Consider the following 121,896-nt stretch of genomic DNA (forward strand, 5'->3'; position numbering starts at 1 on the left):
AAGGGTGAACTAATATTACAAGCTTTATGAAAAGACATGAGTATGACACGAGAGTTTAAATCAGGTAACGTTCATCATGAATCAAGAAGACATGAGTACTAATAACGGCTCTGTCAGCGAGAGGCAGTATTAGTAGTACATGGATGTTATTAGTAAGGATGCAGGAGGCATCCTTACTGTTGTTATCCGTTTTTTTTTCCCATCTGCGTTAACTCCTCCTACACCGTTTGTACGATTTTGACAAATAAGCTATCAAAGTGTTCAGAATGTTCCCGATATTTATGCTTGTACTTTTATAATTTGTAACTTTTCACATTTTTGATTTACAATTTTTGTGAAACTTTATTGACTTTTCAGCAGGAGTGGAGCAGCTCCAGTTTTTACCTTAAAATCTATACAAACAAATTACAAACCATTCAACCTTTAACATGTTCAGCTAATACGTTCAACCCATTTCTACCTTTTTCAATCGTATTGCTAATTATTATTAGGTTGATGCTTAGCTAAAGCTAAGTTACTGTTATCGCTATTGATAGGTTAATATACAGTAAATGTTAGGCTAATGCTAGGATAATGCTCTTGCTAGGCAAATGCTAATGCTAGGTTCATTCTAATGCTAGACTATATATATATATATATATATATATATATATGACTTGACATGATCTATAGATAAGTAATCATATTAGATGCATAGATTATTAAGAAGAACGTTAATATTTCTAATTTAACAGAGACCTTATTACTTTAAATAAAACTGTATTCTATATGTAAACTTGTGTTTTATTAGTATTCTGTGCCAATCTACTTCATAAATAATAAATAACTTTCATCTACTTTTATTTGCTGTGTGTTACATCTTAAATTTCTACAGCTTTTTTTTCCTATTCATAATTATCTAAATATTATCAATTTCTAATCACATCATGCATATCCTATGACTTGGTATGATTGATAGACAAGCCAGTGGGTTCACATTCTGTTTTTTCCCTTCAGATTCATTGAGGAAATGTGGGCGATGTCATCGATGACTTCGCTGGCAGGAAAACCAGAAGAATAAAGTTGTAAGGATGAACTGAAGGATAAATAGAATGGACAGGGCTTTTTTAGCTTGTGTTGGTTAAAGCTGCTTTATAAATTACCACTAGAAAATGACACTATTTTAACTAAATAGCTTTGTGCAATACCTCTGTGAACTGCAATTGTTCGTTCATTATTACATCTTCAGTATCGTTATGTTAAATCTGGAGGTTTTGCATCTTTTCACAAAATGTGAATGTCAATAGTAAAACATTTTAGTCAAAAGTATTTGAATTAAAAAGAATACTTGATGAGCCAACCCACCACAATCTGTCTTGTTTTACCTGTATCATCTTTTTGTGCAATGCCTTGCTCTAATAATATTATATTTTGAATGTGTTACTAAGATATTTAAATTGGCTTTTATTTACTTGTTTTTGTTCTTTTTTATGTGTATGTGGAACCCTTTCATCAAAATTAACTAAGTCTTGTTGGGATGTTCTTTCAGGGAATCACAAGAATGTAGTTACACACTGTCCTGACAGCCATGACTCCATTCTGGTATGATCCGATTACCATTCACACCCATTTTTATCACAGTTAGTAGCCATATTTTTGCTTCTGAAATGCTGTAACCGAGACTGATTGCCAAGATAAGTTGCTTTCATTTTAAAGGGGTCATCATCCTTTCTGGATACCAATATAATCAGCTGTTTATGTCTTAGATCTTTGCAAGAAATATACAAATCATGTTAATGTTGGTGTTTCACTGGAGCATCTTATCATTATCAATTACAATAGCCTGTGTACTTAAAATACATGCTGATTACACCATACCTTTAATATAGTATTTGAAGACCAGTATAGCTGGGAATGGTAGCTGTCACTTTTTGAAATGTCTGAATATCACAGCTTGCCAGCAAAAAATGATGTAGTTTTTGACTGCAGCAAAAACTTTTCCAATAATTGCTATTTTAAAATCCTGAACCATGTAGAATTTACAGTAGTTTCAACTGCTAGTGTAAGAGGCCCTAAATACAGACTAATCTGAGAATAAAGTCTAAAGATTAGAAGGAGTTGGTGACAGTTACTGAAAGAGGTAGTGAGGAAAGAGATGGAAGAAGGTAAGATAGGGCTTGAGACTTATTGTGGTTACTCAAAAAGTATTAAGTGGCACGCTGGATTGGTGAATGTATTGCACACACATGCACACACCAGACATGTGATGAGAGGGGTTGAGGGCCTGCGTTGAGCTGCGTTCAGCTGTAATGACTTTAGAGGACATCAGATTTTTTTTAACCGTCAAGGTGATGTAATAAAAAGGAAAGGAGGGAGCTGCTCACACTGATCTCAGGATAGCAGTGCTTTCTGCTTTTAAACATTTACCTCTTTCCTTTAACTCTTTCTATTGTTATCTAAATTGTTTACGCTCATGTCTTGCTTGTGTTCATGTTGTGTTCATTTCCTTTGAGGGCCGCTTTGGTACCTTCTCTGTCTTTACTCTTTGATTTTAGCTGTGGAGCAGAACGTGGCTCAGACAGACCTTCATGTTGCTTCTTCATAAAAACATCAGATTTTATCTTCTTTTTGTTGGCCAATGTTCTTAATAAACCTAACACTCAAACTGCTCACAATAACAAATACCGTGACGTGGCAGTGACATTTTCCAGACAGATGCTTTCATCGGTTTGTTAGGCTGAAATGGAGGGCTTTTAAAGCCCAGGATGCTTTACAGCTCTATCAAAAGGCACTTTGGCTTTCCTCTCCACTTGATTGAGAATTAGAAGAGGTTGTATGTACACTTTTCTTTTTCTGGTCACAATGGGGATTTTTTTTGGTTGGTTTTTTATTTTCTAAAACTATAGACAATAAAAATAATGCTTCTTCACCAGGCATGATTCATTAACTTTCATTTGGGATTTCGGAAAGCAAATATTTATGATGAGAAGTGTTTCCTATAAGCCTTTTCACACTCTTGGAAATCTCTCGTTCAGTTCTCCCGCGTGAGTTTAATGGTCAAGAGAGATAAACTCGCCTTGGCTGACAACGAGTCTGACAGAGATTTAGAATATTTTTACAGTTAGAGCATTAATTCCTTGAAGGATTTTTTGCAGAAACGTGGTATCAGTCTCCATGGCAGAAATGCCGAGTTAGCTGCTAAAGCTAATGCTTCACATTCAGGTATTTCCTGGCTTAAACAGTCAGCAATCAGATGATCAGTGCGGTTTCACTTATTGGCCTGTTTAGTGTCCATCTTGTGCACTTACTTCATATTTGTAAATTTTATTAAAATAATAGCTTAATGAAAAATACCTGGTTAGTGAATGGTGTCCCTCGTAAATTTACATTTTCAAAGTGAGAACTCATACTGCCCTTTTCACACTCGGAAATCTTGCTTGCCCCATCAACAATTTTGATACATTTTATTCATAAGTGCTTTTCAAAAGACACTTTACAGTAGGGGTTGAACGACTTCATAATTTTAAAGGTCGACTCTATGTGCACACTATTCGAGTTGACGTTGACTAGTCAATGACAGCACCAAGAGCCGAAGCCGAGCCGAGTGCCGGGGTTGTGCCAAAATCTGTGACCCAAAAAATTCGTGACCGCAGGTGGCGACAGTTCCAACCCCTGCGGCTTCTCGGCGGACATTTACTTCACCTTAAAAACGTTTGTAATTCTTCTTCATTCTGCATCTACTACTTGTTTAAGGGAGAGTAAATAGCTCCTTAATAGCTACAAAAAGGTTTATGCAGTTGTCGTAGCACTCTTCTTCTTTACCGCTGAGAAGGCGAAGCGGTGTCAGATTTTTTTCGGGTCACAGACTTACAAAAAGATTAACAGCTAACATCTGTTAATTCCAATTATTTGGTTGATTACATGTTTGGCTAGGTCACCTTTCTTTCTAAAATGTCAGAAAACCTAAATAACTGCCAGCATTTGTTTACAATCAGTATCAGTAAGATCTCAGTGGTTTTCTATTAACTAATTAATTATTCAGAAGAACATTTTCAGGCAATAATTTAACACATACTGTACACACCATTGATATTTGGGGCTTTGATTAAATCATATACAATAAAGACCTGTAAATGCTTTAGGAGATGCACGAGGATGTTTTCAAATCAGAAAGTTGATGGATTCATTTGCAGCTGTTTGTCGACGTGTACTTGGCCATCCTTTAATGGTTTTTGGAGTATGAGAGCGGTTTTAGATCAGTCCAAAACTGGTGGGTTTACAAGAAAAAAACATTTGTTATAGATATGTTGCTTTCCAGAGGCAGGTGTGAATGCACCCTTGAACTCTTGTGTGGACAAATGAAGTGAGAGCTGGTTCAACGGATCTCAGTTTTTCACTCAGTTTATAGTAAAGCAAATCACCATCTGGTTTGGTGACTGTGTAACCATGGTAATCTCTTGCTCACTGTATTTCTCATTGTGTGCTATATGGTATGACAACGTAAAGTGCTTTTGAACTACCAATTGGTAATAAAATCACCATATGGGTCAAGTCCCATTGCCATTATGTGATGCTTATTAGATTCACTCATTTTCTGCAATGGCAACAATAATTTGTTCACTCATCAGTCCACTTTGAATCTTGGCAATAAATGTATTTTTTTACGCCTTTAATGACATGTAAAGTCAGCTTTAACACTGAACTGTTGCATCACATTGTTTGCATTCAAAAACAACATTCATTTGATAATGGCAGACGTGTACAATTTAAAAGTGTAGATAATTAAACAAAAGCAGGTCTATTTTCAAAGACCTCACTCGGTTTCTTTTTAATTATGTAAAAAAAGCTTTGCTTAGAGTCATTTAAGAACAAATCATCTCTAGTACAGAGAAAGGCAATCCCCAGATACTCTATTCATCCCACCGCTTCACTGTAGTACAGCTGTTGATGGGGGGTCTAATTTCATTTACCAGGACCCATTCTCAGTTAACACAGTTTGATGAAAGAATATTCAATTAGCCAAAGCATTCCATGAGAATGTGTGCTGCATGTAGAAACAAGAGAATTACTGTCGAAAAGCCATGTGAGCCACTTAGGCTCACTGCTGACTTCTTATATCTACACAGCCAAACCAGCTCAGTATGTAGAGAAAAAGAGAATAGCCCACATCATAGGACGACCTGCACAGAGATGTAGGTGCACGGAGAAAATATGTCGATACGTGATTTCAAAACACCTTCAGTTAAATTGACCTGCAAAGTCTTCACAAAGGGCATCCATTTGTCAAAGTCTGACACCGGCTCTTGTTTGCTGACACTAACCTGGATGAGAAAAAAGCCGACAAACACTGACAGACACCATTTAACTGACATGACCAAATAGACAGAATGCAGCTACTACAGCATCTAAGAGTCAGTATCTGTCAGTCAAACTCGCCTCCAGCTTTGCCTGTGAGATGTCTTAGAGGAAAACGGATAAACCTCAGTAACTCACACATTTACTGGTCAGAAAAACACTTGCAATGGTGGAAGTGTGACACATCACAGTCACAGCAATTTGCGTAATGCATGTGTTTTCTGCACATTATTTTGTGGCTAGACATTATAGAGCACTGATTGATGCAAGCAACCATCTTCCATCCAGGCACAATACAGCTGCTCCCAACACCCACACAGGTTTCTACGGCAACCTAACCCTTTCACCCTTCTTGATAATAAGGAGGGATATTAAAGAGGTCTCACTGATCAAGCAAGGCTGAAAGAGTTCTTAAGGAGAAAGAGAAATTAGAGTCTTGACTAAATAAATACAATAACTTTGTGCTGTGCTACATTTTTAATAATGAGACTCATTCAGGTCAGAAAACATTGGCTTTCCTAAAAATATAAAACAGATTATGTTTATCTCGTTTTGCCTCCAAACCACCTTGGAAAATATTCATAAAGCACATTCTCTAACACCTATTGTGCTCTCTTCTTTAATATATTGGCAGAATATCCCTCCTATTTCTGTAATTCAACCAATTTAATTAAAGGAGGTGAGTTTCTAATAAAAAAGCCAAATGGCAGATAGCAGTGTCTGGCTTTTCAAAAGCTTGTTTAATCAGAGAATTGTTGAATGGGAGAAAGCAATAACAGAGTGAATAAAGGCTGGTATTTGTAAAGAAATGTCAGGGAGAAGAAAGTGATATGAAAGTCACTGACTTGCTGAAATCACTAATACGGTTTTGGCGATATTGGTAATATGTGTGTTATGACAGCAGAGGTATAGTTGATTAATACCTGGTGGGGAAGTGGACTTTGTAGGTGAATGTATTCACTGACAAACGAACAAAACCACTGATGGGACACTCTCCTGGCACTTTAATAATAACTACACCTTGCTTATACAGTATAATGTTTGACAGATGCTTCAGGGTTGACACTTAGAAATCTACAGCAACTTTAGCTACTTTTAGATGAACCACATGCTAAAGGTGCTCCCTTGCATTAAGTGGCCATCAAAGTAGTTAATTGACTGTGAGGATCAAGTTGGAAATTATTTGAGTTTTGTGACATTGTGTGTCACAGATTGGCATATTCAGCAACACTATGGTAGGCAATTAAATCTGTAACAAGCCAAAGACGGGAATGCTTTGTGCATTTTTGTCCAATTTTGTAAAATCTGATCTTCAACTAATGGAGGTCAGTTGATTTTAAAGTGTGGATCTATCTGGTTTAGTTTGAGTGATCAGCCACAAACTGCTACACTTAAGGTGCATTCACACCGAATGCGACTCAAGCGACTCTGGCGACTAGATTACATTCAAAATCAATCTAAATGATGCAACGTCAAGTGACATCAAGCAACCTCCCTTCAAGTGACGTGACTTGCGTGATTCCAGCAACTAGGTCACGCGATGAGTAGTGCGACAAGTTCAAAGTTGAAAAATTTGAACTTTTCAAGCAACTTCAAGCAACAACTCCCCCGGCTGTCACCGTCTGTAGAGCCCCTCCCTCCCACTAAAGCAAGAAGGCTGCAGCGGGAGGGCTGTACACTTCCTCAACTTAATGGGGCCAAATGAAATCCTAAGTATATTTTGAGTGAACACATAACTCTGTAAGTTGATCATTTAAACCGCAAGTACAAATGGTGCTGTCTATGATAAGTACTGTAAACGTACGGCCGGAGAAGTGATCAACCCTCTCTCTCCTCTGTCACCAGCGGAATTTAGCTTTTGACGTCACAAACTCAGACAATTTTAAATGGAGGTACTTTTCTCAGTGTTGTAAGACTGCGGCTAGGCTAACCTAACCCATTCAAAATGAATAACATTAGCGTGACTCACCAATTCCGTTGTTTAATCTGTACACAGCTCTGTTTTAGAAGCTCGGCGGCTCTGGTAGTCGGCTCCAACAGTTCGATATTTATTGCGTTTAGTTTCGGGACGTTTACTGTTAAATTAAATTATACCTGCAGCAAACATTTCTCAAGCGTGACCCTCTCGCTACTGCCAGCAGCCAGCCACAGCTGTGTTTGTTGCCGTGATTAGGCACGCTCTGTCACGTGATAGCGTGACGTGATGACGTACACAGTAATCACGTAACCATAACAATCACGCTAACGTAAACACGTAGCCAATTGTTGTATGACACGTCACGACAGAGTGTCCATGGGAAATGTAGGATAAGTACAACTAGTGGTGTTGCCAAATATACATTACGATCTAAAATCGAAACACACAAAAAACCCCTGAAATTTCTTGGCGGAAAACAGCCCAATCTGGCAACAATGACTTGTCGCATTGCCTGTCAATTCAGACAGACGCAGCGGTATTTGTTTCGTTCCTCACCAGCCAAAATGGCTAATAACGCTGCAATGTTACCCGCCAAAGTTAATTTTTACCTGAAATTGGCAGGTTTTAATTAAAAGCTCTGAACATAATATTGGCTCTATACAAATAATGTCCACCTTATGATGTAGGCTTATTGAGCAGTATGAATGCAGCCTGTCCCTTTCACAGGATTGCACTCTCATCCCCATCCTTTCAAGTGTGTAGGAAATGTAGGTGCAATATACTCAAGTCTGTGCTGTTATAAAGTGAATCTGACTGAGTCTGTTTATCATCTGATGAATTAATATAGTATATTCTCAAGATTTTACGCATTAACAGTCTCAGCAGCTTTCTGTCTGCATTCCTTCCTTCTTGTTTTTTTTTCTGCAGTAAGTGTTGATTTTGGCCTGGATTATAGATTTAAATTTTTAATCTTTTTCAGAATAATTGTCTGTTCCTCAATGGTACGTAACGTAGGCTGCTCGGCACGATTTCTCCCTGTTTGTGATTGGTCAGATTAGGTTGTATGTGATCAAGCATGCAGCCATGAGGTTGGAATCACCTGGCTTAAGGAGTAACTAAACCCCCTGGTTTTGGCTGACCTGTCACTAGGGGTAAATTAAAAAAAAAAAAAAATGCCTTAAGGGTGGGACTCCAGGAGCAGATAAGACTAGCCCAGTCTATACTTTAAAATCTCTAACAAACAATACATGCTATACTAATGAGCTACTTAATGCTCAATATACCTCCCTATTCACAGTTCTCTCAGTCCAACCTACTCACCACAGATTCCAGAGTCCACAGCTGCTAGTTCTTATAGGATTGGTGGAGCCAAAAGTGACACACGTTGGTCCAAATGACTTCACAGAATCTCGTTCTCAGCCAAAAGCAAAATTACATTGATATAACTGGGTTTAAATCTATAGAGGGCAGTCACTTTTACATTTTACAACAAAATACACCAAATTGAAATACTTTGATTAAAATGCTGAGGTTTGGGCTAGGATTATGCAACAGCACGTATTTAATACCCAAATTCACGTGTTTTCAGTAGAAAAAAAGTGGTTTTGAGTTTAGTTACTCTTTAGGTTGACATGTTGATAACCAGCTTCGTAGTACAGCTGCTCTGGGATTGAGAATGTTTGGTTAGGTGAAGCCCAGATATATTTATCCTGCTTCACAGTACAGGTTCCAAGAGATTGTTCCAGGTAGATCATTGGCTCTCAAACAGACTGCATGGCAACAACAATTACTGTATACCAAAATGTTAAACTCCTGTCAAGTTCACTATTCTGATGCAGTTTGAACTGAAGCAGGTCATAAAGAGATTTTGTTTATGCTTTGTGGTTGAGTTTATTTGCTATTTCTGGTTAAAGGTAAAGAGTTACCAAAGAGTGTTCTGTACAGTCAGGAAATGTTAATCAATATAAATTGTTGGCCTGTTGTGCAACTACCGTATGTGTCTAATGTAGGTATTGTGTGTCCGTGCGCAATAACATATCCACATACAAGTGAAAATGCATTTTTAGCCCTTCGACACACAAACAGACGAGCGCACACACAGAGTTAAGTGTGACTGCAGAGTAGGACTGTGAGCAGTCGCTCAATGTGCTGACCTTCAGGGTTATCTAGAATGTTCCTCTGCACCTTGCTGCAAGCCTGAACGCCTCCAGTCGCCTTGGTAACAGGGCTAGAAGGGACAATAGTGCCCAGCATGGTTGTTGCTGAAGAACTGTCTATTTTTATCTTATTTGCGATGACAAACATGTGCAGACACATGTAAAACATTGGTGAACTGTAAACATGCACATCAGACTAACAATATATAGCACACACACTTTATTATTCATATATTTTCTTCTCTCATCTCTCTTAATGAAACCATAAGCACTGCACACAATGCGCTACCTTGTCAGAAGGGTGCACCTGACCCCATTTCAAAAGTGGAGGTATTATTAGCGTGCTGGGACAACCAAAATCAAAAGCACAAGAAAACACATACACATGAACACACAGGCGTGCACACAACCCCACCCCAACACAACATACAGGCTAGACCTGAGTGGATGACTGGGATTTATTGTAGTGGTGGTATGGCTGGCAAAACCCTGACCATGAATCCTCATGTACACTCTGGATTGACATGTCCAAATAATACAATCAAAAACCAATAAGCAGAAAGCCCATAGAGACTACAGACCTCCGTCATGCCATAGCAGTCCCACATATTGCACCTAAATGTTAGCTTTGGGATACTGATGCGGATCAACCCCAAAATCTAATAACTTATTCCTTATCCCATTCCGGATATTCCCTCGAAATTACATCAAAATCCATCCATTAGTTTTTTTTAGTTAAACTGTTCACAGACAAATATATAAAATTATGTTGGCAGAAATATAAACTGCTTGGCAGAGGTAATAAAGAGAAAATGGAAGAAAAAAAAGGCATTTATTCTGGCATGGTGATGTGAAAATGGACAGATTTGACAAGTCCTCTCTTCTGATTCTTTCCTCTGTTGCGGTCTTTGAGTTCCTCAGCCGTGATTGGTCGGAGAACTCTGGAAAAAAAGCACAGAAGAAAAGTGTTAACAGGACATCTGTGAATGATTTTTTCACAACATACCTTCAAAACCATATAAAAGCCTGTTTGAGTCTACACTGGCATGCTACCAAACTAGCATTATAACCAAATCTCACGTTTTATATTCTGTGCCTTTCTTTGATATTTTTGATAACCAATAGTTGTGTGTATTTATTGTCACAGATTGTTTTGCAAATTATTTTCAATGAGTCAGACTCAGGCTGACACCGTGTCAGCAGTCTTGTTGGGCCTCATCAATAACTCACTCAGTGCCATTGACGAGATATCTCGTCATTTCAAATCCAAACACTCAGCACCATTGACTGCGTTTTTTCAAGGGGATTACTAGAAAACACCCTGGCGGAGGTCCCTCATCAATATCTAAGCTGTGGGGTGTTGTAGTGACCAACTGTGTCCAGAAGATGGCAGCAGTGCACCTTTAGATGAGAGATTAGCCACTGATGCTACCCAGCAAACGAGGAAGAAGCAGGAAAAGAAGTGAGATTATGGCTCTATGAAGTGATATTGTGACGTATCCAGCAGCTCACAGCTCCACATACTAACACAGAACATGTGTGGACCTGAGTGGATTATTGATAATGTTGTGATTGTGAGATAAAACCATCAACTAACCGGGCTAAACGGGTCATCCCTGCATGTCGGGGGAGGGGGGAGGAGGGGGGGGGATGGAGGTGGGTACAAAATACCCCCAGCCTGTGAGCCAGATAGCAAAATAATAGGTGACATGAAAGAGGTAGCAGCGCACCTTTGGATGTGAGATCATCCATGCTCATCGGAGCTCAGAGGGAGAGAGGAAAGGAGTTTACGAGACAGAAAATGGCGCTACGTGCAAAGCTGACGTTCCCAGCAGCGCACACCGACCAGAGCAAGTGTGGAACTCATGGATAGTGTGGCGATTGTGAGATAAAACCATAAAAAACGGGGTAAGCAGTGACACTCTGCATGTCCAGGAGGAAGAGGAAGTTATGTGTGTGCAGACTGACGGGAGAGAAAGTTGGAGGAACGCCAAAATACAGTAAGAAATCTATTCAACTCTGACCCAGATAGATAAATAATAATCATTTTGCCATCAAAAGCCCATCTGTGTTTTTTTTTTTAGTTTTATATAAGGAAACGATGTTCAGATGTTAGAGTTGTCACTAAAGCAAAAAAAAAGCTTTTAAGTCACTGACAGGGTTTTTTTTTACAAAAAGGCTTTTTTCTCAGCTTTTTGCTCTGAAACTGAAGATTTGAGTAAAACTTGCTCCATTCAATTTTTTTTTTTTTGATGAAAGTAGAGGCTTCAATCTTTTAGAATCTGGTGTCAGATTTCAGATAGTCATAGTAGAAAATATTCTGTGGGTCTTTAAAATCAGTCAAAATGCTCAAAAACGGCTGGCACTGAGGGGGGTAGAAAATCTGAGAATGGCTGGCACTGAATGAGTTAAGTTCTTCTGACCCTTCTGAGAGCAATTTGTGGTGCTTAGCGAGCCTTCTGATAGTCAAATGTCCACAGACTGTGCTGTGTTACCCACGTTTCACTCATTGGTGTTAATGTCCAGGAGTCTACTCAGCATTTTGTGTACAATGTTATAAGGGTGGCAGGTCGGATTAAATAATAATATCTTGTATCTATATAAAGCCGTAGCAGAGGAAAAGTCATGCTTCCCTTTACACATCTGTAGCTTATCCTTTAATTAAAAACATATCATGGCCACCACACTCTTCTTTGTGAAGGACTTTTGCTTTGATATGCATATGTGCAGACAAACACAAACACACATGCAGGAACGGATGCAAGAGCAGAACAGAGCAAGTATATTAGAAAATCTGAAACACCTGTAAAAAAAAAAATGAAGAACACAGCTTAGGTATATTCACTTCAGATACACTAAATCTCCATTCCCTTTATTGTGTAAGGGCCTTCTGTGTGAAAGCTGTTTATTGAAGCTGAAAACCTTTGATATGTAACACATAGTTGAGCGTGTGCTGATACTAAACTCCTTAAGTGTCAATATTCATAGAAACCCACAGCTCTGAGATGAGACCGAGGGCAGCACAAGGTTAGCGGTGCATTAGTTCGTAGCTGCTGGGTGGGCTAGTTGGCATGCTAACTACTTCTGTGCTCCATTGGCAGGCAGACATGCTGGCGGGCAGGTTAGCTGTTCACTTGCCAAGTGCATTGGAGGGCATCACAGCCTGTGCCTTTGAATTGGAGATGAGCAGCAAATGTGACAGGGGGATTTAGCTTTACTGTTCCATACACATTTTTGATAGAAACAGGCGTAGTGTGTGTTTGAATGCACTAACTTGAAATATTTCAACAACAGCACATTGTTATTGCCACAGGCATATTTGTGTTATACATCATTTGTACAAAAGAAATCCGTAATTAGCCACACTATCCTTAAAGTTAAATTTTGTGCCCCTGGTCTAAAATAGGACTTTTGGCATTCACACATGGATAATTTAGTGGGAGACAGGAAGGGTTGCTGATTATTGTCTCCTCTGAATTTTTCCATCAACATGCTAGGTTATTTCATATGCTATTCTAAAAATAAAGCATCATAAAATGAAATTCATCCATCATGACAATCGTGTAAATATCTTCACTTAAAAACTGGGTAAACATACAAATCAGGGTTCTCGCCAGCGCTGTTGAGCGTAGGGGCCCCCAACCTTGTAATTCTGCTCCCCTGCAGAGCGATGGCGCCCCTTACGGTCCGTTTTCAGGAACGTAGGAGAAATTTTTTGTAGTTTTTTTTTCCTTTTTTAATCGTGTCATAATAATTGTTGCACACTTTGATACAAAAAGGAATTCCAGGCATGCATGGGTTGTTTTTACTCTTTTAAATCTGAATAACCTAGAAACACCGTCTATTTAATACAGGCGATCTGCTCGGATGCCCCTGTCTTTACCTGAGGATCCAGAGGACCTCTGCCGCCACTTACCTGCCCCCGATGCTGCCTGTATACATCATCCGCTTGGTAACCATAATTACTGTCCAATATAAACAGTGTGCTTCAACCAGACGTAGTGCTTAGCGCACATGAAGCTGCTCGTCATGTTTATAACTCACAATAAATCATTCTACAATGCACGCGCATGTAGACACGCAACGTGTTTGGGCTTGAAGAGACATCAGCTTCTTACTGGTCAGACAGGTTTGGGCCGTGTTCTCTTGGGCCGAGTCTTTTTTTTTTCAGCCCAAATAAAGCTCTACTGTGTGTGTTCCAATATTACTGCAGGTCCCACATAACACCTCATTTAAATTTGAAAAGCACGTCTTGGAATCAGTCATTTGAATAAAATGTTATTTCTATACAGTGTCTGAGTATTGAACTACATTCATCAACATGACCCTTCACCAATTCAACAAATAACTTTTAGCTTCAAAGTAAGGCTGGAACAAAGCTAAAAACAAAACAAAACAATAAACCACCCAACTTTAGCTTTACAAAGAGTTATAAATGTAAACATTTTCTGCGCCACTGGCGCTCACTCGTATGCCATGCGATCCCCCTATGCTGTGAAAAATTTCAAGTGAGAACCCTGCAAATCTATTTGTAATGTCATTATCAACGATTAAAAGTAAATCTAAAAAGCCAGTCAAAATATAAAATAGCAAGACCATACATAATGACTGCACTATCATGGCCTATTTGGAAATGTGCCTCTAGAAATTGTCCTTGATGTCATTTCAAGAATGTCTTGTTATAGGGGACATATACCAGATTTTCACGTTTTAAAACAGTTCCCTGTGGTCTAAATGACATATCTGTGCTGGGGTTTGGTCAAAACATAACATGAATCAAGCAACAGAAGAGGTTCAATACCCTGTATAAAACAGCTGTTTGAGAGTGCTTCGTTTTGGAGGTGTGTACATGGAGTACACTTCCTCAACTTACCGGGGCAAAATTAAAGCGGTTAACTTCTTGAATAAGCCTATATTCTGGTGAACTCATCCTTTAGTAACTCCGTAAATTGATCATTTAAACTGTAAAAACGGCGTTATAAACGTACGGCCGGAGAAGTGATCAACCCTCTCTCTCCCTTGTCCCCAGCGGAGTTGTGACATCACAAACTCAGAAAATTTGAAACAGAGCACTTCACTCTGTGATGTAAGACTTACACAGACAACAAAGGACTGGATGGATTTATTTCACATTTTGTGTGCCGGTGGACACTCAAGTTACCTCAAATGTGTTTAAAAAAAAATGCAAAAGTGTATTTTTCACAATGTCCCCTTTAAGTCATTTTGTGTCATGTGCAGAGAAGAGGCATCAGTATTGAAGCCATATTGTGCGCAGAGGAGATTTTATGCACTTCTGCAAGCATATCAATGACCTGATATAGAACAAAAATACAATACTGTACACAATTACACACATTAAAACACACTGGCATCATAAAACATAAAACAAACACTGTGTATGTATATGCACTCACACACAAACAAGTGGAAGCACTGTAAAAACAAAAATAATAGACAGCTGAAAATCAATACCTGTCTCCTGTGTTTAGTACTAACAGCATTTAGCTTTCTCCTTCTGCATGCACGCACAGTTATAAAGAATCAATAAAAACAACCTTTGATGGATCAAACAGTCATTAAAACACTTGAGTAATTAATTAGTTAATTCAGTAAACGTCTCATACATAATTAGCTAGTTGTTTAAAAGTACAGCTATATCTATCTTACAAATACCTAAAATTAAATAAAATGTTTTGCTTTTCTTCAAAATTAGGTGTGCAGGCACGTGTTGGGCTGTTTGAATCTGTGCCTAACAAAAGAAAAGCTAATATTGTAGCTCACAAGAAAACTATCATTACAGGTCATTTACAGGTCGTTGTTTTTTACATTCAACAAAAGCAAATAAAGATATCTGCTGTACAGAGGCTTTGCCTGCCTTCACCTCAATTTGGAGTATATAATAAGAATATGGCAGCAAAATTTGATTTCGTACATTGAGGTGTCCTTGTTTAAAGCAAGATAAGACAAATTTATTTGTATTGTGCATTTCATATACAAGGCTATTCAAAATGGTTTACATGATTAAAAAGTGAAGAACATTAACAGTTTAAAAATGAATAAGAACATTAAAACATTAAACAGTAATAACATCAAGTCAACAATAAAATCATTAAAAATTATCCTCATACGGAGAAGAGAACAAGAGTGCCTTTAACTTGGATTTAAAATGGGCTACAATGAATGCTGACTTCAGCTCTGCTGGCAGTTTGTTCCCCTTCTTGCAGCATAACTGTAAGATATGTTATAGTCTGTGTGGTTTTTATTACTTTATTAGTTATAGTTAAATGATTAAACGATAGTTAGAATATGAAATTATCCATGATTAACTGTGTGTGTGTGTGTGTGTGTGTTTGCAAAACATATCCATTGTCCACCATAGCTGGTTTAAACTAGTTTGGGCCAGTGTGGGGGTATGTGACCCACTGCATGGACATATGAGCCTTTTTCTCCCCCAAAGTTTTTGTGTTACCATATATGGTATTAATCCTGCACCCAGAGCGCTGTTGCACAGCCCTCTGGGTGTGGTCTATGTTTTCTATAATAAATACCTGGTTCTGAGGCATCACCATCAGAGCAATCCAACTTATATCGGACTTTTGTGTCTCTTTTTGTTGGGTTTTTCTCCGAGCTGCAGCTCGCACCTCTCTGCCTCTAGTCGCCTTTTAAGTCAGATAGTGTTTTTCTCCCTGAGATGTGATTGCAACGGTCTTAACGTATTTAGACCCAACATTCACATTTTAGCAACGGTCTTAACGTATTTGGACCTAACAATAACAACTGAAAGCAGCATCACCATGTTTGCTGTGATCTCTAGGCTCCACTATCTGGCCTGTATCCATAGATCTGAGAGACCTGGGTTCATCCCTGACTAACATCTCACTGATGTATTCTGAACCAAACCTTCACAGATGTATACATCAGCAGCAGAACTTTAAAGTCTATTCTGAGGCTGACTGACTGTTTAATGCTCTTTTGGGGGATTCCTGTCAAAAGACAATTACAATAGTCCAGTCTGCTGAAGATAAAAGCATGGATCAGCTTCTCCTGATCATTAAACCTTTCACTCTGGAGATGTTCTTTAGGTAGTAGAAGGCTGTTTCTGTAATTGATTTAATCTGACTGGTGAATGTCAGATCTGAGTCAATCAGAACGCCAAGGTTTTAGACTTGGTCTTTAGCTTTTAACAATTGAGACTGCTGACAGCAGTCCTAAGTAAGTAAGTTGTATTTGTATGGCGATTTTCACAGATGAAAATCACAAAGTGCTGTACAAAAAAAGGTGAACTAAAACAGCAGCAACATTACAAAAAGATAATAAAATACAAGAGAATTTAAAACAACAGGAGCAACATCATAAAAAGATAATAGAAGTAAAAAGCAATTTAACCAAAAACGTTTCTGAAAAGATGCTTTTTAAAAGATTCCACACAGTCAAGCTCATAGAGAGACTGGTGTATGCTATTCCAGAGTTTTGGTGCTACCGCCTGGAACGCCACATCCTGTGAATCCTTAACGTCATGTCTTGCCTCAAAAATCCTGAACATTCATCACCACCTCAGTCAGAAGTCTCCTCTCCCTACCTCACCAGAATCCTTCCCATTTGTTCATTCCTTTTCCACCTTCTAGCTCCCCCTCCCTCTGAAATCTCAGACTTCATCCAACAGTCCAAATCATCCTCCTGTCAGATGGACCCTCTCCCCACATTCCTGGTCAAAGTCTCCCTCCCCTCTCTGATTCCCATAATTTCTACCATTATCCACTCCTCGCTCTACACTGGAACTGTTATACCATCTACACAGCGGATTTCCAACACAACACCAGCAACTACTTTCTCCAAAAATTCTCAGATGATATAGCAGTTGTCGGTCTGATCAGAGGGGATGAGGAGGAGGAGTACAGGAATACCATCAGGGAGTTTGTACACTGGAGTGAACACAATCATCTTATTTTAAACACCACAAAAACAAAAGAGGTGACTGTGGATTTCAGGAGGGGGAAGAGAGGAGCTCATCCAACACCCATTATCATCAGAGCCACCGAGGTGGAAGTAGCTTCCAGCCATAAATACCTTGGTGTAGAGCTGGATGACAAATTGGACTGGAAGAGCAATGCGGAATCGGTGTATCAAAAGGGACAAAGCAGACTGTATTTCCTGAGGTGACTGTGGTCTTTCCACATCTGTCCACTCCTGCTCCAGAACGTGTACCACACAGTAGTGGCCAGCACCCTTTTTTTTGCGGTAGTCTGCTGGGGAGAGGGCCTTCGGTCTGCCGACAAGAACAAGCTGGATAAGCTTATTAAGAAAGCAGGGTCTGTGGTCGGCACTGAGCTAGCACCAGTCCAACAGGTGGCAGAGGGGAGGATGCTCTCAAAACTCAGGGTCATCATGGGTAACCCGTTCCACCCCCTTCATGCCCTGGAGGTGATTAACAACAGCACCTTCAGTCAGACTGATGGCACCAAAGTGCAAGTCTGAGCGCTTCAGGAGGACCTTTGTCCCAGCTGCAATTACTCTTCAATGCACATAGATAAAAATATCCACTTATGCACATTTTTATGAACTTTTTTATTTATTCATGTATGCATGTTATGTTCTTTATTTCTTTCCCTCTGCCATCACTTTTCAACAGCCTATAGAACTGTATATAATTCACTATGCACAATACACTTTATATTCGACTTTTCTATCTACCTTGTACATATTTATCTTTATTACTTCTAAATTTATTATAATTATTGTTACTATATTTTTCTCTTTATTTGTTTGTTTTTTTTGTTCTTTGTTTCATTTTTTTGGCATCCAGTATGGTGAGCAAAGTAGGACTTTCATTGTGCAGGGAAAGATGTTTCTTTACTGTGCACATGATGATAAACACTTTAATCCTTTAATCGTGAATCCTTGAATGTGAATGATAGATGTATGTATGAATTTCATATTTCCCTGTTATGTGTGAGCTGCTGTAATAGCATAATTTCCTGTAAAGAATCATTAAAGTATCTATCTATCATCCTTCAAAACCACAATAATTCCAATGAAAAAACCCGGTGTTGATCCTTCTAATTTCAATAACTTCCATCTACAATCTCCCCTTCGTCAGTAAAATTCTTTGAAAAAAAGAGTTGCCAGCCAACTTCACTCTCACCTATCCCCCAATAACCTCTATGAACAGTTCCAGTCTGGTTTCCACCCCCTCTATAGCACAGAAACAGCACTCACAAAAATCACCAACAACCTCCTCATGGCAGCTGATTCTGGACTCCTCAACATTCTTATCCTCCTGAACCTGAGTGCGTGATTCAACACCATCTCTCACACCACCCTTCTGAACTGATTAGCTTCCATTGGCCCCTTCTCTTCATCATTTATCTATATATTCCATAAAAATGATTTTCACTTTCATTGTTATGCGGATGACACCTTGCTCTACCTCACCAGTAAACCATCTTCTACCCTCCAAACCCCATCCCTTACTGACTGCATCACAAAAGTTAAATCCTGGTTAAATCATAATCTCCTAAAACTAAACCGTGACAAAACAGAGGTTCTTCTCATTAATACAAAATCAACACTCTCCATCCAAATCCACAACTCCTTGGTCTGCCCCGCCCCACAGTTAGAGTCTGGGTGTCATCCTCAACAGCACTCGATCTTACAAATCCCACATCAATAATATCACCCGGTCTGCATATTTCCACCTCTGTAACATCAATCGCCTCCGCCCCTCCCTCTCCCCCTCACTCTGCTGCTATCCTTGTACACAGTCTCGTCACTTCCCCTACTGCAATTCCCTTCTTTTTGGTCTCTGCTGCCCACATCATCATCAAAACCCCCTCTAGCTCCCCCATCACTCCTGTTCTCCACCAGCTTCCCTGGCTTCCCATTCAATTCCGCATCCACTTCAAGATCCTTCTGTTAACTTTTAAGACCATTCACTACACTGCGCCCTCTTACCTGACTGATCTCATCCATGTCTACACTCCATCTCGCTCCCTCAGATCATCTTCCTCCATTCACCTGTCCACTCCCCCACCCCACCTTACCACCATGCTATAGAACTCACTACCTCTGGATCTTAGGAACATAGACTCATTCTCACAATTCAAAGCCGGACTCAAAACCCACTTATTTAAAACAGCATTTCCCACATGACCACCACTGCTCTGTCTCTGTGTTTAAAATTTACTTTACTGTTGTTTTTATATTGTTTTAGCCTAACTTTTATTGTGGTTTTATTATGCACTGTAAAGTGACCTTGGGTGACCTGAAAGGCGCTGATTTTAAAATAAAATGTATTATTATTATTATATAATTGTGTATAAAGCACATTGAGTTGCCTCGTGTATGAAATGCGCTATACAAACAAATTTGCCTTCCCTTACAGCTTTGTAGACTTCGTCCTAAAGGAAGCATATACTGTAAAGGCTGAACAGAGGGCTCCAAGAACAGAGCCCTGAGGAACCCCACAGGACATTGTTAATCTGTCAGATTCAAAGATTCGAATGCTTACAAAACAACTTTGCTACTACAAGTAGGACCAAAACCATTGCATGTTTTTTTCCATTTAGTCCAACCCACAAAAAATAACAAAAAGACAAATAATAACAGTAAAAAGGAATGCACTGGATCCAGGCCAGTCATTATTATAAAACTGTACAAGCAGTCTGTTGTGAATATGAGGGGTTAATTTTGTTAATTTATTAAAATTTTCTTTATCTCCAATTATTGTGTACTAGGTAGGTCAATGTTGACCAATAATACCAATCTCAGGAAAAAAGTGACTTCCCCACACTCAAATTATGTATAAATAAGAGCTCGGGAAAATCAGTTGTTGAGGCTGGATCAGTGAAGCATATCAGTCTGGATGATGGAGTGTTAATAATGTCTAAAGTAAAGCAAGGTGGGAGGAGGCTGTTGGATTATTTGGGAGTGTAAAGGGCAACAGGATAAAGGAGATCATTTTTGCAGCCTCTATGTTTTCATTGAAGATGATGGATGTAAGCAAATTGTAGAAATTGCAGAATGCATGTCATACTCTTTCCACTCTCTCAAATTTCCTTCCAACCCATTTTCTGTTCATTTTATCCCTTGCCCTTTTTCTTCCCACCATATTACAGTAATACCTAAGCACCTGTACTGTATTTTTGCTTTATGAATAGAAAAATTATACAAGGCATAGTATTGGATTGGAAATACTTTGGAAATGAAAAAGAGGCACACCTGTGTATATATTAATACTGTGGCAATAATAAATCTACAATTTTCCAATAGGCCCAGCGATTCTACATTGTCACGGCAGTGGAGGTTTTACTCCTGTGGATAGAGGATGAACTGCTGAATTTTATGAAATTTGAGAAATTAAATAATCAGGGTTTTGTGAAAAAAAGTTGCAAACAATATGAAACCAGGTTAGGGGGAGATTAAAATGACTCCACAAGCTGGGGCTATATAGTTTAACTGTTAGCTCTCATTGAAAACAATCAAGCCATCAAATACAGCAGAAACAGTACAAGAATCAAACCCATGTTGGGACCTGCAGTGCTCAGTTGTATGCACAAACATGATTATATACTGTAAGTGCACACTTTGACTGCAGATGTACAGTAGTGTGAGAGCAATAAGTGAAAAGCTACATCCTGAATACAAAAAAGAAAAAAGGGTATAGATATTTTTCAGAGGTAGACTGACAACCCATGCAGACAGGTGAGTTTAAGGTCTAACTAATATACCATTGATGATAAAGCTGCAGTCAGCCTAAGTGATGATTTTTGAGCTCAAGTTTTTAACTAACAACAAGACCAGGCATCACATTTTTAGAATAAAGTCAAGAAGTGACTTTGTGAAGTGATATTCAATAGATGTTGACAGGAAAGCACTTTAACAAATTAGCAAAAAGCCAACTCTATTAAAAAAGAATGAACCTCAAAGTATCAACGCAAGCAGAAAAAGATACATTTGCTACTAAAATACAGTGTTTATTTAATCAAAAAGAATTTGCTTTAGAAAATCCCAACAAGCACAAACAGATAACAAAGGAGTGGAGCTTTTAAGCTATCAGGAGGTTTTGTGCAGGCTAAACCCTTTGCTGTCTGTTCAAAACTGCTGTTATTTTTCCACATTGAAAAGTAATTACTAAACCTAAAATGTGAGGGCGTCTTTTCTCATGGCTTTATGTCACAATAAACAGCCTGTTTATTTTGATTGTTAGTTGAAAGAAGAAAAAAATACCCCTTTTGTCTGTCTAATGCATCTTAAAAGGGTATTGGTAGAACTGTCACTTGAGGCAGGATAAAAGTTGTTCTTAGTGAGCTAAAAAAAAAATATAAATAAATAAATTATAAAAAAAACTTTTAGCAAGTGGATGGATGGCATATAAATTGGAGTTATATAATTGGCTAAGGATTAATAATAAATATTGATGTTTTAGTGAAGACAAAACAATTCCTTTTGGATTTATTGTTTTCAAAGATTTAAAGGAGAGAGGAATGAAGCAGAAAGAGATGAATGATTGGGAGAGATATCAGATGTTTGTTCTTTCCAGACAGAGCCCTGGAGATCCCATATTCAACATGTTTTAGACACTAACCTGGTCCACAACATCTGACTGTAAACAGTAAGCTCATTATTACGCTTACAGGAGCACATTTTGGTGGTATTCATCAACATTTATCAATTCATTTCAAAATAATAGGAAAACGTTCCTAGTTTCTTTTTAGGCTATTTTTTGGACAAATTTACTACAACCTAATATTAATATTGCTCAATAAAATACTGTCTTTAATTTATAATTCATTGAAAATTGATTATTTTATACTGTATAACGATTTAATCACATTCCCAACAATAGGAGACAATACTTACTTGGCTATATTTTACAAAGGAGACAGTATTATATATAATATATACTGTATATAGGGCTGCATCAAACGATTATTTTAGTAATCAATTAATCTAACTTTTTATCATTGATTAATCAATTAATCGGATTAACAGGGAACATTTTTAAAAATGGGAATTTCTTCCATCTCTTTATTTAACATCACAGTTTAAAAAGACAACAGTACAAAAAGTGCACAACCTGTTCTCATTTGAAATGTCCCAGAGCTGGTGAGATATCAAATCATAAATAATTAAAACATTTTTTTAAAGAAGTGCAGAAAAAAATAGGTGTTTTGTTGCTTAAAGGGACCTATGATTTTAGAGCAATAACAACAAACATTAAATCCAAATCAAAAACTGTTACCAGGACTTGTTTTATAATGTTTCTAAACTTCGCAATTAGGTTCATAACAGAACATTAGTTTAGGAAAAAAAAGTACAAAAAGTGCATAACATGTTCATAGTTGAAATGTCCCAGAGCTGATAAGATATAAAATAATAATAAAGCAGTTTTGAATGGCTTTGCTTTATCAAACATCTGTAATAACATAAAAACACACAAATACATGCTATATATATATATGTATAAAAAGGTTTTAATAAGAGCATAAAAAAGGGGTATTTTTGTTGCATAAAGGGACCTGAGATTTAAGGGAAATAACAAATGAACATAAATCAAAATCAAAAACTGTTACCAAGACTTGTTTCATACAACATCTCTAAACTTAAGATCTGTAAAATATGTAACGGTAATTGCACAACACAATGACACACAGACTCGTCCCACATATTATCACTTACAAGTGAAGGTTCTCCTGCTTGACATCTCTGCCTGCCAGGCCTCCTCCAGAGCACTTTGGGGCAGCTGGAACCACCTTTCACACTTAAAACCTGACAGGTTTTGTCACCTACCCGGGCACTGAGCTCTCCTTTCCGCTTTCCACTCTGACATGCCTACGTCTCAGGTGCTGCATCATTGCAGTCGTACTTCCGTGCCATACCAGGTCCGACTTGTGTCTTTTTATCGTTTAACGTAAAGTGCTCCCACACTTTCGACACTTTGTTTTTAATCCTTTTCTCTGGTTCGGTCATCATCCCGTGCTCCTCTTCTCCTCTTGCTCCGCGCCGTCTCCATGACAGTGACGTCAAAGTTCCGCAACATCGTCGTGCAACACGACGAATCGATGACGCAATTCGTTGTCGATGCATTTGATAATCGATTATTATCGATTACATCAATTTGTTGTTGCAGCATTACTTAGGAGTGGCTTCACTAAAGGTTTAGGGGTATTAAAATGTGTGCAAACGTCACTCCACGCGCTAATAAAAACTGGAACTGTTTGCGGTGACCGTTTCCGTGCCGAAAATAGTACAACCCACATTCAGGTGCAAACTCATACACAGATCATCGCTACAGTGAATATTGACAATACACAACGGAGATGAAAAAAAAGGCTCCAGTTAACCTTTCTAGTATAAGAATGTAATTTAAATAAAACACTAGCCAATAGGGATGTAACGATTATTCATAAGGCAGTTAAAAATCGATTCATAGGTATCACGATTGACATCGACACTTTGAAAATTTAATCGCAGTACTTTTTTTATCCCCTCTATTGTCCAGCAGTGGACAAGCGGCAGGCAGAATCTGCTATTACTTTCTTTCTGGCCACCTTCTACTCTTAAACATGTTAATAAATGATTCCTTACCCCTTTAGCACCGAAAGAATATCTGTAATATTACGTGAATATCTGTAAAAGTCACGTTTTTCTATTAGCTCTGTCTGCTAGCATAGCATCTCTTCTTCACTGCAATAATTTCTGCATGCCAACCGACCACTGGGTTACCAGCGCCCTCTGCTGGTCCAAACAAACTGACGTAAATCAGAGAATGACGTTTTTTTTTTTTTAAAGTCCAATTGTTAAGGCACAAAATACATTTTCAGTTGCACTTTTAAAAAGAAAAATAACTATTATGTAGTTTAAACCAGAATTTAAATTAATAGGCTTCTTCATTTGTATTATTCCTTTATTTATTTCATTCAAGATTTATTTTTAGTTAAATTGCATTGTTTTGAATAGTTAATCAAGGGATTCTTTTGACAATGAAAAATAAAAGGAAAATAGAACAGTATTTTCTAGTTTTTTTTCCAAAAAAAAATAAAGGAATATTTTTCAGTCATCATTTGACTACAGTCCCATTTTGTAAAATAAATCGTGAGAGAATCATATCGTGAAACCAGTATCGTGAATCGAATCGTATCGGGAGTTGAGTGAATCGTTACATCCCTACTAGCCAATATTAACAGCCACTGAAAGAAAATGCAGAGTAAAGTGCGTGTGAGGGAGAGAAACAGCTTGAGTCCGGTATGGCTCCGGGCAGAGAGGATGCTGTGCACGGAGATCCATGGATGTCGCTTCGGACGCACCGCTCCAGTGAGCTCCTGTGTCTTCCTCTCCATGTTTTGACCATCAAACTGTCTTCTTGCCTTGATGGCAAGGAGCGTCAGGCCAGAATCAGCTGATCAGCTGTGTAATTTACGCAGCGATGCCACAAGGTTCACTTGAGTGTGCGTGACAGCGCTACTCAGGAGCTTTGGAACTTTTTGTCTTTATATATAAACTATGATATTAAAAATATTAAAACCAAAAGTCAACTGAAATGAAGTAGTTATAATATTTGGGTGAAGAGATGTATAACAAGTTCAGATGAGCTACGGCGGAGCCTGTGGAACGTTTCCACGCCGAATAGCACGTACCACGTTTCCGAGAACTCAGTCGATTTGGTTCCACTGAGTAAAGAAATGGGGGCCCCGGGGGTCCCCTGGCACCCCTGTGGCACATACGGAGTAATGGGCCCCATTCATATATTGGTATGTGTCAATGACTCAGTATCACCAACTGTTATAATATTTGACTCACAAAAAAATGAGAGTACATCTTTAATGGAAATTGTCGAAAAAAGGGGGGTGAGCCCCCGGGCCTTTTATCAAATTGTGCAAGGCATAATCGTAATCTACGTTGAATTACCTTTGAAACGATATACAGTATCACACGACTATGTTCCAATAAATTTAGAAATTACTGGAAATGGGTAATAGGCTCCGAGCGAAGAAGAAGAAGAAGAAGAAGAAGAAGAAGAAGAAGAAGGAGGAGGAGGAGGAAGAGGAGGAGGAAGAGGAAGAGGAAGAGGAAGAGGAAGAGGAAGAGGAAGAAGAAGAAGAAGAACACCAACAACAAAGTGAGTGGAGTTTTAAATCCAGTAGCCTGGCCTAAAAACCATGGACATTCTGTAAAACACAATAGGAACAACTTTATCCTGGTTGTTAACATGCACTGCACCAGGTTAGCTGTAGAGACTAAATCACCATGGTTACCTGTACTTGATGAACTTGGCTGGTTTTCGTTCAACCGACTTGGGTATAAGTTTTTATAGAGTTTAGAGTATTAAAAATTGTCCACTTAGTAAGCTAAGTGGACAATTAGCTTACTAATTGTCCACTAACATACCCCTAACTTACATGAAATGGTCTAAAATAATTAATAAACGTTTAATATGGGACTGTGTGGGAGGAGGACCTAAAAAGATGCCTTAAGAATGAAGCGAGAAACATGAAGAGAAAAATAAACCAGTTTAATGTCACTCTAAATACAGTAAACATTTTAAATTTATATGTCAAATCTAGAGACTTCTGTATGTCTTTTCAGTATTCAATTTGTGATGGAACTCTTCAGAAGTCTTAAAGGTCAACCTCAAAAATCCCACCACCTTCAAGGGAGCGCTGGCTACTCTTTAAATGACAGATTTTATCTTTGTCAGATTATCCCCATAAAGAAAGGTTATACCCAGAAGATTTCTGAGATAAAATATCTAGAATCCAAAAGTTGAGACTTTTTCAAAGGGAGAGGAAAGATGTGAAGTGTTTCTGTAAAGGCTCCCAAGGATTTCCTACCTTGATCTGTGCATGCTCATTTAAAAGGGGCAGCGTTTGTAGCATACAGCCAATTGCTTAATATGTAGCAGAGCAGCAGAATGAAGCAGATGGGCAGAGAATTCATCTGAACAAATATGAGGAAAAGAAATGCACAACGGCAAAAAATGATCAAGCTTCAGCTGCAGAAGGATTGGAAAAAAAATAAATAAATGAGAAAAAATTTCCAACCAACTAACTGTTGTAATTCCAAAACTTATAATGTGAATTCAAAGGTAATGTAGTCCCTCAGAGGAAAACATATCTTGCACATCTAATGAAGTACTTTTCGGGGTAAATTCAAAGGGTTGCTGTAGTCTTTAGACTCTATGGCAGTGGTTCCCAAACGGTGTGCCACGGCACACTGGTTTGCCTTGAGGCAAGTCTAGGTGTGCCGTGGGATTTTGTGACAACCATACTGGTGCTGCAAACGTGTAATGCTGGGTGCATGTGCTGCTCCAAGCGCATGCCGGTGAGCACTCATACTGCTCCGTGTGCGCGCATAATTCACCGCGACACACCTCAACAGGTGAGCGCAATCGCACTGATGAGAAAGTCACCCCATAAACAACCTTTGACTGTGCACAACGGAGCTGAAAACACCTGAAACGTGCACTACACAATACGCATTAGAAAAGGACTGAAACCAAAGGGCTACTGGTGAGCTCATGAGGACTGGACTGTTAAAATGTGAAATCATTGTATAATTCATTTGCCCAATTATTTTTGCTGGGTTAATTAAGTTGTTTATATGAGAAAAATAGTTTAAAATTTGCTTAAAACCTTGTTTAAGTATTTAAGGGTTAAAATAAGTTAGTATTTAAAATATAGCAAATTTCTCTTTAATAAAATTAAAGTGAAAATATTACATTTCTGTATGGGTTAGATGAGTGAGGTTAAATAGTATAATAAAAAAGAAAATTGTTAAATTAAAATTGAAATTGTAGTATCTATAATTGATATAAACATAAGGAAAATGGTTTCAGGTTATAGAAGTAGACCTAGTTTTCTGTTTGTTTAATGCCTAATTTTACAGATTACTTAACTGCATTGATTTAATAAAGTTCCAAATGTACTTTTACCAAATTAAAAGCACTTACCTGAAATTGTGTTTACCTTGTTTGATGAAAAAGTTTTGTGTTCAAAGGTTTTTCACCTTTCTCATCACTAAAAAGAATAAAAGTAAGAACGAGTAAATTAATTAAATTAAATTAAACTTAAATTAATTAAATTCATTAAATTAATTAAATTAAACTGGGCTTTAAGCCTTTATTCATCATGTATATATGTTGTTACACATATATATTGAAATTTGTCCTCTGCAATTTAACCCATCCCTGGGGAGCAGTCGGCAGCCATTTTGCGGCGCCTGGGGAGCTGTTCGGGGTTAAGGGACTTGCTCAACATCCCACAGTGATGGCCCAGGTGAGGCTTGAACCGGGAACGCTCTGATTACAAGGCCAGCGTCCTAATCACTAGAAAGAATAAAAGTAAGAATGAGTAAAATCCTGAGTCTGGTCAAATCCTCCTTTTTCAAGTGACGTTATGAAGACACTTGACACATAAATTAATATTGCAATATACAACTACACAAAAATTATTATATTTTAATTTACTACTTTGTATGCGCTCATTTCAAAATACAGAGGCAAACTCTATACTTAAAATAATTATTTAAAAAAATAGTTGTGCAGGCGGGAACTATAAGAAACAGCGAGAAAGAAAATTGAGCACTTTTTTGAACAGTTGCTGGTGGCTCAGGTGATATTGCACATGATATGAGTGATAACACCTGTTATAAAGGCTATTTTACACAATAGGTGTGCCTTCAGATTTTTACTTGTCCTTCGGTGTGCCTTGGGCACAAAAAGTTTGGGAACCACTGCTCTATGTTATAAGTGGATTACCTCGTTTTTTGAGTACCTACAGATCCACAGAATTCAGGTCATTTGCAAGAGGCAAATCTTCCTTATCCTCTTAGCAGGTATCTCAAAAATAACCTGCCCCACAGCAGGTAAGGCATTTGGTTACCATGGCAATTTACCACTGTGAAAAACATGTGTGTGACATTGAACACCATGGGGTAATCCTGGAGTTACGTTGTTCAGCCAAATTCAAAATCATCCTCGTTGGCTATATTTAAAGTTAAGGGAACCTCTTGTCAAAAAACATGCCCACCCACTCACAGATGTGTTCTGCTGTTGTCAACACAAACAAAAGTTTAATTTGTCAGTAATTTGCACTCCGAAAGAAAAACGGTTATCTCAAATACTTTTCTTTCACCTACTAGGACTCGTTAAAACACACTACGTTAAAGCTATGACTGATTTAAAAAATAATAAACAAAAAAATGGTCATTAAAGTTATACACTTATTTCTGGTAAAGAAATTGCAAGTAGCAAACAAAAAGATAGACTGATGTGTCTCGCAGAATACAAAACTAATTTTCTTTACTGTGAAACTTTTAAAGTGAATTTTGCAAACACATTTATAGAGCTTTATTTCCGATGAGCCTTATTCAGCCTCCAAATGGATCTTTTGAACAGTTTTGAAAGACTGATTGCTTTTAAAGTGGACCTTTGGCTCACTTCTGCAGCATAAACTGCCAAATTCATCAACTGTTGTTTTATTTTGTTTATGTACTTTGGAGTCATTTCAGTGCATTTTGTCATGATATAATGTGCAAATGATCCCCATTCATTAATGTATTTTGATGAAAAAATTGTGAAAAAAGGGTAAAAAGAGGCTCTTTGGGTTTGGAGGAGTACTTGCAAACGCGACAGCAGGAGGAAAGGAGGAAAGCTTTTAACTACTGAACACAAAAATTGATTTAATGACAGTAATAATAGAGTAAATTTATTATCAGTAAGTACCACAATGCGGGCATGCATGCAAATTATAAAAGCATTCCAATATGAATTATTATTATTCTTCTCCAATGTAAACTGTTTGAAGATCTTTAAAGCCTGTAATGGTTAATCTTAAGTTTCTATCTGCTATTTGAACACATTTTAATGCTAATGGTTAAAGATGAGGCGATATATTGTGCAAAAATATATCCCAATATTAAAATATCGCAAGATCTATCTATTGGTCGCAAAGGTGTGTGTGCGTAGAGTGGGGGTTGATGTTTTAAAAAAAAAAATTAGGCAAAGGTCATGCAAAGATAGGAATATTTTTTTGAAGAATGTCATGATTATGAAATTACTTTGCTTTAATTTTAGACTGACATGAATTGTCAGTCTGTTTTATTCTCCGTTCCATTTGCAGAGTGGCACCTTTGGCTCTTATTGATGTTATGGTTTGTTTTAGCTATTATATTTGTATTGGGTTGAAAAGGTCATACTTAGAGTAAGTATGCATAAAGTCAAGTAAAAGTATGGCTATTTTTTATAGTTATGAAGTCCATTATCGTCCATCATATCGTATCGTGAACTCTGTCCATAGAGCCACCCCTACTAATGGTCCGTTCCCACAAACCATACAACTGGCGATGTTCCCACAGGGCTCTACTCCAGGCTAGGTAGCAAGGTCCTCCTTGCTGCCAAATGCTGGGTCAACCATCAACATCCACACATCTTATACAAACAACATTGCTATAACTTCTACATGTTTTCTTTCACTCATTTACATCACCTCCACTCTACCTGAAGAGCTGATTTCTTTCTCACTTTTTTGTGTTTGTAGTGCAACCAGCACAAAGTCCGGTGTCTGTATCCCGGCTCCTCTCCACTTTGAGATGAAGCCAAACAGAGTCACGTGCTTGTTCAAACAAAAGCAGACTCCTGTTGTTTGCTTCTATTTTAGGTGTCCAAACGGCTGTTTCAAAATTCTATCGGGTGCGCATTGTCATTTTGTTTGTGCATGCGCACCACTTAGGTGTACCTCCATGCAAGAAAACCTTTCATGCTTTCCAACACTTGTAGGCAGCCCAATGACAATTGCCGTACACTGTTGTTTCAATAGTTAACAGGACTTACCACAATAAAACTAAGTTATTAGTTAAATTGTTTTATTGTGTCATATGTGTACTTACTCAATGCAAAATGAATGCCATAGCTCATTAAAGAGTAAAAAAACAAGGTTAAGGCCAATTACTTTAACTACAATTTGGGTACAGATACTAAAAAAACACCATTTACTGTACATAATACCTGGGCCAAATAAAGAGGCAGTGATAAGCAAAGATTACTAATGTGCATATTAAAATTCAATCATTTCAAACTAGCTTCTTTACCAATAATTTGAATGAGTATATGATCTTAAAAATTCCAAACACCTGCGCAATGAAGAATTAGAATAGTAAAAACAGAAGAGAATAAAATAAAACAAAGAATAAAAAAAGAAAAATTGAAACGTTGGTAAATTCAAAATGTACACATAAAGCATTTAACAACAACATTACAAATATTGAGAGTAGAAAGTGAAGGCACAATAAAGTATATCTAGCAAGCCCTTGTAAGCCAAATAAATTGTTTGTCAAGGAAACCTGTCTCACATGAAGACAGTGAATCTCAAAGTCAGAGGAAAAAATCAGAATGTGGTCTAAATGGACAAAAGGAAATTGATGACATTATCACCAAATACTCATAGCAGTCACTAGCAGTGTTGAAAGCAGTCTTTCACTCATTGAATTCTTGGATTCGTACCAGATGGTAAGCGTTCCGGAGATCCAGTTTGGTGAAGATCCAGGCCTCCTGTAATTGATCGAAGGCAGAGTTTATCAACGGGATGGAGAGTACCTGTTCTTTGTGTTGATGTCATTCAGGCCAACGTAATCGATGCAGGGGTGCAGAGAATCATCCTTCTTTCCCACAAAGAAGAAGCCCGCTCCAGCGGATGATGAGGAGGTACGAATGGTTCCAGCCTTAATGGTGTAACTAATGTAGTAACTGATCTAGTTGTCCATGGCCTTGCCCTCAGGAGCTGACAGGGTTATAGTGAAGACCCCGAGGAGGAGTAGAGCCGGGAAGCAGGTGAATTCTGCAGTTCTCCCAATGAGGAGGAAGGGAAGTGCACCAGGCCTTGGAGAAAAAACCTCACTGAGGTCATGGTAGCGCTCTAAACAGAGGGCCTCTATGGGCTAAGATTTGTGCCACTAAAAACTGAATTTGAATAGTTGATATTGAATTTGAAAGTAACAACTTGAAATTGAATTTACTGTATTGAAACTGAATTAGTAACTTGAAATTGTATTTTTCCTGCTGAAAAAAATTTCAATATATTTCTGCTTCTCAAATTCAGATTCACTGCACGCAATTAAATTTCACTACACAAAGACACACTTCCGGTCCGCCAGGTTGAGCAATCAATCACTGATTCATGTCTCGAGTCTTTAGTCTGCAGCAGTAAAATCCAATACTGTGGCCTCAAATTGCAAGCCGACCACTCAGCCTCTCCAAGCTGGTTTCAATCCTGTGTAAACGATCCAAAGTAGCCTCCTACTTACAGTATTTTTGAGTTCATTCATCACATTAGTTTGAGTGTTGAGTGCTCTGCCCCATCCTTCAGAAATTACTGGCAGCCTTCCCAAAACAGCTGCCAACGAATACAGACTTACTGCAATAGATCAGAAAGCTGCCCACTCCAATCGGCAACATCCCTGCTACCATAAATCCAATCATGTAGATGTCCTCCACGTCCTCCATGGAAAGCATGGAACGACACACAACCTTCCACTTATTCCAGAAATCCATCATGTATCCGTCTGCAAAAGTTCCATCCAGACACGCGGGCTCACCCCTCCCCAGTCTTTTTGTCAAAAAAATTTGATCGATTGCATTGAGAGACGAGCTGACCAATTCCATAATTTTGGTTTTTGGGTAAAATGCAGAGAGAGTCTCTATGGATTAGATCCACAAGACAGAAGACAAAAGAAGCAGCAAGGGAAGATAAGGAGGAGAGTGGGAGCAGAGAAGAAGGCGACCGCCTTCACCAAGTAGTACAAGAGTTGTGACTCCACACATTCTGGAGAACACACAGCACTCACTGCACCAGACCATGATCAGAGGAACATCTTTAGTCTCTGAGCTGCTCCACAAATATTCAGAAGTCTTTTTCATCCCCCTGGACATATAACTACAACTGATCAATGTGTGAGCGGGGGACATTATCACATTCACTATTCACTGCACAAAATTATCTTACTGTTGTATGTAAACTTACTGTATAACAACACTGTCATAGCTGGTTTTATATACTATCCTGCCTTTTTGCATATATGTAACTGCTCATATTTAATATATACATATTCCTAGATAATTTCAGTTTTAAATATGTCTTCTCTATGATGATGCAGCTCTTTTGATCTGTCAGCATCAAATTAAACTGATACAGTAACACTGCCATGTTATCAGAACACAGAGATCAGTGGCCGGTGTTTTTAGGAGGCCTTTGTAGCATGTGCTGCTCTGCACTTCGTGTCTTGTCACTGTTAAGTGTCGTTTTTTAAGAAAATCCTTTAATGCAGGAACCCGTCAAATGTCGGCAACATAACCCGCAGTGGTTCTCAGTGGTCAAAGAACAGCAGCAAACGGAGTAAAAAGGATTAAAAAGTTGTAACTTACTATGTAGAGCCGCGCTCTCATAACAAGTCTACCAAATAGCTTGTGTTTGTATCAAATTACCCCTGACGTCACCACCAAACAAAACTTCCATGCTGCAAATGTAGTAGTCTGAAGTTTTTTCAGGACTACATACTGTAGATATAGAAAATGAATGCCTTTATTATATATGGTCAAAACCTAAAACGGGCTGTAAAACAGTATTTATAGATGTAAACAGGAGTTCTATGAATCAGTCATTAATTGCTCAACCTCGCGGACCGGAAGTGTGTCTCCGTGTAGTGAAATTGAATTGCGTGAGGTGATTCTGAATTTGAGAAGCAGAAATATATGTAATTTTTGGAATATACTAGGAATATTTTTTTTCAGCAGTAAAAATACAATTTCAAGTTACTAATTCAGTTTCAATATAATTTCAAGTTACTAATTCAGTTTCAAAACAGTAAATTCAATTTCAAGTTGTAACTTTCAAATTCAATACCAACTATTCAAATTCAGTTTCTAGTGGCACAAATCTCAGCTCATAGGCCTTGGACTTAGGAGAATCTGCGGGATGCACAGTGAGACAGGCGGACTAGCAGTGCGATCCCCAACTTGTGATCTCCCCCAAAGACCAGTCAAAGTAGGGGCTGAGCCAGATGAGCCATGGGAAGCCCAAGATTAATGGGTTAAATGGAGAATGGAATAGAGCCATTCTAACCTCCAAGGGTTGAGGTTGATGAGTGATACAGCAAATTAATTTGCCATCCAGGGCCCTGGCTTCTAGAGGCTCCGGGAGCAACAAGTACTTGGTCTTTAGCCTTCTCACCAGGTCCCAGTACATGAGAGTCTCATGAGCCCCAGAGTCCACGAGGGCCCTAGAAAATAAAACATTATCTTTGTGCAGGGTGTCTAGTTTTGTTTGGGGAATGAGAATAAATACTGGTAGAGGTAGTTGGACTCACCCTTCTTTCACCCAAGGGTGATGGATGCATGCTACGAATGGGGTAATGGATGAGGAAGTGGCCATCCTGCCCACAGTAGATATAGACACCACCGTTGGCGTTCGTCAGGACAGCCTACAGGGCCCAGCTGCATGGGTTCTTCTGATGCAGGGGGTGCTGCTTGAAGTCATTGCTCAGGGGAGAACCAACGAGATTGCTGAGTCTCTCTCCCTGAGGCAGTTGTCCACCTTAATAAATAGTTCAATGAGGTGTTCCACAAGGAGGCACCATTCCATCTGCTATCAAAGGCGAGGGTGTAAAATGCCACAACATGATCCCAGAGTTAGCGATTACCTTGCCGTAGCCTTATGAGAGCTCTGGCCATGTCAGAACCACAAGAGGAGTAGTCAAATACTGTGGATAGTGTGGAAGTAAAAGCCAAGAGTGAGTGGAATACAGTAAAGTCACGTGTCTACTCAGCGGTAGCCCACGCTGCAGCTCTGCCCGTTAGGTGAGTCACTATAAAAGCCATCTTAGCTCGGTCATCGGGAAAAGATCCTTCCCTTAGTTTAAAATGTAGTCCATACTGGACAAGGAAGGGCATGAATCTGCCCCAGTCCACCAGAAAACTTCTAAGAAAGATAGAGCAGTGACGGAGCACTGGGAACCGATGCAGAGAGTCGGCCTCCGTACTGGCGTATTTTGGCTGAGAGGTGGTCTACCTGGCTGGTCAAGGAGGAGCTGAACTGTGACTGCTGTCTCTGCAGTTCTTTCAAGTACCTCCCGATAAAGATCTCTGTCTGAGGCTGGCCTGAACCAAAATCTGTTGAGTCCATACTGGTCAAATTGTTCTGTGAGAATAAAGTCAGAACGCTGGACCCAATAGCAGTCTTGGACACTGGAATATGATTTAAATGTTTAATCTAAGCCACCGTTCCGTTATACAGGCTGACAGTCAGCGGATGGAACGGTACAATACGATAATTCGTTAGCAAACACTTTTCAGCGTAGCAAGGATAATACACAGGTTAGCGGTCGGACCAGGTGACAGATCACAGGGATTATTCAGAGGGCAGAATCCAGAAAACAAGGTGGGGTTCATACAGTTTAGTCCAGACACAAAGAAAATACCAGTCATGGGTAACGCAGACAATCTGGTGTCAGTGGGAGTGCTTAAATACAGGAAAACTTAATGTGCAGATGAGACACAGCTGAGCAGGTAGCAGAAGTAAAGGTAGCACAGATTACCCAGCAAGAAAGGTGGCCTTCAGAATAATAGCCCAGAGGCAGCAGCAGGCGTGACATCCCCATAAGCACAGGCATAATATGCACAGGCATAACATGCAAAGACGTTTTATCCTTTGCTGACACCACTCATGCTTTGTATGCAGCTCTCTTACCTTCTTTGCTTGCTCAACACAGTCAATGAAGTGTTTAGCCAGGCTGGAACAGTGCAAGGTCTGCTGTGGATTTTCTCTGTAGCATTGGAGCACCTTGGCCTGCAGGTCAGCACAGAAAGATATATTCTGCCGGGGTCTAGAAAAGCAGCGGTGCAAAAGAAGATCAGTGACAGCAATGTCTTCCAGTACTACATGTGGTCACAAACCAAGTTGTACATCTTTAGACATTGGCATGTAATTAGGTCTCTTTTGCTGCATGGACCTTAACTGGAATTCAAATATTATTTGTATATGGCTGTTTTTATGTTATGCCACTGAGAAATGTAGTTATTCTCCCATTTGTCTCTCAAAATGACATATCACATGGCAGACATGGGCATGGTGGTGCAGAAGATTGACAGGAGGTGTGATCTTAACCAGCACCAAATCATTCTAAGCAGTTTACATATGTTAATTGATTCAAGACACAAAAATTAAACATAAGTATAAATGTGATTTGTCTTTGGTATGAACCCAACTGGGATAAACATGGCAGATCTCAGTAAAGTTCAGTACTCAGGATCTGGTTCAATGTGACAATACATGAATCCTTAATCAGCACTATAACTGATTGAGAACATTTACCAAAACCACTCAGAACTTGTTTATTTACTTACACGCACCACACGCATGTCGGGATGTCATGTTGTGACAGAAATATTAAAGTGTTGAGACACAGCTGACCATTTTCAAGGATTATATCACAAACTTTCCTGCAATGTTCTGTGCAAAGATGCCTATAATTTTCTTTTACCAATAGGTGGCGCTATGACGTTGGGTTAAACCATGACTTATTTTTTTGGCATCCAAATGAAAGCTGCTATAATTCATTTTCATCTACTTAACTCTACAAACTCTTAATAACAGGCTGCTAAGAGGAATATTTCAATCTATAAAGATTCAACTTTATTGACCAATCCCCTGGTGGCTCTGTCATGGCTGCTGTGGTAACCATTGAGTATGGTCTGGTGAAAACAGGGGGTGAAATGTTGGAAGGGGGACTTTGAGCTCAGAGGTGGGCCTTGGCACGCGCGCACACAATCTACAAACCAGCAAAGACAAGGTTGTGTGTGTGAATGGATATTGACATATGGATGTGACCAGAACAGGACTCTGATTAAACATGTAAAGTTTGACACAAATTGGTGCATGCTGCTCAAATTTCCTGTTACCAATAGGTGGTGTTATGACTATAAATACATTTTAAAATGTGGATGTGTTCAAACCCGGACCCTTGTCCAGCATGTGAAATTGGGGCCCAGACTGCATCATGTAGAGCTGAGATGTGAACACTTATTAATGGCGAGACATCGAAAATTGCCGCCCCGCCACAGACAAGGTGAATGTGAGGTGAATACAATCAACCAGCTAATAACAGCACAACAATGTGTAAAACATGTCATTTAATGTTGCCAGGAGGTGGCGCTATGACTGTTAATGGATATTAGCATATGGATGTGATCAGGGCAGGACTTTGATCAAACATGTAAAATTTGATGCAGATTGGAGCATACTAAGGTTGATAAGCAGCACGTGATGTTTGATGGCGAAACATCAAAGTTCCAGATGCCACTAGAGCAACGCCCTTAGACTTTTCTAGAAAATTTTGATAACTTTTAATCACAGAGCCCAGGTGTACATACTGGCCAAATTTGAGGTGTTTTGAAGTTACGCTGTATGTTAAAACGTATCTTGAAAATGAACTAAAATCCTCACAGTTCATTCAAAATGGCGGCTTCCAGTTGCATTTTGGATAAAGAGTTGATATGGCAATTTTGTTCATCTTGTCATGACACGTGTCTCAAATTTTGTAGCTGTACGCAAAACTAATTGTAATAACTCCACAAAAGGCTAATTTTCAAGGTGGCGCTATAGAATCATTTTACCATTCATATGTGCAATTCCCCCAAAATATCAAAATGTTCACCAGTCTTAATAGGCAATCAAAAATGCAATCAGGTCCTATATAAGAAGGATATTAATAAAACTAAGTGCATTACAATAGGGTCCTACTAGGTTAGTGCTCGGGCCCTAATTACTAATCTACTGCAGATAAATAATAAACTAGTCGATATTTGATCATCAAAGCTTTGAATAAATGCATATTGTCTGTTTAATGGTATTTAGTAGAAATATTATAGGTTATACCTGTGTCTACCTCAGCATCATGCCCTCTTGATGGATTTCTCCAGTGCTTTCAAAAACATTACTCTACGTGTGGGACAAACCTCATGTCCTGGATCATAGACAACTTCACTAAAAGATCTCAATTTGTCAACTTGGGGACTATCATATCTGACAAATTGACCAGAAACACAGAGGCATCACAGGGGAAAGTGCTGGCTCACCCTCCTCTTTATCCTCTACACTGTAGACTTTTTGTACAACATGGAACTGGAGGTTGACACCTGGTAGTGGACTAAAGAGGCATCATACAGCTCTTCTGCTTATCCACATCAGTGGCAAGGAGATTGAGGTGGGTGCCTCCTATTAATACCTGTGGATGACCAGCTGGACAGGCCAGTTAACAATGATCATGTCTATAAGGAAGTTCAGAACAGACTGTACATCCTCAGGTAATTGGCAACCTTCAACTTCTCCAATGTCTATGTTTTATCTGTCTGTGGTTTTTAGCTACCTCGTCTATGGAATGGTGTGTTGGGGGCAGCACCAACCAAAAAGGCCATCGGAGGCAAGGCAAATTGATTAAAAAGGCCACCTGTGTCATCGGAGCAAGGCAGAACCTTTTAGTGCAGGTGGTGGAAGACAACACTTAGAGTAGTAGATAAAAAATATTTATAGATATCAGTAATATGAAAATGGGTATTTTGTTTATTTTTATTTGTATCTATTATATTATATATTATTTTAAAGCTATTTACCTATTTATCTTCTCTGTATAAACTGAATAACTGAGTGTGATGCTCAGCAGCTGAAAAACTGAATTTCCCCTGAGATCAATAAAGTAATCATTATCATTAATACCATCATCAAGATTAGATGAAATTCTCTTCAATAAAGAGCATATAGATTTAAATAAGGAGCTGCATGTGTCTTAATGAAAAATTTCCTCATGACATGACATGTTTTTTTTTGTTCTTGACCACTTTAGTTTAATTTACTGTATGCAGTCATGCATATATAAACACACACAAACCTTTAATTTCACAAACCAATAAAAAAAATCATGCCCCCTTCACGTATGAATGGGCTCAGTCCTCCTGCCTTCACTGACAAATATCATGTGTGTGTAACTGTGTGTGTGTTCCATTGTGCAGTGGAGGAAGGAGAAACAAGATTAAATCAATCACTGGCAGAGAGAATATTCATGAAGTCTAGTGAAAACACCCTCAGAGAGAAAGACACAGAGCAAGTAGAGGGTGTATGAAAATAAAGTATTACATGACAAATAAACCTTACAGCTTGTTCTGGATGAACAGTAACCCTTCATAACAATTTCAGCTTATTTTGCTGGCAGTTAAAGAAACGTTTGCACTGTTTGGCAACAAATCACTACATTTGGACATAAATGGCATGCTATCTGGTTCTGTATTAATCATTAGTTGATGGGGTGGAACAATACCTTAAGTTTACAATATGATAAATGAAACAAAATAATTGAAAGGAAAAAAACTAAAATATAGTTTTTAGGGATGCATTGAATATTCGGTAACCAAATATATTCGTCCGAATATTGCAAAAAAAAGCCACATTCGGCCTTCGGTGGAGTGAGTTAAAAGCAAGGCCTAGTAGCGTGTGTTGCAATAATGCAATCAAACAACGTGTAGTGATTTTGAGTCAGAAAAGTGTGCGTGCGTTGCTGCAGAACCAGAGCAGCTGCTCCTCCTTTCCGCACACAAACACAGCCAGACTCTTCTTTCCGCTCTCCGTCGTTCGTCACCCTGTAAAAGTTGGAAGTCGTCCAATTCCACAACAGAGTCCGTTGTTAGCAGTGTGAGCCACAAATCCGTAAACATCCCCAACGTTTCCTCCTCAGTTCACAAGCAATGTCGGGTCTCGCTGCATAGGCTGGTGTAGCATTAGCACGGAGTGTTAACAGCTGATGTGTGTGAACAACGGTAGAACAAGCAGTGACTCCCGACACGATCGGCAGCAGAAAAAGTAGTGCAGTTTGGGCGTCCAGTAGTTCAATTTGCATATATGGCAATAAAGTATAATATATATTCTATATTAAACCGCAGTGTTGTTTTAGCTGTTAGATAGTTGGAGAGGGAGGAGCTCATATTCTAGGAGGCGTGTTAGGTGACGTCACCTGCCAACGTGGGCAAAATCCAACTTGCCCGTTTCGAGCTGACTTTTTACAAAATGTGGAATAACAAGGGAGGGAGGAAATAACTTTTTCAAGTTTGGCCCTCTGAATGAGGCTAAAGGGACGTATATCACTGTAGCAAAACCATTATTAAGTGAGTTTTTTTCATCATACCGCCCCTTTAGTGCACTTTAGTTTTTTTTTTTGGAAGGCATGTTTTGTTTCATTTGAAGGGCCAATATAAATGAAAAACTTTGTTGTGCTTTCTTTGGAAAGCAAAGGCTACTGGAATATTTAAAAAAAAAAGTGAGAATATTCAATAAACATTTACTTTCTTTAAAACATGGCTAAAAATGTATTCTAGGCTATTTATGCACTATTAAAAAAAATAGTGAAAAACCAAACCTCATTCGATATTCGGCCAAGCGTTTATATTTTATTCAGCTTTGGTTTCGGCCACAAATTTTCATTTCCGTGCATCCCTAATGTTTCATTTATTATTTACTTCACAACTTTATTGTCCTGCCACAAACAGAAAATCTAAAATGCTATAACGTCACTATATCAATGCAGTTGCCCACCTCTGCATCGCGACAGAGCTGCTACTCTACCATTGGGAGCAACTTTGGGTTATATGTCCTGCCCATCGAGACATCCAAAACATAAACAGGGATCAAACCTCAACCTCTCGTTCCAAAGACGCCAACTACCTGAGCCACAATCACCCACTAGATGCACATAGTTCCTGCAAGTGAACCAAGTACACACACTATTGTTTAGTTTGAGTTACAATTAATTTATCTTAGTTTTACAGGGTAAATTCAAGATATAAGATTTAAATCTTAAATCCTGTCCTGTGTTAAAGTTTCTCAATTCCATATTTTAGAGAGATTTTTTTATTTGTAGTAGTTTTACTACACTATATATTGTAAAATAATTTGAATTCAAAGCATTAGATAGGCATCTAAACCTCGACTGCAAAATTCTATGAAAGAAAGACATTTTAATAACGTGACTTCAACATCTCCTATGCATTCTAAATAACTCCCTATGAATGACAGATAACAGAAACACTATCCATTCTAAGATAGTGAAAAAACTCATTCTTTTCTACATTCGGCAAGACAAACTTTCCAATAGCAGGACTGTTTGATTAATTAATTCTGAAGCTGAAATTTGCTCGTGCTAATCTGCACCAACTGCCTCTTTAACTGAAATTAAAGGTGAGCATTAGCAACCCAAGCTAGTCTGATCGCTAACATTTACTGAGATACGAAGCAAAACAAAACTGCCGTTGCTTAACTCCTGGGATGTTTTTGTATAACTTTGTGTTGGGTTGAGTGTTGAAAACAACTCAGGGATATTTGTCATTAGTTGTTGTCTCACCTTGGCAGTGTGTGGTTGTTCTAAAGCTCTCTGCTCTGAAGTGTGATGTAAAGCAGTAAGGAGCTACGGAAAAGATCACACAACTGAATAATTCAGCATTTTCGAAAATAACTTTGTTTGTGGTTTGTGTTTGTGAGGACATGAGGAGCTATTAATACATTATGGCAAAAAATTTGCTTCTCTTAAAAATAGTTGCTATGTATTTTTTCATCTGAATGGAAAGGAGTAGAACAAAGGATCAAAGATGTCACAGCTAGGAGGAGATCAAAAGGAGTAAAATAGCACACATTTTAAACTGTTAAAATCTTTGCGATGCTTATATCCTTCTCATTCCAGGCCCAATTTTTTTCTTGTGGGTGTTTTATTGCACCACTCCACTGTAACATGCTACTGAACTGGAACTAGCGTTTAGAAATTAACTGATTACCAATGAATATCCTTTTACAGTAAACAGTGCACAATTTATATGCTAAATAATTGGAATCACAGCACCATCAACATCATTAGGGCTAGAGAATGTTCTTTTATTCGCTCACTCACCATTGTGGGTACTGTGTTGTTGTTGTTTTTAAGTTAGCCAATTAGCATTCAAACAAAGCAAATTATTGTTGGAATGATGTGTTTTATATGACAAAACTGAAAGTATGACATGCTTTTCTTTTTTTTTTTTAAGTGGCATGCTAATTTGTACTTGAATTTGTTTTTCACAGTATACCCTTAAATCACACAATTATGACACTGTCGTTCATTATCAAATATCTAGCCAAGTCACAAAAAAGTTTCTGCATTATAATTTTCTATTTATTTAATATTGTCAGAAAATTAGTCAGTGAGCATTGACCTCATGATTTGTCTATTTTTGTCCACTTCATTCAAGCAGTCAAAGTGTGAGTCCATGTACAATAGGGGTGGGAACCTCTTGGTACCTCACGATACGATACGCAACACAAAGCTCACAGTAACGATTATCTCACGATATGACGATACTGCGATTATCGATATATTGGTCAGAAATCAATCTACGATAATCTATGACATTACAAGAAAAAAAAGATTAAGTGAAAAAATAAAACTTTTATTTTATATCTCTGAAAGACAATAAATTGAAAAAGTGTCCTATGAACAGTGACACTATTTTAGTGCAACAATTCTGTAAATAAGTGTCAACATACCAATGTAAACGAATAAGTATCTCCAATAGTGCTTTCTGTAAACAAAAAAATAGGGTCTTTCTTACCAGTGACACCATTATAGTGCAATATTCCAGTAAACAATATATTGGTTCCTTCAAATAACAGTGACAAAATTTCTGTGAAGACGCACCTGCACATTTTAGTGAAAAAGCAGAAAAGGTTTTGAAAAAAAAAATTAACAATTTTAATAAAAAAAAAAAAAAAAATTAAAAAAAATCGATACTTAGCGGGAGCATATCGATAATCGATCGTGTGGAAAAATATCGCGATATATCACCGTATTGAAATATTGTCACACTCCTAATGTAGTGAGAACCTGGCTTTGTGTGCGTCTGATGTGCATTGCATGTGTGTGTTTATGTGTGCATATAGGTGGGCCTATAAACCCTGCAGGTGAATCTTTAATGCTAATGGCAGGGAGCATTTACTCCTAAGAGGTCTTTACTCCCCACTAAACAGATCGTGACTGACTGGTGGCTGAAGTCCATTGCAAATGTGAACATCTGCAGGTCACAGATTTTGTCACAGAACTGGTGTACAACTTGCGACATAAAGGCACCAACCCAGCTTTTATCATCCTGGTTGCTCTATTAGGACTTTGAAAGAAAAATAACCAGACTCCACATCTAGTATTATATATGATCATTTGATAGAGCTTGCAATTAAAAATCACTACATGTTCACCTGACTAAATGCCAGTTTTACTAAACAACACTTCAACAACCTTCATCTTGAATGGAAATTCAAATCTGACGTGACTACAAGCCACGGAATCAAGACAGACAGGACTCTGTCTGTGTCATTATTGGCTGACAGATGAAACACTGAAGAGAGATAGGAAGATTGGATATAAATTCACACTCTGTTTGCTCCGCTGATTGATCCTCTCCAGCCTCAGAGAGAGAAGATGAGAGAGGATAACGACAACGTTTCATTAAAACAGGTGCCATGTGGGAACAAGATAAGAGCCCCATGTGAACCTGTGTTTGTGTGTGACATCTCATCACCGATAAATTTCCAATCAAAAAAACTTGTGGCTGAACCACTTACTCAAGTTGACAATAATGAGGCTCCTGTTGCCTTTGATCGCTAGCCATTTGGCTTCTGGAACAGTACTGTCAAATATTTTTTAAGTAAAGAATGGATATATAGATGCATGCATGGGTATTTTAAACCAGAATAAATAGTCTCCATAAACTAAATAAGACAGTACAGTCCACAGGTAATAAAAGTTCTGGTACACTTATGTCTCGGGTTGAGCCGGATACTCGGCTAAAATGAGCATCCGGTACGGTTAAAGCACTTTTGCAGAGTACGAGTATTATACAAGTAATAAGAGTCAATATCTGTGCTCGGATTGAATGAAAATCCTCATTGGCTCTGACTGTGTCTGCGTTCTGCAGGCTAATCAGAGCCCCCTCCCCTACACACACATGCTCTGCTCACTGACACACAAACAACAGCTAAGTTTCTGCTTAGTCACTCAGGTTTTTCAGGTGTTTTCCATTAACCTTTAGGGTTTCTTCAGCTTCAGGTTTGTTTTTACTTTGGTTTGTTACTTTTTAACCAGTAGAATTTTGGTAAACGTCTTTTCGTTCAGAGGTGGTGCTTGGTAGAATGCGACTTTTTTGTTGTATTTCATAAAAAAATAAAGGTAGTAGTGGTATAAATAAGCTACACACAAACTCTTTCTCTCTGTCTGCCGATCATCAGTTTTTTTTTCAATCTACAGTTGGCTCTAACTAGTTTTTTTGACTTCACGCACTGTGTCCGTTTCTTGTTGTATTTCATAAAAAAATAATAAAGATACAGTGGTATAAATAATATTACAAATTAAGCTTCTCTCTCTCTCTATAGTTCATTTGCTATCGTGATCAAAACCATTGATCTGAAGCTCAATGATGATGCTGTCCTGTAAATAGTTTTCTAATCAGCAATAATTACAACAACTTCTGATCAACCCATATCGATTGCATGCTTAAAATAACATACCAGTTAAAGCCCCGCCCATTTCAAGACAATTTGACCTACTTCCAGGTTAAATCCTGCCCACTTCCGGGTTCGGCTCCATCCACTTTGAGTACAAATACAGATACAGATAATTAATATGGTTAACAGATACAGATAATGCTGTACTCGCTTGCAGCACAAGAATTGACAAAAAAGTAGCAAAAATGAAAACAATTATTTACACTATTTACATTGAAGCAAAGCAAAGCATAGGAGTCCTTCCATGATTCAAACTTGGTGTTTCCTGCTCTGTAACCCAGAAACAATTCAACTCACTAGGCCATGGCAGCCTTCATTTAAAGCAAAATCCCCTCCAACTGGGCGTTATCAATTTCATTATGCGACCATTTTAGTGGCAACACTAAACTATATAGAAGGCGGTAACTTCCTTATTCATTACTGGACGCCTGCAGGTAAAAGCGCTTTAAAGTGTGTTTTAAATGAATGCACCAAAACAGCTAGAGCTCCCAAGTGTTCACCCTTGGTAGCGCTATGAACGGGAAAGGAAGGAAAGACACGTTCGGTATACACTTAAATCCACTGTCAGAAAGGGAAAGGTTTGGTGAATGACACGTTTGCCTCATCGCTCTGTCTGTCTGTGTGTTGCTGCAGTCAGTGATGGACCCACTCTGTGACATGCATATTTATGTCTTAATAGAAAATGTTTGTTGCTTTCTAGTGTAGAAAGGGCCTGTTCTTAATAATGACTAGGAGCCAAATGCTTTGGAGGGCACAGAGATCTGTGCAGTAAGCCACCTGTCTGTTCACACACAAGTAAAGCAAGAAACGACAAAGTACAGTGCCTTGTGAAAGTATTTGGCCCCCTTGAACTTTTCAACCTTTTGCCACATTTCAGCCTTCAAACTTAAAGATATAAAACTGTAATTTTTTATGAAGAATCAACAACAAGTGGGACACAATCATGAAGTGAAACGAAATTTATTGGATATTTCAAACGTTTTTAACAAATAAAAAACTGAAAAATTGGGCGTGCAAAATTATTCAGCACCTTTACTTTCAGTGCAGCAAACTCTCTCCAAAAGTTCAGTGAGGATCTCTGAATGATCCAATGTTGACCTAAATGACTAATGATGATAAATAGAATCCACCTGTGTGTAATCAAGTCTCTGTATAAATGCACCTGCTCTGTGACAGTCTCAGAGGTCAGTTTAAAGCGCAGAGAGCATCATGAAGACCAAGGAACACACCAGGCAGGTGTGAGATACTGTTGTGGAGAAGTTTAAAGCCGGATTTGGATACAAAAAGATTTCCCAAGCTTTAAATATCCCAAGGAGCATTGTGCAAGCGATAATATTGAAATGGAAGGAGTATCAGACCACTGCAAATCTACAAAGACCCGGCCGTCCCTCTAAACTTTCAGCTCATACAAGGAGAAAACTGATCAGAGATGCTGCCAAGAGGCCCATGATCACTCTAGATGAACTGCAGAAATGTACAGCTGAGGTGGGAGACTCTGTCCACAGGACAACAATCAGTCGTATACTGCACAACTCTGGCCTTTATGGAAGAGTGGCAAGAAGAAAGCCATTTCTTAAAGTTCAAAGTTTAAAGTTTGCCACAAGCCACCTGGGAGACACACCAAACATGTGGAAGAAGGTGCTCTGGTCGGACAAAACCAAAATCAAACTTTTTGGCAACAATGCAAAACGTTATGTTTGGCGTAAACGCAACACAGCTCATCACCCTGAACACACCATCCCCACTGTCAAACATGGTGGTGGCAGCATCATGGTTTGGGCCTGATTTTCTTCAGCAGGGACAGGGAAGATGGTTAAAATTGATGGGAAAATGGATGGAGCCAAATACAGGACCATTCTGGAAGAAAACCTGATGGAGTCTGCAAAAGACCTGAGACTGGGACAGAGATTTGTCTTCCAACAAGACAATGATCCAAAACATAAAGCAAAATCTACAATGGAGTGGTTCACAAATAAACATATCCAGGTGTTAGAATGGCCAAGTCAAAGTCCAGACCTGAATCCAATCGAGAATCTGTGGAAACAACTGAAAACTGCTGTTCAGAAACGCTGTCCATCCAACGTCACTGAGCTCGAGCTGTTTTGCAAGGAGGAATGGGCAAATATTCCAGTCTCTCAATGTGCAAAACTGATAGAGACATACCCCAAGCGACTTACAGCAGTTATTGCGGCAAAAGGTGGCGCTACAAAGTATCAACTTAAGGGGGCTGAATAATTTTGCACGCCCAATTTTTCAGTTTTTTATTTGTTAAAAATGTTTGAAATATCCAATAAATTTCGTTTCACTTCATGATTGTGTCCCACTTATTGTTGATTCTTCACAAAAAAATACAGTTTTATATCTTTATGTTTGAAGCCTGAAATGTGGCAAAAGGTCGAAAAGTTCAAGGGGGCCGAATACTTTCGCAAGGCACTGTAGATAAAATAAACTCACATAAAAGTTGACTTTAAGTGCAAACTGTCAGCAAGTACTTTGCGGTGAATCCTACAGACATCACACCGAAGGTTCACTTTGGGGATGCCTTGTCACATCAATTTGAGGGTCACATGTGGGTTGAAGAAGATTAATGGGACTACAGATTTTTAAGGGAGCTTGGCATCAATCTCTACAGCAAGAAATATTCAAGGAATTTGGGCCGCTACCCTAAAAAGGGCAAAAGGATGAAGTCGAAAGGCTTCCACTGGGCAAAGTTAAAAAAGAAAATGTTTTATCACTTGCTTTTTCTGCACACCAGGATGTTTCTGAAAATGAAATGCTGTCGGAAACAAGAGGCAAAATGTCAAGAGGGCTTTAATTGTGATAGCCTTCATTTATTATAACACACAGTTCTCCATTTTTGGGTTGAGACAAAGCTCTGATGTTGATTTTGCAAAAGGCCTTCCTTCCTTTCTGCCAGTGTAGCAGATTTAACTATTAGTGTTTTAACAGAATGTGGAATGTAACTTCATCAGAACTTGTGAATATTAATTTCGCATTCGTCAAGAGCTCAGTTGTTCAGACCCCATTCATTTGTTCTTGCTTATTTTTTAAAGCTATTTTTTAAAGTCAAACTTGCACAACTGTAAAGGCTTCTCTTTAATTCACTGGTGGGCCTAAGTGTCCTTAGTATTTTTTACTGACCATAGTGTATGTATTAAATGAAAACCTTTTTGGAGGAATGAGTGACTATCATAAAATTTTATTTGCCACTAATGATAGAAGCCGTAGCTGAACCAGCTCATAATACGAGCAGATATCTGAGCTGATTTTCTGGCAGTCTGAAGTCAGTCTGGGTGACAGTTTTGAGGTGACATATTACAAAAGTAAGCATGTTTATTATCCTTGCTTTGGTAATTACAAATACCATATTCTGAAAAGCAAAATTAGAGACATCAGTTACTATATATGGTAGTTTAATGCATATATCGGCTTGAGTGGACTAAAGATGAGCTGCAGTCAAATTGTTATTCACTCTTGCAGTAATGACACCCATTATGACCAATCAACTTTGCTAATATAATGTTTTGGTGTGCAAATATTGAATATTGTATTTCATTCTGTTGGTGCCAATACCGGACCAGCAATTGCTTTAGTCAACTGTTTGCTATTGAAGCAGTTTCCATTTGTTTTAAAAGTTTTTAATTTTAGAAACCACTGACCATTGTCATGACAAGGATGCAGAATTGCAGTTTTGCTAACCTCTCTGGTGATACTTAGATTAACTAAAGTCTAAAAGCACAGCTTACCCCCTACAGAGGCTTTGCTTGCTCACCAACCACTAATGCAATCACATTTCCCAAAGGATAGGAGGTAATGCTTAAATTTAATTAAAATCACAACAACAAATGAAACTTGGATAATAGATTAAGCAAATAAAGGAGCAATGTTACACATCTCTCCAGTCTTAAACTCTCCAGTTAATGATCTTATAACTAATCATCAATTTGATTTGTCTGCCTTTAACCTAATTACAATGGAAAGAATACAGTCGGAAATTATAACTACAATGCCCTGCATGACAAATGCATATTGACCTGCAGTCAATCCAAAACGTGAATTAGTAACAATTTCTTTGAAAATATTACTTTCCAAAATGTAATTCTTCTACCAAAGTTCAAAGTTTCTGTCCAAGTTCTCTGTTTCTTTGAGACATGCTGAGTACAAATAAAGTGACTTCAGTGGGAAACTTTAATAACCAAGGTGATATAGAAAACACCCGCCTGTACACTGCATTTGCATTTAGACTAAATTGGCAAAAAAAATAAAAAATGTTAATGAAACTACTACTGGTAATTGTTTTAGTAACACTTTCTAGATCTCGTTCTAAAATGTAATTAATTATCTGACCATGTTAAACTCAAACCGTTTTCTATGACTGTATTCAGTTATTTTTCCAAATAAAAAAACAAAAACAAATTAATGGCAAAGCACAAAGAAGTAAATTGTTGACTGACAGTCTTGAAAAAATATTTTGCCATGTCATCATTTTAGTGTTGTTGCAGTTGAAGAGAGTATTTACCATTGTTTTACACTGGAAAGAGTTGATTATCAACTTAAGTGAAAGAACTGTTGCAAACTCATACTCGATACTGATGTACCACTAAGAAGAAAACATAAAATTATAAAGCAAGGGCTATTTTTCAATTGCACTTATTTAGGAGGCATTGTGGAAACTGGAACAATACTATTTTAAATATAGCCTGAGGAAATAGCTTAACATATCAAAGAGCCCTCCCCAAACCCCAATTTACAGAAAAAACAAGCACAATCCAACATTTCTTATCAACTGGATCCAGGCTCAGAAAAAAACTACACTGGTAGAGATGCCTATTCATTTCTATATGAGGGTTGTTAAAAAGGAGTTTTCCCCAATTCCATTGTTGTTTGTGCTTTGTTAATCTAGACATGTTCTATTTTTCCTGAGTCCGTGTAAATTAATTCTCAATACAGAGGAATTAGGGGCATAAAGTCATCAGAAATTACCAAGTGGGATGGAAAATCTAACTCGTTTTAAGAGGAAGTGAAGGACACGAAGACAGAAATAAAGACACTAAATAAATTGCACTCAATGCCCTCCTTTCAGCAACAGCCAAATGAAATAAATAGTGGATGGTCAGTGTAGTGTGAAATGACAAAATGAAACAGTGGCCAAATGCTGACAGAATATGGTGAGAACAAAATCTCTGAATACAAAGCTTGAATTTATGTGGGATGGAGAAAGAAAAGTTTGTGGTGACAAAATGCAGAGGGACTAAATGCGCTTCCTTCAGGAAACATACTCTGGCAAGTTATTCTGCCCTTTTCCATGCACACATAATAGTGAACTCTGCAATCTGTGGAATAACACTCTGCAGGTGAATTGTGTGCTATTAAAATAAATGCAGCAACTGCTCAAGATGTCACTGGTGAGGTCAATGCTCATCATAAAGAGTAAAAAGGCTTCCCCCAGTTTTGTTTAGCAGGATGCCACGTACCATGCTACTACATGTGGTAGTACATTTACTACGCTACATAATATATTCACTTATTCTAACATTAGCAAGACCTATTGTATGGGAAAAAGGCTAACAGCCATTAAAGCTGCTATCCGGAGTTTCTGAGAAACGTCTCAATGTCCCGCCATAAACAGCTTCAGTTCCTCCCACTGCCTCTGCAATCTACCAGAAGCCACACCTCTACTTTTCTGCATGCGCATCGCAGAACATAATAAGGTCATATTGATATATCTATGGGTCAGGTAAGAGCCAAAATCATATTTACCTGTTTGCTGTTGTGACGCGCGGCCTTGTTTCCGTGCACAGTTCCACATTCACTTTGATGGACAGTATCAAAAACAGGAAGTCGAAGCCTATTGGTTGGGCGCACTCGGCGATTGTTTCCATTTGTATAGGGGTCTATAGGATGAAGGAGGGACTTATATACGTTAATGTATATGAATGATCACCGGCAGTAGATCATAGTAAAAGACTCGTTAGGTATTTTTTCATATTTCAAAAGAATCATACATAAACATAGATTTCTCAGAAACTCCGGATATCAGCTTTAAGTTGTCATGCATTTTTTTGTGTTTGATTCGTCTTTTTCTTGTTTGTCCTAATTTGATATTGCCTTTTATTTCAAAAGTATCCAGATAATAATTGCATTAGTGTTAGTAATATCTACAATTTATTGAATCTACTTCTGTGCATTAAATTGTGTTATTAAATGAGAGCGCTTGAAATCTTTCTCAATCATTAACTTTTAACTTTATCTTTATACTGTCAATAAAATATTTAAATTTCAATATTGGGTAAAAAATACACCTGTTGCAAGCAGTTACCTCATCTCAAAGTGCTTCCCTAAAATGCATTTACAGGGCTTACGGATGCTGCAACTCTCTACTGCTCTTATGGCAATCAAAGGTGGGGACAAAGAGAGGACGGGAAAACTTCACCATAGGCCAATGCAATCATTTTAAAAATAAATAAATACAGGTCCTAAAGAGTAACTAAACCTTGAAACCACTTTTTTTTTAAATCCTAAAACAAATGTATTTTGGGATTAAGTAAGGTTGTTTATTGATTCTTGTCCAACTCTTGAAAATGTAGTCAAACATTAAAAGTGAGCCCATGGCTCAGGGCGACCGTGGCTCAGGTGGTAGTGGGTCGTCTTCTGATCGAGAGGTTGGGGGTTCGATCACAGTACCTGACTATGTGTCGAAGTGTCCTTGGGCAAGACACTGAACCCTAAGTTGCTCCCAGTGGTCGACTAGCGCCTTGCATGGCAGTCCTGTCCCACTGGTGTGTGAATGTGAGAATGATTGGGTGAATGAGCTGATATGTAAAGCGCTTTGAGACTGCTTCAGTGTGGTGATAAAGCGCTATATAAAATCAAATCCATTTAGTCCATTTTACCCATTATGGGTAAAAACACTATTGAAATCAAATATTGGTTTGTGAATTTTTGGTGGCATTTTATGTAAAAACTAATCAATAAAAACTAACACCTGTCAACTCAGCAACCTGTGGTGAGTAGTTACAATTGAGAATATTGTAAACAGAGGTGTGATGATTATTGAGCATAGTATAGCTTGTAATCAAGGCATTTTTGAATATCCAGCCTAAACACATGTCAGTCAAAACCTTGAGGTTTAGTTACACTTTGACAGGGTCTATAAAGGTGCAAAATGTAGTGACTGCAAGTTAAATGAAACTCTCTAGATAGTGGGAGGCTTTATATAAAAAAAATAAGACAATTTCTTTAATATTATTATGTGGGATGCTCATACCTGTCACTGGCAGGGAAACTCCCGATATTTTAGCGTCTACCACAGCGGAAAGAAACGACGTGAGTCGCCATGAAAAATCAGCCAATCACAAGCGCCACAAATATACACTGCTTTAAAAGGTTTTAAAGAATATAAAGTCTGTAATAAATGTGTCTAGTAAGTCATTAGTGAATACCAGAGAACCACGAGTGAGCATGAAAAATTAAAATAAAATATATAATGAAAATAAAATGTTAATGTCTAACTTAAAGACAAGCAATGTGAAATCAACAGTAAATAAGCAACGTGTTGACTTGTATATAAACTGTAAGTATATTAAATAAACACATGTGCTTCATATACACATTTATGTTTTTATTTAGGCTGTTTTATAATTTAGGAATTAGGGCTGGGAGATATATCGAGATTCAAGATGTATCGAGTTTTCTATTTTGGTGATATAGAAAACTATAATATTTAATATATATGTATATATTATAGCTTATGTATTAAAATACTAGTTTTAGGAGTCACTGCTTCTACTTCTCAGAACAACATGTAAAGCTCAGTTAGATGGATTTCTGAGTGCACATATTGTGCATCTGTTTGTCAATAAATGTCCCTGTGTGGCATTTTGCATCAGCAAATTTAACCCAGAATTGTTTTCTGGTCAGACTTTATTTGATAAAATTATCTAGATTTATATCATATATCACCATTTTGAGAAAACATATTGAGAAATGAGTTTTGGTCCATATCGCTCAGCCCTCGTAGGAATGTTCGAAGCATTTCAATGTTAATAAAGGTCGACCTACCAGATTCTAAACACATAATTGTATTTAGTAAGTGGTTGATAAGTGGGTATTTTAGATTTCTTGTACACTTGTCTTAAAATATAAGGGATACTGGAGCTTTGTTGGGCGGGTGGGACAGCTCGTAGTGGGCGCCAGAAAATGTCCCTTATTTTCAAATCCAAAACTTGACAGGTATGGATGCTGTGCCTTCTAATGCTCCATGAGACACTAGTTACAACAAATAATTGTTGTTTAGGCACAAAAACATTCACGCTCCATACCATTCACTCAGAAGAAGCAGTGGGAAAAGCAACATTTTGTACTTTTCAACTTGTACTAACACATTTGACAGTTTGCTTTGTCTCTCATTCAATAAACAATCTGTGAACACTGAGCTGTTACTGGTTTCTGCTCTTTAGCAAAGGTATTCACCTGCTTCCTTAAAGTGTAAGTACACCCCCACGTTTTTGCTGATCTGCCACTCGGGGTAAATTTAAAAAATGCCTCGATTATGAGCGTTGTTCCTAAAGTATTTAAGACACGCCCATTCACAGCAGTCACGCCCCCACAGCGCTGCACAGTTCAGCATGGAGCTGTCAATCAATGCTCACTGAGGGCTGTGAGAGGAGGAAACCAGTCCCTCCTCCCATCTCTTTTAAAGGAGGGGCGGGGCCAACAGTGACAATGACATCACTGATCTGATCTCAGAAATGAAAGCGTGTGTCGGGAGGCACAATAATACTGACAGTCCCCTACAGCGGAATGAATTAACTGAAACAGTCACTGAACATCACGGTGAACTGAACGTTCAGAAACGAGCTTCGGATAATGTAGGAAAAGTGAAAGCACTCACAGCTTAAATAACAGGACGGAGGCGTCATGGTCCGAAGGACGGCGTCGGATCGTGGAGGGGAATTGCGGCGAGTGAGTGACAGCAGAAGTCATACATCTGTTGAATATTTGTTTTTATTTATATATAAAATAAGATTGCTGATTGATTAAATAAAATAAAATCCCGCTAATAAATGGAAGTTAATGAAGCGGGGAGTGGTGCTGGCTCGTATGCATTTATGGTGGGAAGAGCAAATAACCAGTACAATTAGATTTAAAATGTAAGATATCTCAGTTGATTTTTAATAGTAGTTAATAATAAATGGCACAAAGTTGTCTAATCACTGCTTTAGGTTTGTTCAAAAGCGATCACACACAGGACTCTGAGCCTGACAGCTGACGTGACACACGCACATACACACACGAAGAGAGAAAGGGCTGAAACACTCCGGATTAAGTAAAAATTAGCCGATTTATGATAGAAATAAACAATAAACAGCATGAAGTTGCCAAATAACCATGTTATGTTTGTTCAGAAGCGATCATGTCCGTATTCTGACTCAGAGTCTGATTGACGTGATCTCCGCTGAGGCGATGGTGCATGGGAGCAGTTTATCATTCCATTAAAATTTACCATATAAAGCTGTAAATAGACTGATATGCAGTGAGGAGGAGACTTTATGTTGAGATGGAAACTCGTCCTTTGAAACTGATCACAATACACAGAAATATACAGAAAACTTGTTAACCGGAGTACAGCAGCTCGCCTACCTGCCCATTCTGATTGGCCATGTTGTTTGAAGGGCACCCACATCAGCCAATAGAAAGTAGCCTATGTCAAGTGGCTTTTAAGTGATTTTTTCTTGGAAAATCGCTAAATTACTGGAATGCGGCCAATACAGCGGTGCGTTCAATAGCCCCAAAAATGTGAAGAGTGGGACTAATATCAAAAAACTACATTACTTTATACCTAATAATGCCTGTATTCTGCAGAAAAAAGTTGTTTTAGAGTGTACTTAAACTTTAACTGGGAATAAAATGTGTGACAAACCAAAATGGTAACAAACAAAAACACAAAATACAAAGGCAGACAGTGATATCATATTTACAACGAAATGGAAGACATTTAGAGGGAGAGTATGTGCTTATACCATAAAATTTAACAATGAAGTGGTTTCTATACATGAAAATAGTGTAGTAAAATTATTGAGTAATTACCGGATTCGTGCCTCAGTTTTTGTGGCCTCCCGACAGTACTGTTCAGTTGTTTCTTTGTAGTTGTCGATGTTCTGCAAACCAAAAATAAATTAGAATCAAATCTGACTTTTTTGCCCAAAGTTTTAGCAGGATGATTTAAACAAGATAATATTTCATTCAAGAACTCCAAGGCCAACTCTCCAATCATGTCATTAATGCAGCCTAACAATTAGCAAATCCATGGAATTGGTAATGGTTTTTAACCTTTCTTCTTTTCAAACACTGTCTCCTAACACAGTGCTATACAGTTGACAAGAGTTTCAAAATTGAATAATGCTGTACTGGAAATGAATGAAATTTAAAATTAACACCTTGGGAACATCGCAGTCTGATTACAACTCTAAGAGATATGTTGTCAACCGTTCATGTTTTTTTTATTGAATGCATTACAAAAGCGGTGACATTCAAGTAATACCAGTAATCAATTTGAACAAAATCTGTGATGTATACAGAACAGATAGTGTACAAAAATATTAATACTCATCAGCACGCTGAAATGAATAATCACATAACAGGCTTTGCGTCGTTTCGATGCAGTTTATCCAGAAATCCCCAAACGCAAAGCAAATCTCTCTCATCACCCTTCACAGCACAGTAATAACCATTTTAAACCAATACCCACACAGCTCAAGCTTTTACTTAATTATTTCGGATATTCCCAACAGATGAAGCGATAAGAGTGGAGTTAATTGAAGAGACAGAGAGAAGAAATAAGATCAAACACTAACCTCCTCCACAATCCCTTGCCCTCTGCTCCCCTGGTGCCCCCCTAGTCATTTTCATATCTCATTATTTCAAGCTGATCTGCAGACATACCGTTTGAATATCTGTTGTAAAAGGACACTCTTCATGTCTTAAGCATCTGTTCCATTTTAATATCTGATACCATTCAGTTCTGTATGTGCTACATTCTACCTCTATATCCCAGTTGTTCCTTCTCTTGAAACGAAAAGTAATATAAAGCAAAACCTCATTAGTGAGAAAAGCATCCATCCAGAAAAGGCTACAGACTCCAGGCAAATGCAACTTTTTTTTTGCCCATATGCGACCTGTATCTGATCTGGTAAAGACAGTTTGAACAGCACAAATCCTATTTTTTATTTGACCTAGGCCACTTTAATATGTGGTCCTTATTCTGACACATTTTTTTGCAATACGCCTGCTGTCTGAACAGCCAGGTCACATTTCTATCCAATCTTTACATCATCGAAACGCGATAGACGTCATAATTCTGTATCCCAGGAGGAGAGGTGGAGGGAAAAGTAGACAATGGAAGGAAAGTGAGGTATTAAAATAAAATAAAAATACTATATCATACATATTATTAATGCCACACACACGCAGGGACAAGAAGCTTCAATATTTACTACAGTGCATGTCTGTGTCATCACGTGGTAACTCAGGACCTCTTTTGCACATGTAGTTCACTTCAGGGTCGCATTCAGTTCATACTCTAAACTGATAGAAGTTGTATTTAAAGGGTAACTAAACCCCTGCTTCCTGCTGACCTGCCACTAGGGGGGAAATTCAAAAAAATGCCTTGATTATGATATACTGCTGTAGCGGAAAGACACGCCCACTCAGGAATTTGGTGAGATACAATGATGTGTCTGATACAATGATGTGTCTGTACACACACAAACAAATATAAATTTGTTCCAACACCGAAAAAAGATAACCAAGCAAAATATTAGCCAATTCTATCATTGTTTAAGAAGGTCCACCAAGCCAGTGAAGAAAACTTAAAAAATCAATACTAACCAAAAATATGCTTTGTTTTGTTGTTTTTCTGAAGAATATATGAAAACAGAAATTAAAATTGTTTCTCATTGTCCATACTAATACATATATTGTTTTATGCACATATGAATGGCTATATAATAATTAACCATATTAAACTGTCTATCTTACTGTTCTACACAAACTGTAGTTATTGACACCGGCCAATTTCAGGTGACTTTGCCTAAAACTTTAGAAATTTAGAGAACAATTTGATTTTGGATTCTGGATTTTTTTTTTCAATGCACTTAAAAATGACTGCAGACATCAGATATATTGTCAAAAGTGCAACTTTATTCCTGTGATTGTCCTTAAGAGTTAAAATGCATAGAACAATCCCAAAATAAAAAGTAAATGAGTAAACATGCCTGTGGCTCACATATAGCCTACTCAAAGGGTAAACAACCCACAAGGACGGAACGCACAAAAGTCCGAAAACACTGTGGTGGGGGGAAAAAATTAAAAAATTAGTAAAACTTAATATAAATTAAAAAAATTACATTTTATTTTTTAAACTCAAATTTGCAAAATAAAAATGGCTTTCATCTACAAATTCAATAAATTGATTTTTCGCTCAGCCCTTAGATGGTTCGGTCTTCCGTTTACGGAGGTTTGGTGTGCCCTTTCTGCCCTGCTCCACTACATCCTGGTAGTGTTCCTCATCTTTGGATGCTGCCAGAAAAGTTGTAACTTTTGTTTAACTCCCCGCTCAGCACAGTCGTTCACAACATTTACTGCTTGAAGTTTTGTACGGCATTCCTGATAGGTGACGAAGATTCTGCAGTTTCAGTAAGGAATGAGTGGTCGAGTTTTAACGGAGAAAGCATGCACCACTAGTCTGGTCCCACAAGGTAGGCCAATTTTGTTGTATTTTTTTATATTTTCAGGGAATCCTGGTTTCCCGAAGCCTGTTCCTAAGCAAAGCTGTGGTGCATTTAACGCAACACTTGGTTTCACTGCGAGAATACTGTTTGCCAGTAGTTGTTTATCATCAGTCGGCACAATATCGCTGAAGAGTGCAAGAGGCACCATTTCAGCTGTGAGGTACCAGAAGGTCTCTGCATTACCTTCACTGCACTTTGGGACACAACCTGATTGACTGTGTGGTACGTGAGCAAGTCTATGTAGAACGTGAGGTCATTCCATGCAGCGTCGACTGCAGAAGTACACTTCAGCCACCACTGTGAGTACAGCGCTGTGGGGGCGGGGCTGCTGTGACTGGGCATATTTTTACTACTCTAGGAGCATTTCCCCCTAGTGGCAGGTCAGTAAAAACCTGGGGGTGTACTTACACTTTAATGGATGTTAAATGTAAACGCATACAGTATGTAGGAACAATAATGGTGGTCAAATTCTTTAAAGTCAGATTATAAATATGAGTTGAGACAAGCTCCACCTCTTTACTAGCATCCCTTTTTTCTTGCCTAACAGCTCCATTTATAGCATTGTTAAATTAAATAATGAAATACAAGCTCATACTTCATCATACTTCATGATGAATGTTACAAATGCAACCAACAGTTGGTGAAGTAGATATGCTTTCCAGGTGTGCAACATTGGATTATCAAGCACAGGACAAGATTAGACATTGGCATTGGTGACATTCGCTGACTGTTGTCGACAAGTCTTACTAATATGAATAACTGGTCTGAGTTTAAATGCTCTTAGACACTGGGGTAAATGCTCCTGTAAAGGTTAAAGTTAAGCACACCTTATCCCAGCATTACATACTGTATCTTCTTGGAAAAGTAAACCCCCTCTGATCCTGTGCTGGGATCTTTCATTAATATGAAAAACACCTTTCTTTGACAGTAACTAAAGAATAAAGCCATGGATCCAATGACTTTAAAAGCACAGCGAGCCTCATTTCTTATCAGTGGGCAGTGACTTAAGACTTTTACCGTACCTTGGGAATAAGTGATAAAACGTTAACCGTACTGACTTAGCCTTTGGCCTCAGGTCAGAGCTCAGTGGGAGGAATCAACAGGACATTTTGAATATGTGCTTGCCTTGTGAGACATGCAGTGCTCAAACCGAGACAAAAAAAATTAAAATAAAAACAAATTAGAAGGGTTTAGAGCCTTGGCTGTAACTGCCTAGCCAGGGCAAAGAGAGTACGGTACCAAAAGGGAAAGGGAAACTTCCCCCTTTCAAAGCAGTCATTATACCTTTTAACCGCTGAAGCAAAGTTGAAAACAATAAAATAATAATAATAAAAAAAACCTGGATATACAGTAGTTCTAGTCAAATAATGAAACATAGAACATTAAAAAAGAATAAAGGCTTCAAATACAAATGTAAACAATTGAAATGTTAAATGAATGGTCACAGAAGCAACAATCATGGCAGTACAAAATTAAGAGTTTTTACCAACACATACTGTAATATATACATCCATTTTAACCGGTAATTAAATTTTCCTGTGGCCATACCGCACCCTGATATTAAATGTTATTGTCTCACAGTGTGGACATAATGGCCCCACTATGACCCTAACTGTAGCGTTGCCATCTGTCCTGTAAAATATGAAATCATCATTTATTTGGCCATTAGATGTTATTGTTCGGAAAACAAATAATTTACGTATTAGTTTTGTATTTCCATAAATGTCCAATAGACATATCCGTCACACCCACAACACTAAATATGACCAAACCACCCCCCAAAAGAAACACAGGCCAGACAAAAACGGCGAGATCTGTGTAGAAACGCTCTCTCTGGTCCTTTGTGTGTCTGCGCCAGGCTGCCAGTGTGTGGTGCTGCCATGGTTGCCTAGCGACAGACGTCACAATACCTGTGCTTCTGAAAAATGTCCACTACACTATCTCCTCAAAAACAAAAATGCTTCAGTCGTTTCAGGTATCACAAGAGCAACATTGTAAAAACATAAGGATGGAAAACCCAAGCGTCAGTGTCACAGGTTTCATTCCTCAATCCTCCCCTGAATCTGTTATGGTATGGCACATTATGTTAGGATTGATTCAATTTCTGGTTGTGCTTTTGGCAGAAGATGTCAGTGAATGGGCAGACCTTATTTTAGAAATGTATTTTAGACTATTGTGGTTTGATTGATTGTTTAGGTTATTTAGGTTTTAAAGCTGGATGACTGATCGATTATCAAATATACAGTGGCACTAGCAAATGTAAATTTTGTGTATGGCCATTTAAAAGAAAAAATATTCTAATGGATTACATGTAAATAATCAAATAAATACACAAAATGTTTAATTTTACATGTATGTACATTCAAGGTCAAAACTATTTTATAAAAACCAGCACAAAATAAAACCTAACACTGCTGCAAGTGCTCGGGTCATGTTAGGAGTCTCTTATTTTCATTTCTAAAAGGTTGCAACCCTCCTTACACCCTGAGTCAGTTTGTAGTACCCCTGTACATGATAAGAAAACCAGACAAGATGGCATGTGCTGTTAGCAGCTCAGACTCCTCACAGCAGCCGACATTGCAGCCCCTTTGCTGATATGGTTCCAAAGAAGTGTAACAGTATCAATGACACACTGAGCCTTTTCCAGGCAATTCCACCCTTTAGGGACCACAGCCCAATGAGAGGAGACAGAGAAGGAGGGGACGATAACCCTCAGAGGTTTTAGGGGCTGCTGGAAATGCTCATAGAGAGGATTAGTGCACATGCTCATGTGCTGTGTTTGTGTATAATCTTAAATACAAACACAAGTGTGACTAAAACTGTGTTTGTAGGTGAATGCTGGTGTTCAGATGATCCCTGCGTGCACGCTTGTCTGAGCACTCTTGAGGAGTGGAGGACTGAGATGGTCTGATGTCAAGATGTGGAGGAAGGGTTGTTTCACGCTCCACGCTCGAATAAGTCGGATTATTATTATTTTTTTCTCTGAGGAAGCAGCCGACAATGTCATGTTCTGTTTAGTTTAGTTATTCTGTGTCTTTGTTTTATTCTGAGTCTTGTCTGTGTTTCAGGTGTTCCTGTTTGTGGCTCCACCTCCCAGTGATGTCTGTGTGCTTGGTGGGTGATTGAGTAGCTCCCTCGTGTTTTCACCCAGGTGTGGCCCATTCCCAATCAGGCCTCCTCCACTATTTAGCTGAGTGTTTGGACACAGTATGACTGCTGGATCATTGTTTGTGTGTCTGTGTGATGTCAGGGTCGTTATCTGCTTCCTCGTGTCTGGTCTTGCTCCCTGTTCCAACTCCCCTAAGTTGGATTTGAGTTTTGATTTTGGATTTTGGATTTTTGAATTAAACATGGACTGGTTCCGAGAACGCTATTCCTGCATCCTGCCTCCTTCTTCCCCTGCATTTGGGTCCACACCAACACCCAATCATGACAGAATGATCCAGCCACAAGTGGATCCAGCGGAGATAGATTTGGCAGAGATGGACCTGGCTGAAAGGACTGCCTACTGGCAGAGCTACCTACTGGAGGCCAGGGAAGATCTTTGGTATGGATGGGAGAACGAGCCTGTTAGGGATCCCTACAGGGGAACTCGACTGGCTTTGGGAGGACCCCGGAGCCTACAACGAGGTAAAGGTCGGTCGAGAAGGAAGGGTCAGCCCCGCCAGTCTCCTAGCTCCCAGGCTAGCGTCCCTGTCTTACCTAGCTCCCAGGCTAGCGTCCCTGTTTTACCTAGCTCTCAGGCTAGCGTCCCTGTTTCACCTAGCTCTCAGGCTAGCGTCCCTGTTTCACTTAGCTCTCAGGCTAGCGTCCCTGTTTCTCCTAGCTCTCAGGCTAGCGTCCCTGTTTCTCCTAGCTCTCAGGCTAGCGTCCCTGTTTCTCCTAGCTCTCAGGCTAGCGTCCCTGTTTCTCCTAGCTCTCAGGCTAGCGTCCCTGTTTCTCCTAGCTCTCAGGCTAGCGTCCCTGTTTCTCCTAGCTCTCAGGCTAGCGTCCCTGTTTCTCCTAGCTCTCATGCTAGCGTCCCTGTTTCTCCTAGCTCTCATGCTAGGGTCCCTGTTTCTCCTAGCTCTCATGCTAGCGTCCCTGTTTCTCCTAGCTCTCATGCTAGCGTCCCTGTTTCTCCTAGCTCTCAGGCTAGCGTCCCTGTTTCTCCTAGCTCTCAGGCTAGCGTCCCTGTTTCTCCTAGCTCTCAGGCTAGCGTCCCTGTTTCTCCTAGCTCTCAGGCTAGCGTCCCTGTTTCTCCTAGCTCTCAGGCTAGCGTCCCTGTTTTCTCCTAGCTCTCAGGCTAGCGTCCCTGTTTCTCCTAGCTCTCAGGCTAGCGTCCCTGTTTCTCCTAGCTCTCAGGCTAGCGTCCCTGTTTCTCCTAGCTCTCAGGCTAGCGTCCCTGTTTCTCCTAGCTCTCAGGCTAGCGTTCCTGTGTCTCCTAGCTCCCAGGCTAGCGTTCCTGTGTCTCCTAGCTCCCAGGCTAGCGTTCCTGTGTCTCCTAGCTCCCAGGCTAGCGTTCCTGTGTCTCCTAGCTCCCAGGCTAGCGTTCCTGTGTCCCCTAGCTGTCAGGCTAGCGTTCCTGTGTCCCCTAGCTGTCAGGCTAGCGTTCCTGTGTCCCCTAGCTGTCAGGCTAGCGGCCCAGTGCCGGCTCCCCGCACCAGGCCGCCAGTGCCGGCTCCCCGCGCCCTGCCGCCAGTCCCGGCTCCACGCACCCGGCCGCCGCCTGCCCTGCCGCCAGTCCCGGCTCCACGCACCCGGCCGCCGCCTGCCCTGCCGCCAGTCCCGGCTCCACGCACCCGGCCGCCGCCTGCCCTGCCGCCAGTCCCGGCTCCACGCACCCGGCCGCCGCCTGCCCTGCCGCCAGTCCCGGCTCCACGCACCCGGCCGCCGCCTGCCCTGCCGCCAGTCCCGGCTCCACGCACCCGGCCGCCGCCTGCCCTGCCGCCAGTCCCGGCTCCACGCACCCGGCCGCCGCCTGCCCTGCCGCCAGTCCCGGCTCCACGCACCCGGCCGCCGCCTGCCCTGCCGCCAGTCCCGGCTCCACGCACCCGGCCGCCGCCTGCCCTGCCGCCAGTCCCGGCTCCACGCACCCGGCCGCCGCCAGCCCGCACCAGGCCGCCAACGTCGCCGCCAGTGCCGGCTCCCCGCACCAGGCCGCCAACGTCGCCGCCAGTGCCGGCTCCCCGCACCAGGCCGCCAACGTCGCCGCCAGTGCCGGCTCCCCGCACCAGGCCGCCAACGTCGCCGCCAGTGCCGGCTCCCCGCACCAGGCCGCCAACGTCGCCGCCAGTGCCGGCTCCCCGCACCAGGCCGCCAACGTCGCCGCCAGTGCCGGCTCCCCGCACCCCTGCCCCGTCTGAGCCGGCCCGCCGGAGGTCTTCCCGTCTGAGCCCGGCCCGCCGGAGGTCTTCCCGTCTGAGCCCGGCCCGCCGGAGGTCTTCCCGTCTGCGCCCGGCCCGCCGGAGGTCTCCCCGCCTGCCTCGTCTGAGCCCTCTTCGCCCGGCCCGCCGGAGGTCTCCCCGCCTGCCTCGTCGGCTCCGCCTCATGGGAGGCCGCCGGACTCTTGGTCCCCTGCTTCGCCGGCTCCGCCTCATGGGAGGCCGCCGGACTCTTGGTCCCCTGCTTCGCCGGCTCCGCCTCATGGGAGGCCGCCGGACTCTTGGTCCCCTGCTTCGCCGGCTCCGCCTCATGGGAGGCCGCCGGACTCTTGGTCCCCTGCTTCGCCGGCTCCGCCTCATGGGAGGCCGCCGGACTCTTGGTCCCCTGCTTCGCCGGCTCCGCCTCATGGGAGGCCGCCGGACTCTTGGTCCCCTGCTGCGCCGGCTCCGCCTCATGGGAGGCCGCCGGACTCTTGGTCCCCTGCTGCGCCGGCTCCGCCTCATGGGAGGCCGCCGGACTCCTGGTCCCCTGCTTCGCCGGCTCCGCCTCATGGGAGGCTGCCTAACTTGGTTTCGTCCCTCCTCCGGGCCCCCGTCCACCCACCCTGGTTTGGTGTTTGGGTGGATAGATTTTTGTTTTGAGCGTTTGGAACCCGCTCCTTAAAGGGGGGGTTCTGTCATGTTCTGTTTAGTTTAGTTATTCTGTGTCTTTGTTTTATTCTGAGTCTTGTCTGTGTTTCAGGTGTTCCTGTTTGTGGCTCCACCTCCCAGTGATGTCTGTGTGCTTGGTGGGTGATTGAGTAGCTCCCTCGTGTTTTCACCCAGGTGTGGCCCATTCCCAATCAGGCCTCCTCCACTATTTAGCTGAGTGTTTGGACACAGTATGACTGCTGGATCATTGTTTGTGTGTCTGTGTGATGTCAGGGTCGTTATCTGCTTCCTCGTGTCTGGTCTTGCTCCCTGTTCCAACTCCCCTAAGTTGGATTTGAGTTTTGATTTTGGATTTTGGATTTTTGAATTAAACATGGACTGGTTCCGAGAACGCTATTCCTGCATCCTGCCTCCTTCTTCCCCTGCATTTGGGTCCACACCAACACCCAATCATGACAGACAAAGGGAAGGAAGAGCGGATTAAAAGGGGTGAATTTTAAACTAAGACTTGTTTACAGAGTTACAGGGTTTGTTGCCACAGGAGGACAGATATACTCTACCTGTACACTGTTGAGAGATTAGAGAGGCGCCTAAAATGGAAATGAGAGAGAAGGGCAAGAGGATTGTGGTTGAAGTGGTGATACGGTTCTTCTTAGGAACTCCTATAGCTAGTAGGTGTTAACGTGAAAGTCAAACCCTTCATCTTAAAGTTTCAAATTCCAAGGAAATACATTGGCGCACACGCACACAAACCAGCTTATTGATGAGGAAAGCGAAAAAGCAATAGTACAATGTTGATTCAAAAGATCACACACCAATAATCTACTAATTTTCTCTCTGATCCTGCTTTTTTTTAACTTTTGACCTGAATTACAAACTTAGAAAGCCACAGATGCAGTTTTGATTACTTTAATAACTACATTTTACAGAATATGCTGGATTTGTCTTAATATTGGGCTGCTAATGTTAATGCTAATGCTGATGTGTCTCAAGTAAAACCTGGCTTCTTTTGATCCTCTTTTACATGAATGATAATGAGCTACATTAAAAATGTTGTTCTGTAGACTTTTTTAAGTGAAACTGGAATGGGCAACAGGTATAAGTAAATCAGTAGAGAGAGGGAGAGAGAGAGGGAAATTTAGAGAGGGCATGGAAGGAGGCCAAGATTAATAGCGTTCTGAACTGCAAACACAGGGAGGAGTGGAGACCGACCCCAGCTCAGGATAGACTGTTTAATGCACACTTTATATGGCCTCTTTATCTCTCTCTCTCAGTCCTCCGGTTTCGTAACCCCTCATCCGCATTCAGGTCAGCAGCACGCTTGTAAGGGGTGGAGGTATAGGGGGGGAAAAAACGGTAGAAGAAAGGAGCACTGCAGTAAGTGGAGAAAGATAGGGCATCCTGGTCTCTTCTGCCAATCAGTCTCCTCCGTCAAGCATTGCAGCGTGTGCTGTTTGCGTCACTGTGTGCAAAGGCCATTTAACTTGGCTGTGTAAAAGGTTTTTTCAGAGGCCGAAAGGAGGCGAGTGCCAATGCTAGATAAGGTCCCTTTTTGCCTGATGGGCCCAACCACTTGGAGACAGGGATGGAGGAGAGGGGGGTGGTAACTACTTCCAGAGGGTGTCTGCTAAATGCTTGAGGGAGACACTGTGAATATGATGAGAAAAACTAAAGATGCCTTTTTTTGTAAACTCTTGAGTAATTTTCCTCTCTGTAATGTCATCCTCAACCTTCTTCAGACTCTGCAATGTGAAATTCCTGTTTGGCAGCCTTTTAGCCAACAACTGCACAAAAGGAAAATTTGATGTTAAAATTTCACCCCTGCCAAACTATACTCAGGTATGTGTAAAAGATAAGTTTTATCAAACCTTTTTGCCCATAGCTTTTACAGGCTCAACAACACATGCACATGTAAAGCCTGGGCACAGATCAGGGCTAACGCTGCAAAAACATCAATAATTATTTGTTAAAATAACACATTTCTAATTTATTAAAAAGTGCAGAGCTTTTTAAGGGACCCTGTTATAAATAAAAACATAAAACATTTCAATGGGCAACCAAGGCTCTCTGAGAAATCTTGAGTGCCTGCCATTACCAGAGAACCGTGATGCTCGTCTGCCCACTGAAACGTTGAAATTATTTCTATTGACACCAGCATGTGACATTTTTAGACCAGGAAAGAACAGACTTTTAAAAAAGAGAATAATGTTGTGAGAAGCAAGTCACTTTAAACTTAATGTGTTAATGTGAAATTTAAAGGTAAGTCTATCTATGAATCTTCAAAACCTCTTATTTTGATCAGGATCACACCAGATTTGAGCTTGTTTCAATTTATTCCAAGCATGTACTGTATAGAATGCTACTACATGGAAACATGGACTGCTACATGATTATTGGAAATGCATCTTGACATAAATGTCTATTGTCTGATTTGAAAACTGTAAAAAAAAAATTAAAAAAAAAGCAGTTGTTGACTTATAAATCCACATTAACCACTGAGTGAAGAAGAAAAATGATTGGCAAGACTTTAATAAAATATTGAACACTGCAATTTAGCTGAAAGGTCTTTAGTGTATTAAAAAAAACAATGAAATGTGTTAACACTGTTGGTCATTGTCAAGTATCCTGACAGTCTGGTGTTTCATTGCCAAAGAATCATGTTGAATAAACCTTTTGAAATGCAACAACGAATGACAAACATAAATATCACGATGAAGTCCCCAGAAGGGATTCATTTAAATGCAGGCAAATTTTAGGACGTATTAGAGAGACAAATTTTGCCTCCTTTGGTCCATCGTGAGAATCATAATACCTTAAATTTCCCATCAGTGTTTTCAAACTTTAATTGTGAAAGAAATTCTCTATTCGCTCAGGAAGAACATGCAAACTCCCCAAGAAACAAAAATAGCCACCCCAAAATCAAAATCTTTTAGCTGACAGGCCACATTACAGACCTGAAAGTCCCATCTAAATTACACAACCGCTTAAAAAAAGAACATTTACGTTCAAAAGTGACTTTTGTCTATTGGAGTCTGTTTAGCTGTGAACACAACATGAACAAAGAAGAAGGAAAAAAAACAGCACTTACCCTTTTCTCTAGTATTTGTAATTGTTCCTTATAAAAACTGGATAGGTTGGCCAACTGCTGCTCTTTCCTCTCTAATTGTTTAGCCTGAAAAAGTGAAAAAACACAAGATAAAAGACATGTCACATCAGACATATGGAACAAATATAATCTACCAACCACTGTCAGCTCAAGCATAAATCGTTACACTAGAACAGACTTAACTCATGTGTCAGGACCCAAATGATTGTCACAAGTCACAATGGTCACAACTGTTTGATGTGATGGTGAGTCCAGAGGCCAGACCAGTTCAAATTACTGAACTAGCAGATTAAACTGCATACTACTTTTGTGCGTTTTATAAAAATCAGTTAATTCACAGATACTCAAAGTTTCATGAAAGTGCTAAATGAGGGGATTAGTAGTAGGGATGTAACGATTAATCGTAAGGCAGTTAAAAATCGATTCATAGGTATCACAATTGACATCGATACTTTGAAAATTGAATCGCAGTACTTTTTTTAAAACAGCAGAGGGCGCTATATATTTATCTTTCTCTTGTCCAAATGCTGAGGCGGCGGGCGGAATCTGCTACTACTTTCTTTCTGGCCGCCTTCTACTCTTAAATATGTTCATAAATGATTCCTTACCCCTTTAGCACCGAAAGAATATCTGTAATATTATGTGAATATCTGTAAAAGTCACGTTTTTCTATTAGCTCTGTCTGCTAGCATAGCATCTCTTCTTCACTGCACAGAATAGCTGCATGCCAACCAAACACTAGGATACCAGCGCCCTCTGCTGTTCCAAACAAATATCTGATGGAATTACAGTGCAGACTGGTTGTCCATTTGTTAAGGCACAAAAAACATTTTCAGTTGCACTTTTGAAAAGAAAAATAACTATTATGCAGTTTTGCATTGTGTACTATAGAACCAGATTTTAAATTAAAAGGCTTCTTCTTCATTTGTATTATTCCTTTATTTATTTCATTCAAGATTTATGTTTAGTTAAATTGCATTGTTTTGAATAGTTTATCAAGGGAAAATAGTACAGTATTTTTCCCCAAAAAAATAAATCATCATCAGTCCCATTTTGTAAAATCAATCGTGAGAGAATCGTATCGTGAACTCAGTATCGTGAATCGAATCGTATCGGGAGTTACATCCCTAATATGCATTCATCTCCTCCACTATAAATCAAGTAATCGTGCTGTGGGGAAACTATATCTGAAAAGTGCACATGCACTTGGTAGATCTCAACATATGTAAGCGAACACTTATATATTGGCAAAGAATGATTTTGAGGAGTGCTCCAGAAAGAACATATAAATGTACAAGAAACTGGGATTAGTGTTATATATTTAAATCTAGTTTCCAGGGATCACCAAACATCATTTTACTCTGCTTAATACACCTTTTCTTTCTGGAGCAACCATTCAACACTTACAGACTGTGCGTGCGTGCGTGTGTATGTGTCACTTCTACCAGCAGCACAGATGATGTGTAATTTTCTAGATGAATAACTCTCAAAGTGTTGTGTGGAAATGGCGGCAGCAGTGTGCTCACAGCCTTGCTTTAGTGCACAATGAAAACATGACATTTGAATAGCGTTGAGTGAAGGAGTGAGGGGGGAAATAAAGTATGGTACAAGAAAAGCCTACAATAAAAAGCAGACGCTGGCAGCGCTAGTGCTGCTTACCCAGGTATCCAAATCTGCTGGCTTGGGAGGGAGAGAAGGAACAGGAGTTAGTGAGACAGTCAAGGGTAAAAGCCTGGAAAGTACTGAAGAAGACCAGCCAAGACATGTTTATTAAAGGGGTGTAGAGGGGATTTCAAGGGGGGAGAAAAAACACAGGAAAAGACAATCCAGAAATTTTATGAAGGATGACAGAAGACAGAATGAGGATATATTCTAAATAGAGACAAGAAGGTTAGTTGATCTTGATGCAATCTAATCAAAACTGAGCTTTAGGACTGCATGTGTATCATTAAACCCAGCTTTCCAGATGTCTAATGCAATGGGATGTCCTTTCAGCTCCCAATGTTCTTATTTGTTGCAGGCACTTGAGAAATGTGCCAAGAAAATAAACAAAAACAAACATACAGTATAAAGCTGTACCCCATTATTTTTGTAATCAACATCACATTTACTGAGCCTTTATAATTGAGCAGGAGGGGAGAGAAGAAATTGACTAATTGCCAAACAGACATAATGTTTCAAAATACAAGGTTATAGGTTTACCAATTAATTCATTCAACCCACGATGAGAGAAAAAAGTTTTGTTTTTTATGCCTTTTAAATATATCTCTTTAAATAAGTTACTTTTATAAGTAAAATTTCCAAGTGCAACTTATAACCGCAGGGGTGAGTGTTGATTTTCAGGGAGCATAGTAATATTTAACTGCCAGTTATCCTCTGTGTGCATATGTTCATTGCTTTTTTACAGCACATCAGAGCAGCCGAGTCAGAACTAAGTACTATAGCCATGTTTATATGATCATTTATAGTTCTGCATTTGCATGGCTCTTTAAGGCAGTCGTAAAATATTAAATGAAAACATATGGTAGACCAACACCAAATCAAACAATACTCAGTAAAAGCATTTCAAGTCTGAGACACACAACATGTTGTGTCTCTGCATTTTCCCACCAATTGCTCCCAGTCTGGCATTAGACATTGGGCAGATAGGGATTGATTAGCATGGTAGGAGGATCTAATGTTGCCATGCCTCATATAAAACACCATTCAAATAAATGAGGTGAACTTGCAAAGCCGGTAGCAGCAGAACCTGCGTGTGCTTTGGGTAATCTGTGAAACCAATACAGCTGATGCCATCTGTTTAACCTCCCAGCTCTTTGGTGAGTGAGTGTCAAAAAAGTGATCTCAAGAGGAGAAGAGGGAAGTCCCATTTTCACAGATGAATGGGTTTAGAAGAGAGGTAAAGGAGCTTAATGTGATCCAGATGCAAACACACACATACAGACACAACAAAGTACAGTAGTTAGCTGCAGACCTTTAGCTAAAGAAGACAATGATATCAAACGTAGATCCTCCATCCTCATTTTATTTATTTTTTCCTTTGGCTGAGAGCCGTCTGATGACCAACAGCCACACTGTGGTCATTATGAGTCTGGATCAACTGAGCTAGAAAAAAAATATGGGGGTTTGCTGATGCCCATACCAGCTCACAGAGGGCAAAATGTCAGATACAGTACATCTTTTTAAAGCACAACAGTCTGTTGCAGTGCAGGCAAACACACTGTCAGGGGGTTTTCCTGGATTTCATACAGTTCTTGAATTGTGTGGTGCACCACACAGTATTTCCAGTTTAGTTTAATCTTGCAAAATAATATTTAGACAATGTGGCAGCACAGCAGTGTAATAGTGAGTGGGAACATTTCTGTGTGGAGTTTCTCTGGGTACGCTGCCTCCCTCCCAAAGCCTGTAGGAGTGAGTGATATGATTTGTATACATGTCGTCGGCCAAGGGTGTACCCCATCTAACACCAAATGTGCTGAAAATAAGCAGCAGCAAATCCCCGAGACCCTGAGTGCAGGAATAAGTGGGTACCAATTATAATTGTAATCATGTAATTGATAATTAATTACAATTATGGCATAATTATAATTGTCCTTTTTTAGTCTGTTGCTGTCGTAATGGTAATTAAATTGTAATTGAGTTCAGATAATTGACTTTAATTATAATTGCCATGAAAATTCTATGAAAATTGTCATTTATAATTTAAAGCAAAACTGGGGAACAGTTCTACACATATGTAGTTAACAATTAAAATGTTTCATATTTTTTAAGCTTTGCCACATTTTACCATTTTAAACCATTTTAGTTTCATTGATTAGGTAACCTAACAAGGTGACCAACATATAGGAAAGATATTAGATGATAGATATTTGTTTTCAATGTATTTTACAGTTGATTGAGGACCCGTTATCATAAGAGATGTTAACAAAAAGCTAACACAAGAAAAAGGTTGACTTTTATTAGGTTATTTATTTCAGGCACAGTAATTGGTATAAATTGTAATTAGAGATGTCCCGATACAACTTTTTCACTTCCGATACAATACAATATTGTAGCCTTGTGTAACTGACCGATACCGATATCAATCCAATACAATCTATATATATATATATATTTTTATTACTTGTTTTGTAGTGTGGAATGTTAGAAAAGGCTTAATCAAGTGAGAACAATAGTCAACAAATCAAGTTCACTTCAGTTATTTTTTACAGTCAGTATATGGTGGGAACAACTGAGGGCGGGGACAAAAACAACAAAAACTTATCTGAACGCTTATATCGGATATTTTAGATAAAGTTCGATAAAATCCAATATTTGTTTTCTGGCTGATATTGGACTAATATCCGATATCAATATCGGATCCGGACACCCGTAATTGAAATTGAATTTTAATAATTGAGAACATAAATATAATAGACTTTCTGTAGATAAAAAAAATAATTGTAATTTAATTGTAATTGGAAAAAAATGCATTGTAATTGAAAACATAATTGTAACCCTGGTGGGTACAGAAAATAATGGATGGCATTTGGAAAGTGGACAAAGTTTGGGAATGGGAACCACTGTGCAGAGGCCTATGTGGCTAACAGCTATAACCCAACTGTATGTGATCTTCTTCAAAGACGCAGGGATCAGAGAAAGAGTGCTTTCTAAGAACGCTTTAATGGATGTGAAGACGCTGTGCTTTATCATGGGTTACCCCACCCCAGGGTCTGCTCGGCATGTTACAAAACTGGAAGATCATTAAACTAAACTCTTGCTGACCCTCAGATTTCTTTGTCAAGGGCTGGATGTTAACAGGAACATACAATAAGTCAACGATTGCTGAACATCTGTGTTGCTATACAACAATTCAACACAGAAAGATGAAGATGGTGATGCTCTTTAATCCCTACTCATATATAGAGAGAAACTGACTAATATGAAGACCTGTTATCTAGTCATAGATTCAGTCCAAAAATATCACACGTGTAAAAACTACATTACACAGGGTTCCTACAGCTTGAGTCAAATTAAATTCTTTTTACTTTTTATTGGCAATTGAAATTACATTTAAGACAAACTTCACAGTAAACACAAATGGGGGAAGGAAAAAAGTGGCCTCCAAAGTAAACACAAAAATGCACAAATCACTCCAAAAACACACAAGATCACAATAAAAAAAAAAAGCAAAAAAATCTATAAAACAATAAAAAACATTACGGAAAGTTATTAATTCATTCATACTGTACTTCATTAGACAGGCAATTTTCACTGAATTTACATTTCCCCATGTTGTTGAAAGTTGCTACAAGCATGGCGCACATCTGCACAGAGTCCCGCTGCAACCACGTCACTGTTTTGTAGTTGGTTCCGCTGTCGTGATTGTGCGATGTTACAATAAATCATACATTTAAAAAAAACAAAAACTAATGTTACCATTTATTTTGAAATGTAAAACTAATTACAATCATAAAATCATACTTATGTGTTAAAATTTAAGACTTTTGAAACATTGATTCAAGACATTTTAATGACAAGGTTAGTTTTACCCTACTGATGATGTGTTGTTGCAATAGTAATGCTGCAGGTATTAAATTAATGAATTTAATACCTTTTAAGACTTTTTAAGGATCCGCGGGAACCCTGATTACAGGAGACTAAAGAGCAAAATACATGCATGTATATAAACTATTAGTTAACAAAAATATATTTATATATAAACTATTAGTTAACATGAAAATTGGTTCTCAATCCATTTGATTGATTATTTACCGTTTTCCTGAGTGATTTTTGGATGTACTCTGAGGGTCAACATTTGATTTGGACTTTAAATCGCGAAAGCATGAAATGAGTGCGTACGTGTGCAAGCGTGTTTAACCTTTAAATCACAAACAGCATCTCACAAGGCGAGCTGTGCTTCTTAGGAAATCAATTATGTAAATACTAAATTATTCAAATGAGGGACAAACATTTTTGGTGTGTTTTTTTTCCTTATTCAGAGTCAAGAGATGAAAATGAGAGTGAAAGAGAGAAACAGCAAAAAAACTGAGGAAGAGTGTTGAAATAAGGATTAGGCTGAGGAATGTCACCAGCAGACTGATTTGGTTTTTTAATTAGGGAGAAAGGAGGTGGAGAAAAAGATTGAGACACACAAATAAAGAAATCTAAGCTTAATTTCCCAGCAGCTTTCTCCTCATCATATCTCTGTAAGAAAAAGATTAGCACATGAACATGTGCCAGTAACCAGCTGAGTGCTCTCACCCCAGCTTGTTTAGTCGAGTCTGGTGATTGTCCAAAATTGTATTGAAAATTAACAGTACTTTTCATGTTCTCTCAATAATATGTATTCCAAAACAAAAGCAGCATAGTATTTCTTAACAGGAAGTACTTTTTGACACTTTTAGGGAACCTCTCTGAAATGACGAACTCATGGATATGCCAGAATATAAAATACTAGAGAAGCTTAATAGACAGGACTTGGTTTCTGCTTTCATTAGCAGCTTTCTGTGTTTTCCAAAAACTTGGTGTTGAAACAATTTCATCTAATCTTCAAGACAAACTATAATGCACATTTGTGGTTGTAAAAGTATGAGCTGTAGGCCACCAATGGGTACTGGAGGTACTGTAACTGGGCCATGAAGCAACATGGATGCACATTAAACAATCTACCTATAAAAGCAAGGGAGGTCTGTGTGTGTGTGTGTGGATGGATGTGTGTGTGGAGCAAATATATCCCCGACGCGGTGTGAGTTCGACCTGAAACTCGGTCAACGGGTTCCAAATACCCCGAGTGTGTGTATCTGTTATTTTGGAGTAATTTGGTCATTTCAAAATGTTTATTTTAATTTTATTTCACTTGTGGACAGCCCCGAAATGAAACCTATTCATCTTTTGACCTCAGGGTGTGAGGGGGCGCTAGCGCACCATCTACAGTATATCTATTTCACTGCACTGCTCACTTCCGGTGCGTGCATGAGCTCCCATGGACTTCTCTTTTGAGGAAAAATACTTTTTTACTGTTCTTTTTTTGATGACATTTTGAAACATTTATTTTAGTTTGACCGTTCGCTTTAGACCGGACAGGCCTCACCCAGAAGTTATTGATGGCAATGGCTGCTGTGTTAAAAGCTGCCCATTTCTCAGCAGCACGCGTGTGTGAGAGAGAACCAACGGAGGAGATTAGAGTCCAAGGTAGAGAGTCTCTCACACACACCGATCAGGTGCGCTTCACTATCGATCACCGTCTATGTGTGTGTGTGTGTGTAACGGACCACCATTTAGTCCGGTTACAGTCTGTGTCACGACACCCGTCCATTGGGTGGTAGTGACTGTAGTGTTGAGTCAGATCAGTAAACGGTCCTACATAGTGAAGCCCGCCTGATGATATCTGCAGCTTCACTCACAACACACCTGCCACTACACCTAACTACTGAAAATAGATAAGTTTAGTGAAAGTTAGGCAGGCACACACACTAAACGACAACAAAAACATGAAAATGACTCAAAACACACTAAACTAAACACTTATAATCCCACATGAATGCAAACTTCCGATGGGCACTGTACATTACAGGAAAAAAACACCAAACAAAAAAAATCTAAAAATGATTTAAAAAAAAAAACCAACACATTTATCATGCCCATGTCTCATAGAATTAAACCAGGGAAATTGTACACGCTATTTTACTGTGCAACTGCAAATATACCCCTTCATAGTGCTACAACTCTTCTTAAGCTCCCACTATATGAATACATACTTCCGACGGGCACTGTACTCGACTTCAAAAAAATATACATTTACAGAAAAATACAACAAATATATGAAAATGGCTCAAAATACAGAAAACTAAATATTTATACAAAAAATACACAAAATCACTCCTGAATCACACTACAATAGCAACAAAAACAATAATTATACAAAAATACACATGACTCCAAAAAAAAAAACAAATTAAAAAACAGCAAACATTTATGCACAAAAAGACAACAGAAAGATACACAAATACACATGACTCCAAAAAACATACGTTACAGAAAAATACAGCATACAAAAAAATATAAAAGTGATGAAGTCATGCTCATGTCCAATAGAATTAAACCAGGAAAATTGCACCCACATTTTGCACCCACAAATATACCCCTTATGCTCCCACATGAATGCATACTTCCGACGGGCACTGTACATTACAGAAAAAAAACACTAAACGAAAAAATATATAAAAATGAGTTAAAAAAAAAAACAACACATTTACCATGCACATGTCTCATAGAATTAAACCAGGGAAATATCCACACTATTTTACTTTGCACCTGCAAATATACCCCTTCATAGTGCTACAACTCTTCTTAAGCTCCCACTATATGAATACATACTTCCAACGGGCACTGTACTCGACTTCAAAAAAATATACATTTACAGAAAAATACAACAAAAATATGAAAATGGCTCAAAATACAGAAAACTAAATATTTATACAAAAAACACACAAAATTACTCCTGAATCACACAATAGAAACAAAAACAATAATTATACAAAAATACACGACTCCAAAAAAATACATTACAAAAAAAAAAAAATTAAAAAACAGCAAACATTTATGCACAAAAAGACAACAGAAAGATACACAAATACACATGACTCCAAAAAACATACGTTACAGAAAAATATACCATGCAAAAAAATATAAAAGTGATGAAGTCATGCTCATGTCCAATAGAATTAAACCAGGAAAATTGCACCCACATTTTGCACCCACAAATATACCCCTTATGCTCCCACATGAATACATACTTCCGACGGGCACTGTACTAGTAGGTCTAAAGCAGAGTAATGACACTTTATAATTTTTGTAATAAAGGTATTTTAAAGTCCTTTATATCAGCTTTAAGTCTTCAAATACATTGCAATATCCCTATATGTGGCCATCGCTATTGTGTAGATTTCAGTGTTTGCACACACTATTCTCATCACATCAGAAGACCATTTATATTTATGGTAAAAAAGCATTTCAATCTAGTGTTTTAGGGCTTAGTTACATTATGCTATTATAATAAAGGCACAGGGCGGAAGTAGCTCAGTCTGTAGGGACATGGGTTGGGAACTGGTGGGATGCCAGTTCAAGTCCCAGTACTTCAAAATACAAAAAAAAATCAAAATTATGACCGGTGGATTTTAACTAGTTTTCACTGACCAGGAATTGAGAAATCAAACTATAAAAATGCAACATTTGGATTCACACATGCCTTCCACAAGCACCTGTTTAAAATGAGTTTTATTGCATATGCAGCCTCTACATCTCCTCTCATACCTACTTGTAAACGTTACATGTAGTGTCTTTAGTTGAGCTGCCTTTGTAATAAATCATTTGTAACTGAATTTCCCTTTAAGAGGTCATTTTAATCATGGTTGCTTCAAGTATTTCAGTATTAGATATAGCACTTGTTAAGTATAACTCCAAAACAAAAACTGTACATAACCAGAGTGACCAAATCTGATAATATGGGTTAGTCAAATATCATCTGAGAGATTTTACGGTGAAGAGGGCCGTGGCATATAAGAGTTTGGAAGGATTTAAAGACGTGTCAATTGATTGCATTTTGGAAGATGTTAAACTCTTACCTATCCATTGCTTTATACCGTAGTTCACTGTTGAATAGGGGTTTGTATTTATTTAATACTGAATATATATTTAATATTTGTCACAGTTTAATTCTTGCTGTAGTTTCTACAGTAAGAATATACATTAACTTCTTGTTTTTGTGTTTTATAAAGTTTAACTGTGTACTGCAGTGCATCATGGGTAAAAATGTTTTTTTTTTACAGTAATTAGCATCAATTTTCTACAGAAATATATTGTAAAACTACAGGAAATCTGTGTTCTCCCTGTAGAGTGAGAATTACAGTTTATTATTGTTTATGTGGGACCTCCCTCATGCACACATGGTGATTTGATGAGGGAACAGATTTCATCCACTCATTCAACACTATGCGGTGTTCACAGTCAAAAGCCTCCACAGAAAACTAGCACACCAAGGTAGCCTGAGCAGGACCCATATCTCCCCCCTCATGGCGCGGCCGTCGTAGCGGGAGAAGAGACGGGGACACTCATGGATACCGCAGAGGCACACGGCTCCAGCTGGGGCTCCCAGCTCGACCGGCCGCTATCCCCCTACACGAGGAGGACGTCCACGTGTTGCACTGCGGGGATGATGACGACGCCTCCACTGACCTACACGTATCGGGAGAGGAAGAGGAGCATGACGCCTTCATCACTCCGATCCGGTCTGAGGAGGATGAGGAAAGCACACCAGCCTCTTTCCCGGTGCACCACTCGTCGCGGCACACCTGCTCCCGCGGCTGTCTGCGGTGTCCCCTGAAGACTGATCCGACCGTCTCCAGTCTGACCTCAGCAGTCTCCATGCTCACAGCCTACCAGGCTGAGCTGTGTGTGTTCTGGCTCTGATTTTAGGAGTTGTTCAGAAAAAACTTCAGGCAAGACACCTCAGGTTCTAACGGTTTACAGTAAAACTGTATATTTTTAATAAATACTATGTTCTTTACAGCTCTGACTCTGGTTTCATTTAACAGGTGAAGGGAATCTAATGCATACAGAATGCTTCACAATATCATACCTGTCAAGTTTTGGATTTGAAAATAAGGGAAATTTTCTGGTGCCCACTACGAGCAGTCCCACCCGCCCAACAAAGCTCCAGTATCCTTATATTTTAAGACAAGTGTACAAGAAATCTAAAATAGCCACCTGTCAACCACTTACTAAATACAATTATGTGATTAGAATCTGGTAGGTCGACCTTTATTAACATTGAAATGCTGTGAACATTCCTACTAGGGCTGGGCGATATGGACCAAAACTCATATCCCAATATATTTTCTCAAAATGGTGATATATGATATAAATCTCGATAATTTTATAAAATAAAGTCTGACCAGAAAATCAATTCTGGGTTAAATTTATTAACAAACAGCTGCACAATATGTGCACTCAGAAATCCATCTAACTGAGCTTTACATGTTGTTCTGAGAAGTAAAAGCAGTGACTCCTAAAACTAGTATTTTGATACATAAGCTATTATGTATATATATGAAATATTATAGTTTTCTATATCGCCAAAATAGAAAACTTGATACTGTACATCCTGAATCTTGATATATCTCCCAGCCCTAATTCCTAAATTATAAAACAGCCTAAATAAAAACATAAATGTGTATATGAAGCACATGTGTATATTTAATATACTTACAATTCATATACAAGTCAACACATTGCATATTTACTGTTAATTTCACATTGCTTGTCTTTAAGTTAGACATTAACATTTTATTTTCATTATATATTTTATTTCAATTTCTCATGCTCACTCGTGGTTCTATTCTTTTTAATGGATGGCAAAATGAGGTTGTGTTTGAAGGTGGGACATCAGGGACATTTAGGTTTGTTGTGAAATGTGTAGAGTGAGCATATATTTTGCCTTTTAGCAAGGACACTGTAGGGAGTTGAACCCTATCTATTCCTATTCCAGCTTGTTGTCCTCGCAGATCCGGATCTCCTCAGACCAGAACAGACTAAGTCAGGTCTCATTTAGTGTCATTAACCCACAACAGTCAGTTTAAATGCACACAATTTGTAAAGCATTTATGAAATAATTCATTAACGGTATCACTGCAGTCCAAACAAATCCGACATTGCACCAAGCAAGTTGAAAGTCTCATGACAGTCTGATCCTGATCTGCAGAGATATTTGAGGAACACACACACACAGACAGAGATTCCTTGCTTTATAGATAGACTAGTACAGTGCCCGTCTGAAGTTAGCATTCATGTGGGAGCATGAGTAGAGTTGTCAATTATGGCCAAATGAGTATGTGTTTGAAGGTTGGATGTACAAAGAGGTGTACATACTCTGTTGTGTTATAAAGGGGTTTATTTGCGGGTGCAAAATGCTGGTGCGATTTCCCTGGTTTAATTCTATTGGACATGTGCATGATAAATGTGTTTGTTGTTTTTTTTTTTCTACTCACTTTTATTTTATTTTTTTGTTTGGTGTATTTTTCTGTAATGTATGTTTTTTGGAGTCATTATGTCTATTTTGGCATCTTTCTGCTTTTTGTGCATTTGTTGTATAATTGTTGTTTTTGTTGCCATTGTAGTGATTCTGGAGTCATTTTGTGTATTTTTGCATCTTTTTTGGTGTAGTTTTGTGCATTTCTGTTGTCTTTTTGTGTAAATATTTAGTTTTGTGTATTTTTTGTATAACGATTTAGTTTTGTGTATTTTGAGCCATTTTCATATGTTTGTTTTTGGTTGCCATTGTTGTGTGATTCTGGAGTCATTTTGTTTATTTTTTGTATAAATATGTAGTTTTTTGTTTTACTTTACTCATTTAGTATGTTTTTTATTATAAATAAATACCTTGTGTGTGTTCCCGTGAAATGTTTGAGACGCTGATAACCAAACTCCATAGCCATTGTAGCGCCAATCAGGTAAACAACAAAACTGCACAAAACAAAAGGTAAAGCTTCAAACTACACAAGTGAGTAAGTAAATGAAAGTATTATCTACAATTCGGCTGTCTTTTTTCAACAAAAAACATTGTTTACCTTCAAACCGAGTGGTCAGAGCTTAGCTTTCATGCGCGGCACCACAGAGAATCCGCAGTTTTCCAGATGGAGTATTGAACGGGTTGAGTTCAATACAGACTATAGTGAAACAGCGCGTTAGCGAGCAATTACACGTACAGTTATATGGTTTAAACAATGGGAAACTTGTCGGCAAAAGACTCACCAGTGGCTGACGATTTCAAATGACCTATTGAAAGAGCTCCCGTTTTTGAGACACAACGATAGCATGGTACAGAGATGGAGACGGAGGTGGAAATGGACTCCGTGACCCACGACTTTAAGGAAGTTTGGGATCACGGGGATAATTTTAAATAACCATGAAATATTAACATCAATAACTTTTAGCAGTACAAAAACGTTTTTAATATTTTAAAATTGACCTTTTTTAAACCCAAACAAACTGTAACACAGTGACGGCATATGACCCGGAACCAGAAGTAGCGTGCTCAATACCGAGAGGGAGCTATAATCTTAAAAGTAAAATGAACGTTTTGCAACACCAAATTACTCCAAAATAACAGATGCACATACTTGGGGTATTTGGAAGCCAGATATTCGCCACACACACACACACACACACACCCACACACGTCCGATATTAGCTAGAAAACAAATATCAGATATCGGATTCCAATTTCTGGATTTTAAGATTTTTTTTTTTTTTTCCAATTCATTTGTTTTATTCAATTGTAGATACTATGTTAAAGGTTAAAAAAATATGTAACCAATTGGTTAATAATAAATGGGTCAGTTTTCCCTCATACCTACTGCTGACTATTGTTCTCTGTTTAAGTAACATCACATGATCAAGCCTTTTCTAACATTCCACACTACAAAATAAGTAATTATTATACGATTATAAAGAAGAGAAGAAAAAAAAACAGTATGTATGATTCATGCTGATATCAGATCAATATCCGTATCGGCCGATACGCAAGGCTGCAGTATCGGTGTCACATTAGAAATGGAAAAGTTGTATTGGGACATCCCTAATAGTAATGCACATGTAGCACTTCTATATTTTTCTGTGCTTTGTTTCAGTAGTAAAGTCTTAAGCCTGTGACTTGTTTGGATTGGGAACTTTTTATAACCAAAAAAAATAAATTGACCTTCTCTTGAAAAACAAACTGTCTACATGTGGAGGTAGATTGTTTGCTGTGAGCAAAATGTTGACTTTTGTGCTGCAGAAAAAAAAAATGTTTTATGGGAGTAAGAAAGGTATTGTCAGTTCAAGGTTTTCAGACTCATCTCCGATCTTGTCAGGATTTTCAGAATTTCTATTTTAATTATTTGGCCGAATTGAGATAGAAAAAAACTGAAGCATCTCCTCTGCATCACAAATGCACAGCATCGTTTAACTGATCAAATACATATGCATGAATCCTCCGACTAACACCTGTGGGATGCTATACACACCCAAACCCACCCCAGCCCCCAGAAACACACACATGGACAAGTGCACACTACAGAAAAATCCCAAAGGCATGAATTTGTTATTTTAGCTGTTTGCTCGTTAAATGTGTGTTTTTGTCAAATAGCCGGGGGAGGTTAAATGAATTAGCACTTCATCATCAGCCTGCTTTCACACCGCAGACTGTCACAGACACAGATTGCAGAAAAGAGACACTAATATGGACTGAGAATTATAAAATAATAAGAGTTGAAGAAAAAAATGCTTTGTTGGAAAAGATTAGCAGAAAGTGAAGGTCGAAGAGGAGTGAAAACCTCAAACAAGAAAAACAGAAAGAAACATTTAGATTTTTATGCTAACTTAACACAACTTGCACTGTTAATTAGCAATGAATAAATATTGTGTAAATATGTCCATCACATTAAAAAACAAAAAAATAAAGATCAAATAGGAAAAAATAACCCACTTTATTAATGTTATTTTTAATCCTGTTTAATTTCTTACAAACTGAATATCATGTATATTATTCCAATTCTTTATTCCAAGTTAAAATCCCTGACTTCCTTATGGTGGTAGACCTTTAAATCTGTCTTGATGGACAGGAAAAGTTCAGAAACCTTTCAGTCACACATTGATTGTTCAAACATGGATTATTATCCTGTTCAATGAGAACAGCCATCTGGGAAATAACATGAATATTTCCATTCTGCTTTATAAGTCAGGTCCAGCTGTCTCATTACATCTCGACTCCTCTCCGAGGGGAGAGGTTTTCCACTCCTACACGTTTGTCCTTTGAACCAAAGATTTGTGAGAGGTGCTCACCTCTCTACAACAATCTAAATCTTCTTATCCTGGGAGCGCTCTGCTCGTCAGCAATTACCGTTGACCAAGACAATGACGTTGTGTGTGTGTGTTTGCGTGTGTATGTGTGTGGGTGGGTAGGTGTTGTTTGCATAAAGGGCTTAGCTGCTTTAACATGCAGAAAAGATGTCAAGTCCTTGATTATACTCACTGATAACAAGTGGTTTAGCTTGGTGTGAATGTGCCTGTTGTATTATACACTCAGTGGTTTCAGTGAAACATCATTTGTGTGTGTATATATATATGTGTGTGTGTGTGTGTGTGTGTGTGTATATCTGCACTACGCAGCTTGTCATTCTCAGGCTCAAAGGCTCTTTATGTGCAGCAGAATGATCTCCAAATATCAGCATAAATTCCTCATCTTACCACTAATTTCTTTTCCTCAGTTATTTCTTTGTGTCTTTAAATGTATATATATATATTGTACATTATATGTGTAACTTTAAGAAATGTAATATGTCAATTCCAGTATTGCAAAGGGTCATAACGACTAATACTACTATTTTACAACATTTATACACCTTTTTGCCAAGGCAAGGCAAATGTATTTGTATAGCGCATTTCATACACAAGGCAACTCAATGTGCTTTACATGATAAAACATTCAACTGTTTAAAATCAATAAGAACATTTAAAATCATCAGTAAAATGAATTCAAATCACCAACAAACACATTACATCAACAACATGACCAAAATTCTCTCTCAATCATACACAGTAGAGAAAAAAAAAAGGGCCTTTAACTTTGATTTAAAAATGTTCACATGTGAGGCTGACTTCAGCTATGCTAGCAGTTTGTTCCACTTCTTTGCAGTATAACAACTAAACGTAGCATCACCATGTTTACTGTGAGCTCTGGTCTCCACTATCTGATCTGTGTCCATAGATCTGAGAGACCTGCTGGGTTCATACCTGACTAACATCTCACTGATGTATTCTGGACCAAACCCATTCACAGATTTATACACCAGCAGCAGAACTTTAAAGTCTATTCTCAGGCTGACTGGGAGCCAGTGTAAAGACTTTAAAACTGGAGTAATGTTCTCATTCTGTTACACCTCATTAACAATCATCCCCAGGACTAACAGTTGCAGTTTTTTGTTGCCCAAGCCATGCAAACCAACCCTCTTAAATTTGACTGTCTGATTTTGTATTTGCATGTAAAATTCCAGGGAGTCATAAAGGATGATTGGATAATAATATACTGTGGCTATATTACAACAAAACAATTGGATTCCCCATGGATCGTCTTATTAAAATTAGCAACCAGTATTTAGCTTGATTGAACTATTAAAACAAATTAAAACAATAATACATTTGATCTGTAAATAATAAAAAAAATAGAAAATAAAGGTAACCTTGACAATGATATAATGACTAAGGGAGCAGTCAATTAAAGTATGGTGGTTATTCAAAGTAATCAAAAGCAAAAGGTGTGCTCAGCTTAAAGCTAATATTATATAATATTATATGCAGGTAGACCAACCATTTATTTTAGTCTAAAAATCTACTTTTGTGTTAAAAAGCCATGAAATGCATTTGCTGGTCTATATCAATGACAAATGAACAGCCTACTAGAGTTTATAGTGTTGTAATCTCAGGTGTGACTGTCTCTACTTCTCGTCTCCACTCATTGGAAACATCAGAGTCTGAGTCACTCAACTAAACAAACACTACAATTACACACAAGGTCACATAACAATAAAAGATGAAAAGAGGCAAGCACAATAAAGACAATAAATGCATAAAGAATGTCCTGTACACATAGTAAAGAGGGGATGTTTCTCTTGTAGCTGAGTTAAAAAAAAAAAAAGCTCAACAGTGCCATCTGGTGACTATTTATGGTGTTACCTGCAAAGGTTAGCTGGCTTTGTGCCCAGTCATTTATCAACATCATCAGTACTGACATAGAAGTACCCAAAAAGGAACAACAACAGATTGTTAATTATGGCTTTACAAACTAGTAAACTGTACATCTCATTAATTTGTAGGATTTTATTGTGGAGTTGGTATTTTTTTCAACAGCTACAACAGATTAGAAAAGTGAAAAAAATGCTTTTCACACAGTTCAGAAGAGTGTTTACTGGAATATTTGGCCAATCTTGCAGACGTGCATTAGTGTGTTCGGTGACAAGGACTGACAGAATGACAGGTTAAAGTCAGAACTCTAGTCCTACATAATAAACTCACCCATAGAAATATTTACATTCAAATTAAATAGGCCCAAAACCATCCCATAAAAAAGCTAAACCTTCACCATAATCTGAACCTTGGCATTTGTGACCAAACTCAGACTTTTTGCAGTACTTCACACAGCCACTAACGACAGTGGGTGACCCTACATCTGGTTTTACCCAGACACGACCTCTTTTTACATCTTGTCCGGGTTTCCCAGGGACCCTGAACGCATCTAGGGAACACGTCAATTTAAATGACCATAACTCTGCTAATTTTACTCACGTGACAAAATCATTAATGATGCCGTTTTGTTTTGACAAAATCGGCACACACGAGGAAAAGAGAAAAGAGACTGAAGTCCAAAATGGATTGAAAGAGACCAAATACTGGTGGATTTAAATGAAAAATATCAGCAGGAAGGCCCTCCAGGATGATCAGAGAGGGATTTGAAAATAAAGGAACCACTGGGAGAAACGCAACCTATAGGAAGTTAAGGTAAAGTTTATATCATCTGGTCTTCACTTCATCACCCCCCCGTCTCCGTGAAAACAGACAGAATAATTAGTTATGTGTATATTTAACTCACTCAATGCCATTGACGAGATAACTCATCATTTCAAATCCAAACGCTCAATGCCATTGACGAGATAACTCGTCATTTGCGTTTTTTCACAGGGATTACTACAAAACACCCTGGGGGAGATCCCTCATCAATATCTAAGCTGTGGGTTGTTGTAGTGACCAACTGTGCCCTGAAGATGGCAGCAGTACACATTTAGATGAGAGATTAACCACTGATGCTACCATTAGCTAAGGAGGAAAAAGCAGGAACGAGTGAGATTATGGCGCTACGGAGTGATATTGTGACGTATCCAGCAGCTCACAGCTCCACATACTAACACAGAACATGTATGAACATGAGTAGATTATTAATAATGTTGCGATAAAACCATCAACTAAAGCAAAATAATAGGTGACACGTAGGAGATAGCAGCACACCATTGGATGAGAGATCATCCGTGCTAAGCAGAGCTCAGAGGGAGAGGAGGAAAGGCGTTACAAGACAGAAAATGGCACTACGTACGAGAGTTGACGTTCCCGGCAGCGCACACTCAACCAGAGCATGTGTGGAACTCATGGATAATGTGGCAATGGCCAGATAAAACGATAAAAAAAAAACGGGGAACACAGTGACACTCTGCATGTACGGGAGGAAGAGGAAGTTGCGTGTGTGCAGACTGACTGGAGAGAAACTTTTGTTTTATATAAGGTAACAATGTTCAGATGTTAGTTGTCACTAAAGCAAAAAAAAAAATAGCTTTAAAGTCACTGACAGGGTTTTTTTTTTTACAAAAAGGCAGCTTTTTGCTCTGAAACTGAAGATTTGTGTAAAACTTGCTCCATTCAACGGCTGATTACAAAAGAACGAAACGAACCAGAAACAAATGTTTTTTTTTTTTTGATGGAAGTAGATTCTTCAATCTTTCAGAATCTGGTGACAGATTTCAGATAGTCATAGTAGAAAATATTCTGTGGGTCTTTAAAATCAGTCAAAATGCTCAAAAACGGCTGGCACTGAGGGGGGTAGAAAATCTGAAAATGGCTGGCACTGAATGAGTTAATAATTATTTACTGTTCTGTAAGCATTAAGGGTTTTTTCATATATATTTTTTTATTTGTAGATGTTTCTCATTATTTTAATGATTGAAAAATACCATATATACCTTCTCAAAGACAGATTGTTATAATGCATAATATAGATTTGTAAAGTCTTTGTTATAAAGACATACATTAATTTTTAAACCTTACGGACAATAACAAGTTATTTATCTACTATATTGTATTTTGCCATTAAAAGGTAGATGAAAAAAAAAAACAAACAAAAAAAACATTGAGTAATGTGAGTATGTCGAGGTAGGCCCAAGTGTCCTCTGTTTTGGAGATCAAAATGTGATCACTCTAATTAATTGGAGTTCTAAACTATTGTTGTTTTTTATTTTTGTTTTGCTAATCAAGAAGCTACATAAGGGTTTGAGGTTTCTAGCTACAAAAACTTATAAAAGTGAAATCTCTTAGCAACTTCTCTTAGCTACCATCTTAGCTCACTGGTTATTGTTCACAAATGCTCTCACAAATGGGATGAACGAAAAACATCAGATTGATAATAAACACCCAACTAAGTGTTATTATTTTGTTCTAAGATTGACTACCATTAACACAAACTGCATTATTACATTTATAAATTAAATTGGTTTCCATAACTGCAATAACTGTATGGGTGTATTTTCAAGTCTACTGCAGTTTTTACGAATCTGAAAAGGACATAAGAAAGAAGCGTCCAAAGTGGCCCTGCTCTGCTTATCACACTGCAGAACCATGATTTTCCAACATTGAGATATTAAATTCAGTTTAATGTTGATTCCTTTGTGACGATGTCTGTCCCTGCCGGCAGATGCACAGCTTTATTCACAAACAACCTAAACACTTAAACCGTTTTTACCTCATTTGCATCGTGGCAAACTCTGATCAGGGGGAATGTGTCATCTCCATCCGCCTGTAATAGAATCCTAAAACTTTCATGTTGAGTTTATGGGAGTCGTTGAAACGTTGCTGCTGGGATTTGAATTGAAGAAGAACAAAAAAAGTGTCAGGCAGAACGACGCAGGAGTGGTAACCTATTTCCTACTGACAACTGACTGAATATTGCTTTCGGGGTTAATAAGTTGACTAAATATATTGTGACAGGAATTAGCATGGTTTTAAAATGATTCAGACATTATCATGACCTAAATATGAATGCAATATTGCATCATGTTTGCAACACAACAAATAGTTAAAACTGGGCCTATAGTTTTTTAATCCAATTAATGATGTCATCAAGTGTGTCCTGCCTGAGTTGAAGGTTTTTTAGTGTTACCAGGTTGCTCACACATGTTCCCCTGTAATAAAGGCACTAAAAAGTCCCATTACTCTGAACACATTAAAGCTACAGCCAGCTATTCTTGTTATATATGTATTTTTGCCCTGGTGAAAACCTTTATTAAACAAGACGACAATTAGTCATCTGTGAACCATACACAGGGGTGGTGCACTCATGCTTCTGAAACACAATAGCTTAAAGCAGATGCTTGAAGTTGATACAGTCTAAATCTTTGTGTGGAAGAGACGCTTGGCGATGAATACCTGTGCATACTAATTGCATTTTGCAGGAATGACACCTCTGCGGTTGAGAGAACAGACAAAGGGGAAAAAACAAACACAGAAGGTGCTAATGAAAGAAAGGAGAGGAGCTGTGGTGTTAATGCAACCTGTCATCTCCTGCGTGTCTTCCCTTAAGATGTAAATGTTAAATATAGCCTCAGAATGAGACTTAGGTTTTAAAGGTGTGGAGTTGCAGGTGACATCATCGGGTCATACATAAAGTTACCTATTTGGGTAAATGCCTAATCAATAGTTGCTGTTCTTTTGATAATTTCGCAAACAAAAAAACTACTTTGATTTAAATTATTTTACATTTTATTCATGGTCTCGCACTGTTTTATGGTTTGTTTAATTTGACATTTTTAATGTGTACCCGTTTTATTATGCCTGCCCTGAATCTAATCAATGTGTAATCTTTCAATTCTCCAGAAGGATTGAAGATGAGCTGCTGATTTCATTCATGTGTTCAATCAGGGAGACATCTAAAACAAGCAGAAAAATAAATGAAGTGACTCCTAAGACAGTGTTTCTCAAATGGGGGTACACGATGGCACTACAGGGGGTACTTGAGAGAGTGAGAGAGAGAGAGAGAGGGGAAAATTAACTAATGAAAGCATAAACAATATAAAACCTCATATTTTTAATTTTTAGTTGAAAAATGACAATCATACTAAATATTACCATCAACACACAAAATGACAACAAAAACACACAAAATAAGAGAAAAATATACTGAATAATAAAAAGAACAGACAACAAAATACACAAAATGACACCAAAAGAGACTAAGAAAGAAAAATACTATCACTAGAACACACAAAACAACAATAAATGAGTAAAATACACAAGATCTCTACAAAATATACAAAAGCAACAAAGAAACATACAAAACAACATAAGAAACAACTACACGACACCAAAAACACACATGCAGAGAGAAAATTTTAAATAATACCAACAACAATCAAACACAAAATGACACAAACAGAAAATGATGATAGAAATGATTTTGATGAGAACAAGAACTGAAAATACAAGGGTCAGTCAGTCTGGGTTCCACATTATGCAGGAAATGACCATACATTATAAAAATGACAGAAATCATTCCACTTATTTACAAAATTAGATTCTTTAAAATGTGTTATCACTCATTCATTCCATTATAGTGCTTTAAAGTTATTTTTTCACAGAATTTTGAGCAAAAGGTTCTCGTCGGACAAAGGGAATACTTGGATTCAAAAGTTAGAGAAAGGGGTACTTGAGCCAAAAAAAGTATGAGAACCACTGTCCAAGTGTATGTGTTGATTCTTATTTGTTTTACTGGTATATATTTTACAGTTTGTCCTCCGCCACAATCTTTGGAAGTTAGTCTGTTAGCATGCTTATGCTACTAGATGTTCATGTGGGAATACTCTCAGTGGATGCTTTTATTAAACCAATTTTCTCATAGCTAACAACCAAAACAATGGTTGAGCAGTGTTTTCTATACATGTGCTGATCATTAGGTGACCCTGCACACTCCCTGCACCTACTGTTGGTTCACTTTGCTGCTCCCTGAACAGAGAAGTGACTCGTTCACTTTCCTTCCTAAAAAAGTCCCTATGTCTTGTCTGAGACATGCTGACTTTGCACTATATATGGGAACAGTGCACTGAATTTCAGCACATTTGATATTTACTTGCTTGCTCATGTGGAAATTGGGGCTTTTTTCATGTATTTTTAATATGAAGTGCCATGAGATGACTTAGTTGTGGTTGCAACTAATAAACCACAACCTGTTTAAAGTAAAGTGTTGAGAGCATAAAAAGGATATGTTTAAAATCTTTATCAGGGTTGTATGAATGGATGGATAGATGGATGGATGAGTCTTCCATACTTGAATCCCCCACTCCGCAGCTATTCTGATATCCACACTTTTACACACGTGCACACAGTCCCAATGGAAGGTGGTTGGCGGGGGCAGATTAAAGCACTTCTGACAGGCAACCACAGGCTAAGTGTTTTTCCACAGGTATTCCCTCTTTCTCCTGCTCCTAACCATAACACACAGCCTGCATGCTGGGGAGTGCGTATGAGGAGGCTACATGAATCAGCAACACAGTATGTGCCATTTTTGGCTTTTTCTCCTGTGAGTTCTGTAGTGTGGCTTGTTTAGGGGAAGGTCTGAGTTAGGAAGACGCATGCATCCAACTGTGCTTTTCATGCTTTACTGAGAAGAAGCAAAAGCAGGGCCTCGTGAAATGAGTATTTGAATCCAAAATAAGCTATTAAAAATAATAAATATATATATATATCGATATAGGCAATATTGTACCAAAATAGAAAACTCGCTATATCTTAAAACTCAATATATTGCCCAGCCCTAGCCCAAATGCTAAACTGGGCTTTGGTCAAGAATGAGCATTTTTTGTTTAACATCAGGCTATTAGAATGTCTTTATAAGATAAAATGCTAACTGAATAAGAAAACTACTTTTTCTCACGAGGTAAGACCTATAATCAGCTAAGGAAACTTAAACTAATTCAGAAGCAGGAGGAGAATAAGAACAGGGGAGATAAAAACTCAGTCCTGTGCTTTATGTTGTTGTTGAACTCACTCTTGACGAGCAAGATACACAATGTAACACAAACTTGATCACATAGTAACAGCCCCCATTTTATTGTACTGCAAGTCAATCTCACTAATATTTCAGTGCCCCTATCAATGACTGCAGCAATAAGAGTCTCAATGACAGATCAGTCACAGAAGACACTCAGATGTAGACATGGAAAGAGAGAAAGTGCAGGACGAATTATTGGAAACATCCATTCATTTATCTTTAAGTGTTGCCTTTTCTCAGTTAGTGCATTGAAGAACTGGAGGGATTCCTTAGGGCAGTGATTCCCAAACAGGGGTACAGGAGAACATTGCAGCGGGTACCATGAAAGATTTTTAACAATCTAAAAAATAATCTGGAAATGCTCCGAGTTCATTTTTAGGCAAATTTTAACACATTTTAATAAATAAAATTTCTCAATAAAACTATAATTTAACCAAATATTTGCTGTAATTTATTGAAACAGGATTATTTTATCCTGTAGAGGCCATTTTATCACACTTATGACAATAATTAGTTACATTTTACAAAATAAAAATTACATGAAAGTTGTAGCTCAACTAAATTCCATTCAATAGTTTTTATTTGTAGATTACTGTAAGCCTTAGGGAACTAATCTTGGAGACACATTTAGGGGTTTAAGACAGCCCGCTTTTCCACAAATGAAATGTATGAGGGGGTTCACATGATTTGACAAAAATGCAAAAGGGGTACACTGGGAACCACTGCCTTAGAGGAGAGAAGGAAAACCTGGACAGATCCTCAGTATATAACTTCAGTCAACAACACATACAGTGGCTTGAAATAGAATCTGATGATTTAGCTGTTTATTTTGCTAACTGGGTTAGATCAGCTCAGCTCACTGAGGAATATGAATGAGTTTGGGTCTGTGATTGTCATTGTTGGCCCATTGACTTTCTTGGAAAATGCCCATACTGTACCTACACCATTCAATAAGCTGAGATAAGCGATCAGGGATAGTTCAAGTAAAAAAACGGTTACGTTGCTAAATTATTGAGCTTGTGATTTTATTACTTTATTAAATTTATGAATGAGCATGTGAAAACTAGACAATCCTGACATTATTTAAGTGTGACAGTAAATGTAACAATAACATTTTCCTGAAATAACACTTTTCCTAAAAAGTTTGGGATATTATCAGAAGTCTCCTAATGGGGACCTCTGGCTTAGCAAAGCATGGTGGGATCCTCAGTGTGGAGTTACAGAGTCTCAACAACTCTGTCTCCACCCTTTCCTCTGCACACACCCAACACAGCATAACGTGGATGGCTGTTCATCATAGGAATGGGATCCACACAAGGTTCCTGCTGCTTAACAGAAGGTTTTCCTTGCCGCCATGATGAATTCATGTTGGGTGTGGGATACATATGTATGTGTATATACGTATATATGCATATGTGTGTATCCATAAAATGAAGAGTCCGTCCTTAAGACTGCTCTACTGTAAAGTGTCTTGAGATACTATTGGTTATGATTTGGCGCTATACAAATAAAAGATTGATTGAGATTGATTGATTGATGGTGTAGGATGCATGTTGGGGAGCTCCTGCTGAGTTAAACTATTCAGCTGTAAATGGGCACTGTAGAAGGTCATGTCTATGACCGATACCACGGCACACTTCTTGACCACTTTGGTCAGAGAACAGTTTCCTCTTTTTTCCCTTTCAAACAGAGACAAAGGAGCTGAGTACAGGAATTTACGACTGTTCTTCCCGCACTGCTCCTTAAAGCACATGGCAGAATCTTTTTCCTTTGTGCTCGGCTTTTTCCAAGAATTAACAATGAAACATCCTAAAAGGACACTAATTTTTGATAGAAGTTTGAAATGTATTTTTCTATACTGCCACTAACTCTCTTCATTCACAGGAAATTAAGGACATCCTTATAATAAGATCATAGAATTGTTTTTACAGTAAAAGTGTTCCTACTTTGCATAAAGTATATCATGTTTGGTGCCAGAATAACTGTGAAAATATGATCTCTGCTCGTTTTGGAAGTTATAATCTAACTGGTTTCTGAGTTATATTCATATTTCATATTACACACACACACACACACACACACACACACACACACACACACACACACACACACACACACACACACACACACACACACACACACACACACACACACACACACACACACACACACACACACACACACACACAGTGAGAATCTCTCTTCCATTAAGACCGAGTTGTTCGCTTTAAAAATGGAACTATCAGGCATTATCACTTCAACGCAAGCGGAGAATGCGGGACTAAAAGTCACAGAGATGGAGCAGTCCGCAGTCCACCTGCACGTACGACATAGTTGACCTTCAAAATAAGGTCGAACAGCTGTCCAAGAAATATATGAAGCTTGAAAGCAAGTGTGAGGACCTGGAGTCTAGAGCTCGCCGTCACAACATAAGAATCACTGGCATCCCGGAGGTTCCTGGGTGAGTTAATACTTTTAAACACACACTGGCTGCCCATAGGAACAGTGCTGAACAGATATGGTTTCCAGGGTTCTCACCAGGAAGTTTTCATAGCATAGGGGGATCGTGTGGCACAGACAATTTAAAAATGTATAACTCTGCGAGAAATAAAAATGGCGGATTGCTCGAAGTGTTGGGCCTGGAGTCGATGTCCTATTTTGGCAGTTCCGCTGACGTTATTGTTCAAAAAACGTAATAGAGAATCGAAAAATCGAAACAGATTGAAAAATATGACCAAAACAGAATATAAAGATATCAACGGAGCACCTGAAGAGATTAATTTGAACTTTTCTGTGCTTCTAAACAATCTAAATATACATCAAAATGCATTTAAGGGCTAAAAAAGTGATTTAGTGTGATATGTCCCCTTTAACTCCAGGGCAAGAGGAGTGGCAATTTTGGTCCGTAAAAACATTTAATTTACTGTTTCTAAGATTACAAGTGATAAAAATGGTCGATACATAATTATTGCGGGCACTTGATAGCACAACCCAGTTTTATCGGTGAACATTTATGCTCAGAAATTCAACAACCAAAATTTTATGAATAATTTGTTTAGCAACTTATCTTTCCTGGACACCTACCTTTTGATATTTTGTGGTGAATTAAATTGTGGTGTTTTGATAGTTCCTTGAATCGTTCAAATCCGCGACCAAAACACAATTTTTTTGTTGACAATGCTCTTCTTCCTCAAGTGACTTCTTCCACATATCATCCAATTGTTATGTCAGATCACGCCCCTCTAACTTTAGACATAAAATTTCTTTACCAAACCTGCTTTTCTTCGCCCTGGAGACTTAATCTGCTGTTTTTGTCTGAGGAGGCATTTAATGTCTTTATTTCATCTTCATAGATCATAGATGATTTAATTGCATTAAATAAAAATGACTTGGTCAGCTTTTCAATTTTATGGGAATCTATGAAAGCCTATCTTCGTGGACAAATTATTTCTTATTCAGCATATTCAGTCAAAATTCACAAGGCAAAAATACAAGAGCTTACAGCAAAGAAATTTGGATACAGACAGACTCAATTCTATGAACCCAACCCCAAAACTGCTGAAGCGTAGACTTGACTTGCAGGAAGATCTTGACCTTTTAACAGCAGATGCAAAACGCCTTTTACTACGTTTTTGCAGTACCTATTATGAATATGGCAATAAATCTAGCAGATTACAAGCCCACCAGTTAAAAAGACTATCTGCTTCTTGATTGATTCCTCAAGCTCCCTCACGTCTGACCCAGCCGTTATGACTACCATTTTTAAATCCTATTACTCCTCTCTTTATGAATCACAATTTCCTTCTGAGGCATCAGCAATGAATTGTTTCTTTGATAATCTTAATTTCCCTACTGTGGGCTTGGAGGTTGAAAATGTGTTTGACGCGCCTCTTACTTCTCAAGAAATTACAGCTGCCATTAGATCCATGCAAGGCAAGGTTGCAATGGATTTTGTGTTGAGTTTTATAAAAGCTTTGTGGATAAGTTACCTCCTCTCCTCATCTCAATGTACAATGAGTCTCTTGAACATGGTTCACTACCTCCGACTCTGACCCAGGCCCCAATAACCCTTCTTTTAAAGAAGGACAAGGATCCTGCTTCCTGTGCCTCTTATAGGCCTCTGTCTTTGTTAAATGTTGATGTAAAAATTTTAGCCAAAGCTCTAGCCATGCACCTTGAGAATAATCCCTACTATTATTTCAGAAGAACAAAATGGTTTTATCAAAGGACATCAGCTGTTTAATGTTTGCACTCTCTTAAATGTAATTTTTTCAGTAAATTCTTCCTCAGTCCCTGAAGTGGTCATCGCAATTGATGCAGAGAAAGCATTCGACCGTGTAGAGTGGAATTATCTTTTTTGCTGTACTTAATAAATTTGGATTCAGTAATAGATTTATATCTTGGATTCGTCTTCTTTACATTTCCAACCCCAGGCTAGTATTCACACAAACAATACTTGTTCTGGCTATTTTACACTTTCACATGGTACCAGACAAGGATGCCCTTTCTCCCCACTACTTTTCGCTTTGGCCATTGAACCTCTGTCATTTGCATTAAAATCCCTCCCTATTTATCACAGAGTTTCTCGATCTGATATTGAACTCAATTTGTCACTTTATGCGGGTGACCTGCTCCTTTATGTATCAGACCCATTGTCTAGCATAGCATCCATTTTGGATTTACTTCAATGGTTTGGCTGCTTCACTGGCTCTAAAGTTAATCTTCTCAAAAGTGAATGTTATCCCATAAACCAATCTGCACTATCACTTAAACAATCCGACATTTCTTTTAAATTTAGTGCGATGGGATTCAGGTATTTAGGTATTACTGTTACCCACACTCTACCTTCTCTTTTTGCTTAGTTGGTGGGGGGTTGGCACTACCCAATTCTTTGTTTTATTATCGGTCAGCGCATATTCAAAAGTTGATTTTTTGGCTTATATCTCCAGATTTGCTCTGGTGTAAGTTGGAGGCGCAATCGCTATCCTCACCTCCTTTACTGGCTCTACTTTCCTCCTCCCTGCCACTAAATCCTTCTAGTTTTATAACTAGCCCTGTAGTGCTGTGCACCCTCAAAGTCTAGTTTCAGCTTAGGCAGCACTCTAAATTTGTGTCACCATCCACTCTGACACCTGTAGTTAAAAATCATATGTTTCCTCCATCACTTACTGACAACATGTTTAGGAGCTGGCAGACCCAAGGCATTAAGTATTTCAGGGATCTCTATAAATATGGTATTTTTTTCAGACATGTCTTTATTAATTTAACTGCCTCTCATCTGTTTTGCTATTTACAGATCAGACACTGTGCCTCCACCCTATTCCCATGCTATCACTCTCTCCCTGTTAACCAACCATGGGAGGATCTATTAATGCTGAAACCCAGTCAGAAAGTTGTAATATCTAAAATATGCTTCCAGATGTTGTCATTTGATGGCCACTTGCATCTCTTTGGATCAGGAGCTGGGTCTTGAGTTTACAGATCGGTTGTGGGATGAGGCCATCAATAATATACGTTCGAGCACACCTTGTGCAAAGCTGTGATTAATACAATTTAAAGTTCCCGCCCTAAACAGCTTCACTTCCTCTCACTGCCTCTGCCAATCTACCAAAAGCCACGCCTCTACTTTTCTCCATGCGCATCATGGAACATAACATGGTCTCATTGATATAGGTCTATGGGTCAGGTAAGAGCCAAAATCACATTTACCTTTTTGCTATTCTGACGCACGGCCTTGTTTCCGTGCACAGTTCCACATTCACTTTGATTGACAGTCTCAAAAACAGGAAGTCGAAGCCTAGTGGCTGGGCGCACTCTGCGATCATTTCCATTTGTATAGGGGTCTATAGGATGAAGGAGGGACTTATATACATTAATGTGTATGAATGACCACCAGCAGTAGACCATAGTAAAAGACTAGTTAGGTATTTTTTCGTATTTCAAAAGAATCATACATAAACATAGATTTCTCAGAAACTCCGGATATCAGCTTTAAATACTAATACATAACACAAGGACATTGCACTAGTTGTGGTCAGTGTGTGTTAAGAAGAGCCACTGTGCAGTGTACACTTTCCTTGGCTGTCATTCATGTGAAATTGATTGACAACGTTTTGTAAATCCTGTGAAATGGATTCAGTGTAGACAAAACATTCTGAATTTCTTCAGTGACAGATATAATGTATCGTGGATAAAAGCTCCTGTGATATATCATTATCGCAGAATCGCTGTATCGTGATACCCGGCTCTACTATTGTTACTATATACCGTTTATGGTATTGGATTATTATTACTGTCAAAGGCACTGTACTACTTGACCCTTGTTTCAGGGCCTTGGGTTTAATTTTACTGTTAAAAAAAAAAAAAATGATGGGCAATGTGTGTATTGTGTATTATCTTTGTGTACCATTGTATTCCTAAATAAAAAAAAGAAGTATCCTAATGAATGATTTGAATACAAACAATGAACTGTTTTAAATGCTTCTCTCCAACACGATCATGAACCAAAGTCAAAAACAAGTATCTGATTGTGGAATTAACTGCTAAATGTAAGGGTTTAATGAAGATTTGTATTTCAACAATTCTCTTAATCCTGTTTTTACCATTTCAATTAAATGACATAACACGGCCAGTGGCACAATAGCAATATAATTATTAAAAATTTTGATTTTATGTGACAATTTTTTCTTTAGCATAGCACACAGTGGGTATGGAAAGTACTCAGACCCCTTTAAATTTTTCACTTTTTGTTTCATTGCAGCCATATGCTAAAATCAAAAAAGTTCATTTTATTTCTCATTAATGTACACTCAGCACCCCATCTTGACCGAAAAACAGAAATGTAGAAATTTTTGCACATTTATTAAAAAAGAAAAATTGAGATATCACATGGTCATACGTATTCAGATATGCTGTCCATTTCTTCTGATCCTCCTTGAGATGGTTCTGATTGGATTTGATTTGGAAAGGCACACACTTGCCTATATAAGACCTTACAACTCACAGTGCATGTCAGAGCAAATGAGAATCATGAGGTCTAAGGAACTGCCCAAGGAGCTCAGAAACAGAATTGTAGCAAGGCACAGTTCTGGCAAAGGCTGCAAAAGAATTTCTGCAGCACTCAAGGTTCCTAAGAGCACAGTGGCCTTCATAATCCTTAAATGGAAGAAGTTTGGGACGACCAGAACTCTTCCTAGACCTGGCCGTCCAGCCAAACTGAGCAATCGTGAGAGAACAGCCTTTGTGAGAGAAGTAAAGTAGAACCCTGGCTGAGCTCCAGAGATGCAGTAGGGAGACGGGAGAAAGTTCCACAAAGTCAACTATCACTGCAGCCCTCCACCAGTCGGGGCTTTATGGCAAAGTGGCCCAACGGAAGACTCTCCTCAGAGCAAGACATATGCAAGCCGGCACTGAGTTTGGCAAATAACGCATGACAGACTCCCAGACTCTGAAAAATAAGATTCTCTGGTCTGACGAGACCAAGATTAAACTTTTTGGTGTTAATTCTAAGCGGTATGTGTGGAGAAAACCAGGCACTGCTAATCACCTGCCCAATACAATCCCAACAGTGAAACATGGTGGTGGCAGCATCATGCTATGGGGGTGTTTGTCAGCTGCAGGGACAGGGTTTTCTAGGTACAAACAGTTGTCACCTCCATCATGTGACTGATGTTGGTGTGCTGCACCCCTGCCACTATCATAATGTATTCAGCACAGGAACAACATTAAAAGACATATTTTTGCACTTGAATAGATAGTTCAATCATTTACGTTTTGCTTTGGGGTATCAAGATAAAACAAGTTCCACTTTGTTCGAAACTTTAAAAAAAAAAATGTCCCACAGAAAACAAAACAAAGTGAAATGTGTATTAATCAACAAGACACATCTGGACGTCCAGCTGCAATGGAATTGTTTTCAGTAACAAGTGAGGCTGTTAGACACGAATGTTTGATGGTCTGCTTTCCCATGTTCAGATTGCCCTCTGCAGGGCACAACCAAGGACTACATGGGATATTTACTCACAAGTGTCACCAATAGAGGGAGACATTTACTAAGAGCAGCGTTTGGAAGATAAATATATTTATTTGAATGCAATAAAAAATAAAAATTAGTTTTTGTTTAATAAAAGCAACATTTTAGAAACATGCTGACCTGATCATTTTGGTAAAGTATCATGACGCTGCAAATCCCTTTTAAATTGATCAGTTAATTATAAATTATTTATCTAAAGGGATTATTTTTAAGTTATGAGGAGATAAAGGATGTATTAAAACTTGTTTTTTGCCACCGCAGTTTAAAGTAAGTCATTTAACTTGGTCATGGGTGAGACTGTGTGATTAGGTTTGTGCATTGATCAAGTTGCATTAGCCAAAACAGACCAGGATTTTCACTGCTTTTCTTGTCCTGAGTTTACGTAAAATTGGATTAAAAGTTGGATTTAAAAAAAAAAAAAACTGTACAAATGGTGAGCCTCGGCTACAAAGGAAGTATCACTCACCAATATATTGACCTTTTCCTTTTCTTCATGGACCTTCCCTCTCTCCATGATGAGGGCTGGCATTAATTCCTCCAGGCCTGCGGCGGCTGCAGCCTCTTTCTCACACTGGGCCAGTTTAGCCAACTGTTCCTGCACCAGGGCCTGCTGCCGCTCAAAACTAAGGCATAGAAAAAAGACATTGGTAAATGTTGGGCTCAGCAGGAAAACCAAACAGAGAGATAACATCTGCTGTGTTTAGAATAATACTGATGTAAGTAAATTAGCAATGTGCTGTGTAGGTGAAACATCAGTCATAGTGCAGTATTATCCAATACTACTCAGATAAAAATGGCACTGATTATTGTGTTCATCTCTTGCACTTGCAACTATCATCCAAAAGCAAATTATTAAACAGCGCTGTACAGCATCTTGGAGATGTTCTATGGCAGGGGTCTGCAACCTTTACTCTCTAAGAAGCCATTTTGCCTAATCTCACCTGGATTAAAGTCATTATAGAGCAGAAAATACCTCCTAAATAAAGACAATACAATGTATACAATTCTACACAGTTAAAATAATTTTGAATAATTTAATGAGTTCATGGATTTGAAGGGCTACAAAAAATAAATTTGTTAACACATGATCATGTCAGTCAACACATGCCAATTTCTAATTTCTAGCAACATATCAAGCATGCATATTAAGCCGGCATGTTGGCAGTTATATAAATGTTTCCCAACACAAAAAAAAAATCTTTATTTTCTTCCAGAATAGTGTTTTTGTTGATATTGATATTGCACAGTGCGATTTATTTTTAGTCATTAATCATCAATACCCTCTGTAAGAAATAATTCATTATTTTAATATTATTTTTAAAGCTAAAGAGAGCCCTTGCAAAAGAGTCAAAGAGCCCCATGAGGCTGCGGACCCCTACTCTATGGGGGACACTACCCCAGACTTCTTCTGAGCTTGGTCTACAGTAGGGGTCACCAACCTTTCTGAAAAAACTGAGCTACTTCATAGGTACTGTATAGTCTGAAGGGCTACCAGTTAGAAAAGACAATACTAATTGTTCATGGCCTCACTTTAATTAGAGGGTAGATAATAAGGAAGGCTAGCAGTAACTTAAAAACATGGAACACTTTGTTTCTCCGAATTTATGCAATAGTTTAACATTCATTAAATTTCATAAAAAAATTATCATCTTCCTATTTTACTCGCTACTAACAAACAACTTTTAACTAATTGTATAACATGCAACATTGGTCAAATGTAACAATTGCTTTTTTATAAATATATTTTATGTATCATACTATATATAACATACCACGTCTTATGCACCAAATCTGCAGCACTTAAAAACATTGGTCACAAAGTTTTAGTGAAAATTAATATTTAAAAACTGTATCGGGTGTAGCAGTTTTAACAACTATCTCCATCTGTCATATTTATTTATCTTTGTGAGTTTGAATCCTGTAAAGTTGACCACATTTTAGATGGACCTCATTGGTGACTATAGCTCCTGAAGGCACCTCACATGGTCCATCAGGGGTACAGCAAACTGAACAAAAACATAATAATAAACTTTTTTTATTAGCGCTATACATCGTAATAAAAGAACATCCAGGGCGTTTTGTGGGTCTAAACATGTTAAATAACCAAAAGAAAACAGGCTTTAAACGTATTTTTATAAATAGCTATAGAGAAAACCATCATTATAGAGCTGTGAATTAAACCATGATTAAATTCACCTAGATACCAGTGTACGAGGTGCATTTATGACATTCATCTCTTTTTCTACTTCACAGAGCAATATAATGTGGCTCCATCAAAGCTGCAATAGTGTTAACTGGTAGCCCTTCAGACTATACAGTACCTATGAAGTAGCTCAGTTTTTTCAGAAAGGTTGGTGACCCCTACTGTAGACCAAGCTCAGAAGAAGTCTGGGGTAGTGTCCCCCATAGAGTAGGGGTCCGCAGCCTCATGGGGCTCTTCACATAGCAATATAATGTGGCTCCATCAAAGCTGCAATAGTGTAAAAAATACCACAATATACCGGTTAAAGTCAGTAGTGTTGTAAACCCTTAAAGCAATAGGCAACCCATCACATGAATTCACTTTAGATGAAATATATAATGCTGAATAAATGATTTTTATTAATTTGTTGCTAATTTGTTACGCATTTTTCTAACATCAGTAGTACTCTTTGTATTTCCAGTCCAATGTTATTTTATGATGAAACAGCATTTTAATGCTGTTTCATCAAAGGTTTTAGGGCTTCATTACATTTCTATGTCATCCAGTTCATTGAACTTTATGGAATTATTCTATTATTATGTCTAATTTATAATAATAATAAACATACTGATTAAAGAACATTTTTAAAATGTTTCCATTATTATTTTTCAATTTATTACACCACACACATACTGTACTTTCACTTTCTTAAACGTATATCTAGTTCAAATAAAATGTAGTATAAAAATATATGAGCTGGCGCATCTTGTTACAACAAACATTATCAAAAGCTAATTCTCGAATGAAGAAATCTCTGGAGATGCCAAAAATGTCACAAACGTGTGATATTAAAATGGGGTCACAATCCAAAAAGGTTGAGAACATCTGATGTAATATCACATACAATGTAATCCTATAGTCAAATTTGTCTATGAACTTTACCTATCCTGTTGAGGAACAATATATAACAAACAATAATGTGTAACCATGGGTAGTCTTACACCAGCTAATGTGTCATTTGTGGCAATACACGGAGCATCCTAAGTGCTGGTTTATTTTTATTCTAGTTTCCAATTTTTATTTTTTAATCATCTGCCCTCTATGACAATTTGCGTACCCCACTTTGGGAACATAGGTTCTAGAGTAATCGCTACATCAGTTGTTGCATGAGCAGCCTCTAAATTACCTCTCATTCCTCCTAGTACAGGTTACATACTGTATGGTATTATTTTAGTTGAGCTTGTTTGTGTTGAGTATCCCTTAATCAAACCTTTATAAAACAGCAGGTGAATCTGTATAACTAAAATTACAACATTTAACATAATTAATGATATCAAAACAAGTCGTTCCATAGTTTACCAGGTGTGATAACAGTAGGCACTACATTGTGATAGTACAAAGTGAGAATGTTTACACAGGGGACACAAACTGTACATTTAAACACTAAAAACAGATGTTTTTAGATGTGGACATACGTTTTGCGCATTTCTTCCTGTGCATCTGTTGTGGGGGGGTCAGTCGGTTTGGGATCTGAAAACCATATGGATGAATAGCAGATTCAATACAAAATAGCTTGTTGGTTGATTGAGATCTGTGCCATATAAAACAGTTTTTCATGTTTACCAATGAAACTTAAAACTAACTTTTTTTTAATTAGGCTTCTGACCATTAAAACAGAAAAGAAACGTAAAAAAAAATTACAATTCTCAACAATCAAAAATAGAATTTTCAATAAAAAATTTATATTAAAATAATTAATTTCAAGTAATTATATATATATATATATATATATATATATAGATACTTGTATACATGTTTTTATGTGTAATACAGTAGCTTAAGTGCCCTTTCCTTTCAATGACAAAACAAAAACTGAAAAGCCTAGAAATCAATATCAAAATCTTCCACTCTTTGTAAAACTACATCTACAGTCTATAACTGAGACAAACCCGATTGAGTTTTGTGATCATCTGGTGGAGCAGGCGGAGGTGACTTGCTGCTTTCATCCCCCTGCGTTTCCTTCATTTGTCGGAGCACAGCATCTGAAAGCTTTTTAAGACAAGGGAGTAAATACACACACAAAAACAACACACGTTGAGGTGTAAATACAGGGTTCATTTTCTATTTATATCCGTTAATAGCTTCAGCAACAGTAACATCACAAAGTTTTTTGTGCCAAAAACAAACACAAAATTTACAAACCCTGGAACCTTAAAGGATCATAGGGCAGGATCTAGAAATCAGACGCCAGCTGATACTGTGACTAAAGGATGGTTCCCCGACTTAAGCCCGACGGTACCCGACAAGTCGGGTTCAGACATATCGAGAACTGATGGTAAGGTTCGGTCACATAGTGTCATTGTGTGTAGCGTTCTTTCCATTCCTGCATCGGCAGCAGCTGTAGTAGTGAGCGCAAGGATCAGCGCTACAGGCAGGAGGATGGAGCAGAAGAGGACAGCTCTGAAGCATCCAACGTTGAAACATTCCTTTTTCTGCACAAGAACATGGATTATCCTTATCGTTGATACATGGATTATGTAAATAGATCCAATGGGTCTCTTGCACACACTGTCCCCCTGTTTGTGTTTCAAAAATTGGTGGTCAGCAAGAAAATTGCAAACGGTACACCACTAAACATTTTATTGATATTACATCATATATACATTATTCTGTAATGTGGGAAATAAATTATTCCACTAAAGCAGATAAATAATCAATAAAATATGTTTATACATTTTAATTAATTACATTTTTAAAAAACTAGGGTTTTTTTTAAAAAGCTACTAGAGTAGTTCAGAGGTAATTTTGGACATTCTGTGGGGTCACAATATTCATGCAAGAAAATCTGATGCAATATATATATATATATATATATATATATATATATATATATATTAGGGCTGGGCGATATGGCCTTTTATAAATACCGCGATATTTTTAGGCCATGTCACGATACACAATATATATCTCGATATTTTGCATTACCCTTGAATTAACACTTTGATGCACAAAATCACACCAGTATGATGATTCTATATGTCTACATTAAAACATTCTTGATCATACTGCATTAATATATGCCAATTTTAAACTTTCATGCAAAAAAGGGGATATCACAACTAAGTCAAAGTTGACATAACTGTATTTATTAAACAGTGAGTGGCTCAAACATAAAATTGTCAACAGAAAGTGCACGTTCTGTGCAAAATTGTCACAGAGACATTTCAAAACAAGACATTAGTGCAGGATGCAACTCACATGGCATTTCAAAACACAAAATTAAAGTGCACTTTTTGTACATAATGCCACTAAGATATTTAAAAAAAAAAAAAAATTCCGCGAGTTTAACGGTATGGTCATTTTCAACACCGCACAGACTACAAGCTGCGATATATCGAGTATATTCGATATATCACCCAGCCCTAATATATATATATATTAGGCTTTACACGCTCAGGATTTTGGGGCCGATCACTGTTCAGTGAGTTTTAAAAAAAAAAAAAAAACAATAAGCGATCACAGATCCAATCATATGAATTCAGGTTGGTTTCTTTTAGGTTCTGATACAGATTCACGGAAAATCAAATGGTACCATGTTTTGGGACCTAAACGCAGCGTTGTGACTAAGGGAGTGGAAGAGTTGAAGATTTTCCATGCAGGACCTGAACCTAACATTTGTTGTCAGTGTGTGTGGGTGCAGGTCGCTCGACCAGTGTGCGGGGTGAGGGAGTGTGTGTGACGGAGCAGCTCGATTATTAAATTATTAAATAGTCCCAAGTCATACTCAATGACTGCTGTGAAACAAGGGAGTTAACCCCCGAAGCTGAGGATAGCTTCGGTCACAGGGGCAAAGTTAGACTCCCACGTGTCTTCCGACCAGACAGGAAAGATTAACACATGGCACGCACTGGCTCTGGTTTTTGAAATGCGATGCAGACCGAGCACTTGTAAAAAACATGGCAGATGTAAATGTGAGCTTCACTCTCGCACTTGAAAACCATTTAATTTAGTCCCTGAACAGCACTTGTGTCGACTACAAGAGTTGGAGATGAAGCTGTGGAGAGAGAGCACACTGGAACTACATGAAGCCACCATCAGCATTAGCATTAGTAGCAAAGACTTATTTCCTGACTGTGGAAATAAGTCAGGAAATTCACCACCGCCCTGAAACAAACAGAAGTGGCCTGAAGGGCTGGGCGATATGGGAAAAAAAATGATCACGATTTATTTTTTCATATCGTCCGATCTCGATTATCACAATTTTTTTTTCTGACTCACATCGGAATGCGTAAAAGTCCAAAAAAATTGTGGTGGGAATTTTTTATTTATTTTTAAATTAAAAACTCAAATTTGTAAAATAAAATGGAAGGAATGAAAGAAAGAACCCAGGAAGTAAGCTGCTGATACTGTTAATGCATAAAAGTGTGATATTATTCATCATATCAATCCATCAGATGGGATATCCCATTCATTAGATTAATATCAAAATAATGTGACGCTTTTACGCATTCACAGAGTCAGCTGATGAAGCCTGTGTCTCGATCCGTATGCAGGGACAAGTGAAGTCATATATAAATTAATTAATCTATGACTTCACCCATCCGCGCATACGATTGAGACACAGGCTTCATCAACTGATTGTAGATCAGTCCATCAGATATAAATCTATATGTTTCCTAAGGGATGTCATCGGTAAATGAAAGGATCGCATCGATGTCTAAATATTCTCTTTCCTGACAGCTGTCAGATCAGTTCCACACAGTGAGTTATTGGACAACTCGCTTTCTAAGAGATCTGATTGGTCAGGAGGCGGGACTTTAGCACTCACCAAGATCCAAGCCAGAGAAACACAAGCTCTTGACCAGGCTAGTTGTTCAGCATAAGTTTCCATGGTGATTTAGCTTTGTAAGATGTTAGCCAGCTTTGTAGTCCAGCACATAATGAATAAATCCTGGAATTTAGCGCAATAAGAGGTAATCTTGCTTCGTAACATAGGCCCTAAAGTTTTATTTAGTGAACAAAGTTAAGTTTGCAAACTTTAAGACTTGCTGAACAACATAATTGTGTCTAACACAGATGAGCATAATTCTCTGCACAACAGCGACATCTGGTGGAAAAATGCAACTGTTCAAGCTACTTTCTCTTTGTCAGAGTGTTGGGATAATATTTTTTTTGTTTTTACAGGAGTTCACAACTGTCAGTCGTCAGCCCAAAAACATAAAAATATGGAGCTGTGCTTTTATTTTGAAGGGGATACATTTACGTAACGAATTGATGAATTTGTACAGAAAAAAAACGGTCATTTTTCCACAGCACGGCTTCACGATCTACTTTAAAAAAAAATTACCTATTATTTACCTTTATATCTGTGTTTATTTATTTATTTGTTATGAGTTGTTTATAAGTGAACAAGCTCATCTGAACCATTACTACTGCCACTACTTTAGACTTTTTCGTGATCACGATTTTTGTTGCTACGATCGAATTAACCTGATCTTCGACAATATTTACATTTAAAATGTGCGCTCTGCTGCATATAAATTAAGGGACTTTCTCAACAATTAGTCAGTGGTAGCTTTGAATCATTTGGTGGATTGATGAGTCTTAATTGTTTCCAATGAGTTACATTTTGTGAAAGCACTCTGTAATAGTGTATTTATTCAGTTAAACCGTGGTACATTTTAAATTATTGGGTTAATTTCTTTTTTTTTTTTTTGGTATAATTTGTATCTAAAGCTTAATTTTGCACTGTAAACTGTTCATATATTGTTTTTTTTTAATTAGGGCAAAAAAAATACAGATTTTTCCTTAAAGCTGATATCCAGAGTTTCTGAGAACCGTCTCGATGTCCCGCCCTCAACAGCTCCACTTCCTCCCCTGCTTCGCAATCTACCAGAAGCCACGCCTCCAGTTTTCTGTACGTGCATCGCGGAATACAAGGTCCCATCGGGTCACATTGATATAGGTCTATGGATCAGGTAAGAGCCAAAATATTATTTATCTGTTCGCTGTTGTGATGCACGGCCTTGTTTCCAGCACAGTTCCACATTTACTTTGATTGACAGTCTCAAAAACAGGAAGTCGAAGCCTATTGGCTGGGCATAAGTTTCCATTTGTATTGGGGTCTATAGGAGGAAGGAGGGACTAATATACATTAATGTATATGATTGACCACCATCAGTAGACCATAGTAAAAAACTAGTATTTTTTTGCATTTCAAAAGAATCATACATAAACATAGATTTTAATGATTATAATCATGATTACACTATTGATCAAAACAACATACAATTGATCAGAGGAAAAATATTCAATGCACACATTCCAATTGTTTTGTAAGTCGTTGGATATATTGACAGATTATACCAACCTCAAATACGTGTTTTTGGACAGATTTTCCTAGAGAACCTGAAAACAAGTGAAATGGAAAAACAACCTGGAAAACTACCTTTGTTCTTGTCTTATGACTTGTTTTCAACAGGCACATATCGTGGAAACATAGTCAAAATGCGGGTTATTTGTTGTTGTCGATGAAACTAATGAAAGCCATTGTGCCGCCAAAGGCCAGTGTTTTATTTCTGTATATAATAGTTTTATTATTTATGAGCGTAGGTAGTATGATAACTAGGCGTCAAACTCCTGCTCTTTACACTTTGCTATTCCTCCATAGTGTGAGTGTGTGGGACTGTGGGAATGATCGCGGGTCATTTGAGGACGTCGGACCTGTAAGTGTCGGGCTTTCAGTGCAGCACAGCAGCCTTTAAATAAACCAAACAGCGGCTGTGAACTTCACGTAAAATAACATGAATTGTAACACAAACCTTCACTCCTTCTATTACTGTGACCTTCTCGTCCTCGCCCAGTCCAAACGACACTTTCCGCGCCGTGCTGCCATTACCTCCCATGTTATTAAGCACGGTAACAAATGCAGCAATAGCCGGTGACAAGCAGGCAATCAGCCACAGAGAGCAGCGGTTCACACACTCTAATAAAGGTCATTGAACGCCGCAATATCCTCAAAGCTCATTGGTCAGATGGAATGATTCTGATCCAATCACTTCATGCAGTTTGCTTATGAAGGTAGATGGGAAATGTAGTTTATAATCGGTCAGTGGAACACGAAGTGAAATAACCATAATCTCCAACTGCAGGCTGAAGAGGTGAGTAGTTACTACGTATAACCACAGAGGGGCGTCCTTTCTCCTAAATATACTATATTTCAAAGGCGGCGCTTACGTTTCAATGGCGGCGCTTACGTTTCAATGGAGATTAAAAAAAGGTTTTATATATCATAATTTATTTTTAGATTAACTTTTTAGAAATTAATATAATTCAATATTTTGTTACTGCAAATAAATAGGAAAAAATAAAACTGCTTGGTCCAATGATACACTTGTAGTCAAATTTACATAATTTTAGTGCTTATATTTTCACAAAAATAACAGCTGAAGACCTCATGCTTATAATTCAACCTTATAATTGATATAACCTCCTGTTTACATTATTGTTTTCTATTTTTTCATTTGAAGGTCCATATCTAACAATTCTTGACAATATCAAAGGTGTAGCAGTACCATAGGACTTAACTCCAACCAGTCATTATTGTATGTAATTTGGCCATAAACAGATTACAAGAAACCACACTTTGATTTGTTTTTTTAATGTACATGTAGATTCAGGGTAACAACTGTGCGTCCAGTTTTTCCAAGGGAAATAAAGAAGACACAACAAAGCATCCACTGTGTATTCTGCTAATTCTGGAATGCTATCACATTGCTTTGTTATGGAACAAATGCTGTACAATCAATGTGCTTTAATATGAAGGCAAATAAGCCACATTTTCAAAAGTAATTGATTCATTTAATACAGCTCAGTAATTTCTGTTGTGATGCACATGTGATAAAGGGACAACACATATTCAACCTGACTAGAAAACACAGCAACTTTATCAAATACTTGGAATTTCAAAAAATCCAGTACACCTACATTTTTAGGTATTCAGAAAACACTGTAAATATTCAGTCTATTCTCTACCTTATGAACAAGAAACCCCAGAGATTTTCTGGGCCAGTTACAACATCCTTGAATACTGCATTAATAAACACAGACATCAACTTATACAGATGCTATCTGGATACTATATATCGGTGTGGCTGTTTAATCATACCATGAGTTGGTTTTTAATGTTCTACTGTATATAATAATACTTTATGGTTGACCAGGTCTTTGTTGCATGAAAATTTTTTTTTCCTTAAGGTACATAAAATTGAAGACCACTCATTGATTTCCAATGAGAATCATGGGTATTTAACTGCATTTATCTGTGTCAATATGATCATTAGGTTTATATGAATTACAGAATTTACTCCTTAGTCTATCATAACCAAAAAATTAATTTAAACACTGGAAAACTATTACACCCGTCTTGTCTTTTGTAGTAAGCAAAGCCAAACTATGCTGTGTAAATGTATTAAAATCACAAAGGCTGCACCTTCCTGATGGATCAGAACAAAAACCAGTGATACTGTATATCTTGTTGTTGTATTTGAGATGGAGCATTTATGGACAGCACAGAGGACATGCATTAAAAAAACAAAACAAAACCGGAAAAATAAATTAGCATGAATCTCCTCTGTGTTTAGAGAAGCATTGTGATCAGTGCACATCAAACAAAAGGCAGCTTCTGATGAACAGAATATCAATGTCACATCTTGTTACAATTAGAAGAAGGCAGAGTATATCAAATGACTTATTATATGTTTGCAACTTAGTCATAAACTCAAAGGATGATGGAGTTGGAATGAGAGAAAATAAACAGAGACTATTCTGTGAGCTTTCACATTTATGAGTGTGCATAACACAATGTGCATCAACACTATCTGGGTCACAATGAGACAGCATCTCATTCCTGGAGCAACAGCAGCAACACACTGTCAACAGTGTTACTAAAGCAGGTACAGGGTCCCCATCCCCTCCCATGGGTCTCTGATCCAGAGTCCACATGTCAGCTTTCTTTGGCAACAACCAATGTGACCCTTCCTCAGTGTTTAGGGTTCTATCAACATCAACAATCACTGGTTGTCCTCAAAAGCCCATTTCCAGCAGTGTGATCACACATTAACAGGTCTCCAGTGGTCAGCGTCGATGCTGTTTATGCTGTTGGACCCATAGGGCCCAGAGACGACATCATCCAGGTGAGCTCCAACCATCCGAGAGCTGCTCGGCCCTGAGCCGTCGATCTGTGTGGAGGAGTAGTACAGGCCCTGGTCGATGAATTCCTTCCGTGCTAAAGTAGCAGCGACTGTCGGGGGCAGACTGACATCACTTTCATCTGGCTCGTCTACCTGGGACTTATAGGAGAAGAGGATCTTGGGCTCTGAGCTGCAAGAAAAAAAAGATCTATAAACAGCCAGGAAGTAAATAGACACACGTCATATACAGATCTTAGATGAAAATACACTGCATTTGGAATACCTAACAGTTTAATCTAGGACATCAATTTAGAGTGCATACCCAAAGAAGCCTTTGAGGAATGTGATGTAAATGAGGGGGGCAAAAGCAGAGAAGTACAAGAAGGTGGTGACGTCCACACAGCTGTTGCAGAGAAGAAAAGGAATTAAAAGCATGTGAGCTTTTGGGGACAAAACACAATTAACATCCCACTGGCTATGGATACTCAATATCATTACTGTGCACTAATCTTCATTTCACTGACACATATGCATCTCTGAAAAAACACATTTAGCTATGGATGCTACTTAGGCAACGTTCAGACTGAAGGCTAATGCGACCCAAATATACTTTTTTTTTTGTCCATATATGACCTGTATCTGATTGTTAAAGACAGTTTGAACAGCACAAATTAAATTTTTTCTCAAATCCAACCCAGGCCACTTTCCTATGTGAGCATAAATCAGATACATATCTGATCATTTGCAATTTGGCTGCTGTCCGAACAGCCAGGTCGCATTTAGCTTACCTTTACATCATTGAAAAGAGATAAACGTCATAATTCTGTGTCCCAAATGGAGCGGCAGAGGAAAAAATAAGCCATGGTGGAGGACGGAGTGGAAAGTGGAAGGAGAGAGAAGTCTTAAAATTATTAAATATTTATATATTATACATATTATCAGTGCCACACCCATGCTGAGATGACATGTCTCCATATTTACTATGGTAAACACAGTGGGTGCCTGCATCGTCACGTCAATACCTCAGCACTTGTTTTCCTCATGTGGGTCATTTCAGGATCATATTCAGTTCATCCTTCAAAAAATCCAAATAGCACTTTGCTGTCTGAACGTAGCCTTGGTTAAAATGAAGGTACAAATATACAGAAATACTGTCTCCTACAGAGATTTGTAGTATAAATGTATTTAATTGAGACAGAACCAAAATTAGGATTGATGACTTTACAGATTATTGTTGTTAAATTCTTTGGAAACTTGCAGATCAGTTAGTCATGGTTTAAATGTACTGCAGATGAAAACATTCAAATGTATATGCTTCAACAGATTTAAAGTGGAAATGAGTAAAGATGCCAGTAAACACACAATCTATATGAGGGAGATATTGCGGGGATAAAACCAAAGCAGTTTACCACAGTCCCTCTATGACTCCTGCACACAGCAGAGCACTGCCCAAGCCCTGCACCAGATTCAGTAGAGACAGGATCGCTGCATACACGTAAAAACTTCTCTTTGCTGAAAACCAAAAAACAACAGAAAAACAACTCTCTTAAGGAATTAAATTAATTATAAGCAAAGATAAAAAAAAAAAAAAAGATACAACAATGACAATATACTGGTGTAAGGAATATGCCTCACTTCATAAGATGCTAAATTAAGAGACAACAGAGAATAGCTTTTTGCAGATCTAGTTTTGTATATGACTTTTTAAGAATATTAACTCACTGGTCAAAAAAATTCTCACCATCTGGATTTAACTAAGTCCACATGTAAGAGCCTCCTATTGATTAATTACTGCATGTGATTATGTTTCAGCTATTAACAAGTTATCTAACCCTTACTGACACAGTGAGTAGCTTCTCATTTGTTAAACAGCCATGTCAAGAGACATATTGTGTGGTCGTGGAAAAGATGTTAATCTGCAGGATTCTCACCAGGAATTTTTCACAGCATATGGGGATCGCGTGGCGCGCGAGGGAGTGCCACTGGTGCGGAACATTTTGAAATGTACAACTCTCTGAGGGCTACATTAGTGAAGTAAAGCTAAAGTTGAGTTTGGTTTTTGTCACTTTACAGCTAAAAGTTATTTGTTGAATTGGTGATGATGAATGTAGTTAGTAACTCATTCTTGGTATATATAAATATATACATGTCCTCCAATAATACGCACACACATATGCACACGCGGAGGACGTGCACACACGCGAATAACGCACAAATGTAATCGTGCCACACAAAAAAGACCCGGCCCGAGAGAATACGGCCCAAACTTGTCCAACCAGAATGAAGACAATGTATCATTAGGCTTGAACACATTCCAATCAGACGGTATTCACGTCCGTGTGCGTGCATGTAGAATGATCTGTTGAGTTATAAACATGAGGAGCTGCTTCATGTGTGCTCCACACTACGTCTGGTTAAAGCCGCACTGTTTATATTGGACGGTAATTACGGTAACCAAGCGGAGGAAGCACAAAGGCAGCATTGGGGGCAGCTAAGTGGTGGCAGGGGTCCTCAAGTAAAAACAGCGGCATCCGAGCAGATCGCCTGTATTAAATAGATGGTGAGGCTGATGTATGTGTTTCTCGGTTATTCAGCTTAAAAAGATAACTTTTTTTTAATTATAAAAACACGCGGATAATGCACACAAAAAAGAAGACCCGGCCCGAGAGAAAAAAAAAAAAAGAGAGAGAACAACCCATGCACGCCTGGAAGTCCTTTTTGTGTCCAAGTGTGCAACATTTATTACGACAGTACCGATTAAAAAAGGAAAAGACAACAGAAAATCCCCACTACGTTGCTTAAAACGGACCATAGGGGGTGCCATTGGGGAGCAAAATTATGAGGTCGGGGGTCCCTATGCTCAACAGCGCTGGCGAGAACCCTGACCTGTTTCAGAATGGTCAAATTGTGGACACGCATATAAGGAGACAGGGAAGGAGATTTTTAAAACTCCTCAAATCAGGTTAAAAACCATTCAAGGAATTATTAAAAACTGGAAGGAGTGTGGGGAAACATCATCTTTGAGAAAGGAAAGTGGTCGAAAAAAGTCAAGAACGATCGTGAACAGCGATCACGCAAACAAGAGACATCAAATCGTAGAGTAAAAGAACAGTACACCTCAGGGCTATGTTTAATATCGGGAAAAAAGAAACTCACACAGACAATGTGAATAGAACTCGATGGATTGTGACTAAACATCTGTGTAGCTTTGTGAGATGAATGGCAAAAAAATAACTTGCTAAGGAGCATAAATACTTTGAATGATAAGTCCAGGGTTACTCTGATCCAGAGTGATGGGGGCACCAGGGTAAAGGGAAAGGCAGCACCCATCATGCCTAGTGTGTTTGATCTGGATTTGTTGCAGATGTTCAGTTCATAAAGTTTTAGCAACTTTATGAACTATAAGCATGAGGTCAGCTGACTACCTGAGTAAACTGAAAGATTAGGTTATTCCATCAATTGATTGGTTTTGCCCTTATGGCACCGTTATATTCCAAGACACCAATGTCAGGGTTTATTACACTAAAAGTTGCGAAAGAATAGTTGAGGGAGCATGAGACATCCTTTCACACATGGATCAGACATCCACAGAGTCCAAACCTGAACTCTTTTGAGAATCTTTGAAATGTGTTGGAGGAGACTTTACACATTGGTCAGCAGCTCCTGTCATCAATACAAGAACTTGGCGACAAATTAACTTCTACCCCCCTCAGTGCACATTGGTTTCGTTCTAAAAAAAAGGACCCCCCCCCCGGTCAATCACACAGACGTAACTTCCTCTTCTTCCCGACACGGAGATATGACCCGTTTAGCCCGGTTAGTTGATGGTTTTATCTCACAATCGCAGCATAATCAATAATCCACTCAGGTCCACACATGTTCTGTGTGAATATGTGGTGCTGTGAGCTCACTTCATAGCGCCATAATCTCCCTTGTTCCTGCTTCTCCCTCCTTAGCTAACGGTAGCTTAAGTGGCTAATCTCACATCTAAAGGTGCGCTGCTGCCACCTTCAGGGCACCAGTTGGTTACTACATTACATACGAATTATCTTGTCAATGGCACTGAGTGAGTTAATGAGTTAAATTGCAAAGAGTGCGGCTAAAGGCGGTCCAACGAAATATTAGTGTGGCAATTTTTGTTTTTTGGCCAGGTATTTTAAAAGCAAGACTAACAGGTCTGACTCACATTTTCAACATTGTAGTTCTCCCATCTAAAATATGTTGTGTGTTCAACGAAGTGCATTACTTACATGGCAGAGATATTCTCTCCCGCAATGGAGTTTTTGGCAGAATCACAATCAACGAGTACACCTGGTAAATCAAACAAGTCCAGTCAAATATGAGGGAGTATTCTATCGTTACAAACGAGTTTGTGTATCAGGACTAACCAGGAAGAAGAAACAGGAGCTGGCAAGCCAGAAGTGGCGTCCTCCATGACCATAAATGTTGAAGTCCTTGGCAGACAAGTGACTGTCTGGGTTCAGTATCTCCAGCGTGCCCTGTGGAGGTATATCATTCATTTTAAATGATGATCTTTATCTGATGTTGGCACATAAGGGTTATTAAAGCTCATAATCAGCAATCATTACCTGTGTGACTGAGTATGCCAGAGCTAGCACAGCAGTTATAGTCAGCACACGCTTTATGCTGGACTTGCTCTCCAGATGACCTAATGAATGAATGAAACCCAGTGTTTCATTAAAAAACAGATGATTGAGGTATTTGGATTTTCAGTAAAAAATGATGATGTCACTTGACTGTGTCAAACTAACATTGGGCATAAATTACAAGTCTTAAACTTTACAAAAAAAAAACAAACCAAAAGCTAGGCCCAAGATAATCACACTGAGCTCGATGGCCAGTAAGAAGAAACGTGTAATTTCCCACAGCACCTGAAATAGAAAAAAAACATCAGTAGTGGATTGGGGTGAAACAAAGACACACAGATCATTTAAAAGCCGCCTTTCAAATATGTAATGTAACAAAACATTTCAAATTAATGAATCATGAAACATTTCAATAAATCCAAAGAAATGTCTTAGGTATTCAGAGGTGGATAAAATATTCACTTTTATTACTTGAGTGAAAGTATAGATACTTCTTTTCAAAAACTACTACAGTAAGTAAAAGTTGCTCAGTCAAAATATTACTTAAGTGAAAGTACTGAAATATTTCCTTACTTTAGTAATTAAATTCATTAAAGATCTGAACATAATTTTCCTCACCATAATTGCAAAAATACAAAAACACTGATGCACAGTGTGTTCTATGTTTTAACAGTAGTGTAGTACAACTGAATAACACTGCGCTGTTTCATGAACTACCAAAACATTTAGGTTTGAGTTTAATAAAACCACATTAGTCCAACAAAATCACTATTAATCACACAATTAGCAAAGAGATCTTCAATAGGCTCAACATTACACAAATAAAGGTAAGAAGTCTGAGTTTAATAACTGCTGCATTAATCAATACAACTGTTTTATTTGGTAAAAAAAACAAACAATAATAACCAACAACTGTATTATTAACAAACAAAAAAAATCACACATTTCCATTACTTGTAGTAAGAGTTGAGCATCATGAGGTATATTTTGAACAAACACTAAAAACTAACTAAATAGTGCATCTTTTGTTGAGCTAACCAAACTTTATAGCGCCAGCATTAAATGGCTACTTCTGGTTTCAAAAACCTAAAATGGGCCAAAAATACGGCCATGGATGCTCAGGAGGAGTAGCTTTGTCCTTCTCAGGGTACATTTTTGTCCAAAAAACAACTATATTTAACATGACATGCCTCTCTCTGATTGGCTCTTGCATTGACGAGCATGATGTATTAAAGGTTTAGTAGAACTGGGACAACCCGTGTGAGGATCAACAGAAACTTTTTAGTCTCAGAACTGAAAGAATAAAAAAGCTGAGCTGACAGGAGAGAAAAAGTAGTGTGTAATGAGGGCATCCATATATATGTGGTGAAGTAAAAAATACAATATTTGTCTTTCAAATGTAGTGGAGTGAAACTAAAAAGTATACCCCAATAATAATACTCAAGTGATGTACAGATACTTGAAAATACTACTGGTACTAAAGTACAGTACTTAAGTAAATGTAATGCGTTACTGTCCACGACAGGTATTATTATACCTTTAATCCATTTCACAGACACTGAATGTTACCACACATCAGTGCACACCATGGATTAGTGTTGTGGTGAGTGGATTGACTCAAACATTACTACATTTGAGTGATGATGAGCTTTTTCTGAATAGTATTTATTTATTTATTTAAAAAAAAAAAAATTTACTTTACAAACAGTAAAAAAACAATGGTAACCTAATTTTTAGAGTAATGAGAAAACAAAATATTTCAAACAAAATAAACCAATTGAAATGTGATTAACTGTGAAGCTGTATGAATTTCAAGTTTTTACAATCCAGTGTGCAAAGGTTCTCCTTACTTTGTCCACGATGGTGGCGGCGCTGGACGCACTGACCGTCATTGACACGATTGCTCGAGTGATTCCCACTGCTGCCACAACAAAAACCTGAGGAACAATGCAGAGCATGTTTACCAAACTGACAAATGGAAATTCTCTTTCACAAAATAGAAACCTATACTGGAGCACAATCTAACGGGGGCTTTTTTTTTTGTTGTTTTGTTTTTTCAAGGATAACTTTGTGAAATTTGACATCACATTTCTGAGGGGTTTATAGTCAAGCTAATATATATGTTTTTGGATGGTGGGAAAAAAACTGGAGTGATAGGAGAAAATCCACTGAAGCATGAGAGAACATGCAAATTTCCCAGAGAAAGGACCAAGGCAGAGCTGTGAACCACTACGCCACCGTACTGCTTTTATACTTTAGCTCATATCATGATTAACCTGAATTTGAAATCCTTTAACAAATCCTTCATGTTACAGCTTGAAATACCAACGATGAATAATATAATAAGGTTCGTGGTTACAGCAATTGATACAAAGATTAACTTGAGTTAAGGTGAGTTTTTCTAAGCACTTCATAGATTTTTTTTACACCCTTGTCCTACCAGAAGGTAGAATGTGACGAAGATTGGGCTTGATGTGAGTCGAATCTTTGCCCGTGCTGAGGGCAGCTTCCCCATCAGGAACACAAAGAAGGCCACATTAGGCACCAGTAGTAAAATGTCCCAAATCCGCACACTAAGGAAAAACAGGTGGAGGTGATGGAGAAAAAAAACAACAGTCAAAATAAACACTTTTATATCTTCATGATAGGTGAAAATAGACATTGATATCATTTTTGTTTTTCTATCCTATCAGAGTCACATTTTACCGAGAGTCTCCTACGTCCTCGTACAACAATTGCAGACATTTGTGAGGCTTGGTGATGTTAGCCTGAGTATCCGGTTGCCAGGTTGGGAATGACGATGTGTTCTCCAAAGGGGTAGGGGAAACACTTCCATTGTATAGTGCGAGACTAACCACAGCGCTCACTGTGGCTAGCATCTTGTAAGAACCTGAAGAGAAATAGAAAGATCAAAATGTCTCTTACTTCCATGTATTCCAATCCAAACACAGTGTGACACACAGGTTGTATCATTACACCTTTAACTGCATAGAGAGTTTTAGGGGTGTCCCAACCCGATATCGATTTCGGCTATTGGTCCGATAATAGCCTGAAAATGAATATCGGATTTAAATTTCCAAATTTTCATTTTTTTTGTTTTTGTCATATTTTTTTTATTTATTTTATTAAATTGTAGAATACTGTTGATATTATGTTGAAAGTTAAAATTATATAACCAAATGTTTAATAATAATTGGGTCAGTTTTTCTCATACCTACTGTTCTCTGTTTGAGTAACATCACTTAATCAAGCCTTTTTTAATATTCCACATAACAAAATAAGTGTTTTTTTTTTTTTTTATTAAAGAAAAAAAAAGTATGTATGATTCATGCCGATACATAAGGCTGCAATATCGGTATCATATCAGGAAGAACCCAGGCCCCCTCACCCCCCTCACCCTGGGAGACTCTACAGTGAGCTCTGTGGAGTCCTTCTGCTTCCTGGGGACCATCATCACCCAGAACCTCAGCAAAAAAGCTCAGCAGAGGATGTACTTCCTGCGGCAGCTGAAAAAGTTCAGTCTGCCAACAAAGGTGATGGTGAACTTCTACAGCTCCATCATCCAGTCCATCCTCTGCACCTCCATCACCATCTGGTACGCTGCAGCTACGGCCAAGGACAAGGCCAGACTGCAGCGTATCATCCACTCAGCAGAGAAGATAATCGGTTGCAATCTGCCCTCCCTCCAGGACCTGTACGCCTCCAGGATTCTGAGGCATACAGGAAAGCTTGTGGCCGACCCCTCCCACCCCGGTCATAAACTGTTTCAATCTCTCCCCTCTGGAAGGAGGTTTCGGTCCATCAGGACCAGAACCTCCAGACACAAAAACAGCTTCTTTCCCTCTGCTACCATCCACATGAACACACCCCCAGTCACCCACTGAACCTCCCCCACCCGATCAACACCTCCATGAAGACATTACCTGCTGCACTGTGTGTATATATATATATATATAGATATATATCCTTTATTCTCTATCTATTCTTTATTTATCCCTCATCCTTTATATTTATCATTATTATTATTATTATTATTATTATTATTATTATTATTATTGCTGGCTTGTTTCTTTGTTCTTCTTTTGTTTTTTGTTTCGCGCACCGACTACCAAGTCAAATTCCTTGTACTGTCCTAAAAACTGTACATGGCCATTAAAACATTTCTGATTCTGATTTCTGAAATGAAAAAGTTCTATCAGGACATCACTAGTGAGTTTGCAAGAATGAATTGACAGGAAACTACAGTTAAATTGGGCTTTACGCCTTTATTGGTCATGTACTGTATATGTTGTTACACATTTATTGAAATTTGTCCTCTGCAATTTAACCCATCCCTGGGGAGCAGTTCGGGGTTGAACCAGGAACCCTCTGATTACAAGGCCAGCATCCTTAACCACGGGGCCACCACTCCCCAGTTAGCGCAGCACATTTGAAATAATAACTTGTGATGCTTGCATCAACAAGAGATTTCTTAATTATTTCATCACCCCTCATATGAAAGATAAGCAACTTGGAATACAGCAAACATGTTGGAGGAACTGTGGTCATGTGGAAGCAAACCACACACACATTTTTTGGACTTGTCCAAAAATAAAACCCTGTTGGACTACGATTAGTGACATCTTACAAAAGGTTCTGGGATACAACATCCCTACGGATTGCAGTGTGCTGTACCTTGGGAACATAGATGTGATGCAAAAAGATGACCGTTACTTAGTGAAAATTTTACTGACAGCAGCTTGAAAGGCCATTACCAGACTGGCTTAAACCTGATGTTCCAAATCGACAGCAATGGACCAACATAGTCCAGAACATTCACTTATAGAGAAACTGACATCCTCTCTAAGATTAAAGATACCAGACTTTATAAAAATGTGGAGCAAAAGGTCTAATTTCATACTATTGGAAGAGTGTAATGAGTAGGCCTTATGTGTGTACTTATTTTATTATTTTCAATTGTAACTGACTAACTCTAGTCACAATGAGCTCCATCTAAAATCTGATTTACTTCCCAGGATTCAAACTCACTCATTCAAACTGACAGATGTAGATAGTACTTACTCGAGGTAAATACTGCTATAGGTGATTAAGTTTCAGTATTAAATGACTAGTTTTAAATATTTATTTTCATTGAAACATTCAAACGCTTTGAAGTGTTGCAGATTTGGTGCATGGGTTGTAGTGTGGTGAGCACTTGGTGACTGTTCTCTCATCCAAGGGGTTGATGGGTAGGAGGTGTGGTTTTACACCCTATATAATGTGTTGGTGCGCTTTGTATCTTTATTTGTGTGATGTAGTATGTTATATATAATATAAAATATCCTGTTGCTATTGGTCCAGACCTGTGACAATCCTGACTATAGTTCTGGCACTTCCTGGTAAGCCAAATGCTGGTAGTTCCGTCACTACCTATAGTTTCATCAGTTTTATTTTAGCCCTAACTCTATCCCTATCCCAAACCCTAACCCAGGAAATACCCTCAAATGTTTCTTTTTTTTCTTATATGTATTTTTAAAGGTGTAACATAACGTGTTAAATATGTTATAATAAAAAAAAAAAAATATGTCAGAAGTGGGAATTGAACCCACATCAGCAGAAAGAACCATCCTAAAGTCTAGCTCCTTAGACCACTTGGCTATGATAACACTGCGTTCCGACAAAGGTTAGGTTATACGATTAGTTCAAAGGTGTTAGTAACTAGTAAAACAGAAAGATGATCGTTTTCGATGAAATGTAATACAATGAAACTGCATTTAAATTAGGAGAAGTGTTGCATGTTGAAACTTAAACAAGTTACTGCTGGCCTTCCTTATTATCTTACCCTCTAATTGAAGTGAAACTGTGAACATTTCATATTAAAGAAGTGCTTTTCAAACTGGTAGGACTATCCAGTACCTATGAAGTAGCTCAGTTTCAGAAAGGTTGGTGACCCCTGATGTAGTGGAGTCCTAAATGATTTAAACGTTTCAGATTTACGTTCTATTTTTAATGAAAGTAGTTCAATCATGTCAGAAGTAGTAAAATGATCATTTCCAGCTACAGGCTTAATCTTGAATGTATATCATGAATCAATCATTATATACAGTATATGCATCATTCATAAAAGAAGAGCAAAAACAAAGCTGTAAAGTTAGCTGAACTCAGCAGATCCACATCATAGCTTCTCTAGCCCAGCATTGTAAACAAAGCAGGCACATAACAATCACACACCCAGTATAAATGACTATTTATGTACCGATTGTGGCCCGTAGGTGAAAGAGGACACATGCTTTTACTGTGATTACATGTTATTTCTGTATCTTCTGTTAGCATTCTGGTCAACTCTGGTTTAGCTAAGGCTACTTCATGTAGCATGCTAGCTCTAGCTGTAGTTATGTAATACGTTGACAATCCTCTTTATTAAACGGTTCCATTCACAGAAGCAATTTGATGAATAACTGTGAATAAAGGCTGAAATTTAAGAAACATGCCTGTTCAAAAAGTCTATTGACTTGCACTAGCATTTTCAAAACAAACGTGTTGACGCTGTCACACCACTCAGAGATGTTCAGAGGGTGAACAACAATATCTTACCGACTCAGCAGACTCCAAACAAACCCACGACCACTGGAAAAGGTTCCGGAGTTTCAGTGAAACCAGTATGTGTCATTAAGGGCGTACTGAGGAGGAACGTGGACCACTGCCGAACCACATAGCTTCAGCTTCAGCTTGTGTTGGAGGACTCGACACTTTCGATGGGAAATTTCCCCGTGGTCACATGACATAGCTACCACGCAGAGCTGCTAATTCTCGCGAGATGTGAGTGCTTGTTTCCTTCGCGTACCAGGGCTGCGTCCGAATATTTCCTCCTATCTCCTTTCCTATCCACTGTTCCTTCACCACCGGAAGTGTTTAAGTGGTGGCCATGATAAAAAGCGTCCGAGTTCTTTTTTTTTTTTTTTTTCCTTTTACCTCCTTTAGCCTGGGAAACACTGATGCATCCTTTACCAAAGGAGACGAGATATTGCTGACCCACAATTCCTTGCGGCGACAACATTTAAAGGGACACGTACACTCGAGTGCTGACACAAGTAACAGAGATCATGTAAATTCAATGCAATAATATGCCTTGAACAACTTTAAATTAATAATCTAAAACCCATATCTTATTATATGTAAGACATAATATCAGATTATAGCGGACAAGAATAAGAAGTCAAAGACATTTTTAGCCACATTATTTTTCATTCAACATAATTCATATTTGTTCCTCGTAGCCTGGTAGCCTCTTTTCCTTTGATTTACATTCAGCTGCTTGTGCGATTTAAAATTAATATTAACCAAACCCAGGGGTCTGCAACCTGTGGCTCTGGAGCCTCATGTGACTCTTTGACTTTTTTGCAATGGCTCCTTATAGCTTTAAAAAATATTGAAATAAAGAGGTTTTTTTTTTTTTTACAGAGGCTATTAATGATTAATGATAAAAAAAAAAACATGATATAACAATTTGTTAACCTTAAAATAAACCACGTTATGCAATGACTCGGCCATCTTCCTACTTCACCTCCTGCAACATCTACAGACCATCAACTTTCCTGCACCTGTGACTAACCTTAACTTTTAAATCCCTGGTAAGAAAACTAAACCAACAAAAACACTATTCTGGAAGAAACCACAGATTTTAATTGTGTGGGGACAGATTCATTTAACTGCCAATGTGGCGATTAAATATGCATGCTTTATGTGTGCAAGAAATGAGCAATTACTGTAGCATGTGTTCTTCAAGTTACTTTATGTAGCCTTTGAAATACATTAACTAAAAAATATATTATTTATATAAATTGTGTTCATGTAAACTGATATGCGCAAGAATTTGAAGATGCAAGATACTGTTTTGTTGTTATTTCTTTATGTCAATTAATTCTATTTTATTTTAAACTGTTTTTAAGTTTCCAATTACATGATCAAGATAAATTAAACATTATTCAATATAATTTTAACTGTATAGAATTTAATACACTGTATTGTCTACATTGAGGAGGTATTTTTTCCAGCACTGGGAGGACTTTAATCCAGGTGAGATGAGGCAAAATGGTTCCTTTGAGTTTAAAGGTTGCAGACCCCTGACCTAACCACTAGGAACGAGTGTATCATAGTGTATCATGTTTTTCCTACAGTCTGTGCCTTCTCATCGCCCTCCGAAGGCTCTCTTTTCAGTTTCAGGTGTCTTGATGCAGGAGCTGGCGGTTCCTGGTTGGTGGTTTGCTGCTCAACTAGTCTGGAACACCTGGATGGACAATCCTTCTATCCTGTTTGCCCTTCTGTCCACTAACCCCAACCAGTGGAAGCGGATGGCTTCCTGTAAAAAAGAGGGAGTTTTTTCTTCCCACTGTCGCTAAATGCTTGTTCATGTGTATCTTGTTGGGTTCTTTCTTTTTACTATGGACTTTATATTTTGTTTTGTTTTGTTACAAAGCCTTTGACTCAATTGAGCATGATTTCATATTGTTATCTCTTAAAAAATTTGGCTTTGGAAATGTCTTCTGTGACAGTGCTGAAGTTTTATATCGTAATGCAAATAGCTCAATCTAAATGAAAATAAAACCACTTCTAGATTTAATCTCAATCGTGGCATGCGTCAAGGCTGTCCAATCTCACCATACCTTTTTATTTTATGTACCCATAATCTGGCCTTACATATCCAATAATGTGCTCTTTAAGGTATAACCATCACTGGCAGAAATGTTGTCATCAGCCAATTTGCCGATGATACTACTTTATTCTTAAAAAATGCTGGTCAGGTGTCCGTTGTTCTTCAGGCAATAAATGCATTTTCTAAAGCCTCTGGCTTATCAAGTGATCAAATGCCAACTGTTGCCTCTAGAATGCACTGAACCCAGTATATGTAACATTAAGGTTCCAAAGGAAGTCACTATTTGGGTCTTATTATCTGTAAGGATGAAACCACTAGGATGCTTTCAAATTTCCTACCAGTCATTTAAAAAATGCAAACCAAGTTAAACCAGTGGCTGCAAAAGGATTTAACACTGAAAGGGAAAGTTTTACTTACTAAAGCTGAAGGTTTATCTCGCTTGACCTA

The 121,896-nt window shown here is 38.4% G+C and overlaps 2 protein-coding genes across 3 annotated transcripts; both read right to left on the minus strand.

The window, feature by feature from the left end:
* Positions 1-9,852: 9,852 nt before the first annotated feature.
* chchd6b (coiled-coil-helix-coiled-coil-helix domain containing 6b) lies at positions 9,853-106,014 on the minus strand. 2 transcript variants are annotated; one of them, XM_028448172.1, is made up of 9 exons: positions 105,841-106,014; positions 100,969-101,068; positions 100,495-100,549; positions 97,304-97,460; positions 65,912-65,995; positions 54,108-54,178; positions 35,142-35,277; positions 30,905-30,952; positions 9,853-10,349 (listed from the first exon to the last, which is right to left on the minus strand). In XM_028448172.1, exons 1-9 carry the CDS (start codon positions 105,922-105,924, stop codon positions 10,326-10,328), a joined length of 759 nt encoding a protein of 252 aa, XP_028303973.1. In that variant the 5' UTR covers positions 105,925-106,014; the 3' UTR covers positions 9,853-10,325. The 2 variants fall into 2 exon arrangements, with proteins under 2 accessions (XP_028303973.1, XP_028303974.1); XM_028448173.1 differs by lacking the exon at positions 30,905-30,952.
* Positions 106,015-106,658: 644 nt separating this feature from the next.
* tpra1 (transmembrane protein, adipocyte asscociated 1) lies at positions 106,659-119,616 on the minus strand. The gene is made up of 11 exons (XM_028447625.1): positions 119,391-119,616; positions 115,524-115,707; positions 115,258-115,390; positions 114,668-114,754; positions 113,030-113,102; positions 112,800-112,879; positions 112,599-112,709; positions 112,461-112,521; positions 109,620-109,722; positions 108,533-108,613; positions 106,659-108,400 (listed from the first exon to the last, which is right to left on the minus strand). Exons 2-11 carry the CDS (start codon positions 115,694-115,696, stop codon positions 108,130-108,132), a joined length of 1,173 nt encoding a protein of 390 aa, XP_028303426.1. The 5' UTR covers positions 115,697-115,707; positions 119,391-119,616; the 3' UTR covers positions 106,659-108,129.
* Between the last annotated feature and the right edge of the window lie 2,280 nt (positions 119,617-121,896).

Source organism: Gouania willdenowi, chromosome 5 (genome assembly GCF_900634775.1).
Source record: "Gouania willdenowi chromosome 5, fGouWil2.1, whole genome shotgun sequence".
Taxonomy (NCBI): Eukaryota; Metazoa; Chordata; class Actinopteri; order Blenniiformes; family Gobiesocidae; genus Gouania; species Gouania willdenowi.

Excerpts from the sequence above, each read along its gene's own strand:
- chchd6b (XM_028448172.1), bottom strand. The coding sequence starts at position 105,924 with ATGGGAGGTAATGGCAGCACGGCGCGGAAAGTGTCGTTTGGACTGGGC. Across the intron at positions 30,953-35,141 it reads GTGTTGAGCAAGCAAAGAAG|GAGGCCTGGATCTTCACCAA; the intron begins GTAAGAGAGCTG and ends GATCAATTACAG. Across the intron at positions 10,350-30,904 it reads TCCGGAACGCTTACCATCTG|AGTTCTCCGACCAATCACGG; the intron begins GTACGAATCCAA and ends CTTTTTTTCCAG.
- tpra1 (XM_028447625.1), bottom strand. The coding sequence starts at position 115,696 with ATGCTAGCCACAGTGAGCGCTGTGGTTAGTCTCGCACTATACAATGGA. Across the intron at positions 114,755-115,257 it reads TCGTCACATTCTACCTTCTG|GTTTTTGTTGTGGCAGCAGT; the intron begins GTAGGACAAGGG and ends ATTGTTCCTCAG. Across the intron at positions 112,522-112,598 it reads GCTCCTGTTTCTTCTTCCTG|GTGTACTCGTTGATTGTGAT; the intron begins GTTAGTCCTGAT and ends TTGATTTACCAG.